This window comes from Phalacrocorax carbo, chromosome 3 (genome assembly GCF_963921805.1).
Source record: "Phalacrocorax carbo chromosome 3, bPhaCar2.1, whole genome shotgun sequence".
In the NCBI taxonomy this organism is placed as follows: Eukaryota; Metazoa; Chordata; class Aves; order Suliformes; family Phalacrocoracidae; genus Phalacrocorax; species Phalacrocorax carbo.
Window position 1 is genome coordinate 49571135 of NC_087515.1, and position 144179 is coordinate 49715313.

A 144179-nucleotide genomic window follows, 5' to 3' on the forward strand; every position below is an offset into this window, starting at 1 on the left:
ACTGCACTTAGCTAAAGTGACTTGACATTTCTTTCACATCAGAGACTAAGATACACATGGCCAAAAGAAGAAGAAAAAAACCTGTCTTCAGTTTCGCATTTTATGCAATTAAGATATGATCTCTGTACCTGGTAAAGTACAGTTACTTCACAACTAAATAAGGTAATTTCTAGTGTAATGCATATTGAGGGAAAACAGCTCAAGAGAAGAAATGTTTTGATCAAAATGGAATTAACAGATAATATGAAGGATGCAATTTACTATGAAGTATTGGATTAACTGCTCAAGGTGAGCCATGCTAGGTATTGAAATGCACATGAACAGCTTTAGGGGAGCAAACTATGGCCATACAGGTCAACCATAGTGGTATTTAAAACCTGTTTGTGCATATATTTAGCTTCTTGAATTGATAACTGAGTCTTTGATTGTCCAAAGTTGTCTAGAGCAAAAAAGGTGACTTTTTAGAGCAATGTTCTTGCGAAGAACTGAACTGCTAGAACGTGGCTCTCTCAGCTACGCTGATAATTTGCTGGAAGTGTGGAAGTCATCAGTGACAATTGCAAGGTGTAAAAAAACCATGTTAACCAGCACTGAGGATATATTTTTACAAGAAGGTTTTCCTGAAAATCTTACTATGGTGACTTTAAACGGCAAATCTTGGGACTCCTTCACCTCTCTGTTGACTCTTCTTAGTGCACTGTACATCTGGTGCTTGTGCAAATCATTGGCAGAATTTGGATACAGGACAGAGGAACTTTAGCAACACACAAAAAGAACACAGAACACAAGAGACTAACATCTAGCTCAGATAAGCAAACAAGACTTCACCTTCATTCCCTCACATAGTAGCTATATTTCTAATGGCCACTACAACAATAAAAAAATGCAAAGGTTTTCATACCTTTTGACTCCTCTGTTTCCATGCAGTCCTTACGTACAGGTCTCCCAAGCTAAGGGAACAAGATCTTGCTGCAAAGTAAAACTTTTTATGTTATCTTTGCTTCTCTTTCAACTCTCCTCTTGTCCTGTGGGTACCGAGCTGCTGTCAGCAATCAGATACAGTGGTTCTCCTCTGCCTTAAAAACTCACAGAAAACACCTGCAGCTGCTTCCCAGTTTCTTGGCCTGGAACAGCTGAGCTCCTGTTAATACTGCCTTTCTGCATTTTGCTGAGCCTTCTGTACTCATTTCCACTGTAAGAAGTACTGGTTTACAGATATAAACATCTCAACAAGTATTGGGTGAAATAACCTCCTCTATTACAAAAGAAGACCTCTTAATCTTACAAGAGATTAATAATTGGAAAAGTTGGCAAGATTTAGCCACTTTAGTAATTCATACCATATCCAACAGTGGAGGCCTTATGAGCTGGCCTATAAATAGATGACCTTCTACAAACTTCAGTAACATATTGCAGGCTAATCAGATCACGTTTGCATTTGTTCCCAAGGGAGGCAGCCTCAGGGATTTTCAAGATTCAGCCGCTAGTTCTGCAACACACCTTTTAGGTGACTTTGGTAAGTCACCTACCCCTTTGTAAAACTGTTTTTTCATTCTCAAACATGTCTATTTAGACAGAAACTGACTCTTGCTGTGTTTTGTGTGATGCAAAGTCTAAGGCCTCCTGAAACATGCATAATCACAGAATGGTAGGGGTTGGAAGGGACCTCTGGAGATCACCTTGTCCAACCCCTCCTGCTTGAGCAGGGACACCTACAGCAGGGGGCACAGGAATGCATCCAGGCGGGTTTTGAATGTCTCCAGGTAAGGAGACTCCACACCCTCCCTGGGCAGCCTGTTCCACCGCTCTGTCACCCTCACAGGAATGGAGTTTTTTCTAATACTGACGTGGACTTCCGGTGTTCCAACGTTTTGTTTGTCTCTTTCCTCAGGGTTTTCCGAACACAGTGACTGTCAGGTCCTAGTTGCAGCCCACTCTGAGCTAAGTGAGTAAAGTTTTTATCCCAGCGTCTGTGTGAGAGGGAAAAAGATGTTTTATCACTCTAAACGTGTTGCAGCAGGGAATGCTGTATGATTCCTACAAAAGCAACACATGGATTGCGCCAGAAGTAACCCCTTGCCTTAGGTGTCACTGTAATCTGCTTGGTGCAGCCGGCTGACTACCAAGAGCCTCGCTCGACGGTTCTCCTTAGTCCAGGACGCTCGTCCCCTCAGGACGTGCTAAAGCGGCAGGAAACCCCGGGGCTGAGCCCGCAGCTCAGCGCCCGGGAAGCCGTGCCCCTCACCCGCAGAGAGTCTTCATAACTCAACCCGCCTCAGGTAACGGCCGCGCCGCGCGCCGCGCGCTCCGCCCTTCCCCTCCGGCGCGTGCGCCGTTTGTCGCCGGTGGCGGGGCCTCAGCCGTCGGCGCGACCGATTCGAACGGCCTGGGCGGGCGGAAAGGAGCGAGTGAGGCGATATGCCGGGCTCCGGGGCCCTGCTTCGCCAGTGCCCGCTGCTGCTGCCTCAGAACCGGGAGGGGACGGCCTATCAGGGCTTCATCACTGCGCAGGTACCGGGGGTCGCGGGCCGCTCGGCCGGCGGCCGTTACTCCGCGTCAGCCTTCCCCCCTCCCCGCCCCCCGTCAGGCCTATGTGAGGGCGGGCTTCTGTGTGAGAGGGGAGCGCCTGTCTGAGGCAAGAGGGTTTCCCGCCTTGTCCCTTGCTGCGGCCGGCAGCTTCCCGGCCGAGCCGCCGGCTTCGTGAGGCAGGAAGTACCCGGCGTAGGGGGCGAGTACTGGGCCCCTTAGCTCTCGGCGGTTGCCTGCCGTGCGCCGTAAGGGTGATGTGGAGAGGCGTCTGCGTGGCGATCCCGCGGGTTTGCACTGTCTGTCCACGCGGAATTGCTCTTCTTTGGCACTGCTGCTGGCGTGGATTTGCTGTGCTGTCAAACGTGGGGTTTTTTGGCCGGGGATGGGGGGAGAAGGAGAAGTGCAGATTCAGTGTGTCTGCACTCATGGCCTAGGGTAAAAGTTGAAGCAAATGAGAAATTGTGGGTATTTCCCTTCCATTTGCTGTGTTTGTGAGGTTTCAGCTTAAACATTTGCATCATCTCTGTGAGGATCTGGTAAACTGTAGTGCAGGGAGAAGAACAGCACCTAGAACAGATTGAGAGTGGATGCTCTTAAGCCAATTTTGCTATCAGAGGTACTCTGCAGTGACGCTACAGTCACGGCTCATTAAAATATCACACTGGAGTGTGTGCATGGACCACAGAAACAGCTCTGAACAGGTGTATTTTCATTTAGAAATAGGGTGGGACTTTCTGCCTATAAAATAAGTAGAAGTCTAAAGGTATGGGCTGAATCACTCTTGTATTTTCAAAAGTGTAGTTTTGCAGTCAAAATTCAGGAAGGTTTTTGGTGATTCTTGTATTCAACTTTTGCAAGATGTTTACAAGCCTGTGTTGGTGTTACTCCGTGTGTTGGAATGCATCCTGGAGTTAATGGGAAGGTTAAGATGCAAGTGTGAACATCTGTTCTCAGATGTGATTTTTTCTGATTAGGGCTAAGGCCATAACAGCGAAGTCTGAGGTTATGCGCTGAATTTAAGTGTACAGTAAACACCAGCTTTGGAGGAGTCTGGAAGTAACTGATGTGCCAATGGGCTATAGTCAGCTCTGAAACAAATACCTTGTTTTTGCTTGCGAGCATCATGGAAACACTGAGGTTGAAAAGAACCTCTGGAGGTTCTCTAGCAGGGTCAGCTGGAGCAGGTTGCTCAAGACTGTGTCGAGTTGGGTTTTGAGTACTTTCAAGCATGGAGACTGCAACATCTTGGGCAGCCTGTTCTGGTGTTTGACCACCCTCACTGTTACTGAGTTTTTTTTCATTGTATTTAGGTGAAATTTCGTGTATTTCAACTTGTACCTGTTGTCTCTCATCCTGTCAGTGTGTGTCACTCAGTCTGGCTACATCTTCTTAAGTCCTCCTCCATCAGGTATTTGTATGTGCTGGCAAGATCCCCCCTGGGCTGCTTTTTATCCAGGCTAACCAATCCCATCTCCCTAAGTCTCTCCTCAGATAAGAGAGACTTTAAGGTCTTAATCACCTTCACAGCTCTTCACTAGACTAACTCCAGTATGTCCATGCCTTTCATGAACTGGGGATCCAGCACTCCAGGTGTGCCTCACCAGCATTGACCAGATGGGAAGGATCACACTCCTTGACATCTTGGAAGTGCTCTGCCTAATCCAGCACACGAGGCTGTGGGCCTTCGTTGCCAAGGGTGCGTTGCTGGCTCAGGGTCAACTTCACGTCCATGAGGACCCCCAGGTGCTGGTGTCTGGGGTGAATCCTCTCCCAGTGCAGGACTTTGCACTTTTCCTTTCTTAAGTTCATGAGGTTCCTGGCAGCCCATTTCCTCAGCCTGGTGAGGTCCCTCTGACCAGCAGCACAGTCACACATTCTATCAACCACACCTCCTGGTTTTGTATCCTCTGCCAACTTGCAGAGTGAGGGAGCATCCTGTCCGATCATCCAGGTCACTAAGGAAGGTTACATGGTGTCAGCCCCAGGACTGACCCCTGGTGCGCACCATTAGCTGGGGGCCTCTGCCTGGACTTGGTCCTGCTCATCACAACCCTCTGAGCCCCACAGTTCTGTATGTTTTCAGTCCACTTTGCTGTCAGCTTGTCTAGTTAATCCTCCTTCAGTTTGTCTATGAGTATGTTATGGGAAACAGTACTAAAAGCCTTTCTGAAATTGAGATAAGTGTTGGCTGTATCAGTCATCTAATCACAGGAGGAAATCTGGTTTCATTCTGAGATTTCTTCAGCAGGAAGTTAATTTGTGGATGTAATTCAAGGTAGGCTGAGCTGAAACAGAGTCTGGAATAAAAGTTTTGAGATGAGTTAACTACCCTCTCTGCTTCAGGGAGGAGTTAAAGCTACTCACAGACCTTCAGTTTTATTTCAATCATCCCATAAGGAGTTAGAGGGAGGGTCACAAAGCGGGACAATTATTATTACAATTACTTAATACAATTAAGTAGGTGGCGTTCAGGAACTGCCCCATATGGATTGCACTAACAGAAAAAAAAATTGCATTCGTGTACTTGGGACTGTTTTTGTTTAGTTTCTAAAACCTTGCTGAAATATGTTGTGGATCCATGCCCAAGTTCCTTTTTAGTGTAGTACTTTAATGATAAGAGCACGCTTTGACTTTACTTGAGTTGAAGACAGACTTTTACATACTTCAGCACGACTTGGATTAAATTATATTTCTTGGTTTTGTCCAGATATGGATAATGTTTATTTTTCTTCTAAAAGGTGTTATTTTTGCTTTATGAAACCTGATGCACCAAAGAGTTTTTACTGAATACTGCAAGTTAGAGATCAAGAGTATTTCAACTTCAGAATTAAAATCAGCATTATTTCTAACTGTCATTCATGCTTCTCTTTTTTTTTTTTCCTAAATAAAGAAATTCTGAAAAATCTTCCTGAAAGTCAGATAAGACAAACTTACTTTCTTAGTAGCTGATCTTATGAGGAATACTTCCCACAAATGTCTATTCTTCTTGGCTGACCTTCCTATTAACTAAATGTTTATTTTCAAGGGTAGAGACTTCCATATCAGGATACTGTTACCAATGGATTTTCAACTGCAAAATGCAAGGTAAGTTTTGTGAAAGCAGTATGTAAATACATGTAATAAAAGTTTATTTTGATAAAAGCAATGATGGATATGCATATGAATTATTATTTTTTTTCCAGTAGCAGCATTGGTAATTAATTCTTACTGGTTTCAATTTAACCTTGCAACAAAATTGTGCAGCATCAGTGTTAATAAATGCTGGCAATAAACATTACCTATAAAAAAATATTTTTGTTGTTAATTAACTTTGAAACCTGTTGTAATTAATTGGTTGTATTTATGTATAGATGAGTGTACTTGGAAAAAAAAATTCATTTAAATTGGATTATTTATATGTCACCATTTGGGAAACAGAAAATTTGGTGCAAAGTTCTAAAATAAAGCAATTATGTACTTGAATTAAAAAAAAAATGCTAAACATGATTTTCTCTTTCCTGTTAATACATATCAATTTGCATTACCCAACTTTTCTTTAAAAGCTCTGTTTTCATTATTGTGAGTGTTTATCACAGCAACACATGGGTAGATGTGTGTATTGTGTGTATGCACATGGGCATGGATTTGTCTTTATTCCCTACTTCTGCCTAGGCCAGCTTGCTCTGGTCTGTGAACACATGTATTCGATAGCTTTGTTACATTCCAGGTCAGATACACGCTATATATCCTTTGTCAGTTTCAGACTATCATTTTTAAATATTGGAATATTTTATGAAGTCATATTAGCTTGCAAGAATTATGTTGGTGTTTTCAGCAAAGAAACAGAGGCTTTTGTAGGTAAATGCTTAATTTTTAATGGGCCTTGTGATGGTGACATTTGAAAGTTTTGAGTAACTTTGAATATGAAGGCTCAAAGAGATTTTGAAATATTGTTTGTTTCCTTTGTTTTTTTTAAGAAAAACTTTTATGTTGTTGTGTAGCAGACTTTCTGATCTCTTCTAAAAATCACATACTGTGAATTTAAAATTTATACAAAATACTGTTTGTCCAGGATAGAGTGTAGCTGGTACCTAAAGAAGATACTGCATGGATATCAGCATATTTTAAAGCAGGTATACAGCTTTTAAAACCATTTCTGTTAAATGTGTGCCTATAATAATTCTGAAAAGCTTATACTTATGGACCTTTTCTAAAAGTGTTGAAGATTTATGTTGAAATGCTTGAGGATCTGCAGGTCAATCTAAAGAGAGATTAGTAAAGATTTATTTTTATTCATGCTTTATTTTTTTGAAGATTGAAATAGAACAATTTTTAATAAATGGCTGCTGACGTTTTACTGGAATTTTTCCTTAATCTCTTAATTAGAAACAGATTTGTTTTTTCCTTTTTTATATATTTATTTTTCACAAACTGTTCATAATGTGAAGAGGAGAATTATTAATTATCGATAGATCTAGCTCGTTCTGTGTTGTAGACAGTCAAGGAATCTAAGTTAAATCTTCTTATCCAGAAGAAGCTTTGGAACAATGAGACAACAGCCCTGCAGTCACGGAGAATATTTTGTTTCCAAGAAGGCATCCTTGCCACATGTGCTAGTTGAGACACTATCTCATGGACTGTGCCCCCCTTTGTAGAGCAAGTGTTGAGAGCTGGGAGTAACCAAAGATACAGAGCCTAGGAAACTGAAATGCAAATGTGTATTGCACCTGAATATAGACAGGGATCCTTAATCATGTACGGCATCTAAAAGCAGACGGGTCTGGAGGATTCCTCAAGAAAATGTGACCAACTAAGAAACATGTTTGAGTGATTCTAAAGCTTCTGTTCTCATTGGTGAAGACTAAAGTCTTCATTAATGTCTTTTATAAATATATAAAGTCTTCATAAACTATATAAATGTGTAATGTGTCATGATGTGACAAAGGTGATAGTTAATTTTCAGTAAAGGTCCCTGTACACTGGGAGATTTCTTCTGTAACTGAAATATTTCAACATGTGGTGCGCGGCTGGGTGCTTCTGTTAGTTGGCTTGACCATACTAGAAAAACAGACTGAAATTGTTTGCTACTAAAAGTTATGAGCTGAAGAAAATGAACAGATACTGTGTTCTCTCCAGAGGTTGCACAGCTGTCCAGATCTTGTCAGTTTTATGGTAGAGCTGAAAACTATTTTGGTAAGTGGCAGAATATATATGTGGGAGGAGGGATGTTCTTGTAGCTTTGGTTTTCACTATCAGTTTTTTACAGTTCACTGATAGATGGATTTATGTTTGTTTGTTTTAAGAAGTTATATTGTACGTATGCTGTTCATGTAATATTTGTATAAATATCCTTTAGGATTTTAAGTGACTGTATTCTTTGGAAATAGGAGTGTTAGAGAAAAAATGGAATCACAGCAGGAGATCTCAGTATAGAGTCATCTTCCTCACAATGATTTTCTTGGAATTCCTGATATTGTCCACGTGGTAAAGAAGGCTTATAATCATAGAAAGGACTGTACAGTCAGTGGATTGCTGAAGGTGCTTTCACCTGTGTGACAACTTGACCAATAAATGCAGAAAGCTTTTTTCGTAGTTCAGAGACTTGTTTATTCTTTTTTAAAAAATAGTTTTTCTGATCTGGGATTGAAGAGTAGCAAAGCCTTTAGTTAACAACATGAAACTAACAATGTCTTGTGTGTTAGTAAAACATTATTCAGTGAGCATTCTTGGCAAAGGATACTTGGGTACAACCTACTTAACTTAGAAATAAAACGCAGCAAGTATTCTTCAAAACAACAAAAATACCCTCCCGGTATTACACTACTGCTGGGAGTGTCTTTCCTCAGCATTTGTTCAATCCCTGCCAAACTGGGTTAGACTAAACCAGGCAGGGGTGATTGGAATAGGACTGAATATCTACATGTGGCTATTTTGGGATATTTCACAATAGTTTTTCCAATCTATTTGCCTGGACACATGAGCACTCAAAATTGGAATGCAATGAAAGTATAATTCATTTTTGTGTTATTAATTTTATTATACATTTCATTTTTTATTTGTCCTGTAAGTATAATTTTAACTTAACTACACTTTTAAATAACAAGTAGCACAACACAAATGTGAAATATAGGGTTTGGTTTTGTTTTTCTCTGTAACGTGGCATTACCTTTTTGATAGAATTATTTTTTTTTTTTTAGGCATTATGACACACTTGATTAGTGTCTGTACCAAACTTACTCTCTGGAATCCTATGATGTTAAAACAAAGAAATTGATTTTTTTTTTGGTTCTTTTTTATTGCTATTTAAAGTTGTATATAGCTACTTAAAAATAATGGGGGGGGATTTCATATATGTGTCGCCTTTTGTAGCTGTGGAGCCCAGGAGACAGCTGTGGGCTTAATAGAACCGTCTTTTGAGATGTTCTTTCAGTCAAGATGCTTGACTTCAAATTTATTAGCTGAAAAAGAGGCACAATTGATATTTGCATCTGAAGACTATGTTGTCAACATCTGTGGGTTTTTTTAAATTGCAGATGTTTTCATTACCAGTATCTGAAGTAATTTACCAAACAGCTTCTTTGTCTGCTTTAGCTGGAGGCTATAACAAAACAAATGCAGTGTACAGTTAATTTTACATAGGCTTAGTATTTTTGAATGAATTGCAAAAATCACATGACTAAAGAAATGCAAAAATATTGAAATATCTCTTAATGATGTTTTTAATGTCCTTTTAAACAGGAAATTGCTTTAAAGAATACACGAGACCTGCATATACCGTGGCCTCCAGAATACTACTCCTGTCTTGTCAGAGATCTAGAAATACTGGGTTGGAATAAGTATGTTTTGTTTATTTCTTAACAGATATTATCTTCAGAATATCTGTTCTTCTTTTGTATTTGTGAGTTGAACATATCAAATGTTCTTGTTCTGTTAATTTATCCTGTTGAGAAACTGGTTTTTCTTTAAAAACTCTGCTGCTTTGTTTTTAATCTAAAAAGCCTCAACAAACCTGTATCAGCTGAAGGTATATTTTCAGTCGCAAATAACTGAGCTGAAAGGTGAGATGCTGCTACTAAAAAAATCAATTCTTCTTTGACCTATAAACTATTGACATAGAAGACGTATTTAATACGACTGTTATAGGGGTTTTTTTCCTTCTTTTCCCTACTTTGTGCAGCTTTTCTTGATTATTCCTGTATGCGGCAGTTGATCATTGTGTACCTTTATGCTTTCATAAAAACAGTCCATACTTTTTTTTTTTTAACTGGGATAATTCTTTTTAAAGAACAGCTCTATCTTGCTCTCCATAGCACAAGGATCTCCTTAGACAAAGGAATAACATAGTTAATCTGCAAAACGGTACATCTACAAAAAATGAGTGGAGGGGAGAATTTGGAAAGCTGTAAATCCAGAACTTGAAAACAGCCAGCTCTTTGCAACACCTAGAGAGAGAAACTTATAAATTTTTTGCTACCCAGGTGGGCTCAAACAGAGATGAGGGCTATTGAAAAGCATTCCTTAGTCTCCAAAACCTGTGCAAGCAGACCATGTTTGGGGGATGGGGGCGGGGGCATTTCCAAGTGGGAAAAGCATTGGTTGCTGCACAAAGAGAGTATAACCTGTGTCACCTGAGGATGGAGACAGTTGAGTACCTGTGGAACAACAAGTGACGGTTCAGGTCTTCTAGGAGAAGGAGAAACAGAAGCGACCTAATGCTTGGTTTCCTGCCATGGGAAAGAATGTCACAATTGGAGAGGGTATTTGACTTTTATGTACGTAATGTATGCATAGGTGCCTCTGGCTGCCTTCTCATTAGGGTCTTGAATGAGTGCAAACATATTATTCACGGTCCCATATACTCTCAGATGAGCTCACAGAACAAATTTAATTTCATCCTCCTACAGAGGAAAACAAGGTTCTTCTCATACCTCTATAGAAACCTGGAGGACACAATGTCCACCTGGGAAGTTTTCAGAAATCTGCAGAGCTTCCTCTTTTGCAGACTTTTACTTGAAAGGCTTTAACTGCCATCACATGTGCCACCACTGGCAAGTTCTCTGATACTGAGTCTTTTACTCCTCCAGCAGAGAACCTGGAATGGTCTGATTTCTGTTCTTCCCCTTAGATCCTCCAGGAGACCTCTACAGGATTGAAGAAGGTAGTTGTTTCTGTGTAGGGAGGCATTAAGGAAATATATTTGAAGGGTGTCTTTAATAATATGTGATTAATCTCACAGAGCCTTCTTTCAAGGGGTTAAGGCAAAAGATTTTGTAGGGTGTTGAAAAATTTTGAATGAGAAGCTACTTTTTATTTTCAGTGAAATGAAAGTTTAAAAAGTCTACACTTGCAGTTTTCAACAAGAGAAGTCTACCTTTACCTTAGTCTTGGACAGTAAGTTAAGTATTTATTTTGCAAAGTGAAATAAAGAAGCCTTGGGTTTAAGAACAGTTTTGAGTTTTCTCACCTGAATTGTATATAAATAAATAATGTGATTAACATTAAGTAGGAATTTGCTTTGAAGGCCCACTTTTATTTAAAGATTTAAAACATCCTTGTTAAATCAGCCGAAGCTTTTTTCAGTGATTTCCATTATTAAGTATGTAGTTGTGCCAAGTGATGACATACTCTATTCAGATTTCTCAGACTCAGAGTCAGGTCTGAGAATATTAGTTGAAATTTCCAAAACACATGGGAAATAAATTCTGAATCATGCCTGCTTTCCCAAAATGGAAAAAAAATCCCCCCCAAAACCCAAAAAACCCCAAAACCAAACCCCAAACCTTCAAAAAGCCCATGCCAGCAAAACAGACACAGACATAACAGATATGCATTAAAGACATAAATATATAAAATGTACTATATTTATAATTTGATATATCAATATAGTATATAGCTAAATATACTGAAAATACACTTTGAAAATACAATTTAGTAGCTCATCTCAGAACTGGTATTTCTTCTGGCATGCTGTATGTAGAAAACATCCAGTGGTTTATTATTAAAAAGCATATCAGTGTTTCATTGAAGAGCATGCTTCTAGGGCAGAATTTGACCTGGTTTCTAGGCAGAGATGGTCTTCATGTAGACCCACAACTTATGCTGTGCTTTTGTCCAGTGTAGTCAATTAATTCAGTAAACATACACCTCTTGATTGAGTTATGTTACTGGTCTCTATTTGATTGGGATTTTTTGGTTGGGGAAGTTGTTAACCAAAGGGCTAAGCTGTACATAGAGGATCATATCTGGTTTACTGTGAGCTGGAAGGAGAATAACCTAGAGAGGCCATTTGAAGTACATCAGTAAGTTACACAATGGTTTTAGTGTGCTTTTAACAATGTAGTGAACTACTAAGAAGGCCTCTTAACCTAGACTAATTTTGAGTTGCAGGTGATGTGTATTTGCATGTTGGTTAAAAACATCCTGGTGTGGTCTTTCAGCGCAAAACTAAGCCAGCATTTAGTACTGGCAGTAAGGAGCAGTCACTGCTCACACCTTGAGAAGCCTCCAGCTTTATTTATCAGGATTTTTCTTAGAAAAGAATTGGCTTGTTTTGGACCCTAGATTTACTTTTTCCTAGTGAGTTCTGGGTCATGCTGGCAGCTGAGCGCATCCAAATCCAACTGAAAAACTGAAGGCTATTTTGAAAGAGAATCAAAGCAATAGGTTATTGTTCCTTTGCCTATGAAGTAAGCTGAGAAGTTCAGAGGTATGGCACAAATTTTGTGTGTTCTAAGGGTGTTTAGCTAAAACAATATGTGAAGTTTCTCAGAAACAAATTGAAGACATTATCTGCAATCATCTTACACCTTTCTCCTCCTAAACCACTGAAAGTACAAACAGTAATGAGGATTGCGAATGGGCAGGCTGCTGTGATTAGATATAATCGCTTTCTCTGTAATACAGAAGGCTTGATTCCTTGACCTAATTTAGGTGTGGGGGAGAGTGGATATGCTTTCATATTCAGATACTTGTACACAAAAGTCACAGTTCAACAGGCTCTAGAATTGTACCAAATTTCCAACGCTAAGTGTGGTCCTAACAGCTGAGGAGTTCAAAAGAGGGAGGATCCTCCTTCATTTTAAGAACATGGGAAAATACCAGCACAAACCTAATCAGCTGAGGTGGGAGAGAGTACACGTATAGTATTATTAAGCTATAGGAAAGGCTCTTCTAATGCTATCTCATAATCTTGCTAGTTGATTCAATGACAGTGTCTTGGGAAGGTAAATTATCGACTATAAAACATTTATAGGACTCTTATCACCCTCATGTGGATTCATAAAGGTTGCTAGTATCTCTTAAGTCCATGGTGTGGGTCATATCTCTCGAGTCTCAGTGCTCTTCTTGATACTTGCCAAGTTTTTTCATAGAAACTATCTTCTCTCGCCTTCCCGTTTCCAAGGGAATCCTGCCTTGTCACCTGCTTTCAATCATTAGTGTGTTATGCTGAATTACAGTACTTTGGAGATTTAACTGAGGCTTTTTATCTTTATGGTCATGCCATTTTTTTCTATATGATGAAACAACGGAGCCTAAGAGGAATAAAGGTTTATATAACTGAAATATCACCTATGTAAACAATTCCTTACTTGGTTATACAACCATGTGAGGAAGTTTATATGACTTTTATAGCGTTGTCCAACTTCCTCCAGTCCTACAGAACTGTCCCTCTGCCGTGGTTCACCCCCAGTCGGCAACTAAACACCATGCAGCTTCTCTCTCACTCCCCCCACCCCTGTGGGATGGGGGAGAGAATCAGAAGAGCAAAAGCAAGAGAAAAAAAAAACTTATGGGTTGAGATAAGAGCAGTTTAATAATGAAAATAAAATAATAATTATTATGATAATAACAATGATATATATATATATAAAATAAAAAAGGGAAAAGAAAAAAAACCCAAAACCACAAATGATATATCTGCTCGCCCCTGGCTGACCGATGCTGCTGGTCCCCGAGCTGTGATTGCTGCCCCCCTCCCCTGGCCAGCTCCTTCCAGTTAATGTACTGGGCATGATGTGACATGATCTGGAATATGCCTTTGGCCAGTTTGAATCCACTCTCTTAACTGTACCACCTCCCCTGCCAGCTTCTTGTGCACCCGGCAGAGCATGGGAAGCTAAAAAAGTCCTTGACTAGTACAAGCACTACCCAGCAACAACCAAAACATCAGAGTGTTATCAACATTATTTTCATACTAAGTCCAAAGCACAGCACTATGCCAGCTACGGTGAAGAAAATTAACTCGATCCCAGCTAAAACCATGACACCCTCTCACCTTTTCTTATCCAAAGAATGGTAGAGTGGTGTTACAGAACAGGTAGCCACAAAGCTACCAAGTTCCTTTTTTCTATCTTCAATGGAAAATTGAGTCTTCCTTCATTCCCTGGAGGCAGTTTACTCATTTTACTTCATGTTAAGAAGAAGGAAGGCTAACAATGAATTTTCTTTTTGGCTTTTCTTCAACCCTGTTTGTGAAAAAGCTTGAAAGGGAGGAGAAAGTTTTACTAGATAAACCTCTAGGTACATGGTTTGTAATAAATAGTACTTAAAAGGTGTTGTGTTGCTTAGCTTGAATAGTTGTCTTCTACTAGTGGCTAGTCGTTGAAGTCAGAATTAAATAGAAGTCGTAAGAACTTCCAGACTGGTCTGGATTGTAGTGGTGCTTTGTAGCAGTGATGATCTGTGGTTTTTTTGTTTTGTTTTTTTTTCCCTGTTACCTCCAAGCTCAGTGAAAATCACATTTTAAGCTGCTTTTAAAAGATACTTTAAATATTAATTCTAAACCAAAAAATATGTTAACAATTCAATAACAGACAGAACTTGAAAATCACTTTATGATATATCCCTCTATACGTCGTTAAACAGGTAGCCATTATTGGTGCTTGTGGTACCTCTTCCAAAATGCTTACTTTTTTTTTTTTTAAGTTTGTCTAATTTACAATGTCAATAAAACTGAATGTGAAGGTTCTTTACAAATACGACTGAACATCATAATATTTTCACTATATTTTTATCTTAATGGTGTGCCTATATTTATATTTTAAATATATAAACAGACACACACACGTATATATGTTTATTTTGGAGGCTGTGAGGTTGTTAAAATAACTGTAAAAGTACTGAACCCTTCAGGATTTCAGAAATAAATTTTAAGACATGTATGTCCATTGCTGTCTAAGAAATTCAAATAATTTAAAAAATCTTGTTCCCTCCCACCCAATACAGCATAAGGAACTGCAAAAAGCATTTGATTTTAAACTAAAATAATCCATACCTTTCTGGCACCTCAAGAGTGAAGTGGTCCAGACAAGATGACTGTCAGAACAGATAATATTAAGTCCAAACACCTTGACAGCATCCCTTCAATTTTTCCATTCTCTTTTGCTTTCTAACCTCACAGTGCATTGATGCAGGCACCAGTTGTGCTTTGTTTTGGACGCTGCTATATTTTTTATTGCAGTAAAATATATCAAATATTAATGTAAATATAAAAATTGTTTGTACACTGGTTTAGGATTTCCCCACCGCAGGCAACAGTAGATGGAGAGGTGGGATATAAGTAGTTTCTCATCTTTATAAAACTTTGTGATATAATTTTGAGGTAGAGTTGGAACAAAGCGGGACTAATGATTTTTTTTCCAGTTACAGGAAGACTACTTCTTTCTAGATAAATAAAATTTAATTGACTGCAGTTGAATTACACTTTTATCAAGACTTATATTTCTTTCAACTGTTGTGGAGAAAAGGAGTACCAAAATACTCCCAGGAATCCACAGGACTATCTAATATTGCGTTAATCAGCATTAAATGTGAAATAATATATCTTTTTCCCTACTTACTACCACTACTGCTGTTTCCCTCTGTATTTTTCAGTGCCCTCATATTGAGGCTATGCCATTTATGTAGATTGTTTTCTTTTCACTTCCTTCCCAGGAACGTGCACAGCCTTTGGTGTGTGTCTACTTTTTGTTGTACAGGCTTCTGCGACTCTATTGCCAGTTCCATTTGAAAGAGAACCATTTTCCCAGTGTGCTGGCTTGAGTGACTGGACTAGTATGTAATGGTTTAAAAGAAGAAAACATGTTACTTAGGCCAGCAAGCAGATGCTTTCTTTGAGAGGCCTTTCCATCCATCTAGGTGATAAGTTGTACAATAATCTTGGACTGCTTTTTATCTTTACACAAGAATGACATAGTAAAAATGCCAAAATATCCATATACCTGGTTCACTGGTAAATATACAGAGCAGTTTGAACCTTTTTTGCAGTTGTTGAAGCTACTCAGCAGAACGTGTTTCTAGAGAACGCTGTGTTTTACAATTGTATTCATCTTTGCTGTTCTGGGAAGCACAAATCAGTAACACCTTAAGTAAAGAGTCAGTGCTTATGTCAGAAGTTTTAAAACTTATTTACATTTAGTATGTACTTGCTGCTTGCTTGGGTGCATGTATACTGTGTAAAACTGTCATGAAACGAAGGCGAATCATCGTAAATAACTTTGTACTTGTTTGGGTGCTATTTTCTACAGATAATCAATTTCAGAATATGAACCAATACCCACTGAATTTTCCACAATAATAGTATTGATAATAAAAGAGAACTTCATTGAAGAGAAAAGCAAATCAAGAGCGTAAAAGTCTCATACAGAAACTGCAGAAATGGATCAAAGATTTGACAGGAAGTTTAATGTGTACATAAGTAGAGGCTGACAGGAACATGCTGTGTGTGTCAAAGGTTCCAGTGATGGAAAACTGAAACACAGTGCTCACTGACCACAGCATGAGCCTTGACACACATTGTAAATAACCCAAAGATATATGACTGCATTAAGCAGTAGACTGGTGTATTAACAGCAGTAAATCTAGAACAGAAATGGTTGCCATATAGGACTTCGTCTGCTTAATATTTGTACCAGACTAATAAGAGTATTGCAGGCATTTCAAACTGTACTTCTTACCACGCGGTTAGAGTTTTCTTTTCTCTTTCAGAGTTGCGCATGTGGATACTGGTTTTACCACAATCAAGCTAAAAGCTGAAGACTCTTGCGGTCGACAGCATCTCATCACTCTGAAGTTAAATGCAAAGGTGAATTTATGTGGGAGAAAATATTTGAAGGCTTCCTTGAAAATAAATGGATTTTTTCTTATTTCATAAGGATTTTAGAGAGTTGGTTTGTTTGCGTGTCTGTTCTGCAAGACAATGATGGGGGGGTTTCTTGAGGATTTTTTTTTTTAATAGAGAGTTTTCAGACTTTAACTATATTTAAAATAAATACTGCATTATGATTATCTCTAAGCATCTTTTCATATTAAACTGTGTGTCACATGAAAAACACTTTATGGTATTGAAACTATTTTACTGGATTACAGACAAAGCCATCTGGGAGACTTTCACTCATTATCACTCCGTCCGGAGGCTATGCATGTAACAAGAATTAGAGGATGTTGGGTTGCTTCTTTAGCAAGTCTTACTGTTAAAGCTATAGATAGAAAGATCTATGAAAAACTGACTACAGAAGTGAGTTCTGTATGTTAAAAAAATTACTTCTTTTTAGTCTAATGAGCTGATTTTGACAGTGCTTGCGAAGCAAATCTGGCATGTGCAGAAGCAGAAAAATTTTGATTCTTCTGGTACTTAGAACTGAATTCCAATTGCAATGTTTCTTCATAGAATTTCTCATTTCAAGGCAGAAATCTCTCAGAAGCTATAAATGTCCAGGCTGTAAGGTGATAATTGTATGGTAATAGCTGTTGTCTTCAGAAAAATCAATCTAGGGAAAAAGGGGGGTCAAAAGTGTCTGAACATTGTTGTTTGGGACTATCTTGGTTCATCATCTGCAGTAATAATCTTGAACGGATGAGGAGTGGGCACGGTGTTGTAAGATGATATTTCACTTCGACAGACATCCTATATTCCTTTAAATACCAGGATTGTTTTAGTTTTATAGGAGACAAGCTAATTTTACCTTAGAGGGGGAAAAAGGGCTATTTGGGAATTGATGTTGCTGAAGTGGATTTTAAAAAAAGAATAAAACTATCCTACATGCACAAAGTAATGAATGCATAATTAATTTGCTAGCCAGTCCATTATTAAGTACATTGATGGAAAAATATATCGGGAGGTACAATTATGCACTATTTAACGTGTGAAGAGAGTAACCAGACGGTATTGTCATAATTTACAAGGGTGCTGCTATCCCATATGACACTAGAAATTAAGTGCAGCCTGTCACCCCTAAGTTTTTTCTTGATTTTTTGGCGACAGAAGTGAAGTATTTTAATTTGGAAGTATTTGGAATATTTGGAAGTGTAAAAGTGCAGAAAAAAAAAACAACAGTGCAATACCCATTTTTACCCAGCAGCTGCCTTGGTCAAACTGTATTACACGCATTGGCAGGTTCTGTTTAGCCTTAACATATTGCCATACTATATGGGGAATCAAGATTACCATTTTCTATCCTTGTAAAAACTTGTGTATTTTCTTTATAGTGATAAAACATCTAAAGTTAAGACTCCTAATAGCAGAAGAAAGCACCATCTAACAACTAAGGACATGGTGTAATAAAGAGACTAGATTATCCAACTTGTCTCTTGTAACAAGTAACCATCAATCTTTTTTTTTTTTTTTTCCCCAAGTGATTGTTATGATGAAGGATCAATTGCTTGTCCTTTTTAAACCATGGCTGGCATTTAAACTTGCCGCAAGAGAAAATTTATATGTGAAACGTGGTTTCGGTGACATGGGGATTTGATTTTTCTTCATCTACATATCTAATACGTTTGAAAAGACTTTGTTGAAGTAATTTTTTGAAGGCATTTCTTTTGATAACCAGCTTTAATAAAAGTATGCTTATTTTTGTTAGCTGTTTCTTTGATTAAGGTTAGTATGTGAGCTAAACCTCTCCTCCCCAGTGTATTTGCTGGCTCTCGTCTGTATTCTGGCAGATGGGCTTGTTCAGCCTTGTCTTCATGGATGCCATGCAGTGAAATGAGTTTATAAACCTGCCGTCAGTGTTTTCAGGAAGAAACTCTTCAATAACTGATTTAGGAAATTCTTTTTCGTAAGGTTATCATGTGTATTGAGATGATGCCCTAAATATAGGAATATCGCTGTCATTCTTAACATGTTTGGATGTATTTTGAAGACTCTTCCTTAATGGGTTGTCAGATGTTTCCACCTGTTAACCTTGTCTTAATGTGCTTTGTGTTAGGAACTGTTCTTTCAAAACACTTGCTCTCTCTAAACAGCACTTATAAAGTGTCTAGGAAATTCAGGGTGATCAACTTAAACCTGGAAGAACTGAGAACAGTCATATCATAGTTAGGTATGTTAGCCAAATCACATGTGACACAATCTGTAAGTGATGAGGCTTAAGCCTCAGAAGAGGATATGTTCTTTAACGCTCAAATTACGTTTTGTGAAATACTTTACCAATTTATTTGGTTGAAAATGCCTGGTCCAGAAATCATCATCCATTCACAATTTAAATGAATGCCTAGAGAAGTTTTCTGAAAATAAAGCATGCATCTTTGCAAGGACAAACCCAAATACGTTGGGTTTTATTTATCAGATTTCATTTTGTATTGCATGAGAAGTGGGTTGGATGCTTGCCACGTCAGATCCTGAGAATTCAAATAGGCCACTGCAAGAATTTGCATGCCCTGTAGTGATCAGGATGCTTTGGTAATTATATGAACGGTTCGGCAAGGGTTATGCAAATGCTTTTTCTAGATAACGTTAGCTGCATGTTCAAAAATACAATATAAATATTTTGTTTAACGTTTGCTTAAATTGTTCTAAAGAACAATAGGATGATTTCTGACATATACATTTGCATGTAACTGTAATAACATATGATGTCATTGATATGCTCTGGTATAGTATTTTTAAATACAATCTCCTGGGGAATCACTCACCTTGTTTTGTATAGGTTTTCACTCTGCAAGTTCTAAAAACATGTACACAGGTACAGCATCATTGTTGCATAGTTCTTGGCAATGATCTGGCGCACAGTACAATATTGTGCTCTTAAAGAACATTTGACTAAAAACGCAGGGAGAAAGTGCTGTAGGTTTTTTGGTTGGTGTTTTGTTTTTTTTTTTTTAAAGTAATATAAAGTTAGTAGAATCTGTTTGCAAGCACTTATTCAAAGGCACCCTACAAAAAACTGCATAAAATGAATTTACTTACCAAGAAAGTAAACACATAATTGGCTAGTGCTGCTGGGATTTAAACGAGGTAATCCTAAAACCAATCCTACAGAAAAATTGTTCTGACTTAGCTTGTTCTAGGCATGCTTTTATACCTTGAAAACAAGTTTATTTCTATGCAAGCATCAAAGTATTTCATGAAAAATAATACCTACAATACAAAACCACTAACACTGCGATGCCTACACTACAAGAATGGTAGCGCCACAATAAAAGAAACTTGTAATGGCTTTTGTGGCTATGCATTTCTAAGCGGTAACCGCCTCCTGTCCAAATTAGCTCTTTCGCTTCTCTCGCTCTGTCACTGTTACTTAACTTGTCTGATTTGATAAAATGGTAAAGCACAAGATATTCAAGTTGTAGGAGTTGTCTTCAGAAAGTGGATGCCTAACAGAAACCACAAATGAAGGCAAATTAAAAAGCAAGTTTAAACAAATTTCTGTGAAATCTGTAAATCCACTAGATTACTATTATTATTAAAATCAAAGCAATGAAGAATGGATGCTCTAGGGAAGCTATGTGTCTTTTTTGCTCTTTGCCATACAGAACAATTGGGAATTAATTACTGTAGAATTACATTTTACATTTAAAAAAGACACATTTTAAAAAAAATCTGATAAACTGATTGCCAGATGTCTGATCAATAAGGCCAGTGTCTATGTCTGGACATTTACTTTGGGTGGGGAATGGTTCTGGGAAGCAGCACAGCTACACTTCGCCTCTGTCTTAACTCTCTAATTCTGTGAGGAAGCTGGGACCTTTTTTCTATATGCCTCCCCAAGTAAGATTCTCTGTAACATTTTCTTGTGTTGGCAGTTGATGCAATACTAACACAATTTCTATAAAACTGCTGCATATGTCACTGATAGAATTTGAAAGGTTGCATAGGTCTGAAGGAGGCAACTTCTCAGGTGAATAACATTTATGATAGGTGCTCTTAGAAAGGACACAGTTTATTTGTAATTTCCTTTGCTACTTTATTTTTCAGAAAATACCAGGTTTTTTTCCACAGATTTCCTATCAGATGCTGAACAGCAATAGATTTACTAGTGTTATGAATAGTCAGTGGTGATTTTTGGAGTTATCAAACCTTTTATAGCTTCAATTTTCTTAATAGAGCTATTGTAAATTTTTCTCATTGATAGGTTTTCATTTGGGGCGGGGGGGGTGTTTTGATTTTGGTTGTATGTTCATCTCTTTCTAAATATTTATGTACTTACTCTGATTACTTTCAGTTTCAAAACAAAATATGTTGCCAATCAGAGCAAATATTCTAGTTTAAATGAAAATCAGTTCTTGACTCATGAAAGGGTTGGAGGGTTTTGGTTTTTGGTTTGGTGGTTGGTTGTTTTGGTTTTTTTTTCAACTCTCCTATCCAGTACAGGTAATTGAGGAGGTTTATTTAAAACATTTGATGGTTTTGCCTTAAGTTCTTTTTTAATGTGTCTTTGCGATCACTGAACACAGAAAACTGTGATTCTCCTGCCTTTACTAAGAACTGATATATAACTACTGTTTACATATAGATTTCTTTAAATAATAATTAACATTCATAATTCTTTCTGAAAATGCTTTACATACTGTTTCCTCTAAGAGCCAAGTTCTCAAGATGCTTATATTTCATTATCAAGTTTGGCAGCAGAGTATCAGTCTGACTTTAAATCCTTGAAACAAACCAAACCAAACCTGTATTTTCTTTCCATCCCTCAGTATCCAGCAGAACCACCAGAATGCTTTGTGGATTTTCCTGTTCAGTTTGCTGTTTCTTGGATGCCACAGGTAAACTTCTGTACTGCGCATCTTTTTTTCAACAACTGAGATACATTTGCAACACGTAGGTGGGAATGAGGGGTTGGGCTTAATTTTTTAACTCCAGCTTTTTTTCCCTGTGTGCATTTTGCTTTTATACATGCTTATGTAAATGTAGTAATACTGAACCCCTAATCCTTATGATAGTCTTTTAAATACTTTCCTTGCCATATAGATACACCTTGCATGTTGTACACTTTGCACTCATAGGGGCTGGTGCTTTCTTAAGCTGTTCTTATGGTTGAAATATCTTTAGGAATGATATTGGGAAAATACATGCACAAGAAACAGTTGCCTTAGAGAAAAGAAGCACCCTCTAAAGCTGACAAACATTAAAAAAAGGCAGTCTGCCAGTTTATTATCCTATCGAGTTTTCATAATGTAATAAAACTTTTTCAGTTACAATCAAAAGAACGACAGGAAAGTGCGTAATAGAATTTTGATTTCATATTTTAGCTGATATTGTTAATATAAAGAACCAAGAGCCATTGTCTATTTTTAGTCTCTCTTGCGTTATTTCATGTATCTTTTTTCCTTAATAGAGCATGTGTACTTGATGAAATGGATTTAAATGTGACCACTTAGATGTAAGTTAATTTGAATTATCTCTAGAAAATAGTTGATGTTTAATTTAATTTAATTCAGGAAAATAGATTTTTACATAAATGGTTGCACTTCATAACTAACTCTCGCAAGGATTTCTCCCCATCAATAAAGCCTGTCTTTATGGTGCTAAATTTACATAGGGAACACAGCTGAAAGGTTGGAGCAGAATGATTTTAAGACAGGCTGCAAGTTTTGACTGCAAAGCTCAAGGCTCTTTGTGTCACCTCAGATTCTCTCATATGAGAGCTTGAGGAAATAAAGCAAGAATGGACCATTTGTAAATTTAAAAGATACTTAGTGTCACATGTAATATTAGGTTTTGATTCCCTGGTATGGTTTGGAAGAATTGAAACAGGGATTGTTCTTCCCTTAAATGATGCCGGATTCCAATTACTACAGGCAGGATTTCAAGTATTGTTTCTAACCTCGAACTTAAAACATACTTTTAATAGTATGTTATAAATTTTACAGCCTTGCATTGTTGCCTCAAATTAACAACATTTCAAATATCCTTGATAGCCATTGCTTCTCTGTGTTTATTGTTAGTAATTTTAAAGCTACTAGCTGGACTTATGTTTTAATAAAGAGTTCTTGAAAAACATGATATGAAGCAGCCTTCTTTGACAAATTAAAGATGGGAGTGAATACATTAATAATGGCACTACAACCAAGTAAAAATCTAATGTTAAAAATATGGCATTCTAACACTTGAGATCGAAAAATCTTTTTACAGTTAGAATTACCTATGGACTTTTTGAAAACATGAATGATAGATATTTGTATGTAACTGAAGACCCTGTTTTGAAATCATGAGATACTAATTCTAGCTGCAGAGAGCCTGCTGCAATACGGAACCAAACACCGGCAACCTGGGCATTGTGCCGATGGAAATGTTTTGGTTGTACAGTCTTTTTCTGAAAATTGCCCTTATCTATGGGGGTGACATGAACCTAACACTGCTGGGGAAAAATGTGTGGAGTAATTGTGTAGATTATGTTTATTTTCAAAATGCATGGAATCATTGCAGTGAGCAGGCTTCGTGCCGTGGTAAAATAAGGGTTAAGCTTAGCCAATGCTGAAACACCAGTGGTAGCAAAATTTAGAAGGTCCTCCAGTGGTTGAAAATTTTGGTTCCTAAAAGGGAAAAAGAACACGCTATACATATTTGCTAGTAAAATAACATGAAGTTCTGATACTGATAGGTCTTAAGTTTTAATATTTGTTAGTTATCTTTAATGTAAAAACTGACTAGGCTTAACTAAAATCATGCAATTGCCCTATTAGAATATAAATTCCTATGAAAGGAAATATAAATAGATTTCAGGTAATAGATTTTTTTTTTTTTTTTTATTCCCCCCACCCCCCTGTGTGTGCTGTTGCCTGTTTCAGGTTCTTCTCACTGCTCATGGCCTTTAAACTCGAGGGGTTGTTGGGTGGCTGGGTTTTTTCCTTTTTTTTTTTTTTTCACCCCCCTCTGTATAATAATAGACATGGCTTTATGGCATCCATATTAAAAATGGGTAATTTTCCTTATGGTCCCTGTCTTCCTGCTGGGTTGATAATGTTTTGATGTATTTTTCTTTTGCTCTGATGAGAGGTCTGCTGCTGCTGCTCTGACATATTCATTTGGATGAATAATTATAACTTGCACAATGTCAAGCTGAAGATGGTAGGGTTTTGTGCGTCATGACAAGCCTAGTAGCCAGTGCAGGTGTCTCACAGCATGATCAGCAACAGCCAGTGTATTCTGGCTCAGAGGAGACATTTTAGAGTAGTAAGAAATCAGCACCAAGGGCAATGCTGCTGCTGCTGCTACTGTTATAAGTGCCAAATAAATGCAGAGTGCTTCTCAATGACAAGTGCAAGAACATCTCCTTATTTCAGTTATATTCTTTTTCTAAATAACCAAATAAATGTGCTGTCTCCATGTTTTAGCATACCCTGTAACCGCGGTTCTGCAATTTCAGTACATCTATATTCCGCTGCCCTCACCTCAGGGTATTGTTTCTATACTGTCCACTGCCCACCTGGTTGGCTACATGAAGGTCATGAGAGTGGAAATTAATGACTAATGAGGTCATGCAGCCAGCCAAGAATTGAAACAGTAATACAAGATTCACAAGGTATAGTGGTATGAATGAGATAATTTTTCAGTTATTTTGATGAAAACACAGTAAAATGCATCATAATTGTGCTTTTTCTTAGCAAGGGAGCTTCGCAGATACCAGCTTTATATGCATCTATAAATACAAAAAATGGAGATGGTTGACAAGGCACTTACAAAGATTTCAGAACGTTGGGTCTCAGTTTGATTTGTGCTAAGGAAGGAGAAAATTGTTAAACTACTGTTCGTGAGAAAGCAACGGTTTCTGAACAAATCTAAAGAAACATAAATTATTGAGGTGATACGATCCCTTTTCCAGCCAACAACCATTCGCTTTATTAAATTGTATTCTATCTATGAATTCATAAAGGGCAAACAAATGACAGCACCTATAGCTTAGGCTACTTTACCTTTTCCATTAGGAGGCTTTGCAGTTGTCATAAATTTGGATAAGCAAATTTTGTGTTAGGAAGAATTTTGGCAAAAAAATAATCTCAGAATAAAGATATTTTAATCTTTTTTAAAAAACAAATTTTAATAAGTTGTGCTGCATTTGCCTTCACAAGAATATTCTCACTACCATTTGATTAATGTTTAGTTTATCCAGGATTTGGAGCAGGTGTTTGAAATTTGGAAGAATAGACATATAGGCATAAAGCACTTCTTAAACGTTACTGAAATGCTTCCTGGATTTTATGGCAGGCACAGATTCAAGACTTCCTCTTAATTCTTCCCAGCCTCCATGGCAGAGTGACTTTTTTTCCCATTCCTTCCTGTTCCTTTAATCGAAGGAGACGGCGAGCAGACAATGGGAGTAAACTTGGGAAAGCGTTTGAATTGGAATAAGGTAAAAAGAGAAGGAAACAATTGGCACGAGGAGCTACTGGTGGTGAGATGGAGATGAGAGTGCAGAGGATAGAAATGGAAACAAAAATGTTGCAAAACTACATGAGACTCTTTCCTGGTCGAAAAGAAGGTATGTTCCCCTTGGAAACAGATTGGGCCAAAGTGCTTCATCTCCTACCAGTTGTTGGAATGAACAGAGGATATGTATAGTGTGATAGCACAGAGGTAATGTTTGGGTCAGAGTTTTCTAAAGCTGCTGGGGAATCATTAAAGTTAATGTGTCTGTTTTCCTGTAAAATGACCAACTTAACCCAGTCTCTTCAAACACCTGTTTTCAGAAGTTAAAAGCACGGAATGATGGCCCTTCAAATTAACATTAAATTGCTGTTCAGTCCAAAGGACTGTGTTGGTCTGCCTTGTATCAGTATGTATCAGATTTTTGTCTCATAGACCCTTGAATAACAAGGACTTTGAGGCTGAATATGCTTTGTTGAGAGAATCACAGAATCCCAGGTTAGAAGGGACCTCAGGGATCATCTAGTCCAACCCTTCTAGGAAGAGCACAGTCTAGAAAAGATGGCCCAGCACCCTGTCCTGACGACTCTTGAAGGTGTCCAACATGGCCGAGTCAACCACTTCCCTGAGGAGATTATTCCAATGGCTGACTGTCCTCACTGTGAAAAATTTTCCTCTCGTGTCCACCCGGAATCTCCCCAAGAGCAACTTGTGTCCATTCCCCCTTGTCCTCTCCATGTGACTCCTTGTAAAAAGGGAGTCTCCGTCTTCTTTGTAGCTACCCCTTAAGTACTGGTACATGGGGATGAGATCCCCTCTGAGCCTCCTTTTCTCAAGGCTGAACATACCCATTCTCCCAGCCTGTCCTCATATGGCAGGCTTCCCAGTCCTCTGATCATCTTGGTGGCCCTTCTCTGGACCCCTTCCAGCCTGTCCACATCCTTTTTTGTACAGCGGGGACCAGAACTGTACACAGTACTCCAGGTGTGGCCTGACAAGCGCTGAGTAGGGCGGGATAATGACTTCTTTCTCTCTGCTGGCAATGCCCTTTTTGATGCAACCCAGCATCCTGTTGGCCTTCTTGGCCGCAGCAGCGCACTGTTCACTCATGTTGAGCTTTCTGTCCACCGGGACCCCCAGGTCCCTTTCCACAGAGCTGCTCTCCAGCCAGGTGGATCCCAGCCTGTCCTGCACTCCCGGATTATGTTTTCCCAGGTGCATGACCTTACACTTGTCCTTGTTGAACTTCATAAGGTTCTTGCTGGCCCACTCTTCCAGCCTATCCAGATCTCCCTGCAGAGCAGCTCTCCCTTCTGGAGTGTCTACTTCCCCACTCAGCTTGGTGTCATGTGCAGACTTCATCAGGCTACACTTGATCCTGTTATCCAGATCACTTATAAAGATGTTGAATAACATTGGGCCCAATATCGATCCCTGGGGGACTCCACTTGTGACAGGTTGCCACTTGGAAAAGTAGCTATTTACCAGCGCCCTTTGGGTGCAGCCTGTCAGGCAGTTCCCCACCCACTGCACAGACCACTTGTCTAGGCCATAACACATTAATTTCTCCAGGAGGAGACTGTGGGGGACCGTATCAAGGGCCTTGGGGAAGTCCAGGTAGGCAATGTCCACCGCCCGCTCCATGTCAACCAGGCAAGTCACTTTGTCATAGAAGGCCACCAGGTTTGTCAAGCACAATCTGCCTTTAGTGAAGCCCTGTTGGCTTTTCCCAATCACGTGCTTTATTTGACTTGTGATGGCCCCCAGGAGGATTCGTTCCATAACTTTCCCAGGGATTGAAGTAAGGCTGATGGGCCTATAGTTACATGGATCCTCCGTCGAGCCTTTCTTGGAGACAGTTTTTGTGTTGTAGAAAAACTGTCTGTGCTGCAAGTCACTTGTAGTGCCTTTTCATGAGTTGTCACTAATTGTAGTATTTGTTTTTTACACTCATAACTTGAGAGTTGAAAAGTCTGGAGAAGCGTTGAGTGTTTAAAGCTATGGCTGTGGTCACGGGAGGTGACGCTCTAATAAAAACAGGCCTCTTAAAGCCAGATGAAGGGATCTCAGGCTGAGTATTCCAAACGAACAGTTTCTCAGTCTCTTATTTTTCCATATGAAAACTCAGAATGAGGCCATCTAATCTGGAAATGCCTTTTGATGGTAAACTCAGTAGCGTTTTTGAGCTGTTCAGCTGCTGTGGTGGGCATTACAGAGAGCTGATGGGAACGGGGCCATTAAATCATGCAGCACATCTCTGTCAAAAACTTACCCATCTTCCACTTTAAAGTAATGAGGTGTCCTGGGACTGTAAGGCTTCCTCAGGACCTCAGTGCTGTAATGGGGAGGAAGCTCCACCTGCTGATTTTGTTTTAATTCATACTTGCTGGGTTCTTCAGCCAGCCCTGGCTCTAGGTCTTCTGTACAGCTGCTGCCGTGGAGGTAAGAGTGGTTAATTATCACATCTCCTCTTACACTGCTTTGCTGGTCTAAACCAGTAAAGCTTTTTTGACCTTGTTTAATGGTGGACTCTTTGTTCCTTGTCTTGGAGAGTTCTTTGTCCCAGCGATGGTTGGTTTAGTTGAGAAGCTCTGGTCAGAATCACGCACAGTGTTGCAGCTTGGACCGTGCCTGCACTAGTGCCTTCTGTGCTGACTCTGATAACGCCCGGTCAGCCGAGGGATCAGGGAGCGTGGCTGCAGAGGGATCTCTTTCCAACCACTGCAGTGGATGTCAGCGATACTGGGGGTGCGGGAGGAAGTAGTAAAGCTAGGAAAGACTGTGATATCCACTTGTGCAGAAATCTGCATTAAGATTTTGTGACTATTACGGTGCTCATATTTCCTTTCCTCTGCTAGCTAGCTGTTACCGCACACATGGGCAGCTGATGTCAGCAGTTGGAAATAAAATGCAAGGTTTATATTCTACATTCAAAATGTCTTCATTTTGTTTTAAGTTATTGTGAAAGAGGAAACTGCCACAATGTTCTTTGTTCTCATAACGGATGTTTTGCCTGACGAGGATGGAAGCCAAACAGGTACAGAGGATGGAGTAACCAGTTCGGTTTTGGTAGTGGTTTTTAGAGTCAGGGCAGCCAGTGATGATACCCTGAATTACGAATGTTGTATTTTCTAAAGAGTATTTGACATATTTCATACAAATTCTAATGTGCTTTTACAAAGGTGACCAAGAAACAAGCAGTTTGTGCCATTTGATGTTAATAATGATTCTCGTGGTATAGTGTAGACAAAAAAAAAAGCATGGTAGCAGTCTTTCCTAAAAGCATTGGGCAATGGCCAAAAATTAGTTGGTTAATCAAATATAAAGGAATATTATAGTTTTCATGGCTTGCATGACAAGCATGTGATGTGTTTAAATAGCTATAGATGTGTTTTGTATATAGCAGGAGAGAACTGGCAACATCAATGAAGCATGCAAACAAGATCAAATGAACAGTGCATTAAAAAAAAAGATTTAACTACCTTTTTAAGGAACATCATTGAAAAATTACAATTAGTATTAAAATTAATTGGATTTTAAAACTTATCTGTGGGTTATAATCCCTTGATGTTTCATTTTTCTGGTGAAACCCTTTGAATTCCCAGAAGATAAAGATAAAAATGATTATTAGAGGATTTATCTGTATGTGATATAGAAAAATGTAAGAAATCAAAATGGAAAGCAACTGTTGCAAGTACCAGAAAATTATGCTATTAATTTAAGTGTCATCAGAGCACAAAAGATCACATTCCAGGACTGTGTGAAAATTATTAAAATACTGGAAATAATAGTACTTAAGATGAAGATATTATACTCTAAGATGTGGTTAAGTGACTGACACTATTATATCACTTCAGGTATTATAAAAGTAACAAAATGCTTTTAAAGATAATAAGCGTTACATTTTGAGATTGGCAGTATTCACACTTTTCTGCTTAAGTGCTTTCCTACTTTAATATAATTTAATAACAGCAGGACAAAATGTAGCATTTTATTTCTAAGCTACACCATTTCCTTTTAAAATACGTGTGCACAAAATATAAAAACTTATTACATATAAAAATCATATTTCTTCATCTAAGAATGTTCATATAATTGGCTTCTTTTTGTCCAGGTGAGGAAGGAAGAACATAATTACTAATGATTTTAAAGGAAACCTTTCCATATATATTTTGTGTTATTTATAGAAAAAGACCTCTTTAAGAACCAAACAGTTATTTTGCTTTTTCTTTTTGACCCCAAGAACTTGTTCCCAGGCCAAAAGATAGCCAAGATCTGGCCCTCGTTACATCTTCTTTGTTTTTCAAAATGTACTTTACCATCTCTCTACCTGAATTGAAGAAGTCTCGTCAGTTCTCTCCTGTCCTTCCTGCTTGTTACTCATGCATTTAATTGTTTGGTTGTGTTCTGAGTAGGTGATTTCAAAATATCCTTTGGTGCTCCCAAGTGATTCCTCTTTTTCTACTCTCGAGTTTCCCACTACAAACTGACCTGAGAAAACAAGTTATCTGGGAAGAGCCTGTTTCCGGGACACTCTCCGCTGCCTTTGCCTCGCTCTTTGACACCTTCGCTTCTCTCCTGGCCTCCCTTCATCTCTCCCCAGGAAGCTGCGTTCTGGTGGCTCCTTCTTCTCCTGCTCTCTTAGTGGCACTTCCCAGTCCCTCCACTGACTCCGTCTGATGCCAGGCTCAAACCCGCTATGGATGGGGTATTCCTCCAAACAGAGCTCATCTCTTTCCTCCCCCTTCATCCTTTCCCTCCTTTCCGTTCTCTGAATTAGTGTCTCATACCCTCTGGGCATCTGCGTTTGGCAAGGTGGTAACTTGGCTGCCTGCCCGCCCAGTGTTTCCTCTGCTTGAAGAAGTATTTCCCTGTAGAAACGGTTACTTCTTTTGTGCTCGCTGGCGATTTTCAAGAGACTTCTTTTGCATTGCTGTTCTGTATATTGTCCTGTATAATGAAAGATTTTTCTGATTCCATCTAATCCACTCTCAAATATTGAAATCCCTCGAGTGTAATCCCCTGGTTATTAGCCAGTTTCTCCTTCTCTTACCGTATTTACATGGCTCGAAAGCTAATGTTAAGGACCTGTTTTTATACTGCTTAGTTCTGAGATAATTATGACACTGTTATGCTATATTTCTTAGAGTCTTCAAAAAATAAATCTGCTCCTTTAGTTATGTATTTCTGTGTATTCTATTTGGTACCGCTGCCACGTTACTCAGCCGAACCAGAGACAAAATATCAGGATGTTAGAAGTTTAACAGTAGATAATGCTGATTTTTACTTTAATTTCACAGCAGTTCATTCCAGGTTACAATGCAAATTCGTAGTTGTTAGCAGTTTTCAAGAAAGTTTTCTGAAAAGGAGTGTAAACCACTCAAATCCAGGTATGAGGCACGTCTGTCACAACACGTTAGAACTACCAGGATTAGAGAACTTAATTTTACTCGGGATACAGCTGTTCTTTACTTGTGGTGTTTCAACTAACAAACTGTGAGGTTCAACGTTCTGTGCTACTGCGATACAACTGGGCACCTGCTAAATGTTAACACTTCTTAAATTACCCTACAGTTTGGGTTTTAAATATTCTATATATATGGCTGCAGGTGGAAGCTAATGAAATTTGTTTAAATTTCTTCTTTTCTTAGAACTCCTTAATAGACATTTATAATCAGTTCCTGGCAGCATTAGAATCGCTGAAAGAATTCTGGGATGCCATGGATGAAATCGATGGGAAGACCTGGGTGCTTGAGCCGGAACAACCCACGCGGAGTGCCACAGCAAGAAGAATTGCGATAGGTACGGAAAGATTTGAAGGAATACAGGGGTTTGAGAAGTAAAACTTGGGGTTGCTTGGCTTAGCTAATCTGATGGTGTTCGTTGGACTTGGGAAAATGAACAGCAGCACTCAAAACCAGCAAGGCATAACCCTCTTTCTTGATGTATTAAAAAAAATAACCTTCCACGGAATATTGAGCCTGCTTAGGAAATTAATTATAACGTTATGGTGTTACATAAAATGAAAGTTTCTGCAGGAAAATACCATCTATTTGTGAATTTTGAACGTGTAACTGTCAAAACCAGAGGACTTGCATGATAAGTCTAGAAAAATCAGTATTTGTAAAAAAACAGCTTAGGTGAAGCCCTTATCTCATTCACAAATTCCAGATTTTTTTTTAAACAGACTCTTGCTGTTGATCCTGTCCTGGAGGAGTGGAAGGAATATTAAGAGTGCGGTCAAAGGGGAGGGAAAGGATGGTGGAAAGGACAAAGAAATAAGAGAGGAGATTAGAAGCTAACAGCGTTAACCATCTGAAAAAGCACCTTAATTTTTATGCTGACGTCTGGCATTTTAAGGATATAGATAATACATCTATATTTATATATAGATATAAATATATAGGAGAAGGAGTCTTGTAATTGCAAAGGAGGAACTTGCCGCTTTCAGACGCTAGAAATATGGGGGGAAATGTTACCTTTGAATGAAGAGTTCTGATTTTCAGCTAAATGCCAGAAAACATCAATAGCATAGTGTAGAAATCTGAGAATGTACCATGGACCAGAGCAGGCCTGAAGTGTCCCCGAGAGCTGCGGAAAGGCTGCTTGCCTGCGGAGTGTGGAGGGAAAGGAGTGAGCGCTGAGGGCGCTCCTTCACTGGGGCGCCTCCTTCATGGTGGGGATCAGAAGTTCCGCAGCTGGCTCAAATGACATGGGTCGGCCAACACCGCCCTTTTGTGTGTGCGTGCGTGCGGTCAGGGTGGCTTTATCTTGGTTCTGCTGTGCTTTGGCACAGACCAATGAAAGGGGAAGAAAAGCCTCAAAAAGCACCTGGCTGGCGCTTGATCAGTGGAGGGCAGCACAAGCCTTTGAGCCCACTGGTGCCCATCACAGGCAACCCTCAGTTATGACTAAACCTTCTTTTCAGACATTCCAATTTCTTCAAGGAGGGTAAGCCTACCGTACCCATTAGTTACAAAAAAGGTTGGGTTTCACCTGCTTTTATTTGGAAGAGAATTTGCTGTGAGGTTTTTAACCTGGATCCGGAATATTTTTGAGCCGCCTACCCCTTAGGAATAGCAGACATCCTGAGGATGTTGGGCTCAAAAATAAAAGAAAAATATTTCTTAGGTCAAAAATCCACCGTTCTTTGCTCAGAGCAGGCGGATGCTGCAGAGGAGACTAACTTGTACTGCTCAATATTGTCTTTGTGCTTCTCTTTTTGACTGTAAAAGCTGATGAGGAATTAATAACAATTACTGCCTTTAAGATTTCACTAAGATTTCAAATGGATTGTGTCATCTGGCTTCAGTTTGATTATTCAGAATTAAGCCTAAGTGTTACGACTGGTCTGTAAGGAATGCAAGACTGGCAGCTTTATTTAATCAGTTGCTATTTTTAATTACAGTCCATTGAAATTTAAATATTGAATATATACTGGTATTTTGTACGATTTGTTTGGATACCTACCAACTTTTTTGTTATTTGTAGGAATGAAAACCAGCCAGAATTAATCCATTTAAAACTGCTTTTTAAAAAAAGGTTAATGTTTCCATTTTCAAATACTTGGCTGTGAAGAAAAGCTTCCCCGATGACTGAATTGCTTTCTTGTCGTAGGGAATAATGTCTCGGTGAATATAGAGGTAGACCCTCAGCATCCAAACATGCTCCCCGAGTGTTATTTTCTGGGAGCGGATCACGGTAAGGCAGCAGCCACGCACTGGTTGTTTCTCTTCTAGGATCTGATCTCTGGCAAGCAGATACGAGCTTATGCTATGTCAGGCCCCCAGGGTAAACTTTACTTAAGCAGGGCCAGGAATTAAGCCGAGTATGTGCGTAGGAGAGTTTTACACAGTAGATGCTGGGGTTTTTAACAGCCTAGATGCATAGCATGCTGGTTTGTTCTCTCAGTGACTTTTTTCCAGTGCTCTCCTAGCACACTTTAGAGGGAATCCTGCGTCCTATAAATGATTACCCAATCATGTTTGAATTTTAATAAAATCATATTTTTTAAATAAAATCATATTTTTTAAATAAAAATAAAATTTACTACGTATGTCCTCATAGTGTTTGGAAATGTTTAAGCCTTTTACTCTGTGCCCCACAGCTTTTTGCCAACTTTTTAAGGTAACTACGATCATATCTCCAACAGTATGAGATGTTTAATATTAGTGTAATTCCCAAACCTAAAAACAGCCATTGACTTACCTTAAATAATTAAAACCCCTGCCTTCCCCTTCAGCGCTGAAACATGCGAGGTTACACTGGGTGGGGGAGCCAAGGGGATCCTGCACATGATGTAATTATTTATGTACGTTGTTTGCAGTGGTTAACCCGTTGAGAATTAAGCTGAACAGCAATATGCACTTATGGTAAGCATCTTCAATAATAGAGGTTTGAAACCGAGATGGTATTTGCCCTTCCTCATGGTGACTTTCTTTCCTCCCTCTCTCCCACCTGCAGGGATCCAGAAATCAGTTTACTGCAAAACTTGAAAGACCTCTTAGAAATTGATTTTCCATCTCGTGCCATCTTAGAAAAAAGTGTAAGTTGCTTTGTGTTAATGATCAGTTGTTATTTCTCAATAAGTAAAATTTAAATGGTCACTTTATAACCGCCAGCAAAAATAAGAGACTTGGAAGAGAGGTAATTGGATTAATATATTGTCATAAGGACTTCTGAACTTCAAGCAACAATTGTCAGAGCTTGTTAACCTTTCATTAGAGGTGCGCACTTTCCTGTGGCCTTCACAGCAGTAAGGCGATTAATAACAGGCTTCGCTATTAAAAGGGAAAGAGGAAGTTCCAGAGTAGCTAATGAGATGTGGAAAATCCAAACATTCTGTTATGGATGTTGATGACTTAAGTTCTAATTAGGTAGAGCTGCTTAGAGGGGACCAGAGGCCATCCAAATACTGGTGCCTTTCAAACAAACTTGGAATTAATTTCTGACAATGCTCTAACGCTGGATTACTAGCTTTGCTTTCACTTGTGAAATTTTTAAATTAATATGTGACTGCAAGGTCTTGTGTCTAATGTCCAAATGTAATGACAAATCATTGTGTTTAAAAAAAAAAAAACCAAAACAGTGGGGCCCAAGAGGATGAAAGTGCTTGTCAAGCTAGATGTAATTCAGAGAGAAGATAAAATATAACATAGCAAAGTCATCCAGCTGGCAACTAATCTCACTCTTTATACCATAACAGCGTAAACATATATACTGAAGGCAAAAATATTCAGTAATTTTAAGTTACAAACCTGCAAAAGCAAAAACAAGTGGATGAATGTGGTTTCTGAGTTCCCAGCCTGGTTTCTTCCTCACCAGTTGTACCATAAGCTAACGCATGTTGTGGTTTAAGGACTTTGCTAAGGACTGTGGGATCTGCTATGCCTATCGCCTTGCTGGCGCTACTCCAGACCAAGTGTGCGATGATCCCCGCTGCGGACAACCTTTTCACCAGGCCTGCCTGTATGAGGTAAAGTCATTAATGGGGCAAACTTGCTCATGAACTCAGAGATTCTAGAAAATAAGCCGTGCCCGCTTAAATTTCAGAGGAGGCAAAATCCTTTAAGAAACGCTACAATGGTCACTGCGTTTCCCCTTGTCTTCTAACCCACAATCCAAAAATAAGCTCCCTGTGGGAGGGAACCTGCCTCACTTTGTGGTTACACCAACCCTGACCTGACACTCACCATGTCAGGTGTTGATCAAGTGAACCCTGTTGGCGAAAAAGCCCTGGTAACAGATCCTTCTTAAATTTGCTATGAAACAAATGTGAATTTGAATCCACTTATTTGTGTTGCAGTGGCTGCAAGGTCTTCCTTCTAGTAGACAGAGTTTTAATGTCATCTTTGGTGAATGTCCGTATTGTAACAAGGTAAGGAAATCTAATGAAAATGAGTGAGTGCACTAAAGAGCGTGGGGTAGCATAGGTAGAGTGAAAAACTCCAGTCAGCTGTAAAACAGAATTTGTGGCTGCTGCCTTCCCTTTACCCAATGGAATAAGGAGAGTAAAGCTTTAAATTGCCATGCATTTAATCCATCAGTTTCCAAATAAAAAGTTTCCAAAACGTGAAGGTTTTCTGAAACACAGTATAAGGATGGCTACACACCAGTTATCAATATACCAGTGTCAGAATAAATGATGCTGTAAGCAAAGGTCCAGTTTAAAAAAAAATACAAACCCAAATCCCAACATTTGTAACACAGCCCAGCCTTGTTCAAATAGTTTAGTGTTATGTGTAACTATCGAGTGCAGACTGGGACAGTTTAAGTGAACTTGCCCTTAAAAGATACGTATTGATGTGATTATTAAAAAAAAAAAATCTTTTCCAAGCCCCTGACACTGAAATCTTCAACGAAGAAACTTTGAGGAAAAACCTCCGTGACAGGAACAGGACTGCACTTACACTGAAGACACCGGAACAGTGACATCAAAGAAGATACAAGGAAAGTAGTATTAGTAGGAGAAGTACAAGTATAGCTATACTGTAGTGGTAGGTCTCGTCAGTGAATGCAAACATAAACGTAATAGATATAGACGGCCTAGTGCTGTCAGAACTGGGCTCTTGCACTGGTGCTGGGTGATCTGTAGGTAAGAGGTGATCAAGTTTCTTTTTGGATTCTGAGAATATCACTTGTGGGTTGAATGGTGGCAAGTGTCTGGCAGTCTCTTTCTGCAGGGGAAAAAAAAAGTTATAGTAAATGTAATATTGAATAAGTGAGATGTGAATGGGACAAACAAAGATGCCATCTAGGTATTCAAGTTATCCTACAGAAAGCAATACAATTCCTAGAAAGTCTTAACTCTGGAATGTGTGGATGTAGTTATACTGGATATTAAGTATATAACATTAGGTATGATTAAACACCTTCTAAAGGACATACTCTATATCTATTACTGAAATCAACAGCTGAAATTCTTCCATATCTTCAACGTGGTTCCAATAAATGTTAACAGATTAAGTCTTTACGTTATTCTTGCCAATAAAGTTTTAGCCTGGAAACCCTAGACGTTAGCCTGAAGTTTGATTTGCCATTTTAATTTGTGTAAGTTTTTGCATTTCCTAGTGAAGCTAAAGTTCCCCTCATTTATCATAGCTGGCGTAACTATGGCAGTAGCGTGGGTTCTGGTCTAGCTGGACAGTGGAGTGTTTGGGCCTTTTTAGGTCTCCAGAAGCAACGCTGTCCTTGGCTTATCTTCTTGATCTCCATCTCTGAAAAGAATTCCCAGAAACCACCATTCTGTCTCTCACGTTATCTGTGACTTGACTGTATTTTCCACTGTCCCTTAGAAGAATTTCCACCTTTGGTTTCCTTTCCATGATCCCCTTCACAATGTGTTATATCTTAGCAATACGTCCCACTTAATTTCAACCCTAGCAATCTAGTTTTCTTGGTGAAAATGCATAACCTAATTTGTATTTCTCTAGCAGGAATCTCCTGTCTTCCTGTTTTATTCTTCTTCTGAATTAGTGACAGACATGTCTGTTTCTTTTAGTGGAATATGGGCCCCCATTAATAGAAAGATATTATGTCCGCCATAAAGGCAGCTCGTATGCTTTTTTTCTTCTCTGCTTTTTCTTCTGTCCATATTATTTTCTAGATGTTGTGTCATCATTCTCTCTCTCCCAGCCTGTCAGCTGTCCTGTTCCTCACAAGCGCCCTACCCTTCTTGTCCTGCTCCTCTCAGTTGGCCGTTTCCCCGTCCAGCATAGAAGCATTCCCCGGGTTGATTTATACCTGAACTGGAAATGCTTTCCAGCAGACCCCCTTGTCCGTTCATTGTCCCAACTACATGATGTTCCTCTGAATGTACTTCCCCAAAAGATAAAGCAGGCAGAAAGAGAACATCCCCTCCACGGTCTGTATCCAGAACTGCATCATCTGTTAATGGCAAGAGGGCAGCCATCCCGCCAAAGTGTCTAAATTAGGGCGAGGTGCCTGCAGTTAACTACTTGCCTAACCCAAGTGTTTGGCATTGCTCTCTGGAGGACGCTTGACGGCCTCTCGCCACTTGAGTTCCTGTGTGAACCAGCATTTCTCTTCCCCACTTTGTGCCTGAAGAAATCACCTGAATTTTCATAATCTCAGTACTCTAAAATTTCCCATATTGCTTTCCTTTGCCAATCACCTAAATTATGTGAAAGGAATTAAGAGGAAGTCTGCAAAATGCAACTCAGACAATCCTGCCGTTTTTTTCTTTCCCAGTTTCTCATTTGAATATCTCAAATGTTATCTGATGTCCATTTTAACTCTCCCCTATTATGTGTAATACTCAGTGAATACCACAGAACTAGCCAGTGTTATTAATCATAACAGAACAGTGACTTTTCCTTTAGAAAGACTAAATGAAAGCACAAATATCTCTAAATACTAGACCAGCAATTAGTCCCATCGCTGGTAAAAATGTACTTTTCCTTCCTCCCACAAAAAGGAGGGAGACCCAAACCCCTTAGTAACTCGCCAGTGTTAAGACTGACATTGGAGTGAACAGGGGAAGTTACACCAGCTCTTTTCTTCCTGTGTCATGTTGGAAACTTAATGCGGCGCTCTTTCTGTATCTACTGCTTTCTTAGGACTGCAGTAGCTTTTATACAAAATATACAGGAGGGAGATTTGGGGGAGAGATTTGCCACCTTTTTTTGTTAATTCTTATTAAATTTTACATTTGAGGACTAGGAAGTAGCACTGAAATATCTTTGTAGCACAAAATTGTATTTGTTACTTTGAGTCGCTGTTGTGTCAGGACTCCAGAGGCTTTTCAGGATCTGTCTACCTTGCCATCAGCCAAAATTGCTATCATCTCCAGCAATCGTTCTGCTCACCACTTTACTGCCTGATGCTCTCAGGTACAGCTGTGCTTTTTCTGCTTGGCTCTCCCAGCTTGTACTGGAGTCTCCAGGCAGTGATCAGCAGACTGCTTGAAGCAAAGAAGTTTGGATTAATAATAAAGCTATCTTTAAAGTTTTATTTTTGTGCTTATTAGAAATTGTCCTCATTTAACAAGTTATTTTTCTATTCGAAAGAAAAACACAGGGTAGAATCTCTTTGTAGAAAAGGAGCACAGGGCGATTACTAAGATGTACTTTGTTCTGCATTATTTTTACTAAAACCTTGATGAGTTTTTTCCGTCAATTTTTTCAGGTACAGTTGAAGGGTAAAACTGAACACATTCATTCACCCCTTTTATGTGGTAATTACTGCTAATATTTGAGGTGAGTTATTTAACTACTACAATCCTCAGATTAAAAAACTCAGAATTTAAGAACTTCTAATTAAGAGTACTATGAGGTTTTCCACTACATGGAAAAGGAAACCACTGCAGTAAGTTTCTGCCAAGAAGACAACAGCGTCTGTGACGGCAGACAGTCAGTTCCCAACACTCTTACCTGCACGCTGGTGCAGTACTCAGTGCACCGCTTTACCACCAATTATAGAAAAACCGAAGTGGTGGTTTGCTAATAGTGTGACCAAGCAACTACACACAAACTTCTAGCGTTTGTGGCAAGCATCTAGTTTGTGTACATTTAGTCCAGGCTTTGTTTGTGGTTGGGGGGGGGGTTAAACTCTTATTTTTAGAAATGCTGAGCCTTCTTTTGCAGCGTGCTGTGACTGTTCTAAGGTAACACCAAAACCCTCACCTTTTGTGGGTGGTCAGGCTCCTGAATCGCAGTGTAAAATTTAACTGGCTTCTCTTCAGCCTGCAACTGTCGGCGTGTCACCCGAGGCTGGGGCCTGCTTAGGCAGTTACATTCTTCCTCTTTCACCTTGTTTTGCTTCTGTTGCACTGGTTTCAGTGAAGGCTTTGGTAAGTGAGCCTGTTGATGTACAGGCAGTAATTCTGTATGCTGAAAAGAATTCAGTAACAGTCAAAATTGTCACGGGTACTGCTCCGATACTTTTGTTCGGGTAAGGATAGTGCCCTGTTTGCGCTTCGTCCCTGGGCTGCCAAGAAACTCTTGAGTTTTACATTTGGAATAGTACAAGCCAGTAAGCATATGCCAACTTCTGCAGTTTATGACACAGTTCCTGGCTTTTTTCAAGCACTTTTTTCCCTTGCCCACCCCAAAAGGTGGCCATTGAGCTCACAGAGCAGCCAAACCCCTGGGGGATATCATGCATTACTGTAGTGCCCAGATCCTCACCTGCTGAGGCTCCACCTGGTGAAGCATCCTGTTTAATTTACTTGGTTTTTCTTCATCTGGGAGTTGTTTGCCTGTTGCCCCAGCACAGCCCTTGTTTTGATAGGTGTGTTCTTCACCTTCCATCTTTTTTTGCTTGTGCTGGACTAGTTTTGGTACAGGCTTTGGTAAGCAAACCTGTTGTACAGTGAACAATTTTGTATAGTTAAAAAAAAGTATTTCAAAGAGAAAAATGTTCTGTCCTCAGTAGCAAGAACCCAGAATGAGAGCAAGCTTTCATCTTTCTCGAAATGAATTGTTTTGCTGCATTCTAATTATCAACAAACATCATCTTCAAACAGTACAAAGTTGGAGCTATGCTGTATTTGGGAAAGATGCTATAAAATAAACTTGAGCTGTATATTTCGAAACATTCACTATAACCTTTTTTGGGACTGATGCCAGTAAGGCCCTGTTTTGTTCATTAACAAGCAGAGCCGAATGCATTTTGTATCACTGGATTGAGTCAAATGCAAAACTCTTCAAAGTGAGATAATCACTAAGTCTTCTGGCTCGGGTAAGCTTATTTAAGAGTTAAGTCTTACGTTCTTTTACAGTCTTCTAAAATATAAGTGAGGGATACACGATGAAGAGTTGCATGAGTTAGTGCAAGTTTTTTCCAGTGCTGCTCTATGTGCTAAGTATCGAATGATGTCTGTTGTTGGCTTTTGTAACTTGGAAGACAAACGTAGCCCAAGCACAGGCTGTGTGCCACGTGCTTTTGGTACTTTTGGCACACTAATAACTCAGTAACTGTCATGTTTGCATGTGGCCCTCTGTGCAGCAGCTGTATCTGAATGTAGCAGCTAAAAAAGAAATAATGGGCTGCTTTTTTATACCGCAAATTAAATAAGTACAGGAGATGGAAATTGCACAACCTAAATACTGTTGAAAGTGCCAGTAGGCGCTCAATAGATTGTTTAACCCAAACCACCTTTTTGGTAGATAATCCATTGTTCTGTTCAAGAAAATTATTAATTTCTAGAAACAGAAAAGTGTATCCACTCAGAATAACGACTCAAGCTAGTTCCAACAGCCTACCCCAGGACAAATGGTGTAAATGGCCCTGAGAAATGGAGTTACGCAGGTGAGGCTCGGTGCCACGCTTACAGTTACCTGAATGTGGGGGCCCAAGCTGTTTTCTCCACATCGTGGCACCGTACCAAGTCATGCAAGAACTGCTAATCTTGTTCACAGCTAAATCTGGTACCTTCACAACATATGCGTGTCTTAAGTGACTCCATCACTTCCAAAACAGGACCTAGAGCACTTGAAAACATCTATTTTTATGCCTAAAAATTAGCATATTCCACACTAATAAAAGTTACAGGTTGGTATTGGTGTAATTATTTTTTAATATGAGATCTACAAAAGCTAGCAAGTAGGCAGCTGGCCTTACCCCACTTCACAATGCCCTAACGCTAGCACTTTTGCTGTAGGTGAAAAAGCTGAAAATATTTACCCAGTGCCAAAAACTGTGGCAAAAAAAAATTGAGAATTAACACAATTATTATTTTATCACCTATGTTTGGTGTGCAGTTGAAACAAAGAAGTAGGATGTAGCCACTGTTCTGCTTTTTATGCCACCTCAAGATTAGATTCATGTACTACACAGGGAGCTGCATCTTAAAATTCATGTTCTGTAGCATTTCCTCTTCACATCATCTTCAAGGAGCCAGTGTTACAGGATCCCCTTATGGGCACGTACAGTGTTTACTGGTCTTCAGAAGGGAATTAGTCCAAGATTGCCTCTTCCCTGTGTACCAAGCCAGTACAGGTGGAATCAGACAGGTCATCTGGAGTCAGATTCCGCTCATAAGCAAGAAGTGAGGAGACAGTGGCTTGTTTGTAGTGGCTCCCACTATTCTGAGGTTGCCTCTTTAATGGGAGAAGTGTTTGGGGAATAAAAGGAGAGGTGGAAAGGGAATGCAGAGGGCTGAGATGAAAAGAGTCAGACCTAGGATAACTACAGACGGTGCTGTGAAGAGATGCAGTGGGAAGTGCCTGCCTGTCATCGAACACTTTGTCAGGACTGTAGCACCAAAGTGCACCAGGCCTTGAACATCCTCCACAGCCAATAACCAGAGATTGAAAAATCAGATTTTCTGAGAACAAGAATAGATTCAGAGAAAGTTCTGTTATCTGCTCTCTCTACTTGTATTTAAGTGCTCCTTAGGTCCTTTGAACAACCCTAGAAATTTCCTTTCTGCAGCTGTTTTGTAGTGAATGTTACAGGAAACGTGTGCATGTAAGCAGCAGAACTGGCTGAAGTAAAGAACAGGGGATCATGGAGCAGTGCTCGCGTTCTTGATGTTCCAAGAAGCAAGACACTCAACATGAAAAGTTTCTCTGAAAAAGTGATGATAGGTGCCAAGACATAGTAACATGCAGACACACCCTCTCTGATCTTGTTCTTGGCCATTGCAGCCATTTCTGCTTAGTCCTACAGTGCACGAGTGGTGATAACTGACACTCCTCATTCATGGATTTTGCAGTGGGGTTGTGAACTTGCAAATAGCAAGTGCTACAGCAGCTTTTAGTGCCTGGAAGTTCAGGATCATCTTGTATGCCAGCATACTGTCAAGTCTTAGGCCAGGCAATAAGAAGAAAATAGATTTACTATTCAATACCTGATCTCTAAGAAACCAAAGACTCTTGTGAACCTGAGATCCAACCAGATCAGCTGGAGATCAGCTAACAGCAACCTGATATTTCAATGAAGTTCAGAAAACAGTACAAACTTAAGAAAAAAATGCTTCTCAAATTAGTGAGGATGAAGCGGTCACCATCATAGCAAGAGAAACACTGTCATTGAAATATAGCTTTTGGTTTTGTTCAAAGAAAAAAAAAAGTTATAAAACCAGAAAAGTCAATAAAAATTGCTAAAATAAGTATCTGTAATTACCAAGATCAAAACCCAGCGCCTTTTTATTAAACATGAACTTTTGTTCTGCCTTCCATAATACGTAAATAGTGCTGACAATTGGTTTGCGAGGCACTTGCTACAATAAAATGTAATTGTATCATGAGAGAAAGGTGACAATCAGGAGATCATGAAAAAATTACATATTCTCACTGGTGGTTAATTAGCCATGCAAAACCCCCTCAAACAGATATTCTCTTCTATTAGGAATGATTACTATGCAGGCCTACAGATGTCAATACCACAGTCATTCAAATACTTCTTTCCCTACTAATTGAAGGTTGTAAAGCTCTGGTGCCAAGGTTTTGCTTCCAAAGAGCTAATTTATGACTAGAAGGATATTTTATGTCTTCAGTTGCAGCAGCTACAAAACTCAGCAAATCAGAACCATCTGTGCACTGATACTTGAATCACCATTCATCTAGCAGCCTATCAGTCACATTAGTTTGCATCCTGCATTCTTGGCTCAAGTACACTTGTGATGGTCCAAAGTTCACCAGAAATATTAAAAATGAATGGTACCCTGACCCTGCCTTATTGCACAGGCATCAGAGACAGAAACAGGGCTTTTGCATACGGGGAGTTTCAAGGCAGAGCTATGACGGGACTGACATTTTGCTGCGAGTCCAGTAAGACTGCTAATTACCTCAATCTCCACTTATTAAAAACAGGGTTTTATTAACTGTATAGTTTCAGACTTAAAAGCATGGAAGGAAAATATAACGCAATAGCTGTCAGTTTTAAAACTCTGCATTAGCGCATCACACAGCACTGCCTACCAATAACACAGTTAAATACCAGAATAATACCTCCTCCACATTAGCGGCTGCAGGAGTGCAAAGGCAAATGACAAAGAACAGTTTGAAAGCGAGAAAATGAATTAAATGCTTTCACTAATAAAGGTAACTTCGCTTTTAATCTGGAACGAAGGAAAAACCTGGCGCTCGGGCTTGTCTTCAAGATGTTAGTGAACAAAGTCCTTGACTTCCCCATTATCCTGAAAGTAAATCATTCTCCACAGACCTACCGCTTTGAAGTGAAAGGCTGTAGGTCAAAAGGACTCATGACAGTTCTTCCTCCTGAAGGGTTGACATCCCACTTTTTAGCAAAGCCAGGGGAAACAGGAATTAACAAACACTGTATTTAAGGCAAAAGAACTGCTGTGTCAGTCTCATTTTGAGATCTTAAACTATTTCCTCTTCTACAAAAGAAAAGGCAATAATCAAGCAGGAGATGTCAGAAATAATCCCAGAACTGTCTGTCTTACTTTTGACGCTTTAGCGGCGCAGTTATTTCGCATGAATGCTGCGGTGGAAAATTCCAGAGGGCCATCGTAGCAAGTTCCACTTGACTCTAGTCCATCCAGCAGGATTTTCTTCAGCACTTGATACTTCGGCTTCTCATCATAAGCTAAGCTATAAACGTGTGACAAAAACTTGGATATTTCACCTGTGGAGCATATTTTAATGTAAATGTCACTTGATGTAGACCTAGAATTTCAGAAAGAATTTAATACCAAAATGGATGCTGGTCCTACATTGCCAAATGAGATACCACAATTTCAGCTAAGTCACACTCGAGACACAGAACTGACAATATCTTGTCCTTTCGAGACGAGAAAAGGAAAAGGTAGACCTGGATAAACAAGCTAACCCTTAGGTGCTATGTCTTGGTATGTATACGCCCTAATTCGTATAACCGAAAGCTAAGTATAAAAATTAATCAAAATACTTTATCGACAATCGATAGCTCTGTTTAAAATAGAAGCATTTTGTATTTAATAGATCATAACACTCCTTTAAATATTAACTACTCTCAACAACACTTTTAATCTGCATAGATACTACACTTTGGAAGAAAGCAACTTTTGTCTTTTTTTTTTTACTTCTAATGCTTGGACAAATACTGGTTTTGAGATTACATCCTAAAGCAGTCTAAAAGCAGCATTATTTTGCTGTCATTATTGAGTGGTTCTAGAAACAGGGAAACCACTGAATGGACAGAAGTAATGCTATTAGGAAAAACATATGGGGCGATCAAACTTTTCTTTCAGTTGAAGACCCAAGTGTATCCTAAAACTGGAGTACTACAACAGATATTAGCATCTGGTAAAATCGCAGAAGTAAAGATTTACTAAAAACGTATACACACCATGAATATATTTTATGTAATATATGGTGCATTCCAAGAATTCAAATAAAGAAATGTCATGAAGATAAGTGAATAAATCAAATATAGATACTGACCTTTGCAGGAAGTTTGGTGTTTTCATCTAGGTTACTTTTGTATTTCAGGGAAGGAGGAAACATATAACAAGGCAAACTGTCCATTCATTTGCTTTTTCAAACTCTGAATACTAAGCAATAAACCTCTTGTAGACAGTTGCTTCCTATTTCCATACTAACAGCTACTTCTGTTTTCAAGATGGTCACTGCTTCCTAACACCATGGGTGACGTACGGCTAAGACCCCTTACGTCACTCTATGGCATACATCACAGAAGAGACCCATCAAGATTTTTGTACTTCCACACACCGGGGTTGAAAATTTAGCCCTCAACATCTATTTCATCTACTTAGGCCTCGCTGACAGGACCATGCAGGAAAGAAGCAGAAAGAAAAGAGTTCCTGCAATAAAAGCACTAAGTATCCTGCAGCAGTAAGCATCAAGAATCATTTATTGCAGGGTGACCAGCATTTGACAGCACCCAGAAATTTACCTTCTCCCCTTGCAGTAAACAAGCCTCTGAGCTAAAAATGTTTAAAATATAATCACTTTGTACAAAAAGGGCCCAATCCAGTTCTACTGAAGTCAGAAATACAAGTTCAATTAAATTGCACCCGGAATTAATGAGTGAGAGATATAATCTAACAATGAGTAGTACATAACTACTGTGCTATCAGCTCAGTACAGATCTTGCAGGCTGAATTCTTCCATCGACAGGTAGTATAAGAGTGGCTCATGCAGGCTTGATTTCAAGGATGACTTCTGCTTGCATGCTGCCGTTTGCTCTAAGACCAGAGCCTACTAATACTGCATGGAGTCAGGCCTGGTGAAGGCATCTGTCTTAAGGTGCTGAACTTAGCAATTACATTTAAGATTTTAAATTGAAGGCTTTGTCAAATTTGTGTTACTTTTACTCCTATAATGCTTCCCCCAAATAGACTAAGACATTTAAGTATTTTTCTAACAGACTCAAGAGCTATGTGGTACATACTACAAGCACACTTACTACAGCTGCTTCCAGAAGAATCCCATTCCGTCACTGAATCTGGGAGCTCATCCATAAGTCTGAAACGACATAAGAGTGCAAAAATTTAATGTGGTTTTGGAGCAGGTGATTCTTCATTTGGGTTTTAGGAAGACCGCAAGTCTCAATTCCAAAGGGAGTGGACCTCTGGGATAGCTAATGATTCACAGTACTGCTTTTAAAACACCTCTTACCAGATCTCCTCTTACCAGCTATATTTTTAACTCTTTGGAGACTGCTGATTTCAGCAAGACCAGGCTTACAGCTAAGACTGCACTTTAAGTTTTTCTTTGCAGATGTTTTAAGGTTTCTAGAAAGAAAAAGAAAAATCCTTTGAGCTGAAATGGCTTGTTCGGATTTCAGGTTAATAGTTAATATTTGTATTTTGGAATTTGAGAAGCAGTTCTGGTCTGCCTACTAGTCATTTAGCATCAGATTCTTTCTGCCACGTAGCTCGCAGGCAGCTGGGTGATGGCTGTCACAATTACAAGCAGGCACAGCAGGGGCAAAAGGGGAGAGGGACGTTAAACGACCTTGGGTCCCATGCACTTCGTAAACTTAAGGGCAGGGCCGCAGATGTAGTTTCTATTTATCCAGAAACAGAAATAGCGAAAGACACTGGAGTTCAAAATTGATCATAACCTAAAAATGGATGAAGTAATGCCAGCAATCATCTTTGTGCAGGCATGAAGCATGATGATCTAGCATCTGTAGGAACTTCCAGCTGCACAAGCCCCCTTGCCCCAAGTAAGTGAAATCTGGTAGTCCGGTCTAGCTGCTAATACTGTTAAAGGACCCCTTTTCTGGGGATTTGGGTTTGGTTTGTTTTGTTTAAAGGAACCATAAAGGTCCACCAATAAGCAACAGGATGTGTTCTCAAATGCCTAAAGTTGGGGTACATCAGCTAATAACCTTCAATTCAGTAATCTGTTTAGTGTCAGAAACAGGGGTTTCAATTTTGGGGGAATAAAACATTTAAACAAAAACATTTTCCTGTAACCTACCTGAAATTCTAATTCAAACCGAGTCTTTCCTCCATGGCACAAACATATCTAACCTTAAGCGTACCAGCAGCCCTTAAATATCCCCTTACCAACGCCCAAAGCTTTGCCACAGTTGCCTCATTGCCAGGATGAGAGGATGAGGCAACTGGTAAATGAGTTTGAGGTCCTGCTCAGGCACCTGCCTTTCACCTGCAGCCCACCTTCCAGGCCCAGCTCCTTCTTCCTCACCATCACACAGACTCCGTAGCAAAGGACTGGCATGCTCAGAGGGATTCACCTGTGCTGCTTAATGTACTTGTTAACTTATAAGCAACTGGATACGCACATATATCCAGGTGTCTATTTCTGGCCTTTAAAAACAGTATAGGCACTGGAAATTAAGATAAATACATGGGGATGACCTGGGCAAGCTACCTAATACCAAGAAGATAATTCAATAGACTAATAGGTTATTCCTGATAAATGGAATCTCTATCATTTTCCATGCATTTCCTCTAAGCATCTGTTTGCTTGGCATCCTGAAAATGCTAGCAATCTAAAGGTTAACCGCAAGGGAAGAATTAGCAAAGCAGCTTGATTGATTAAATCGATTTAACATTGAATTGGAGAAGTGTTACCTTGCAGGGCGTTGTGTAATGATCAGAACTTCTAAAGGAGAAATATTAAATGTAACGTACGATGTCAACATTTACAGATGCAATCTGTATTATCCACAGTCTGCAGGCTAACCTCTTTCTCTGTTGAGAGCCGATGCCACACTGAATTTGCAGATTGATTTCTGTGGATCAGCTATCCCTATTGTGTACCTCTGTTGTGACTTGCCCTACTTAAAAGTTTGCTGCCTTCTCCTATTGTGATGTTACATTTATGGGTAACTACTCTTCTGTATAGCCTTCTACAGGCTATGCTGTACCACATGCAATTAACTCTCTCAGGTCTCAACTGTGAAAGCAGAGAAGAAACACACTAATACACTCTGCTTTAGTAAGCTCTAAATGAGTCATGCTGGGAAAAAGGAAAGATTTTAATCAAGTTCTTTAGTATTTTGGTATTTAATTGTTTGTAACGGCAGTAGGTTTATATAACATTACAATCCTACATAAAAATACCTGAAAAATAGTATCATATAGGAAGTAAAACAAATCAAATGCACACGTGGAAAAACTTCCAAGAGGTGTTTGTACTATAGCCTCTACAAAGCGCCCATGAAGTTTAATGGAAACACACAACAACCTTCAGCACATGGGATAAGGCCTGCACTGATTCACAAATGTTTTCTTTAAAAGAAGACTATTAAAAAATACACAGCAGACAAAATGACTGTGTACTGCGCATTGGAATTCAGTGTATCTCTACAGCAGTACAGACACAAACATGTGGAAGAGGGAATATGTGCACACAGAGTTCACATTTTTAACTGCTTCTAACATCTCTCAATTAGGAAAACTGTTTTAGCTTTCTCATAAGGTGCTATTCTACAGGGTGTAAAGCTGTCTTTTTCAGACCTGTTTTACTGTGCGCTGAGGATGGTGCAGGGTTCCAGGGTGGTATGTGGGTGTGTGTGCATAGGTACATGCGTGTGGTGGTTTATTTTTACTTTGTTTTCGCAGTCTGGACAGCAACAGGGTCCTTCAGGTTCTGTTCCCAGGGTAGCTTCCCACATAACCATTGCAGCATGCAGTAGCCGAGGATTTCAAGGTCACCTCGTCTGGATGGGGCTAAAATGTGGGGAGAGAAGGGGAAGGGGGTGGGGGGAGACGAAGAATAAGAACTTCTTCTTAGGAAATAGAAAAGACTTTGATTGAACTAGTGTTGATGAAATACGAAGAAGCCAAATGGGCAAAGTGTTTTGTTTATTCAGCTGTATCAGACCTAAAACGCCGCGGCATTTGGCCATAGTCCACAGACAGGCAGTGACTTGTTACTGTTGAAGTAAGGGTCAGTTTCCTCACCTCCTCCAACTTCATCCTTCCTCAGTCTGGCCTGTCACATGGACTTGATCCCCATGGCCTCTGACATGATCCAGACAGCCCATAACTGAGTACCAACACTTTCTCAAAGAGCCAAGCAGTAAAACAAAGAAATAAATGTCTGCTGCTAAATTGCTAACACATGTTCCAGGAAGTCCATGGGGTCCACATTGGTCATGCGGGGACCCTGTGAGTGCAGACTAAACACTGATGGCCTTTCCTGTTCTCCTACAGAGCTATTTGAACTTGGAAGATATGACAAAACTGCCATCTAGTGTGCATTTACACACCAAAGTTGTCCGCTTACAAGTACCATGAACTGTTTGGTTAGAGAGTCATAGCACAAGCTAAAATATACTCGTTGTTTAACATGTCCTGTGTAAACTTACCACTACTGCTTCCAAAAAGGAAGTTATTTCAGGAGCAACTTACTCCCACCCTGCACACCCCAAACACATACACTAACTACAGAACACAAATACAGTAGATACAGTTTGATCAATAATTAACCCCATCCCCAAACATCATCTATGCAGAAAAACAGCTAACCGAAGTTAATCTATCGACTGACTTTTCCAAGGGAAAAAAGGGAAAAAAAAAATGCAATACTAATAGAATCGCTATTGCTTGCTGCTACTCAGAGGAAATCAAACTGGAAAAAAACTGAACAAGCAGGATTGCTGCAATATTTCTTTGTACACATCTGACTTGCAGCCTATGGTTTACAAGTCAAGACCACATGGAATCTGCCAAACCAGAAACTCTTAATTGTGATTGAAGAAAGGCACATGTAAAAGTTAAATTTATGCTTTTCCAAAATGAATTTGAACTTTCCAGGAATAAAAGGGTTTTGGATTTGTTCAGTACTTTTTGTTTAGCATAAAGACTAGTAGTTGAGCATAGCGCTGTTAATCCAGCTGTAAACAGATATCGTATTTTATGGGCCTTCATTAAATAAATTCCAGAAAGTCACTTGGCAAACTTATCTTTTAATTTAAAAAGTCACCTGCTAAAAGCTGCGGTGCCAACACATCATAGCTGTTTCTTGTTACTGTACACATATTATTGTAAAAGCAGAAGATTAGTTCTTATACATTCTCTATCTTAACTGTTATTAGACTATGGGATTATTAAAGGCCCTTCAATCTAACAGAATGCTGCACTATCCCTTGGGTGTCGTTTATTTTCTGCACTAGATTCAGCAACGTCCTAATGCAAGACTTGGCTCTCATATTAAAATAAAAACACAATCTCCACCACTTGCTGTTCTGTAGTGATTTCTTCAGCCATAAATCTCCTGTTAACTGTGGAACAATTCCATTCATACACATGTGTTCACAAGTCCTTTTTTCCATCATGGCAATTCCAGATTATACCCATATAAACCAGCATTTCTGACTGAAGATCCTCTAATTGTCACACAATGCTTTTCTGGCACCTGTTTGCATAAGACGGGTTACAGAAAGTGGCCTTTTGAGAAAAATCGTCAAAATTACAGTGGACCCATTTTTTTTTCTTTTCACTGAGGGACTTAATTGATATGAATCTGTAAACAATGCTAAGTCATTAGATTTCAGAAGCTAACCTAAGATACCTTGTTTTCTGACAAAACAGTCCCCAGAGAGTGAAGTTTACTTCACAGTTAACAGTTCTCGCTCACATGGAGCTCTTCCAGCCATTTCCTGACTAACTCTAAGGCAAAGCCACCACAAACAGGGAGTTGTGTGCAAGACTTTACTAATACCTTCCCAAAGCCACAGTAGTCAGCTAGGGGGAAAAAAGGTACATGTAACTAAGCCATACATCACTAAAAAATAAAAACGGGAAATGTTTTACAGAGAGATGGTAAACTCACATATCACTTTAGCTCCCAGGTCATTGCAAGTGCTACTACATAAAGACATTTACATGTGTTTTTCATAGAACCACATAAAAATGTCAGCCTTTGATTATTTGACTGTACTAGGTCATTCTTTCTCTCTGCTCCTTTGTCAGCTCGGTATTAGAGATGCTAACTTCCTCAACTTTTTAAATCATCTAGAGCCTTATAAAATAAAGTAGTCAACCAACTAATCTTTAATGAATTAATACTATCTATAAACAATGGAATAATTAGATTTTCACCCCAAATAAAGCATCACTACATAGATTAAAACTATATGTTTACATGAAAAAATTATATTAGCAGATTTATTGGGGATTACAAGAATTCTTGATAAACATCAGCTGAGAGAAGTCAATCTGGCTTCACTTTAAATGTGATAGCCATGCAAAAACAAAATGATTCTGCTTGATAACTTGTCACTGTGACAGGAGTATACATTCAAAATAGTACTTATTTAAATTTTCTTACTTCTCTGCAGAATAAAATATTTTTTTTCCCCTTTCTTTTTTTAATAGATACTTGATTTCTGCCCTTCTATTAACCAGGAATTCTAGTCACGTATTAAATACTATTTAAGGAGAACATGTTGGCGACGTTTTATTTCACAATATTTTTATAGTTTAATTTTTTAATTTGAAGATTTAAGGCCTGATTCTGTCCTCACTCCTGCCAAGATAATCGGGAACAACTCCACTGAAGTTAATGAATTAACAACCATGTCAATGAAATCAGAGTGAGGCCATAAGAAGTTTTATATACACCACAAACATATACTCAACATGCAGGCACAGGGTTCAAATGATAACTCAGAATAACATAACTGGAGCAATTCACCCTGAGAAGAAAATATATATCTCTGTATACTGGATTTGGCAGCTCTCTGAGCCCTAATTTATATTCAGATTACTGTTTCAAAAGAGATCATAAATGATATCACACCAGCCAAAATATGTTCTCAAAGCTACACTGCTCCCAAGAACTTATCTGAAACCTGTGTAAAAATGGGAGTTTTCCTCTATGGCCCTTATTAAGCTAGCTTTCTCAAGGAGGCTAACGAGTGACAGATGAAATGTTCTTCTATTATTTTTAATTAGCGCTGTTACATTATAATTTCACCATTAGTGTTTCTTTCAATGGGAAGCTTTTCATAAAAAGGATCATTTTAGTTGCTCATATTGCATCTACATGCAGTGGAACCTCCAATTCTCACTGGCATTACAGCATACAAATTCATGTTAATTCACAAACAAATATAACTCATACCATAGCCATTAATCCAAAAACCCAAAAAGGAAAGGAGTGTTTACATGACCATGGAGAAATATAATTATGCTAAAAATGCATCATCACTGTGTTTTAATAAATGAACTAAAAGTAATATAACTTTTTCACTTAAGGTTGAGATAATTAAGAAGACAGACAAATACCCGACTTGTCAAAAATCTCTGCCTATATTAGGGACAGGAGAAAGGAAAAGACCAAAAAAAGCTAATAATGTAGTGTCGCTTCCCCAAGGAACTGCTCAGTCTGAGGAGTTCACTGCAGCAGGATAACCACTAACTGAATAAAGTGGGTGGCTACAGGGAAAAGGTTGGGTAAATATATTTAAATTTAAAAAGGTCTCTCAGTTTTAATGCCTGGAGGCAACTCTGTACAGAGTCACCCAGTCTCAGGCAGGGCAACTGCCAGCAGGGGCCGGGAACAACCTCTCCGCCCCTCATGGACTGTTCTGAACTGTTAGCTTGGCACCCTGCTCAAGCACTCACTGACAATAACCACCACCACAGAACGCTGGAGAGAAAAATAAATCCAGTGCAAACAAGGTGTCACTGCAACAGGACTACAACTCTTCCAGAGAACTCAGTCTGGGATATGGCAATGAACAACTTCTCTGTGTGAGCTACAGTCTCTCTCCTAAAGGTGGATCCCACAGTTATACGCTCAACCAGTCACACACCTGATCAGCACAAACCCTCCGGCAGAGCTGGCAGGAGTTCCTGCAGTTGTTCGCAGGGAGGATACAACCGTGCTCCCCAGCACTGACCGTGCTTGGGTCAGTCACAAGAGGTGCTGTGCTGACAATATCAGCCTGACAGTCCTGAGGGCTCACATCCTCTCAAAGGCAGCATCAAAGCTGGCGACCAGCCCCTACATCAGCGCTGTCCTGTCAGTCACAGGATGCAGTCTCAGCACAGTAGTCAAATAACTCGCTTCAAGACCCACAAAAACAGCAGCACTACTGCTGCTGGCCTGCAGCAGCCAAGCTCACGAGCACACTGTGAAACAGCAGGTCTTGCAGGCCAGAAGTTCCCAAACTGTGATCCTTAAACCTCTTCAAAATAGCAGAGCTGTCCTGGATGATCACAACAGCCTAATGCCCAGACACATGCACAGCAACCTCCAAACAAGCGCTTACACGTGTCCACTGACCAGCAGGATCTAACTGCAGAGCCTCCTTGTTTTCACACTTGCTCTGCTGCATCCATAATAGAAGAGTACAGCCAGCAGCAGGATTCTCCTCTAAGCATGGACAGAGTGTAAATAATCATCAGGACTCATTAAATGGGATGCACCAAAAGGAAGAGGGCTGGGGTCCTGATTTGGTGGGGAGAAGTTTACATATTGGAAGGTTGGAAGATGCAAGGGAACTTCACCACGAGATCTGAGTGGGTGATAAAATGGTGGTGGCAAGAGGTGCAGGTACCTGATTGGAAATAAAAGGTTCCAAGCTTGCAGTAAGGGCAATGTGTGGCAGGAGAGTGGGGACAGGATGTTTTACTCTTCTTTCACATCTGTGTGGCAGAAAAAAAAAAAAAAAATCACAAAGGTAAGAGCTGACAAGCAGCTGTGAGATTCACTAATTTTTTGAATTCCTGGTGTAGAGAACGAGAGCCAAAATTAAACAGCCAATTCCCAGTTGTGCTAGAAAGTTGTGATGCTCATCATCTTATTTTTGTTGCTTCTGGACATTCTTGGCAGGACAGAATAAGCTTGCAGAGGTGGTTATAGGAACCTATTCAATCTTCTCCTTGCTAAAGTCCAACTCTTCTTTGCTTACAGCGACCTCCTGCTCCCTCTTCTGCCGGGCACACATTTCTAATCCAACACTCAGAAAACACCTTTTTATTTATTTCACACTGCAAAATTCCACCCATTTTTCACCAGAGCGGTTATATTTTCCTTTTATTTTTAGGATTTACAGTTTGTCCTGTACACAGACTTTGGGAAACACATACCAAACTGCAGCAAATCAATAATTAATTTGACCGACAAAAATATCCAGCGGGCTCCCTCTGACTCCTAACTATACATGGGCAGATGCCAAATAAACCTCTTGATCCAGAGCCATTTAGAGCTCTGTTCTCTGGAAGCCATGCGGGCTCAGAAACAATATGTTTGCAGGCATAGGTGTTTATATTCTTGCACATCCTTCCTCACAGAACGAACCCTGCATATATTCCAGTCAACCCCTGCATGTAAAAGAAAAGGAAAAATGGACCAGCATTGAGCTATGTTTTTAATATCAAACAGCAACCATTCTGTCAGACCAGTGGGGAAACTAAGAACAAGAACTGCAGCGCTTTCCCTACAACCAGCCCAACACCTGCACTGCCCTGTACAAACAGGGTGCACGAGCATTCTGATGGACCTCAAGGAGCGCATGTTGCAGTGACCCAAAGCAAGGGGCACAAAGAAGTGGCTAAAATATGGTGTCAAACATAACAGCAACTGCCTTCCCCAACGCAGGAGATGAAAATAGACAAACACACTTCTGCTCGATGAAACCAGCTCAGACAAAACGGATTCACTAGCTACAAAAGTCACAACCAGCGTGCCTAATTGAGGCAAACGTCATCAGACATCCTACTTATCCTTAAGGCTGTCAAAAGTCATCACTACCGTCTTAAGCAGCTTTTACTATTCCAGATGCAGATATAAGTTCTGCAAGGATTTTGGCAGGCCCGCTACCCAATGCGAGAGGGGGCAAAACTGCTAATAGTTACTGTGAAGTGTTGTTAAAAGGGTTATTCTGAAAGCTATGGCAGAGAAATACATGCTGGAGGGTATTCAACATAGACAGTTCATACTCTTACGTTCATCAGTGATAGCAAATTAAAAGTGGTCTTACACACTGAATGCACAGGACTGGAGTATTTCAAAAAAACCTCAATATGTTAAGCGCAGTATATCTCCAGAGAAATTAGGTATTGACTGCATGCCTCAGTGCGTAGAAAATCTACAAAAATCCATAGGAGGCATGGATCCAAATATTACTTTTTAACACTAACTATGTAACAATTTTTTAAAGGTACACTAGGTGCAGATATAATTCTCTTTAATTATCAGTCAAGAAACAGAAAGGTAATACTGTTTATACAATATGGTCTTTAAAAACAAATACAAGGAATATACTCAAATACTACGCTAAAACTAACAATGTGGTTGTGCTGTATGAAATTTGCATAAACATGAAAAGGTTTTAAATTTAAAAACCTCATATGCTGGTTGCAGTGAGATCCAGCCACCAAATACAGGAGTGCTGATGGTGTGGGTCAGTTCCTGTGACAAAGCCCAACTGGGGCCCTGACTCAGTTCTAAGTGAACTCTAGAGATCGATAGGGGATGTAACTGAGGTGTTTGTGGGGAATACTTGCAACACCCTATGAGGCTGGAAGCCCCCAAGCAGCACTGCAGCACAGACGAGCCCGCCTGCGGGGCCCACACAGCCTTGGTGGAGCACAGGTGAGCCATGCAAAACTAAAGACAAAACCAGCAAGAAGAGCCAAGACCTGAGGCAGGGCAGCTGCTCCCAACCTTCCCCAGCTCAGAGCTAACTCCTCTTCAGTTCCAGCACAAAGTCAAAGCCACCAGCAGCATTAGTGTACACCAGCACACAATAAAGTAACTTGTTTGAAGGCAGCGATTCACCATCAGCTGCCACGAGAATGGCATATCCAACTCAGCCCTTACCAGTCAGGCTGTCAGAAGAAAATGGACTAATTCTACCACCCAAAAGTGTTACCATGCAGTGGCCTCTGGTGGGGAAACTTTCCGGATCTCAGTGGACTGCATAACCTCCAGATCAGATGAACTCCATGGAGAGCTTGGGGAATAAACAGGCATGCAGCTGGAAACACAAGGGACTCAACTAGGGAAACACCAGCATGGACTGGAATTAGTGGAAAGTGGTTGCATTCGGTTGGCTTTATGCCAGGAGGTTATCAGCTGTAAGCACTGCCAAGAAGCACTTCTGAAAGCAACAAATTCATAATCTAAGTTTCAGCATGTACCTCAAATCACTGTGTATCTTCGGGTAGGTACTTGATGCATAAAAGCAGAGCAAGTCAAAATGTTCTCATTTGTCTAGCTCAATACAGCAACTGGTACTATTCAGGGGTTTTGAGGTTTGAGGTATATTTATGTTGCTATATATGCTCAGGAAATGCCCTCTGGAAAGTATCTCATTTATATAAAATAACATTAAAAAATTGGAACTACATTCCGAAAGTATTGAAATAAATATTCCACCCTCAAAAACTGGGTAACACCAGAATAAAGGCTGCCTGTGCAGCTTTAATTTGCCAACAGTGAAAGTCTTTAAGCACTTTTCAGAAGAGCACCCCACCTCACTTGGTACATGAGACTGTGCTAAGAGTCAGTCATGAGTCGGGGTTACAGGAGATTGCTGAGCAAAGCAGCCCTGTGCCCCAACTGTTGCAAATCTTTTAGTATCCTGAAACATCTCTGCAACTCTAAACCTCACAACAAGAGATGAGATGAGGGAAAACACATGCTGCATTCTGCCATCTGGACCTGTGCAATGTCCGACGGAAGTTGCTACAGGTGCATATTTTCCCTGGGATGTTGAGAGACCTGCTGCAGACAGGAAACTGGTGATTTGACCTTAATGGTTTCAGACTGTGACAAGGTCAGAGCTGAAGCATTTGGTGTGAGTAGTTCGGATTCTCTGCAACATACCGGATATAACATCATGTTCTGCAGGCTTTTGTGGCAGGAGCATCAGAAAACTTGTAGATTTTACGTTTGCTGCTATTAACAAGCAAAAACCTTTCAAGTATAAGATGGGGTTAAGCTCCCTCAAGCTATCTTTCTGAGTATTTTGTTTTCTGCAGTCCTCTCCTTTTCACCAATTCCATTGTGGTTTTAGCTACTTGAGGGGGTAACCCACTTGCACGTGCACACCCTTTGCCACCTAAGTCTGTAAAAATTCCCTGCTCTTGCAAATAAAAGGAATTAACTGTCCTGAAATCACATACCCGTCAGACACCTGTCCACTGGACAAACTGGCTGCTCTAACTACCCAGCTGCCAAATCCCAAACACTCCAGCTTCCACATCAAATACTAGTACACAGCCACTTTGCTCACACTATCAGGAAAACCAGCCAGAGTCAGATCTCCAGAAAATGCACTGTGTGCTTGGGAGAGCTAGAAGAGTCTGAAACAGATGCCCTCTTCACCACAAAGTATTTTTTAGCAGGTGAAATTGGGCAATTCTCTTAGCAGCAAATACTTGACAGTCTTATTTCATTTTTTCTAATGACCAGAGTTAAACGATTGCAGGTTTTAACAGCGCCGGCAAATTATCAAGACCCTCTACATTACATGGTCAATGGTCCTTTTAATAGAAAAAGCAATAATATACAGTTGTTTGTGCCAACTAAAACTCGTTAGAAAGTATTAGTTTAAGGTAACAGTTCAGCAGCTATTAACAAGCACAAATTTCTACAGTTATCGCTTGTGACACTATGATCCTAACAAAGCTGGCAGCAGAAAACTATTCATTTTGTTTTAGAAGATCTTGGGGGTGAGGGGGGTGGGGAATAGGGGAAAGAAAAGTTAACAAAAACACTGTTTCATAGCAAGAGTCAAAGTTTTTCAATAATCACCATTTTTTTCACTAGCATAACATTAGAATTGACTTTTTGTCTTGCTGACATAGCAACTAAGAAAGTTGTGTTGCATTGACCATATTGATTGTGAACAATGCAGCCATCAGTGGGACTTTGCACCATATATTTTCAATATTGACCTCCCATTCCCTTTTCCATGGCTCTATGGGTCTGCTATTGGATTTGGACTGCTGTGTAATAAACAGCTAAGGTTTAATTAATGGTAAATGAATACAAGACATAGGTTATGACTTTAACTAATTAGGGAATTGTTGAATTAAGTCTGCCTTGGAATGCAAGGCAGTACAATCAATATCCAATAAAAGGACTATGTATGTAATTTACCTGCAAATGTGTTTCCAATACCATCAAAGTGAGTTTAAATAAGTAAGATATATGAAAGGCTACTGGAAAAAGATTTTGAAAAGTTAACACTTTATGGCTTCAAAAAAAGGTTTTTCTCCTTGCAGGAGGAATGTCATCTTGAAATATCCTCTCATAACACAGATGGTGACACTCAGGCACAGCTCTCCCTAAAGGACAGTGCAGGCTCGAAACATTTTTCCTTGACAATGCAACATTAGCAAATATTGCCTCTGCCAAAGAGAGCGAACACAAACCAGTGCTCCCAACATGAGCCAATTAGGTTTAACGGCAAGCTCTTTTTCAGGGACCTTGGTCCACCTTCCAGTACCATACATGCAGCAGCCTTTCAATTTTAACTGTGCTGCTCCCCTTCCCCCACCAGCCCTGGAGAAGTGGTCCCAGGTACAAGAAGAGGTCACCGTGCAAGGGTCTGATCAACCCCGAGCATTCCCCAAGACTACTTCTATTGTATACATCAGCTCACACAGACTGATTACTCATTCTGTAATCACTCCTCTGAAATAAAAAAAAAAAAAAAAAAAAAAAAAGAGAAACCTACCTACTCCCTTGTGGGCATCTATGCTGGTAAACTCTATTGTCCCATTATGGCCCTTCCTAGGATTTTCCTGATACTGTTTGTGGTTCCCATTGGGACAATATCTGTAGGAAAGTCCATAATCTGCAAGATAAACCTGGAAGACATGAACAGACAAATGAATAATGCTTTTGTCCTTTGAAAGTATAACCTTTATAATTAAGTCTTAAGAAACTGATAGGTTAAAGACAGCCTTAGATCTAAATTTTATTAAACCAAATGGTGCCTCAGGATAAAATATGTACAACTGGGGGCTATAACAGCTGCCCTCCCCATTTAAATCCTTCCACTACTATACTCTTATTTCAGAGTCGAGCAGAATTTCAGTCTTTTTATTTTGTTCCTAAGCTCTCTCCTCTCCAGGTGGGCATCTAGACATCATAAACTGCAATATGCCTTTTATGTATCCTCACATTGCTTATGGGACCCCTTCTTCTCTTTACTTAAACAGGCACATACACACTGCCTCCAAGTTTTCCATCAGGTGAGACTGTACAATTTCATAACAGCAGTGCAACCTAGAAGCCAGAGGAAGCAAGAGGCAGCAGCTTCCCCGAGCTGGACTGGGCAGTTAGGGCTCCAACACTAACAGGGACCATGACCACAGAGCTGCTGGGCATTAGCCTAACCATAGTCTCATCTTTTTCAATGTCACTGTCAGTAACTTCATACTGGCAATAACTATTTAAACATAAAGCAGAGGATAAATCAAAGCAAAACAGACTAGCCCACCCCCCAAACCCAGAAAACACTCTTAGTAAATACTGCTGAATTTTAAAAAGGCACAGAACCAGACTTCCCTCTAAGTTACTCTGAAGCAAACCCATGGAGCTAGATCAGTGTAAGAGAAAAATATGTGGGCCCCCACTGCATATGTTGCAGCAAGCTCATGCTTTCTGCCACATTTACCTTCCCATCCTGGCACAGGGGATTCCCGCCCTCACCCCTGCCACCCCCCAGATGCTTCACTATAGCTACATAAATAACCAGAGGGAGGAAGACCCACAGTCTGAGGATCTGGGAGATGCACTTGCATATTCTTGAGACTTTACTGTGAAAGTATTAACGGACTTTAAACTTAGTCTTGCTCACTTTTATGGTGTCTGAAGCTGAAAACAGGAGTTCAGGAGAGCTGAATTCTACTTTCTGTTCTTCTGCTGCCTGTCAAGACAAACCCGAACATGCCATCTGGCTACTATGCCTCTATTTCTCTATAGGCATAGTGCACGCAGTACTGCATCCATGCCAATCCTGCCACTCACGTAATTTAGATTAAGAGCACAAGTCCACTCTATGAAGTTCAGATTAACATGTTCTACCCTCCAACAGGGGTGGACTTAATACATGCACATGGTCAATTACCACAGTGTGTCTGACAAGCACTAACTTGTTGAAAGCAGCTGGAATTTAATCACAATCTATCCACCCCACAGTATCCCATAGGTTATTTTCTCACTCTGTCATCTTCATGCTCCCACTTGGCCTTTGCCCCTTACAGTGACCAGTTCTCACATTAGGTAATTGCTTTTTTTATAAATATCTAAGTACAGTTCTTTCACTTAAAAAAAAAAAAAACCACACCACAAAACTACAGACTGCTATTATATTGCCAATGGAACTGATCTCTAGGGCAAAAGCTAAACCATCTCAAGGCATATAGAGATCATTTCTACTAAATCATACTATATTATAGAGAAAACCTTTGTCTTTTTCAAACCTTAGCTTTGTCTCCTCTTTAGCTAAAAAAATAGTTTATAAAAGTCTAAACTAAACTCTTCTGGCACTCACTTTTAATTTAATTATGTCACTCCTGGCGGAGGAAAAACAAAAAAAAAAACCCTCAAGAAAACTTAACGCACTATTTTGTAGCACATTCTGTTGAACTACTGATTCCTGTTTGTGCTCCAGGCAGCTTCCAATCCTGGGATGGCTGGTCTCTTGGTTTTACTGTTTCTGCTGCAGGATCTGTGCTTATTTGGAGCGTGTAAGTTGGAATGCAGCACTCATTTCCTGCAGGGTGATGGCTTTTAAGATTACCGATTATGTTTTTCACCTGACAGACTATACAAACTGTGATACAAGATTAAAGACCGTAGGCACATTTAGAAAATCTGGGACAAGGCATAAACTTTGTTGGGTTGACCGATTTGATTTTCTCCTGCATCCGTTCTCCAGCGTATTCCTGATGCTCTGATACCTGTCCTAATTGAGTCCACAGTCAGTGTGAGAGAACTAATTTAAACTACCCTAATATCAAGTTTTGCTAGTCTTCTGCATCCATTGTGGGCTGGGAAGGAGAGGGCAGGCTAGAAGGTGTATTCTTCCCAGGCTAAGGGGTACATTTTGGATTTTGCTTGACTATAGATTTCTGACATGTACAGTTGACCAGACACAGTAAGATGAACAACAGAGCAGATTTCAAGCTTTAAAAGTTCAGGCTATGCCTTATATTAAAATGAGATTTTAACTGTTAGAAAAAACAATACAAGAAAAGCATCTTCGCCAGCTCTTTGGTTCTGTCTGGGCTGGGAACACTAGCTTGTGTGACAGACACTGTCATATGACAGCCCAGCCTTGGTGGTCTTTCAAACTATCTTAACAACAGGGCATCTAGAAAGTAGCCATGAATATTTGCTAGTCAAACTTAAACCATGTAAAAAAGTTACCAGTTGTCTTACAGATAAAAACGGATTAAGAGCACATAGGTGTGATTTAAGCAACAGGTTTGCTTAAAATACATTCAGCAGTAGTACCAGCAGAGCAGTTTTCAATTTATACTGAAAAACCCCTCTAAAAGGGAGAAGTAGCTTTAGGTTCTCCTGCCTTGACTGATGGTGGCAAGACCTAGAAACCAAGAAGCAATCACTTCTTAGGGCCACTTGCATGCAACCATATCATCTATGATTGTACCATGTCACAATGGTCATGACCACAGCAATGTTCACATCATGACAACCAGAAGTTGGTCACAAGTGTCACTCTTCAGCTTACTTCTAGATGAGCCTTTTGTCACCTCCACTACTTTCACTCCGATTTTTTCCACAAACATGTAAACAATGGTAGCCTCTCAAGGCAAAGCCTCTTGGCCACCACAAAAAGTCACCCCCCTGGAGCTTGTACAAACCAGCGATGCACTGTTACAACCTTGCCACAACCATTATCAGCATGACTACATTATTCTAAATTACCATTAATTTCATTTCATCACTTCTCATTATAACCCTTTCATCATTAAAAAGATACATAGTTCTTTATAGCTAGTTGTCACTTTTTGATACTGTAACAGCGTGCCCTTCCAAATTTTCTCAGCACACAGTGGGTAGAGGTAGTTAACGAATTTGTAGGCTGTTGGGGATCTTTTAAGGGTATATGGAGGGGGAGAAGAAGATGAGTACTAAAGAATATTGAGAAAAATTAAGTCAGTGTTAGTAGGTGTTTCAATACCATAAATATTTTTCATGTGCATGCTTTTTTTCTAGGAACAACAAAAAAAAAGAATAAAAAGAGAAAAAAAACATATGCAGAAGAAGATAAATGACATTTGTAACAAGAAATGGTAACATGGATGATGAAGGTACAACAGTGACATAAGCCTAGAACAGGTGGGTTTAGCTGCGTTACATTGTACACTCTGTCCCCCACACTTACTTACTTTAACTCCTCTTGTTTTGTTCAAGTTTCTCTCTTTTACACATCCCAGTCTGCACTAGGCTCAGCAGTGCTTAGCACGGTCTGTTATTAATAGATTTTGTTATAGATTAGAAGCCAGATTTCTGAAGTCTTCACACTTAATTTCACGCAAACATGAATATGCCCATCTTACTGAAGCGAACATCCACACAGGCACAAATAATTATTTATGTGCACAGGCAACCAGCCATATATTCAGCAGTCCTCTTGTCCTTTCTGTGCATGACTCCCTCACGGTGCTTTATATCTTAAGTGTTAAATATCTGCTAAACATATAAAATTCTTACAACTTGTATATGTTATGATATATAACTGCACTGATCTGGGAAGCCATAAGCCTGACACTTCGGATGACCATGGTATTCTCTTTATCTTGAAGTACACATAGGAGGAGATTTATTGCTGAAAGGATAACAATACAATGATTTTCTTTGTACATTTTCTTTCCAATGGTTCCATTACCAGGCTTATGTAATGCACTGTAAATAATTAAGTAGATACCTACTAATAAGACGCAGATTGGTTGCTAATGGCCATAGAGCTGTCAACTTCTGCTGGACGCTATGCTACAAAAAGGCTAAAGATGGACTGAAGTCCATCTTGGGACAGGAAGTCTTAAGTATACTGTTCGGGACAGAAATAGTACCTTTCACAAAACAGAAGCCAAAGGAAGAAAGGAGGTTAAAGAAAGGAGAGAAGGGGATAAATTTTCTGTGACATGTCAGTGGCAAGTCCCGATGCTGGAATCGATTGAACTCCCATGTATTTGGGCCACAACTACAAAAAGAATTAAACCAGTGCGAGCAGTTCTATCCAACTGTAGCAGTATGACTAATGAAAGAAAATTTAGGCCATCTGATTGTGAAGCTACATCTCAACTCAGGGGCATAGTCAGCATCCATGAGTTAAAATTCAACTGTTTCTGTATGGTATCTCTGCATACTATACCCTTCCTAAAAACACATAAAGGGGAACAGAAAAGACTTTAATTTTTCTCAATTCATCTGCTTTTTAGCAAATCTATCGTGCTGGACTAAAGAGCAGGAATCACAATGATTCATCTCAAATGAAAAATAGCTCAAAGCTGGAATTGTTTGCATGCCTGTTTTTCCCATACAATCAATGTGTGAGTTCTGTATCTTCTCTGCTAGTCCACTGAAAACTGGTCATAAAAGTTAACATTTTGAAACATTTTTGTATTCTTCATTTTTCCTTTTCAGTTAGTGCTATCTATGATAATCAAGTCAGAGTTTTATTTTGTAACTATCCTGTCTAAGAAACGCTTAAAATCAAAATCAGAACTGAAGTGCAAAGGCAATTAAAATTTACAGCTTAAAAATATAAATAGGCAACTTCCGGTGCAGACTTGAGCCTGCAACACTGCAGCATGTCTGCCCATATATTCGGGGGGGGGGGAGGAGAAAATACTACGAAGTAATTGTTTTGAAGAGGCATTCTTCCAATCCTTATTTCATTTATTAAAAACTCTGGTTTTAAGCTCTCGTGTAGTGACTGTTTGTCCCTTTTAATAGTATCCCAATTTAAGTGAGTTTAATGGATTTGAATTTCTCTTTTATAGACTCTATATCAATAATGCTTATTCTGCTTTATCATACAAACAGTTACTGCTACACACCGAATTATCTTTAACTCACCACAATACTGGAAGAGTGCTTCACTTGTTCTGTAATTTATAGGTTTGACCATCTCAAGTTTTCTTTCAGGCCTGTCTGAGATTCATGGGCTGTGTACTACCCTCAGTACATCACTCCTGTTCTGTCAGTCATTGTGCTGGGTCCATGTTCAGAAACATATTGACTAGAGAATTGATCTTTTGACCTGTAACTCAGTGAATAGCCTTGCTCCCTTCTATTGAACAGATCTGCAGCGAGCTGCTCTTTGAGGTCAGCTGATTCTGATCTTCTAACCATTTCTAAACATCATTTGGAGGTCACAGAGTGACAGGACCTTTACTTTAGTTGTTTCTTTGCCTTGCCACAGAAGGCAGGGGAAAGCAGTATGGATTTCATGCGTTCTTTCAAAAATGGGACTATGATATTTATTGGCTGTGGTCTAAATTTACCAGGTTAATCTACAGAAGAGAGAGAGTAGCAACAGAAAGTCTAACATAAAAAAAATTGTTTTTTGGAACTACGGAAGACAGTGACAAATTCACACATAAGAGTACACATGAACAGCAACTAAACGACAAGAAAATGCAAAGCTGAGTATAAAGGTACCCATGCTTTTTTGGACAGAGATTTATGACTCTTCACCAAAGCAAAATATGGAAATAAAAATAATATATATATTCAAAATATAAGATATTAGTTATGGGTTTCTTTTTTAAAAAAATATAGAATTAAAGAACACTTCCAATTTACTTTCTCTTAAAATCCTAGACCCTAAAGAGCAAGAACCCACTAGCATAAAATTCTTAACAAAATCTCACTACAGAAATTGTTAGGTCAGACGGCTTTATTATGCCAACTCACAGTGGAGCTACAGGTCTCTCAGCTTGTATTCCTGAGGCTGAGCTGGAGTTTGACACTGGCTAGATGCTCTCACTCCCTATTTATTTATTTACCTCCCAGATCCACTGTTTAAAAACAAAATGAAACAAGAAAGGACCAAGGCGATCTAGCTATCCACCATTTCAGCCGAGAGAGACACTTGGACAAAATACTGCACTGGCACTTGGTTGCCATCCAATGCCTGAGGTTTTATCTGAAGTTTCTAAGGTTAGTCCAAATTGCCAAATTAAAATACAGCATCTCCTACAACAGTTTAGAGGATACAGGAGAGGATATTCCATATTATTGCCATATTTAGTCAGCAGTAACATGCCACAGAGCTTCCCAAAATACTGTTCTGGTAAATACGTAACATATTCAGGTCACCAGCATGTTATAAAGACAGCTTGCTTTGTAGAAAAGGAAGTTGCGACATCATGAAGCGACATAGGAACTGGACACATTGGGAATAGGAAGACGCAACTTTCATGGCAAAATTACTTGCAAATTAATGGCACATGCAAATAGCCAGGACATGGCAAATGCAAAATCATCTGTGCAAGTACACATGTACAGTTCCCAATACCTGAATCTATGCAAGAAAGTGTCTAGTACTGCTCCTAACCGAGGTAAAGAATATTTATTGAAGTACGGGGCAGACAACACAGAGTCAACAATTCCAGGGGAAGGATATTCAATTATTGGCATATGCAGATTTTACAATTTTAAAGTTTTAGCTGTGGTGCTGGTGAGAAGATTCCTTCTTTTCATGCCCCACAAGCCACAGAGCATATGTGTTTCAAGATATTGTGCAAGCTGTGGGTGGAAAATTTTTTTTATATTTGACCAGAAACAGTTCCATTAGCCATCTGCCCTACTGAGTAAGCTAAATATAGTGCATATTACCTTAAAACACATCTAGAAATAATCATCACTGTCTACATGGGTGTAGACTGGTATGGTATAGTTATTATGGCTTCAGTGAAATCAGCAGACCTGTGGCCACTTGCAGAATTTCTGGAGCCTGTGACTGGGAGGGTTTGTCTGAACAATAACTGAACAGGTCTAAGTTTTCTTAAGTGTACAGAAATGAAAGTTTATTTCATACCTTACAAATGCAAGCATTAGATATTCTCTCGTTAGCTCTTCTGAATTAGAATGTGAACTTTTAAAAATGTTTTATAGAATAATTTCAGCGGAAATGAAATTTTACTGAAACAAAATTCTACATGAAACCTCTCAGCAGTAACATACCCTTTGTACATGCTGAACTAAGAGCTACTTAAACTGGAATATCTATTGATTTCTTTTATTTAATAAATATAAGTTAAGTTATATTTCCACCTAAAGCCTCTGTCTAGTAACTCGCAAGTACCTTATTTTTTATCTGTCAATGAATTTACTACTCATGAAAACAAAATACTAGTACAGGACAATCTTCATGCAGACAATGTGAGAAACAGGTCAGAAAATCACCCCACAATCTGGCTAATTCAAAAGCAGCTGATCAAAGTCAGCTACGCGTCTTAAAATTTTATGATTACTGTAAATGGACACTTCCAGAATGATTTCAATGTGAAAAACAACAACATATCTTGCTGTCATAAAAATACACAATAGCCAAGACAAAAAAAGTCATTTGAGTTATGTTAATGGGTTTGGGTAGCAGATCGTTTTGCCTCTAAATAGCCTCCTTCTTTGGATTCAGCAGGCTGGTAAATGCCATAAACTGAGATTATGTACTGGCTGCTACCACAGCCTAAAACATGGTTGTTTTAAACAGCCATGATAGTTTGAAAAAGATGTGTTTTAGAAGGCTGAAAAGTTAAATTCGACTCAACCGTTTAATTTGAAACTTGTAAAAAAGCAGATATAGTTCAATGGTTCAACCTCCAATGGCAGTGAGCTGTTTTGCGAGATCTATTTCTTCATCACTGCAGCAGAAAAACAAAAATTGGAAGAAAAGGAGAAATATTGCTTACAGGTAATTATACTTCAGTAAATTAGGGATGTCCTTTTTCCTAAATGACACTTTTTTCCAAGAAAAAAGCATACTTAGGTTTTATTAACTGAAGAAAAAAAAAGACACTGTAAGAGCACATGGAGTATGACAGGATCAAAAGATTTGTTTCAAAATGTTTCACCAGAACACTTCAATTTCAAGGCTAGCTTTAGGCTTTAGAGTGTTAGAAAGCAGCACCCTTAATCCTACTTACCTGTGATACCCACTACAACGAGCAGGACATAAGAGTTAGCAGCACAGAAACACAATTCATGACAGTATTTGACAGCTACACCTTCCCAGGAATGAAAATACAATGGGCCACATCCTTACACTCTACTAAAGTACTTCAACTGGCATAAGCTAGCATAGCAATTAGGTCCTCTAAATTACCCTCTTGATCAGTTTATCCATCCACCCCAGTTACCCAGTCAGCAGAGCACAAAGGGAACAAAGCAGAGTTTTGTCCTGCTTGCTTCTCAAACCTCAAGCTCCACAGAGCCACTCAGATTTGTAGTGAGAGGATGTGAATGTTCATGCATAAATGTCTTTTAATAGGTGAATTATTAATGCAGAATATACATGATACTATTAAACAGTTATAAACGCATTACTGTGTAGATTAGTAAACATGCTTACCTCGTGTGGATTGGTGTAGCCCAAAAGTAGATTTGCTGCTTTAATGTCGCCATGAACATACTCATTTTCATGTATATATTCCAAAGTATCCAACTAGGAAAGGATTTAGAACAGACAAAATATCATCATCTTCTCCATTTTGCCCCTACCACCAAATATTCCTCACTTATAAAGTGAAATCAAGGGCTATACAGACTGAGCTGACAAATTTGTTTTGGGTTAGAGCACAAGGACTAGCCACTCCGTCCAGAGGATCTGTTCCCACCAGCACAAAGCTGATGGCAAACCATAAACAAGCTGTACTTTGCCACGAGGTATCCCTGTGTCACTACCTATGAGTAGCAGCTTTTAAGGTCACAAAGCAAGAATGAAACTAGAACTTTATGAACACTGGAGGAAATGTTGAGAACACCAAGCTCTTAAAAGATCATATTCAATCAGTCCTGAAGGTTTATAATATATTTGATCCTGCCAGTCATGACCTGCATTTCATGTCACCATCCCCTTGCACCATCGTCGTCCTTCAGCTCCTTACTGAGGTACAATAGTTCTGCCATTAAAAAACACGTTTGCACTTGGCAACTCATACAAAGGACGATCTAATCCTGGCTTTTGGAGAGTACAAAGACTGTTACAAGTTTGTAAATTATGTGACTACAAAAGCCCTCCACTTTTTTTTTTTTTCCAATTATTAAGTTAAAAGGAACCTTTGGAGGTGTCCAGTCTAAACCCCCTGCTTCAAGCAGGACTAATATAAGTTAGATTAGGTTGTACAAGAGATTGAATAGTTAAGTTTTAGAAGTCTCCAAGGATGGATGTTTCACAGCCTCTACTCCATTTGCTGTGCAACTCTGTTCGGTAATAGCAGTCTTTCACAACACAAATGATATTACAAAGGAGCACGTATACAATCTTCCATTAGTATGTGCCAGCCTATGCACATTTGGAAAAAAAAACACCAAACCAAAACCACCCTAATATTTGCAGACTAGCCTAAACCTGTACAATCCTGGCCTGTACAGTGTGTTCAGCAAGCACACTGAAAATTTTGCTTTCAGGCATGCAGTTGTGAACTTTGACAAATATGGATGTCTAATACAATACTGTTCAGACACGGGGGGGGATCAATACATGTTAAAGCACGTGAGAATAGGCTTACACATCTCAGTCTAGATACACATTTTGAACTGTATGGTCTTGACGTTGTAGTTAATAATTAATCTATTTTTAAAAAAAGATTAAAAATAAGAAAATACATAGCATTTACACATTTATTTCTAAACTCAAGAGATACCTAAAGGAACTATATTAGAATGATCATTTTCTACTTGAACTCAGCAAGTTCAAGACATAGCAATTTCCTTTCTCTCTCTGTACATACCATTCGTGCCCCAAGTTGCAGAACAGTCTCCTTCTTAAATCTGCTTCCACAATCTTCCAAGATTCTCTGAAGGTCTTCCCCCAGTCTCTCCATGACCATGAATCTATAGCTACATAAAATATATAAAAGGGGGGGATCCTTTAAGACAAGACTGCAAAAGTTTTTGTCAGATTGAAAGGACTTATCTCCGTTTGGTTGAAAACGGATCTTCAGTCAATTTGAGGCTTCATCTTCATCTTATTACCTTTTTCCCTTGTACTCAGCCAAGCCTGATCCCCAAAACACTGGAATTCCTAAACATCTTATTTTTTTGAGATTCATCCATTTTCTTACTGTAATAATAATAAAAAGATAAGATTGGGTTAAAGGTAGCTACAGAATTTCAGGTTTAGTGTGGTTTTTTTTTTTTTGTTTGTGTTTTAGATCTTAAGCCAAGACTTTGAGTGAAACAATGAAACAAATAGGACTTACTGGGCAGTTTGTGTAGCGAATGATTCAACCATAACTATACCAAGAAGCTCTCTATATTCTCCAAAACAAGAAGCAAGTTTTTGTTCTAGCAATGTGGTACTTTGCTCCCTTAGAAGGCAGATAAGCAATTATTAATAGCTGAAGAAATAATTTCTTCAGAAGCTCTACCTTATTCAACACAGAATGTTTCAAGCTATCAAAAAAGTCTTTAGGACAGTTCGCATAAATAAATCACATCCATGCTTAAGCGTCTGCAGAATCAATGTCTTGATTACTACTAAATCCTGTGATGATTACACACACTTAGCTCCGTACATGGAAATAGTTACTAGCAGAAATATGGTCACCAATTAGTCCATGTAGTACCTCTGTCCTAAGGCTGGCCTCTCTCTGGAGTCCATTCATTGTTGTGCACTCTGAAGTGTGTGCATAATAAAATTGGCATGCTTCTGTTCTCCCTTCTGATCAGAAGGGACAAGGATGACATCCAAGTAAAGAAACCTACAGCAATCTAAAATTATTATAGCACCAACTAGGATTAGTTCAGTGTATATGAAATCAGTTGGTTATCAGGCTCTAAAGCAATAGTTCTTATCAGAAGTAGTTAAACTCAAACTTGGCCTTAAATCTACCTGAATCAGAAGTGATATATTACTTACTATGCTCTTGTTTTGCAGCCCTCTGGTAAAATTTCAGTTCAGAAAACAAGGGACCATTTTCAAGATATTCCTATTGAGAAATAAATAAACTTAGTATCATAACGTGCATTAGAAAGACAACAGTTTCTAAAGAAAAGGGTATGAGAAATTCAAAGAGGGTGAAACCCCCATTTTTTTTTCCCACCTCCCATATACCATGCCATCTGAAATGAAATTTTAATAAGCAGCTAAAGAAAAGTTGTTGGGCAACACATTTGCATAATCAACAGATTATTTCAGGAATTATTTAAGATACTATTTTCAGAAATATTGTAGATCAGGTGTATTTAAGCTCATAGTCTGTCTTTCCTTACTAAACCGTTGAGGGCAGTAATCAAGGAAAGGAAAGAATCAAGTCAAGAAAATACTATGTGTCAGGGAAATGCCGAATATATCCCCAAGCAGGAAAAATATTTCAAGATATAAAAAAATAGGGAAAAAACCAAAGCCACAAGCATTCAAAACAGACCCAATGCTGAAATAGGATGGATAATTAAGAGAAAGTACTACATACAAATTAACAATTTAGAAATGAGATCTACACATTACCACTTTAATTACATGCACTGCATCATCTTCTACAGGACCATGGGTTTGAGGGGTAGCTGTAAAATGAGAAAGAGATGGGGATCAAGCTGTATGCAACAAAATATAATTCCAAACAAAGACCAAGCTAACATTGCATCAGGTGACCCAAAAGAGACAAGACAGAGATAGCCAACATTTTGTCTGAATTTCTGCTTTTGAAGGTCAGAGTTTTGCCAAGTTCAAAGAAAAACAAAACAAAACCAATACACACACACACACAGAAGTTTTAATCAACAAGTACAGAAGCAATTTTAACCCACATTTTCAGAACTCTCTCCCTCAGCACTAATTAAGGAGTAAGCAGGATGTCCCCTCTGCACTTTTACACCACAATGAAGTATTCCATTATAATTGACTATGTTTAAGTCATTCCAGTCAATTGGATAGCCTCTGTATTTGTTTGCTGTCAATCCACTGTCGTGACAAAGACACTGCTTAAAAAGTTATGACCTACATTACGCTTCTAGACAGGATTGTCTGCTTTCCTCTATTACAAATTAATTTGGCCCTAGAACCTTGATTTCTATTCTGACATTATTTAGACACTGGCCTAAGTTAGAGATAGCACAGCCACCACCTGCCTAAAGGGGGGATGAGGGCTTGTGCCTCTCAGTGCAAGTAGAGATTTCAAAACAATAATTGACCATATGTGCCAATTACAGCCCAGGGGACAGAACCTCTCTGCGCAGACAATGCAATCCTATTTTCTTTTGACCCTGAGAGAACTATCAGTTCTCTCTGATACTACTGAAGCTACATGGAGCTGCACTGGGATTAAAATTTAATGAGACTAAATCATCTTTTAGAATCATCACTGAAAAAAACTAAAAAGAATACAGTTCCTAGGAAATAAGTGTCCCTTTCAAACTTCTTATAATGATCAAATACCAACAACAGTCCAGGTGTGAAACACTTCGACTATCAGCACACACAAAAATAGACTACTTTTATCCGCATAATAAAAATCAAGTAAACTTGGATCAGATCAAACCATCCAAGCTTACGTTTTTTGATGGTCAGGGCATAAAAATACTTTTACAATGAACAGACTTCTTCAGCTGCTATCTTCTTTCAATTCTATTCAGTGTCTGGGGTGAATCTGGCAGCATACACCCTCCAAACACCTGTGGGGTCCCCACAGCTTTCTACTTGACACTTCCCCTCATGAATGCTTCTGTGCTAACAACACATTAAGATAAAATGAACATATCCTAGAACAGTAGCTCTGGAAGGTGTGAATGATTCAGTCTCAGACACAATCACACAATCAGGAAGGAAATTTTGGTAAAAACTTTGTTCTTACCATATTCTTGTACTGAACTGGGAATTAAGTGCTTAAGTCTTTATCTTTCTCTGCCACATGTAGACTATGTGTTAACAGCTGAAGACATTAGTTTAAAAGAACACATCCCACGTGTTTTCATTCTATTCAACAACATCCCATTCCCCCAAAAGAATTAGATGTTCTCCCTCACTGACGCAGATCAGAAACAAACCTGCGTATTAGAAAACGTATTTTAATACCAGGTTACTTAACAGAGGTTTGATAGGAATAGAGAAGTATCAAATTTAAATGTATTTGAAAGAGTCTGATCTAACTTCCCTGTAGACATCTTGACATTTTATAAAGAGAGGCCTCATTTTTGGTAATCTGGAACAGAAAGTAACAGCTGTCAGGGTAATGAAGAAGAGCAATTAACGGGAGGTAGCCCAGCAAAAGGGCCTAACTCCCGTGGTTCCTACACTGCATTGGTGTGGAGGCTTTCTGGAGCCACACTGAAGAACATCCTGAAGAAAAATAAAACCAAAATGAACTGGCAATCGTTACAATGTGAAAAGGGAGAAAAGTCAGACAAAGCTCAACAAGATACAGAAACAGATGTTCCACAAAATAAGTAACATGACACTCAAATCTACAAAAGGAGAAATGGTATTACTGTTTTTACTGCACCTACATGAAACAATATGAAATAACATTCACAATGAATAACACTAAACTTCTTACGCAGATAATGCTTACACAATAATCACATGCATACAGATAAACAGAAGTTGTCTATGTACCTTTTGTGACATCTTTTTAATTAACCATTCCTATATCAGGCAGCAATATTTTAACAACAGCTTAGAAATTAGACAGACTATTTTTTGTCCATAAATATACATAAATTTTTTTTTAAAATTGTCTAATTACTATGTATAGTTACTTAACAGACTGGAAAGGCTCCCAAGGTTTAACAAACAGTCTGATTACATACCTCATAGACCACCACCACATACTCTCCTGCGAGTTTAGCTCATAGTTAATTACTGTATACTCGTAATTAGCCATGTGCTAGCCTCGTTCTGTGTGGTAGCACATGGCTATTTATAATATTACAATCGGTTAAACGCTAGACTGCAGGACAGTAAGCAGAGACCCTGCAGGAGAGCAACACTGATAGGCAGGAGGTCTCTGATGGCATATAAGTACACACATAGAGTACCAGGAGCACTATATGGAGATACTATGTTTGCAAAGGATATCTTAAAATAGCACAACAAGCGTAAGAGTTCCCAGTTCACAGTTTATGTTGCTTTTACTAACTAGAGACACACAATCGCCTTACATTGTGTGTGTGGGGGGGGGGAATACAGGTTTGATGTGTGCACACAATCAAAACCATTGTCTGCATAATTGTTAACTGGGAACACTGGCACAAGATGAAGCCGGGGGGGGTGGGGGGGCACTGTGGCTGTTTCCATCTCATGCCAAGACAAGTCTCACAAAACATTTGCAATGGGGAGAGGGCACAGCTCTGTTTTCCCTTCCTCCCCTTCATCCCACAATCACAGCTACCATGCCAGTGAAAAGTATATGAATTTAAAATACACTCTAAAATAAAGCAGTGCAGTAAGGTTAACATTATTTTCCCCAATTTTCAACTGTTGTGCCCACACACGACAGCAAGTAACTTACCTCAAATTAACCCATGTCCAGAATTCCCTAGTTTCACCCAGGCACAGCAGTTACGGTCTTATCATCCACTTTAATCGTGCATTTCATCCGTTTTGTTGCTGAGTCCCACAACCTTAATTAATGTAGCTTTCTAAATGTTAATATGACATGGTAACAAAAGAGTGTTTCTGGATGAACTGCGATTTCCTACAACCACGCAGCACAATCACATGCAGTCTGACAACGAAACATGCCAATTCTATCTGCCAGTTCAAACGTGCTAGTTGTAGTTTTAGCAGTTAATTTGTGGCAGTCACATTTGGAATATGGTGAAATATTTTCAATGACTTTCACAGAACCAGTTTTGTTGACAAAGTTTACACAGTGGAAAATAACATCGATTTGGCAGTTTGAAAAAACATCCCTGCTCCTGTCCACAGCTGGCGCCTTTGCCACTACTGGATATTTTGAGGATATATTTGTTTGGAAAACATGAATAAAATTATTTTCAGAAGTTCTTGGGTTGCTAGTATTTTATTTTTGCTTTGTTTCATTGGTTAACTAATCCTGAAGAGTGATATTGTCAGCTTAGTTTTTTCCAGAAATAAAAACTAACCTCAAAAATACCACACTTCGAAGTTACAGGCTACCTATATAAAATAGCTGGAAAAATTCTGACCCCGTTTAAGCCAAGCCAAGCCCTGTTAAATTCAATGGCTAACAAACAGGGGGAAATGTTGCTCAGATCATCTAACAACAAAAAACAATACAAGTTGCAGGGATATAGTTACTAAAACCAAAATGTACACAAATAAATAAAAAGTAGCATCTGCTATTTAACACACAACTTCAAGTATCTCCTACATATGGAGGGCACTGAGGGAAATATGAATAGGTGAACAAAGCACATTGGTTCCCTCCCCACCTTCACAATATCCTATATTCCCAAGAACTAAAACATTTAGTGCTTGAAGGGTGTTTACAGTCCATTTTTAACTTAGCCTAAGGAAGACCTGCTTCTCTGCTCATATTATTACTTTAAACATTTCCTAGACAGACTCTTTTCTGAGCAGTGTTTATGAAGAGGTTTTTTTTCTAGGTTTTTCTTCTAGGTAGCTTTATGAATATAGATTTTATTGTACAAGTTACATATATATAGCCCTCCGTACCGTGCTTGTGAAATCATATTCCACAATACCTAACTAAACAGTTTTCAGCAGAAAACAGTGCTCAACTGCTAAACTGTTTTGTAGATAACTGCAAATGCCTCCAAGTTAAGAACATTCAGTTCTGGTAGCAGATTTCACTATGTATCTTACTCATCTATGAAACCTTAACCTTGATTCACTAGAGCCAGTTTTGTATTCTACAGCAATGGAAGCCACTGACTTTCAAAGTTAATTACTCTAAGCTGGAGTAGGTGTGACACATCCTTTAACCCGAGGCAGAAAAGCTATGCATGGTCTGCTCTTACAGCACTCTCAGATGGGAGTCCAGGCCTCTAATATTTAAAACTTGATGCACAAACTGTTTTCTGGCAAGATTCTGCTCCAGCCCATCTGCTAGTCTGACATGGTGCCCGCTCAGAAGATACTATGCCAGTTTCAGTGGGGTACAGGTGCCAAAGACAGCTGAAAGGAGTGCCCTCCTCCATAAGGCAACAAGTGCCCTATCTTTTATCCAAAGCTCTTCCTGTTACCATATAGCACTGCTCAGAAATACAGCCCCCACTGGAGAAGGAAAACAAAACAAAACAAAAAAACCCACCACACCAAACAGACAAAAACCCGAACAAACCCCAAACCTGCTCTCTTGACTTTCTAGTTTTACTTGGCATGACAGGGTCTCCGTCCCTGACCAGAACTCTTGCAAGGTGGACTAATGAAGAGCAAGCCAACAGCTCCCAGATCACAGGTCCATACATATGGGGGAAAAAAACCGAACTAAACCCAACACATTATGTGGCAGAACACTAAAGTGTAATAGCAATGATCTCTGCAGATTTTGTAACAGGCTTTTAGACTACCGTGTAAAAATGAGTCATGCTTTCAAAGTTAAGACTTCTAGCCTATAGAGGACCAAAAAAAGAAGAGCGAAGATTCAAGAGGAAGCAGTCACCAGCAAGAACTCATCTAGGCAGGGAGTACTACTTCTTTTAACAGATGGAGTAGGCTGATCCTGTACCACATGGTCAGCCCTAAGTAATCACCGAGTAGCCAAATCAGACTAACCTTTGATTTAGTTTCACTATAGAAAGGGTGAAATCCACTTACTATATTTATATGGTTTGATATTAGTGACTAGATAAAAAGACTCTTTCCTGAAGTGGTATTTCTCTGCCAAGGAATTTATTTTCACACTAAGGTTCACACCTGCAGGTACAATGAGACCTTTGCTGAAATGCATTTTAACATCTGAAGGTTAAGAAAAAATCCATCCCTAACCAGTTACTTGCTAGTGCTATTAATTACAGGGGTTTGCTATTAATAGTTTTCTTTCCATTCCATTTATAAAGATCATGTTGAATGTATACCTTTCGGCATAATTTTTACTGCATTTTTTATTCAGTGTCTGCACTATAGTAAATAGTTTCAATGAAGTTAACTTAAGCAACTGTTGAAGCACTTCATTTCTCTAGAACCAATTACTAAAGCCAGCTTCCTAACCCAAACCAGGGAAGAAAACTGTATGACAATGACAGTGTGTGCTTCCATCTACGCTCCTCTTCCCTGACACATGTACACCCCTGCTCACAGCTATACAAATTATCCATGGAAATTACTCTTTCTGAAATAGAAACAGTCTTTCTTTCACACCTCAGCCTAATTCCCAGAACACCAGGCCTAAGAATATCAGTGGCAGAGTTCTGGCGTGGCCCAAGCTTAAAAGCAGAAAAGGCCAGAACTGCACCTCTTCCCTACCTCCAACAGCAGCAGAGCTCCCTTTGCCACCAACATTAAAAGACAACATTCACCCATTTAATCACTGTTCACAGCTCAAGCAGATATTCTTTGCCTCTTCTTGGAAAAAGGGGCGGGGAGGGGAACGACACAGGGACAGAAAAGCATAGGATTGTGTATATAAATACATATATTTAAAAAATAAATATTTTGTAGAACCATCAGTTTCCACAAGAAAGAAGCCTGCAAGGAGCTAGTGCTGTGTACAGCAGATTTCACTGTGACAGCAGAATCTTACAAAACATTGTGTGACCTTTCTGCATTTAGATTTTCAGTCCAAATTGTGCATTAATAGAGTGCTTGCAGCAGGACTGGAGAATGATTTATATAAAGACTGGTGTTAATTACTGACTCTGATCAGGAAGATAAATGAGAGAATGTAAGGCTCCCAGTAGCACCCTCCTCAGCTCTTGCTTAATCTTCCAATGTACTGCCACTGTTCTCCACAGGGCTACAAAGCAGCCATACCACCAATACGTCACGCTCTTCCCAGGTTGCTCTTCATTACGATCCCCCCTTATCAGAGAGACAACAGTTCTGTCTGAGGTGCCTGACAGCAAATCAGCAGAAGTAACAAAAAATAAAATTAAATAAAACTTCTTAACATACAACAGCATAGTTAATTCCAGCATATTATCCATATCGCTCTTTCTACAACAAAACTAATGCTAGGGAGAACATCTCTAGATGGCTTCTATTGCTCCTGGCAGCAGAGGAAGCTCTCCTTTTCAGTAACGTCAGGAGGAATCAGTATTTATAAGCCTTCTACTGCTGGATTTGCTCTGGTCAAGATAAAAAAGCAAAGGGAAGGAAGAAGTCAACAAAGAAACAGACAAGATGGCACAGACAGAAAAGAGAAAGAATGATCAGAAAACCAGGGAAAAATGTTTGTGAGGCAGCATGAACATTCAGAGAGTGATAACTTCCAGGGACATAATTAGAAGTTTAGAAGCCCCTCACCTTAAGAGACTATTTGCATCCTAGGACTCAGGGTCAGTAAATGGCTTTCAGCAGTTTTGATTTAGTGAACAGAACCTTCCATGGAATGCATCCCTTGTAAATACATTTTGCAGAGATACCGTAAAATTTCTCAAGAACATTGCTATAGATTAATGGAGTATGGAGTACTCTTAATGGGAAATTAAGCTATAACAATGCACATCAAAATCTTTACGCTGCTGCTGTAAAAATACTTCTTAAAAGATATAGCCAGCAAAGTTAACCTTTCCTTTTATAAAAGGGCTGTGCTGTTCATACCTGGCAGGCAGTTGAATCTGTCTCCACTCTCCTGTCTTGCCCACCTCTCTACAGCTCTTTCTGAGTTACCTTCTCACTGAAAATTTAGTGGTCCTCTCACATCTTGCTATGTATGCACTAAAAACTAGTCTGAACAGCACAGAGAAAGAAGGTGCTTCTCAGCACCAAGCATAAATATCTTACTGCCAAAGGTGTGTCATCTACTTCATTACCCTTGACTCTCATAGACAGCTAAACTCTTTTGTAGGATCCAGTCCAAAAAACCATACTGAATGCTATATTTTACATAGTAATATAAACACGTATTAGGGATAAAGAGGTGGACTAAACAAGAAAGCTTCAGTCAGTGTCAACACTTGTGGATAAATCTTCCCGTTTCCTCTTTTAATTGTAGGATGAGCTATAAGGGGAATTAAGCCTTCAGCTCAGTGCTACATGCAACATTCAGTATCCCTTCTGAAAGAAGAGATTAAATGAACACAAATACCATTATAAAAGTGGCAGCTGTATTTCCTCAGCTATGCTGTCACTTACAAAAAACCCCACAGAATAGTAATACCAAGGGTCCCAGATTGTATTCACGTTCTCAGCTAATCCACTGACTGCTTTTCACCTCAGTTCAGTGGGAGCCAAACTGCAACAAAAAACACAATATAGGAAATCACCTTAGTAGCCTGTGTGATCAGGCAGAAAACTAATCAAATCTGCATGAAGCTGACTGAATCCCATATGCTATCCACCACCCACAAGGTCCAGTATGATTTGACTGCAATAGAAAATGACAGAGCTATATTTAGAGTGATTCAGGAATGTATTTTTTGTCTTACACGTGGAGAACTGCACCCACTACAACCTTGCTTTCTGCACTGCATCCACAGTTCCCCCAGTCCCTCCTCGCTGTGGAGCCTTCTGCAAGCTTCCATCTTCCTTCCTTTATCCTTGAATGGCAATATCCAGAGACACCTTAACTTCACTGCTTAGCTCAGGCTGAGGAATACTTTTCTTATGGTAACATCTCATATATGCTCTATGCACAGCATCTCTCAAATGTAACCAACCGATGTTTCAGAGGTCATAAAAAAAGCTATCAGATAGATCAAAAGGGAAAACTATGTAAACATGCTATGTTCACTAGCCTTTACTCCTCTGTAACTGCAGTTAGTTGAAAACTGTATCATCCCCGCTGATTCAGTCTGCGGAGCAGTTAGATATGCGTGAACTCTATAAATTCCAGAGGAAACCAAACCAGAAACTCCACTACAGGAGCCTACCAGATGCACTTGCAACTAACAGCAACAAAAGAATTCAAAACAGTTCCTTCAGACATCCTCAAACCAAATCTTGCCCAAAGTAAAACAAACTCTCAACTTAAATACAGGGCAGATGTAAGGGCCACAGCCACCAACTGCCGCCATTTACTCACTCACTGCTGTTACACCAAACTACTTGCAAACATATACACTGTCTTAGTTTTCTTCAGGTTTTTCAGTGACTGTTTACTTTGCAGAAAGCCAGAAGCAGTGGCATTTAGGCTGTTAGTGAAATCTTTTTGCTTCATTTACACGGGCATTCAGTGGAACAAAGTCCGTTTTCCTCTTATTTCAGAAAGCCAGTTTACACCTTTCTTTCCCCTTAGAAAGTTTCTCCACTCAAGCCTGAAGTCTGGATTCAACTTAAGTCCAGATGCACAAGAAAACTTGTCCACCCTCCTGTAGTTTACAGCCACATGTAATAGCTGGAAAAACAGTACAACCGGGCAACCACTTTAGAGGAGCAACATCTGACCACATATGAGACTATCACACCATGAAATAAAATACGAGTCTTCAGTTGCCATTCAGTTCTTTGTGATTAACCATAATGGACATGAGGAGGAAAAAAAAGAGGGAGAGGATGAACACTTCAGCACAATATAAAATGTTCCGGAACAGCTGAAAGCAGACAAGCACCATGAGATAGCCAGACAGATGTAACAAAGATCACAGTAAATCTGTCACCGAGACACCAGTGGCACTCAAGTGCTACATTTATGTCTGCAAGTACGAAAAGAGCAAACATGCTAACCCTTCTATAGAAAACACACACTACAGTAGGTGCCTGATGCTACAATTTGACAGAGTGGACAACTCCTCCATCTCCATGAAACCACACTGAATCTAGCACAGCTCTGCAGATTTGAAAGGACTTACTAAAGACAAAAGAATTGAGAAGGCGCATGACATATGATGCCTATTCTAATGAAAATTCGTCTCATTATAAAAATCTGGAAGTCACTCTAAGTAGAAAGCTCATGCTGCATGACAGTGTATTAACAGATTATTTTCCAACAAATCACTCAATATGAAGGAAACATCATTAAGAGATCAACTGAAAAAATCCAAGAGTGGGAAACAATCAGAACTCTATTTTCCATGGCAGAAACACGCAAAAGAAAAAGCTTAAAAAAAGAAGGTACAGCTGATTTATGCATAAGAGGAAGTCAATTTATGTATAGAAGTGGTTTGCTTATCAAGTTTTAAACATTAATACTCCAAACAGAGACTTAACATATCTCTAACATAAAAAAGAACATGTTTGGCTCCAGAGATGATGTACTGAACTGATTCTAGATAATTCTTCACTGCTGTCTTAATACAAGCTCAATTTAGTTCTTAACAGTCACAGTGAACTGGTTTGCCTGTGTGTATTTGCTGTGCCAAAAACCCCAACCAACCAAACAAAAAAAAAACCAAACCAAAGCCCAAATTCATAATACTGCCTTGAAAACAGGATTTGCTTTTTCTTAGAGACCAGCAATAGTAACATTCATTATATCCTCTCCAGTAACCCAGAATGCTTTACAAACTGCCTTTCAGAACCATTCATAAAAACACAGACTGAGTGAAATGCAGCAGCTTCTTCTGAAGAAAATACAGAAACATATCTAGGCTACAGCAAATAAAGAGCATTTCCACCTCTGGTGAAAGACTAATTCAGAGGCAACACCCAGCTAACTATTGTTACTGTTACATTTCTTGGATAAAAACTGATTTAGTTTTGGCCAGAAGATAACATTTCCAGTAACTGGAAACCCAGAGAGCTCTAGAGCACAAAGCTGGCATAAGTCCAAAGTGGCAGCTCACAAAGGCATCGCCATTACTTTGAAGAGCATCACTTGGCAATGCTCTTCGGTAGTCTGAGAGCAGCAGAACCTTGCCTACCCCACCAAAGCTCCATAGAAAAGTCGGCTAGAAGCCAGCAAACTGGGCTGGACACAGAACTGGATAGAGAACTGGACAGAGGATGGATAGAGAACATGCTGCACCATCAGCAACACTTTGAACAATAAGGTTGCCCAACAGGACACTGCAAGGGTCAGAAACCACACTTCAACACAGATGACCACCAGCATGTAAACAACAAGAACTTTTTAAACGTCAGAAAGTTACAAAGAAATATGCAAGTCACCCTTCTAATCACCACGGGTATTTTACCTAAATAGATCAAGCCAAATCCGCCCTGGCCGATCTGACTGCCCAGCTTCCAGACTTTTCCTTCAGTGTCTTTCAGGATCATGTCTCTTGGGAGAGGAACTGGCAGCTTGCCTCTGCCACGACCCTTAGGCGGCATCGCACCTTGAGGGGGGAAAAATAAAAGAAAAGTTGACTTTTGTCAGAAGAAACTATCCCTCGATGTCCTTTGCCTAAGAGGCACCGAGCGGGGGCCCAACTCCCGGCGGCCTCCCCAGGCAGTCCCCCTCAAGGCGGCCAAAGGGCCTTTTCGGTCGGGCGGCGGGCCGGGACGGCGGCTCAGCGGCAGCGGCCTACCCTGCAACGGCCGACGGGACGGGGTCAGTAAGCGGCCCGTTCCCCCCGCACCCACCTCCGCAGGGCCTCCGCGGCCTTCCCCTGGAGCCGGCAGCAAACTTCCCCACCGGGAACTTCCCGCAGGCCGGGCCCAGGCAGTGACGGCCCGCCCACAGCCGGAGGAGGTGGAGGGCAGCCGTCTTTCCGCGGGAAACCTCGGGGCGGGAAAGAGGCGGCCCAACCCCGGCCAGGACGCGGGCTCTGCCCGCCCTACGTCGCCGCCGGCGGGGCGGGACTCCCCTCAGCAGCCCGGCCCCCCTGAGCCACGCAGGACTCCCTCTCAGCCGCCCGGCTTCCCTCAGCGGGGCGGGAAGAAACGTCGCGCGCCTCCGTCAGGCGCGCGCGGTTTGCTGCTCCTCCCTGGGGCTCCCCTTTTCTAGGAAGGAAACGGAGAAGCCCGATGGCGCACCTAAGCCCGACTCTTTTTAAGCTGGCCTTCAAAAAGTGAGAAGTTTTTTCCTCTCCAAGTGCTTTAGTGCCTATAGAAGTGGTTGATCAGACTGTTCCCTGCCTGAGGTAAAAAGAGGGGTTTCCATCTGCAACAAGGACTTCAGGAGCTGTTGTGGAGCCACAGAGCTGTCAGGGTGCCACCCCTCAGCCAGGCCACTTCAGTTTTACCTCGGCATCTTTCTGTGATAGGTCCATCACTGTCTCCCTGGTGTATTCCAGGATCATTTCTACACACAGGAAGACTGATACTTCACCACAGCCAACGTGTTTGCTTCAGCTGAGGCGACATAAGAGACTTGCACTGCCTGGAGCACTGGGAAGCATCAGTGGCCCCACAGCTCAGCAGGAAGAGGTAATGGCCACCTCACAGGCCTGTCAACCATTGCTCCAGGCCAGTACAGAGGACAGATGCAGCTGACTCTGAGGTGAATCAGCCCCATCCCAACCATCAGCTTGTGAGTTGGTAATAAAGGACACAATGAGGTTTGGGGTTTGGGTTTGTTTGGTTTTGGTTTTATTTTTACTCCCCAAGCTCACAGGGCATACTTCTATTCACGAACCACCATCTTGTGCAAGCTTTGCTCTCTTAAAAGGGTCCCCCCACCCTGCCAGCACACTACACCCAAGTAAAGCTCCTTGAGGACCACTATGTCATCCAAGCAAAGACTACAAGGACTTTTTTAAAAAAAAAATGTTCAGGAATAATCAAGATCCAGAACATCTCCAGAAACGACATAATTTGCAACTGAAATTAAAAGTATAATGCAGATTATAACTGCAAAGGATATATTGCCCTCAGTAGAGGAGGCCTTAACAACTTGTGCTGGTTTTGACTGGGTTAGAGTTAATTATCCTCACTGTAGCTGGTAAAGTGCCAATGGCATATTGATTCTTTAGTTATTAAGTAGCAGCTAAGTAGCGCCTACAGTAGTCAGGGTTCTTTGCAGCTTCCCATACTCTGCCAGTGGGCAAGAGGCCAGGAGGGGCGTGGCCACAGACAAGACAGCTGACCCAAACTGGCCAATGGGATATTCCATATCATGTGACACCACGACCAGTATATTAACTGGGGGAGTTGGTGTGTGGGAGAGGTGGTTTTGGCATGTGTGGTTTGTTTTGGGTTTTGTGGTCCCCCTTCTCCCCACCCTGGGTTTTGCCTTGCTCTTGTTATTTTACTTTTCATTGCATTATTATTGTTGTTATTTTTTATTTTAATTATTAAACTCTTCTTATCTCAACCTATGAGTTTCCTCACTTTTACCCTTCTGATTCTCTCCTCCATCCTGCTGGTGGGGGAGTGAGGGAATGGCAGTGGGGGGCTGAGTTGTTGGCTAAACAATGATACAACTCTTTCTGCTTCCATCAGTCTTGCAGGCTTTGTGGCTTTACCATTACTGAAAGGACCAGCTAAAGAATTGCCAGTAGAAAGCTCAGCCATAAAGCAAACAAATGCAGGATTGCCATAAAGCATTTCATGGGGTTTCTTCCTTTAGCAACAGCTGTCAAAACAGGCTATGGGAGGGTGGTGCTGGGGTTGGTTGGTTCTGGCTTTCTTAACAAAAGAGAAACCTACACAAACCCACAGATGCTCAGTGCTGCATGAAAGACACCATTACTATTCGCTGTAGAGAGCTAGCTCCTTTATTTACTGAGACTGTTTTGGTGATGCTCTTGGGATATCTGTCACTTGGGATGAGAGCCACCATTCTACCATGGGTGAAGGATGTTTTCAGAGGAAAATTGTCTTCCAGTAGTTGCCTGGGAATCAGAGAACTAGCCTCTAAGGAGAGAGCTTTTTTGTTCAACTTCTGCAAAGATGTATTCATATGATTAAACTGAGATGAAAATGTGTTAGAAGGCCTGCTGCTTCTGAGCAATCTTTCCCTGCCCACAAAAGTAAAACATTAGGATAAGAGAGTGAAACAAATCAGATGAGGTTTCAATCTGTCTTCTAGACATTTAGCATATCCCAGTGATAGCATTTGCTTGCTAGTAGACACCTACATTTTTAATATACTTTAAGGCACTTTTATATTTTTGAAAAAGAATCAGGAGAAAACCCCATAGCAAATTAAAATGCTCCAAATTTATATAAATTATATGAAAAAAGATTATAAATTAATAGAAAAATGCATCTTCCTAAATAAGCAAAACCAATTAGATATGCCTATTTTTATTTTATTTTGAAGTACACAAGAATTGGAGTTGATTGCCCTTTTCTTCCCACAAAACCATTGAGACTGACATCAGAAAGTAAGTAGAATACATTGACTTAAGGTTGGAGTTCAATGCAAACCTTCACAATTCAGAAGTGTATGTTGTTTTGAGCTTATTTAGTGCTTTTTATTCATGAGCAAGGATAAGATCACCAAAAGAAAACAAGGTCATGCAGTTCTGAGGAATAATGAAGTTACCAGAAAAGGCTATTTTTAACAGAGTCGTCATAAGCTAGTAGCAAAACTAAAAGTGGAAATAGATACACAAGGGTATAGTGTTTTCAACAACTGAAGTCAGGCTACGTAACATCCTTTTGACTCATACAACATAGATACCTACATAGGTAGATGAGGTTTAGGGTCTTCAGTTTTTTAAATGAAAGTTACCTTGCACTACTGAAAAAAAAGAAAGTGCAAGTTTACAGCTTCAGCTCTATCCAAATATAAGAGTACCTTAAGTCTTGGCCATCTTTAACATCATGCAGCTCTTCCACAGCTCATGGAGTTTAACGTTATCATGTAATATAATAAGGTTTAAGGTATATACCCTATAAGTCACAGAAAATAATTGTGGGCTTGGGTTTGGGGTTTTTTTGCTTTTTTTTTTTTTTTTTTGAGAGGAAGACTAGCCATAAATTTAAAGATTTTAAAACTTGTATAATTGGTTACAAGAATTAAAAACCCTCAAAGGCAGATGCACAGAAATGGAGTAGAGACTAACAACATTGTTCAGACAAAAAAAAAATTACTAAAAAGAAGAGCTTCCTGCATATACTAGGCTGTTCCCAAAGAATGAGTTTATCACTTAAATACAGATGTTTATTAATAAATCACCATAACTAGTAGGCCCACAAAAAGGTATGCAAATATCACTAGAAAAATTTTCATACAGTTCTGTTTTGGAAAAGGCCAAACAAAAAATTAACACATACATCTTTTTAAAAATCAACAAAGATCAAAGACTTTACCTGAGAAAAAATCTAATCACATTAGAACTCAATAGGGCCTTTTGCACTGTAAATAGCATATCTGTACATTTTGTGGGTGGGACTAAGAAAACCTATTTTCCTGTTAGGCTGAACTGGAGACAGGGTTGTTTTTTTGTTTTGTTTTTCCTTCTTCTGCCTATCATCAGACAATTTGCAAGCCTCCCAAGAAACACGAACTTAATTTAGTCAGGTTAAAGCCTCCATTACGTCTTCACAGTTGCTTCAAATTAGCAGTTTGGGGATGTGATGTAAGGGGGATGAATGGCCAAAATAATTATAGATACAAGAGTGGGTTCTTGTTTGTTTATGTTTTTGGGGTTTGTTGTTGTTTTCAGGAAAGCCTAATTATGATAGAAGTAATTTCCCTTCAAGGCAATATAGCCACCATTATTGCCAAATTCAAGAATCCTTATAGGAGAAAGGTGTGTATGCTAATAAGAGTAAAAATATACAAATCCTGCCAGCACCAACTGAAAATGCTACCAAATTACTGTTATTTTACTTCCTAACGGCACATTGCTGCAAACAGCTGAGGACCAGAGGCCTGTCTCATGAAGAATCTATCCCTCATGCAGCTCAGGTGGGCATTTTCTTGTTACTCAGAATTATATATCAGAAATGGTGGAAGAGGTTCTGTTTGGATGTTTGTTTTAGTGCTTTTGATATTTTCAGGGTTTAATTAATTTGTTTTCCTTGGTATATGCTTACTAATATACAGTAGCCAAGGAAATTTGAGCTTTTCTATGAAGTTGGTAGAGGTATGTTTATTGTTGTGTTGCTGAAAATGAAAATGGTGTCATTTTTAGGTCATTCTCCAATCACTGTTAATACCTAGGGCTGGCTCTTCTGCAAGGTAAATGTAGTGACTAGTTTTGGAATGAAAATGTAAATATTTTACATACTGGATCAAAGTTATATACTCAAGTAACCTTTGAATGTATGGATCTCCTATCTAGTTATGGTATCTGGCTTTTTGGATTTGTAGCTGCCCAAGAAGCACTTTGAAAGTTGTAAGTAAGCCTGCAGGGTACAAACTTCAGAAGTCTTATACCGATCTGTGGCTCAAAAGCAGAGTTCTACTCTTAATATTCTTTCCAGAACAAGTTCTAGAGGGTGACAAAAAGCTACTGTGTTATTGTGGGTTGCATTTAAAAAGTGTGGTGAGATTTGTAAGGAGTGAGTGCTTTCTTTAAGTATTTAATAATAGAGCAAATTATTTTTATCTATGTCCTGAGGCTATATTTTTTTCTGTCTTTGTTTTAAAACACTGTGCACTAAATGTTAGGTCTGTTTTCCATTTATTTTAATCCTTTTTTTCCCTCTCCTTGCTCAAACCTAAGCTTGAGTATAAACAAGTCTGGTCGATTATGTGCAATCTTGCAGTATCACATGCAGAAAGCCCCTTAAATTTGTTGCAGCAGGTGAGCAACTTGTAGCTTCTCTCACTGTTGTGTTGTGATGCTTTTGCAGTATTTAACACTGATATTTTATCACTTCCCTATTTAATTGCCCCCCTCTGCTCCAGATCGCCTTGTTGCTTAAAATATCATAGCTAAATTTACACTAGAGATGTAATATCTGTGTATGAAGACCATTGACAAAAGGCATCGAGTTTCAGACTGCTTCCCGATTTCTGCTGAGAAATCTATTCCTGTTTGTGTATCTGTGCAGAGTCCCTCACGCTTGATGTACTTATTCAGATGTCACTGTGCTTGCTGCCAGTTTCTTAGAACTTTTGAAGTAATTACTTTTTGCAGTATCAAGGGATCCCCAACATCCAGGGGGCATGTTGCTCAACTCAGTCATTGTCTAGGTGCATTGACACCCATTTTAAAGACTCTTGACTCTATTTTGTGTGACTGGCCCTGTGATTGAGATCACATAATTACAATAATTAGGAAGCTCACCTCAGGATATTATCAGAGCAACCCACCCAAACCTAAGTCCATATGGTTTGAAATAGCTAATGAGTCAGTTAATGTGCTATGTCCAGGAGTAATGGACACTCAATATGGATGGTATGGAGATGCAATTTACCAACTTCCTGACTGATTAAGGTTTTCCACGTAGACAGTTCTTGTATTTTGCATCTCACAAGTTCAAAGTATTAAAGGCTTTTATGTGTTAAACGGAGCAGAAGAATACAGCTGAGACTTTTAAAAGGCAGGGAAGAAATTAGTCCTCTCTTTAAAGAAAATGCAAAAAATTGGAGGTCTTAGGACTTTCATCTTAAATATAATACTGCAGAAAAGTTATTTGAAAAGCTCTATTAAAGTACAGGAGATGACAATGGCCATAGGTGACATTTGCTTTAATGCCATGTAGCTTGAATGAATGAATGACTCCCACACTGTCCTTTTACCAGAAAATAAATCCCTTCTGTAGGGGCTGCTTTAGCCTCTGTAACTTGCCTACCCAGTCGCCCTTTAATACTTGCTTTGCTACCAATACAAGAGAAATGTATAATCAGTTCTACATCCTGAACTAACCACAATAGGGAATTAATACAACAAGGTTGAACCTTCTGGCAACAAAAATACCCAAAGCCCTAGAACAGGGAAGAAGTGATGTCTGGTTTTTGAATGAGCTACAGAATCTATCTGTCCAGTCAGGATCAGGCTTCCTCTCCCCAGGTCTGTTCCTGCTCTTGCATCATTTTAATGGTTGTTGGGATGAGATGTTATTCCCAGTTCCTATTGTTATAACTGAAAAGGCAGTTGGGCCTTGGGTGTGTTCCTTATCTCTTCTCGCATGTCAGAGGTTTTACTGCTTATACCTTTAGAAAGCAATTATTTATGAGCATTGAAGAAAAAGTGTGTTCTTAACCATATTTATTTACTTTCAGAAATGTGCAAAGACATAATGTAAATGTATTGTTGTGGGAAAGGATTGTATTTGTAGGGAGAGCAGAATGTCTAGTGGTCAGAGCAGCGAACGGGATCAAGACTGATTTTCCTCATGGGAGTAATTCCAGGAATCTTAATCCTGGCTCTGCTACTGACTGACCTTATCCAAATAATTTCATATCCATTTCATTTTATCCATCTCAAGCAGTCCAGATGGCTTGTTTAAAGGCACTGAGATTCTCAAGTGAGAGTTACTGTGTATGTATTATTGCCATGGCTATTATCTGATGGTGAACATTAGCCCTACCTTATAGTGGGACATGTGATGTATTAGAACTGGTTTCCCATATAAGCAGCTTGAATGGACATTTTGCTTTCTGTCATTGTTTCAAGCATATTTTTTATTTGAGCTTGCATTAAGTTAAAGTTGTCACTGCCTTGTAAAGAAAATAAGTACCTTTGCCTCCACTGGTATTCTTGGGCATTTTATCCTAGGCATAAAAATAAAAGACACACTGGTCCAAAAAGCAGGAGGAAGGTAGCTAATCTTCCATAGTGCTTTTTACTTAGACACCACGCCTTTTCAAAGGCTATCTAGGAATGCAAATGAAGGAATTACAGGATTTTTAACAGTAGCAGACCAGTGTTCTTGGTCTACAAGAAGCAGTGACTTTTTATTTTTCTGTACAGCAGTGAACATGGCAAATATTTAGAGAAACAAAGAGGAATTTGGCAAAGCATTCAGGGAGAAAGTGTGTATACTCATTTAAGTCTTTCCACTTCTGAGATTATTCACATAAAGTTGTTTGAAAAGGGAAACTCATCTGTCATAGCATTCATTATTCACATATCAATGCTACTTTTAATATATAAACTTAATTATGATGATGGGATATATTAAATATGACTCATTTTACTGCAAGATTGATTTTTTCCTGACCTCAGAATAAATATTGATCTTCATGATCTTTAAATGTAGTGCAAAGTTCGTTACATTAATGGCATATTAATAGAAAGTAGCCCTGACCATGCAATATTAATATATTTGCATTGTTATTTCTCAGATCCCATCCTAAAGGAAAGAGGCAGGGTGCCGATGGCTTATTTCCCAGGAGAAATCAGGAAGCCGTTTATTTTAGTGGCTGTTCAGACTGCTTTCAACTTGTTGTTTTGCTATATTTTTGGGGGGTTTTTGATTAAAAACGGTGGTGACGTGGCAAATAGATTGTATAATACATCTAATAAGATAGCGATGCGTCACTTTTCCAGCATGCGCAAGAAAGCAAGGAGCTGTCCTTACCTGGTAGCGCTCCACTACCCATTGCTGTGCAGTCAATTCCATGAGCGAAACCATAGTTGTGAAAGGATGCTGATGGGATAATTTGATGGGATTCAGTATCTGGGGGTCTGATTTCTCCAATAATCATGCTAGTATTTTTAACAGCTGATTTTCAAAAGCAGTTAGCTTATTCAAGTGAGGCCTTGCCCTGCTTCTGTGACCTTTTTTCCCTTCTTTTTTACATTCATAGTGACTCTTGAAAATCCAGGCTTAGAACTGCTGTTCTAATGAGTGGCTGAACCAAGGCAGATCTGTTGTTTTTAAACATTCCTCATAGAGTAATTGTATATGGCTTTTCCATAAAGTCTGCTCTATAAAGAGCAGGGAAAAGAGGTCATGCATTGAAATAACCTTTAAATAATACTATATCGTTTCTAGATGTCCTAAGGAAACAGTGCCCACTTAGGAGGAATACTTGTATGCCTTTATAAATGCTGTTTTGTGAGTGGCCTTTGTTTAATACATGTTTGTGTTTTGTGTCAGGTGACATAAGTCAAAAGCGAAGATGACAGCTTCCATTCCACAGTTTACAGACAGTAAGGAAGATAAATGTCTAGTATGACACATTAGCATACAGAAAATGCTTACAATTAAGACAGAAAAGTAATTTCTGCAACTGAGAAACTGATAGCCTGATTTCAAAAGTTTGTAGCTTTAGAACTAATTTTGAAAGAAAGTATAACAACAGAGCATGGTGATAAATGAAAAATGGAATAAAATGCAGTATTGCTTTGCATCCTGTCAGACTAACTTGGTATATATGTTTGCTAAGGTAACTAATTTGCTAGACAAGAGAAGTGTGATAGAACCAATTCATTTTGACTTCAGCAAGGCATTTAATACAGAATCACATGGGAAATTATTAATTAGGCTGGAAAGTGTGTAAGTGCAAAACGTGTAAAACAGTGGAGAAATGGGCAAGAAGTAATACACTGAAAGGGGAAGTTGTGAATAACGGAGGTTACTAGTTTCCTAAGGATCTACCTCAGGACCTGTTCAATTCAGTGCTACTAATTTCATAAGCAGCAAAATAGAAATGTCCTTATACAATTTGCTGATGAATATAAAGTTGTGAGGCACTGGAGTATTGGCGTAAGAAGCAGAACAGAATTTCATAATACAAAATTTGAGGCTGTACTTTTTGAGACTGCTGGTTTGGAGGAAAGAGGAGAATCACAGAATGACCATTGGCTTGTAATGTGACTTAAGATGTCTGAAGAAAAGTCAGGCCTGATTCTAGGCTGCATCAGATCAAGAAGCTTTATTATGGAATTCAGAATACGTATTTGGTAGCCTTTCACTGAGAATTAATCTTTACTGTCCTATATATTCCTTAAGTGTTAAATAATTAATTTTATCTCTAAAATGATGGAGGCAGAGGGCAATGATCATACTTAGTTCTGCTGTGGAAAGCAAAGCTAGATCATGACTATGAATTGAGTTGGAAGAGGACCTTTTCTGCTGGAAACTGGTCCTTGTAGAAGAGAGATTTGAAAGGAAGCTGTGAAGAAATTTTTTTTCCAGAGGCAGAGTAAGCAAAATTATATAGGTTTTCAGATGTTGAAGGGTAGGAACACACAAACTTCTTTGCACAAACAGTAAGTGGTAGAGAATTCATTAACTTGATAGATGAATTAGAGTCTTGGCAGGGGACAGAAAGGGGATATTTGTTTTATACCTTGAGAAATAACATCAGAAATACCGCAAAAGGTAATGGTGAGGACGAGGGTAATATAATGTGAATTATTTTGGGATATGCAGGGCTTGATTTTGGAATCAACCTATCCTTCTATTTCTTTTTCATAATGTGAAGAACTGTTACTTGGGTATACTTTCATCCCTTGCATGGGAAGAAAGGCAAGAACTGTTGAGTTTTGAGATAATTTCATTTTTTCCCCATGGGATTTTCCTAGGAAAAGGAGAGATTTCAGCCCATTTAAGCACCATTATTAGTCTGGCGCTTCCAAAGTAGCGATGCAATAACAGTTATGCACTATCTGAGTAAATTAAGACAACAGCATTTAAGTAGTATTTGCGTAACATCCTGGGCTCAGTTTGTCCCAGAATTTTTCAAGGGAAAATTGGACCTCTTTACTTGTTGACTTAGTATTTTTATGCAAATGTAACTTTCTGCATTTTTCTGTGATTTTAAAAATCAGTAACGACATTTATATGTTAGGGATATCAGCAGAAATAGTTCACATCTATTACTGCGTGCATAATATACTGCATATGGTACTGTTAATTTCCTTGCTTGTGTGTCTGCTCTTTGCATCTCTGCTTCTGTGTGTGATATTTTATTGGAGCACATGTGATTTGAAGAAGCTGATTGCCTGCTGTGGTATTTATCCTATATAAATTCTACAATAAATGACAAATTTTAGACCCATCAGAGACAGAAGACTAAGTCCATCCATTGAGTTCCTATTTGTATTATTACTTTCTAATGAATTCTCTACTACAGCAGGTGTCAAATCATATCTGTTGTTTTGCAATCGAATATGAATAGAAGATGTATTGCTATTGCAAATGAATCTAATATGAATCTAATGAGCAGTAATGAGCAACTGTTTTGTCATTATTGAGGCAACCACTGTGATGCTAATAAACTCTCATTTCTGCTCTTTAGAAAAAAGCACTGACCAGGATTTATAACGTGGCCTTAATGTCCCAAACGCCTGAGGCAAAAGAGAAAAGTGGAACCCCTAAACTGAGCATAATTTAGTCATTTTCTGTGTGGCAGTCCTCTTATTTTCTCTTATTAAACTAAACCTGGTTTAAGTCTTTCAAGCTTCCCTGCATTTGAAAGGAAAAAGATGAAGAATGAGTGTCTATTAAAGGAACATAAAGTTAAGATGATGGGCATTCTGACTTAATTTTCGTTAATGTAAGTACACTAGTTCCATACTTCTACACTTGACAGTGCTTTTGTAATAATAAAGGCAACTATCTGCAACTGTTTTAAAAGCAGTCACTTTAAAAAGTAACAAGCCATTAAATCAATATAGAACTATAATATATTTTGAGGGAAATATCACAACTCTCAATTGGTACTTAATTTTTAATTTTTTAATTTATTTTTGTCGTCTGTGGATCATAAGACTGCTGAATAAACAAAAATACCTTTGACACAACAGCATTGCTAGCTTAATACATAACTGATATGTAAACGAGTTCTGACTCCTGTGTGGCTCTGCCTTTTCCAAGTATAAATAATACATAGAATGATACATAAAGCTGTGTAAAAGGGACAGCTGGGTACATGGTACTTACAAGTGGAGCATGGGAAAACTAGTCAGCACTGCTTTTCTAAAAGCTAAGTACTATACTTCCATCAAAAAAATAATGCTTCTGTGTATATAGTCTTCATGGACTCATCTCTCTGTGCAATAAACCTACATGCACTGTAGAGATTCATTTCAGTATTTCATTTGGAGGTTTGAACTAGTCTGTGTAGGGTACAGCTGTTTGTTTTACTACAGTACACTCCATACTTGCTTCAACTGCTGAATGGAGATGATATTGCCAATATTTAGGTTATTATATAGACACAGCAGTGAAACTGTGAATTCATGAGCAAGCCAGGGGACGGGCATTAGGACAAATTACAGCAATCATCGCTCAAAGTTGCAAATAGGGTGTCAAAGGTTGTATGAAAGCCATAAACTGTTCCTTTCATGCTGGGGCATTAAAAGGACTTTTGGCCCACTAAGCAGTAGCTTGCAGTAGTCATCATTTACTGATGTTTCAATTCCATCTTGAAACCTAAGAAGGGAGGGGAGCAGGAAGCCAGGACACTGCTGGCTTTCTATCAGTTGCTTTGCCGATGCTGTGTTGTTAGCTGTTTAGGCCGTTACCTTCAGCTTCTCTTTCCATCATCAGTATTATATGGATCATATTTATTTACCCTTTAGGTATATTACAGGGTTAGTTTTAGTAACGCTTGAAGTACAGAGTTGAAAAAGGCGACTCAGCTTAACAGCATCAGTATCCTAGAACTCACCAGGAAATACCTTTCTGTATATATTCACAATCACTCCAAAATTCACATTCACATAACTTTGTTCTCTCCAAAAGGAGTTCGTTCTCATATTCCACAACTGTTCTGTAATATAAATCAAGACATGACAAGGGTAGACAATCAGGAGCTTTTCTTTGAAAGTATAACCCTGATCTGGACTAAAACATTGGTGGAAATGCATCCATAGTTTAGAAGAAAAGGTGAAGCAAGAAGAGGTCCAGGTTTCAAGCATTACTATTAAATCACCCTCTTTTGACAGGATAGTCCGCAGGTCGCACATGATGATAAAAGGACTTTGGTTATAGAAAGCTTTTGTATGAAGTATCTCTGATTTCTTTTAATGCATTATGGCATAATGTACTGTATTAATTTCTTTATCAGGTATTTGAGTCCTTAGATGATTCATAAGTTCTTGTGATGCATCACATCTAATGAAGGCTTTTAGGTTGCTCATGGAATTAATTGTACCGTACATACAGGTTACAGTTTGAAGGCATAAATTAACACTGCATAAAAGTTCAAGACTATATTTCACTTTGGTAACTATAATTTCACAAAATCATAGAAGTTAGGCCAAAAAGGACCTCTTGAGGTCATCTGGTCCAATGCCATTGTACAAAGCAGGACCAATTCTGAAGTTATATCAATCTTCACAGTTAAATCAAATTGCTCAGGGCCAGAGCTTTGCTGTCATTTGAAAGCTGTAATAATTTGTTGTTGGATGTTTGGCAGCTGTATGACGATTTACATTTTTTCTGATTACTTTCATCTGCAGCAGTAACAGATGTATAGTACAGTGGCATCCACGGGCCTTTGTTAGGACTGGATCTTTCCCCTAGCAAACTTGGCAGAAATAGAGAGGGAGAAGTAGCTACTCTCTGAAACATAGCTTATCATCACAAGGTAAAAATATTTTGTGGTAGTAGAAGCCATCTTTCTGTTTGTTTGTATGGTACCTTGTAGACAATGTCTGGGTTCATGTCTGAGGCTTATCTGTGTGCTGTGTGAACAGTAAGAATACATGGGGTAAACTTTCCTGTTCTCAAACAAACCTATTGCACTGGAACATATTAAGCATTTCATTCGACCAAAAGCAACAGGCTTTTACTGGCTACCTTTAAGAAAAATATGCACAAAGACTCATTCAAGTCTATACATGGCAACGTAGCAGCGCATATATATTATACATCTTGTATACATCAGTTTGAAGTATTTTGTGATTTCATTAATGTGAATATTATTTACATTTCAGTAGTGGTCCATAGCTCTTTATATTGAGGCATATATAGCCTCTACAGATAGTGTTTAACCTACCTCTATAACGTCTGCATTTCAGCATCATTGGGGAAGATGGGCTCATGATACTAAGTTATAAATTTGTTGGAGAAACAATGACCTGGAGGTAGGTAATGAATGAATTAGAATTTTATGCCAGAGGCAGCAAGCATGAGGGTCTCTTCATCTGACAGTCTTTTTTGTGTGTGTGCTTATAAATTTTGCTCACATAGAAAGGCAAAGTAGTTATTAACTCTGAAGCCACCTTGTCATGGAATTGATGAGTAGTACAAAGCTCAGCTGAATGTTTCCTTAGACACTGTCACATGTTTGCAGGGTCAGTTTCATTTTGCAGTAAGGAGTTGTGCAGTGGCCATTCTTGTGCTCTCTGGCCACAATTCTGGAAGCTCTGGACAATTGTTTGAGGTCTCCCAACCTTCTGCAGTGCTGAAACAGAGCAGAGTTGTTGCATGGGTCAGGCTGCAGAGGTCCAAGGGGACTTGAGCGGTCAGATACTCTGAGAGGATTCTGCTCAGTTAGAGTCCAGGTGGCAGAAACATTCCCAAAGATTAGATGAGAGTGAATAAAAAGCTGGCAGAAAGGGAGCAAAGGAGAGCTTACTGCAGTTTTTACAGCATTATATATAAATTGCAAGAGACTCATATAGCATCATCACTAATATATAAATTACAAGAATCTCCCTTTGGTGGGAGCATGAGATAGCAGATTTTCAAGGCTTTGTGTTGTCCACCTTGCAGCCAATGTTCTGGAGTGGCCTGTGGGTAGGAAGGAGGTTGCCTCTGAAATTTGGGGCAGGCAGGTGTGGGAAGCAGCTGTTGTTCAGACTGTACTTGAATTCTTCAGTTACGCAGGGAACTTTCCAGCAGCACTACCAACGGTACACAGACTTGTCTTGCTGAGGGTACTGTTTGCAAACTGTGTCAAGCCCCACTTGGAAAATTGCACCAAGAGGATAAAAGTAACTCCAAAATAAAGCACTGTAACTGAAATAACTAGAAATTCAGCTGAGATGACTACAATTTTTCTGCTTGTATAAGATAAAACTGCCTTGTATAAGTGTCTGTCCCTGACATCATCATTATATCACTACAGTGACCCACCATAGCTGAGTGGTTCATCAGATCGAGGCTTTATGGAAAGTAGATTGTCATGGGAAAGCATCTGATGAAATCCTTTAAGGATATAAATAACACTTGCAGGAATCCAGAGGCATGTCTTTAGGAAAAGAAAAAAGGTTTCCTTCTGAGAATCCTAGTCTTCATTTGCTACTACTTTTTACATAAATAATGAAAAGGCTGTTTAACATAACCATTGAAGGCACCTACTAACTTTGTTTACATACACACCAACCCTAGACAATCTCCAGAGATATCCTTACCTTTGCTTATGGCTGTCTTCTCTGTTCTGCTGTCTTCTCTGACTGTTAACAACAAATTAATCAAGGGGTCATTTAGCTCTAATAATCTATCCCAGTCCATCCCCATGTTCACACAGGATAGACTGATAGAATTGTCTAGGTTGGAAAAGACCTTTAAGATCATTGAGTCCAACCCTTAACCCAGCACTGTCAAATGCACCACTAAACTGTATCCCCAAGCACCACATCTACATGTCTCTTAAATACCACCAGGGATGGTGACTCAACCACTTCCCTGGGCAGCCTGTTCCAGTGCTTGACAACCCTTTCAGTGAATAAATTTTTCCTAATATCCAACCTAAACCTCCCCTGGCACAACTTGAGGCTGTTCCCTCTGGTTCCATCACTTTTTACCTGGGAAAAGAAACCTGCATACACATAGTTCTCTTCCTGTCTCTGGGGCTGGAGCAGGGGAAAAAACCCACACCTTCTGTTCTCCCCTATTACACCACTGCCCATGGACATATGCAGTAAGTCAATAAATCTTCTCTGTTGTATCCTTTCTGTCAGTGTGGCTTAGTTCAGCCCCTGATGGAGTTAATGGCTGGGGAAAGGGTGCTAGAAACTAGCTGATATCCTAGGAATTTTGGTGAGAGGTTTTGGTAGGTATGCGGCTAATTTTCTGGAAGAGGTAGACATGAAACACTGTAAGGAGAAAGTAGTAGCTTTAGCTATACAAAAATTGTATGCAACATAGTTTTATAAAGTTACACTGGTTTGTATTTTAATTCCTATGAAACCATTATAAATACTATAAGAGCCATGTGTAAACGAGCAGCAGTATCACCCTGTAGATAACATTCTGTTCAGATTGAGAAACACAATCTTGCACTTATTCTCTGTTAAAGAGCTGACCCTACCCTCAAGGAGTGAAGGGCACCTGAATCCAAATGAGAGAGACAATATGCATAAAGAAAAGGGAGTTACATTCCAGATTCTAATAGGTGGCAGAAAATCTATAAAGCAGCTCTTTGTAAATTTGTTCACAAAGCATGTGAAAAAGCAATAATGCAGCCAGGGTAAACGTTACCCATACAGAAGATGTGCCTACCCTCTACTAACATTTCAGAAGGGCTATCTCTACTGCACAGTACAGTAAGAACGTGCGTATAAGGAACACCACAACTAAAAGGTGATGGCTTCCAGGGAATCCTTGCTCTCAGCTCTAATCCAACACCAATATGGGCCTCAAAACCTCTGCAGTGCTGCTAAGCCTCCTTCACAGACTCTGGAACCACAGATTTTAAAGCATATGGTGTGGGGAATGGCTTCCCAATGCATCAACCATATAATGCATACCTGGCCACAGCCTCTCCTTCCTCTTCCAAGAGGGAAAGATGGCCAGTCACCAAGTATAGATGTTCTCAGATGTATAGGTACACACAATGCATATTGACAAATAGATTCTTTTTCTCAATGGAAAATAGCCAGATTATTTTAAAGAGGCATGATGACGCAAAGCCAAAAGCTCCAGGCCAACAGTTATGAGATGAAATTAATGGTCAAGTCACAGGACTGGGAGAGAGGAAGCAAATCCATACCTCACCTTTCCAAAACTGGGGCTTCTTTAAAATGTCTAGAAACCATTTTGGTTTGCCTTGAGTACTGACTCTGTGATATATGAAATACCAAAGAGTGGAAAGATTTGCAGGTGTCTTGTGAGATTAATTTCTTGCCCACAGGCTGTAAAAGTAATCTTTCTTTCAGAGGAAATATCTATCAGCTCTTCCATCTTACCAAGTTATGACAGGCCACAGATTTGGCCCCATTAACTAAGTTGGGTGTGGAAATTACAAGGCAAAGTCTTATAGCTTGTGATTATTTGAACGGATGATCACAGTGGCTGTCACAGCCTTCGCATCTCTGAAATTTCTAGACCTTTCAACTGTATGCACTGTCAGGCAAAGGTGTGCCCACTGGATATTTGTAACCCTGGTTGCCACTCCTGTTTCATTAAAAGGAAGCTCGGTTCCCCACCTTTGTATAGTTGCTCCTAACCTGAAAGTAGATGCCATTATCCAGTGCCCTGAACATTTTAGCTGCAGCATATTGCTAATGAGATATATGCATTGTTTTTGGTTTCATAGGAATTGTGCTCAGTGGTTTAACATAATTTTGTAATCCAAATAGAAATTGGTTCAGTGTGTTTTACTGCCCTGCCAAAGGTACTTGTTCCCTACAATTAGATGAACTGGAATTGCTTAATTTTTACAATACTTTCTTTCTGTTTCTAAGTTTGCAAAGTTTCCCTCAAGCTATCGGTGATCTTGTCATTCTCAAACTCTCATGTGCTTTGTTCCTTGACTTCATACTGGGGTTTCACTGTGACTTTTAACTATCTTTTTTAAATAGCTAAATGCACAAGGAGGTGAGGTTCACTTCTAGTTCTTGGGAGATATTTCTTGTCCCCTGTTCTTCTGTACTATTACAGGCTTAGTTTTTGGCAAAAGGAAGAGTAAGATGATTCCAAACACACTCTCTGAGCACTACTCTGTGTTTCCTGACTCCTCAATACTGTGATGCTATTGTATTTGTCTAATGCAAGGCTTTAATTTCATCATTGTTCTTAGGTAGGCTTCCTGATTAAATGAGAGTGTATGATAACCTTTGATCTGTTTTGAGAATGGCCTCTCTAGAGGGTCTTCATAACACTGAGTGAAAACTTGGTGTCAGTCCATGGCAGAAAAGTTATCTTGCCCTGTGGAAACCCTCCTGCTCTCTTGTTTTTGTGCATCTCCTTTAGTGAGCAGTTGCTGTCATGAGCAACCTGCTGCTTAGTGCAGAGAGCCTTAATATGGCTGTTCTTGTGATTCCTGATGAGCTTCATGAGGGACTACACTGCAGCCCTCGAAGGAATTCACTCCTTCAGTTGAGCTCTATCCTTCTCAGAGCCACGCTGCCCTAGATGACACCGTGTTCCTGATGCTGAATGTTGCTGTAATGCAACTGTGTGAGGCAGGCTGATGAAAAAGTCATTATAACTTTCAGTTAGAAAAGGCAGAACTTAAGCAAGTGTCTAAGCTAGTCTGAGATGTTTTGTACAAGGCCGTTTGGTAAAGTTCAAGTGTAACTTGACTTTGAAATTTTTTGTTATTATAGGAGGAGAGTTTTTTTCCTGATGGAAAAAGAAAAATTGCTGGCATAATATAGCTTTAAAAAAAAAAAAATTAAGGGGAGAAGGAGGTGGTTTGTGGATTAGACAGAGGACTTTTCTAAACAAAGAATTCATTAAAAAACATGTCTATTGAACTCTGTAGCTGGGATGAGACTATTGCAAACAATAATCACTCTGATAAAGACACAGGCTCAGCCTCTGCAGGATGGATCTAGTGAGAGTCATTCAGCTCCTGATCCATGCAGTGAAATCCAGAGGACAGAAGGCAAAGTGCAGTAAGCAGAGAATGGGTAATAGGTACTTTACATTGCAGTTTTAAAGAGACTGTAAAAAGAGAAGTAAAAGAGAATAAGGAAATAACCTAGCTTTTTATTCTTTTCAGCAAAAATGTTGAAGATTTCTCTAACTTCAAGGAATTTTGAAAAATCATTCCAGATGTTGAAAACACTGATTTTTCCTGAGGGTTCACAAGATTTATTTTTAAGGTACACTGTATAAACAAAATATTATTTGCAGCTTTACAGTGAAAACATTGTAATAAATGCAGCGCGCATGCAAAACATCTGTCAGAACCTGACATTATTTCCTCTTTATAGCTTAGAGTGGTTTTTCATTAATTGGTTGTAAAATGAAAATATTAAAAAGCTTGTTCAAAATGCACAGTAAAAACCATAAATGCTTAGAGGGCTGTGTTTATAAGTATGATTTTCGTGCTGACATTTGAGTGAGTCATGAAACACAAGCAGATGAAACAGAAATGTAGGCAAAGTGTTGAAAAGTCCAAGAGTTCAGTCCATTATTCTTCTGGTTTACTAGTTACTGTTAAGGCATGCAACATGCTTTCAAGTTTTTTTGAAAAAAGAAAAAAATCTCTTATCCTATAATGTGCTCTGAGCTATTATGTGACAGACTGTCCCAGGTGACATATGATGCTCAGATATGAGGTCATTTGAGGATTTTGCAGTTTTGCAAAGAAAGCAATAGCTTTGTAGTTTATGTACCAAACTACTAACTTAAAGTGCAAGTCTTTTGCCTGCACCAAGCTTAAGACTATGGACTATCGTAAAAGCGGGTGGGGGGGAACAACTGCTAAAGGACTTTTACTGCTTTGAAAGGGGAAACAGTAGAAAGTAGAGTACAAGCACATGCTTTTACAGGTGTGATCACAGCACTAAAGTAGCTCCTGCGGTTTAAGTGGAATCCAAACACATCTCAGGCCTCCACTTCAGTGAGATACAACAGACTATTAGTCTGATGACATATTTAATGGATATTTGGCAGAAACCAAATGGAACCAAATTCACTCATCTTTATCAGAATTTAGATTTTCATGAAACTTGCATCTTTGCAGGAAGCTTTTGCACGTGTACTGATGCCTGTCCAAGGTGTATAATAAGCATTCATAAGAACTTGGATTTCTTTTCAAAAAGCATCTCTATCTGTGTGGGGGTTTTGTTGTTTTGCTTGTTGTGGTGGGTGTTTTTCTTTTTTTTAATTAAACCATTGACTTTCAAGGAAAGCAGCAAACTGGGAAGCCTGTATTAAAGTGCATTTGCTTAGTGTTTTTGAAGTAGACAACAGTGCTCCGTAATCCAGGGAAGGTAGTGACATACCAGATGATTTCCAGATTACAAACAGTGTGTTTAAAACGTATTTTATATTATATTTTTATATTTTAATTCATGAAAGTGTATCTTTTGTGATAGATATGTAATATTCTAATCCACTACAAAAATAGCTTTTCACAGTTACAGTTGAATTTTTTAAAAAATCATGTGAAAATTCTTTCAAGTATTTTGCTTTCTTTTCTGGTTTTTACCCCTTGTTAAAATTGTCACTTAAGGAATGTTATTATTAACAATTTGTCATTTTTCTATAATTCTGAACTAATCCACTGAGTAAATCATAGCATATAGAACAGAATACCTAGAATAATTTGAATTTATTCAAGGTTTGTATAACATCGAAAAGTCCTGCTTGGTCTAGTGGTATGAAAACTTAGTTTATTAAATAAAGGAAAGGTAACTGCCTTCTGCACAGCTTCTGCTTGCAGAAGGTTTTCAAAGATCTGAAAAGCCTTATAATTATATCGACTAGCTAAATTACCTACCTTAGGTCCTTTTAATCTTTTTACATTTTGTAACCACAAGTTATATTACAAGCCTAAGTACTCTTCGATTTTCTTTTCCTTCTACTTCTCCCCACTTACTTGAAGTGAAGTCCCAGCTCAATGAAGTTAATGGAAAACTCCTCATTGTGTTCTGTGGAAACAAGGCTTAGAACAGAATACTTGCTTTTCCCTTCTTTCACATCTGCTTTCTCACTTCTTTCTGTTTATCATGTAATTCTCTCACGTCAAAATGGAACTTGCATTCAAAGGTGATATTTTAAACATAGGTCAGCTGGACTTTCATGTAGGATTGTTTGGAGGTCAGCAAAGGAAGAAGAGACTAAATCAGTTATGTGGTGACTCATCAATAGAGTGAATAGGGTACCTTTCACAAAAATACCACTTCTATCATGCTGATATTTGGGCCAAAATCTTTGTGAACCTATTTGAGTCAAGTTGATAAGAAGCCAGTCAGTGTGTTTCATATCTCTCTGGGGTTTGTTTTTTTTTTTAAAAAAAAATGTTTAGAGTTCTTCAGCTATAACAGTGAATGTTTGAAAAGGTCCTCTAAGCTTTTATGCAAAACCTGTAATAAATAGAACTTCAGAAGTCTTCTTGGAAGTCACATTGCTTAAAGTAGGTTTGGCAGTCTTTAGCGTTATAGCACGTTATGGGGAATACTTGTTCCTTAGTCTCTGGCGTGTTTTCCTAGTAGATTGCTTTGCCAGACCCAATGGACTGCTTTGTACTTACCAGTCTCTGCTCTATTCTCCAGTCATCTCCTATAAATATGGCCCCCCAAATTACTTTTTGCTGATTTGACATTTATCCCAGTCTTTCAGGACTTCCTATCCCAGTCTTCCAATCAATTCTGGCCTTTGTTGTTACACGTAAACATCACAAAATATGGGTTTTGGACACATGTTTTTGTCAACAGGGTTATCTTCACTGGGATAGGTGTATTTTCAATATGATTCTGTTTTTCTTTGAGGCTCTGCAAGATTACAGAATTTTCATTCTTGGAAACAGCTTTGGTGATGGTAGATCTATTGTGTCTAAAAGCAGCTAAAGATAGCATCCAAATTTCTGTATTTTTCAGCTGGCTTTAGGAGGTGATTGCAGGCCAGTTTTCCACTATCCATCCCTGCATAGTGTTGTAAACCCCAAACCTGCAGAGGGTCATGCATCTGCAGAGTGATCCATTGATTTGGATGATTTCACTGAAATTACTTAGCAGAATCTTTCACTTAGTGCTAAGGTGTAAGAGGGTTTTTTTAAGCATTTAACTTTTCGATCTAAAAAGTTAACACACATTTGTGATCTAATAAAAATGTAAATACCTTCCTATTCAGAAATCTACAGAATTTCAAAATTCCTGGAAGTATTTAGAACATCTTCTTTTGTTTTAAAGTTTATGCTCTGGGGGATTTTTGTTTAGGTTTTGGTGTTGTTGGTTTGGGTTGTTGTTTTTTTTTGCTTTAAAGAAAAATTAGATTTCTGAAAGCAATTTACCCTGTAGTACTCATTAATATTTCGCATGATAGGCAGTCACACACAACTGCAGGTTTGAAAATTAGAATTTTTAAATTCTAATCCTAATTCTGAAAGAAGTGTAGGCTGAAGGTATCTGCAGCTTCTTGCTATATTCAAGTATCTTGTTATATTTTCTAGACTAAAGAAAATCTTCTGTAAGGACCATGCCAGAAGACTTATTATCTATATTATGGACTATGGTGAAGTGGTGAAATTTCCATTTCAGCTAGGTACACTTAAAAAATATTCATGCTTTCTGACAGTCATGGACACAGCTTCTACATACATGGATTTGCTTTTGCTGGGAAGTAGCTGTCTCTCATCTGTCATGTAAATTCTATGTAACTTGAAAATTCAGGTTTTATATCTGCGGAATTGTCAGTCTCAAGCATTCAAAAACTATAAATCCACCTCTGCAAAGTTTTAGTATTGCCTTGAAGTGATTAAGTAAATGTTTGTCAGGTTTTTTATCTCCAGGGTTTATATTATTTCATGTTTTCCAACTTTTACTTTTAACAGCAAGGTTTCCAATCTTTTTGACTAAGAGATGCAATTCTAATTGACCCTCAATACCCTAAGAAAACTAGGCCTTTATGAGATACTTCAAGTATCAGAGGACAACACTGAGAGAATGAAAAAATTATCGGTGCAATAAAAAAAAAAGTGATACTACTTTAATATTACATCATTTGCTCATTTTTGAGAGAGAAGCTAGTACTGTGAACAAACAGTGGTGAGTCTAGGAATTTTCCTAACATCTAGGCTTAAGAAGGGGAAATTTTTTTTTTACTTTTGACCCAAATCTGGCACACCATGTCTCAGTCTGTCAAAAGTAAACAGAAGTGAGGACAAATAGTGCTCAGATATATTTCCAGGGCCTGATACATCTGCCACATTAACTGCTGGGATTAACTGAATGTGTGCTTCTGCTTTTCTGAGTATAGGAGAGAGAAGAAAAACAAGCCAAGTGTTTGGGTCACAGAAAAGTCCCAGGGACGAGGGTTACAGGCTTAGGCACTGACTAGGAAAGGGGTCTTGGAATTTGAGCAACAGAAGTGCTTCTTGTTGAGTCCTACTGTCTTCAAGGAAATGGTACTTTGTGTGCTCTTTACAAACAAACAATTGCTTGGAGGGGATACACAGCTCTGTTGTCAGTTCTGCCCTCTAACTAGAACAAACTCTAAGACTCTTGAGTTTTTGGCTAACTGCTCAGAGAAGAAAAGACAGGATTTGGGGTATTTTTCCTCTGCCTGGCTTGCCACAACACACTATTTAAGTTTTTGCATTGATTACTTTCACAATCTGCTTTCCACACAAAAACATTAGTAGTTTTTCTGGTGTGGATGTAGCCTATATAAGCAGCAGTGTTTCCCTCTGAGTAGCTGAAACCACTGCCACTTGTGGGGTGGAAGTGTCTCTATCTTCAATTTACATATGCACATATGAAAGTTGTGCCTCTTCTAAGGTCCCACAGGAAATCAGTATCAAAGACTGAAATAGATGAGTATGTATATACATAAATGTATAGCTGCAAGACCTTTCCTCCTTGTCTGTCTTTCTGCTAACATTTTCACCCTGTTCTTCCTATTGATCCCTTTGCTTTTTCCTTTGCTTTTCCCTTCCCATTGCACTCCCCTGTTCTTGGAAAAGCCCCACCTTACCTCTCAGTCCTTCCTTTCTAGATCACTCCACACTCCTTCCTCTTTCACTTCTTCACAGAAAAACTTTTCAGAGCCTTCTCATGCTGAGTGTTAGTTCTTTTGTACAGTCATAATGCTGCTTTACTGTGATGTGAGATCCAACTGGGGTGAGAAGGGTAAGGGACAGCTATGCTGCTTTTCCTCTGCTCAGAAATGTAAAGTGTAGTCTCCTGTTGCTTCAGGGGAGACAGAGCTCAGTGCATGCAGCTCAGGCTTAGGAGCCTCACATTGGCAGCAGAAGCGGAGTGACAGCAGTGGCAAGTGCCAGCTCTCACAAGGTATGATGCTGCAGCATGAAGATTTTAAATGTTGTAAAGACAGCAATGAGTACGCCTAAAACTGGGGATTCTCTGAAATTAAAAAGAAAAACACAAATAAAAACTCAGCTGAATGAAAGCTGAGCATATGAGAGAAGTGTGTTAGTTCCAGGTTCTGTAAATAGTAGCGGCTTCGGAATAAATCTGACCTAACAGTGACCTTCAGAATAGGCTGATCTTCCCAACGGAGCTTCCTAATTTGTACCTGTAATGAACACACCATCTATATAACCAGTTCCTGCATTTGAACTATGCCATGTTTGTTCCATTATATGATGAAATACAGATGTATTTCCAGACACACCAGGAAGCTATTTCTAAATCATCTTTTGCTCCACTGCTGACTAAATAAAGTGATACCAGGCTTTCAGCATTTAAAACAGGTTTCCATCTAAACAGTTGTTGAGGGTTGCTTTATAGTCCCTGTAACCGCAGAGAGAGTCCTGCGATTTCACAGGATACTTGCCCAGCACATGTAGAAAATTACAGAGTTAATAGCTTACACTAACCATTTTCTCCCACAGTTTTCAGAAGCTTTATTCTGTACTGTAGTGCACACAGTCCTCATGCTGACAAAGAAACTGAAGCCTGTCCCTTTCTAACCATATGGTCCTTATGTTCTTCTAGCAAGGCGAAAAACTTTATATACATGCTTGCTTCCCAGGATTGCTTTCAGATGGATGGCCCTTAAAAATCTTGGAGAATGGAGTCATAATACCTCTAAAGAGAAAACGGACTAACTTCACCTTTAGGTAGTTACCTACAGCAACAGACTTCTATGGTTAGCAAAGACTTCTGGCTTTGTGAGCTGTTGTGTCTATACAATAATGTGTTGGTACCTGTGACTTCTCTAGCCATGGTGTTAGGGGTTGACCATCGATCACCCCATTATTGTTATTCTTCCTTCCTTTGCCCTTCTGACAGACAGAGACTGCCTTGAGCCACCCACTTGCGCTGAAGTGCTGCCTGCTGAGAACTTGTTTATGTTAAAATAAGAGATACAATAGTCTTCAGTATTTGTAATATTCAAGGAATATTTATGTATCACATCAATGCTGATAGATACGCGTGGAGTATCACCTGTGTGGCTATGCAGTAGCATACCTCTTCTGCATTCTCACAGTTTACATCTTGCTTTTATGAGCAATGTTGCTAGGATAATTGGAAAGATCTGTTTTGCCATACTGACCCTGTTCATTTAAATGGTGTGAGTTTTTAAAGTCCCTGCATCCATCTATCCCTCTTCTATCTGTAAAATCACTAACCACTATGCTTTTCAGGAATGTGGATGGACATTGGTATATCTTGGCTAGATTTGAAAAGCAAATTATTCTCCTGGGGTGTTTAGGCCAGGTGTCTTAACTGCTGCAAAAGGCAGTTGTTCCTTTCAAAAGGAGCAAGATTCTCTTCTATCTTTCTGGCAGCAATAGGAGCAATAAGGTGATCTTCCTGACCTGATTCTGTCCTGATTCTGTCCTAATTCTGTACCTCATTCTGGGGTAGAGCAATGGCTGTCAGTCTCCATGGCTCTGGTGATCTTTTCTGATGACACCTAATGATCCAGTTTTTCCCCAGTTGTTGGGCCATCTTGCTCAATCTAATTCTATCATGATCTGTTTGGGCTTGGAGAAAATACATCTGCTGGTTCTCATAGTAAATTAGCTCTATATTAATTGTGTATAAATATAAGAAGCTAAGACTTTCTTCATGATGGGCAGCATGCTGCTCACCCAAGAAAGTCAGGTACACTTCTGTCTGTCACTTACTTGGGTTTGTATTGACTGTCTTTATGCCATTTGCTCGCCCTTCTCACTCCCTTTGCACCAGCCTGGAGTAGCAGTTCTGACCTCCAGCACGCTCTCAGCAATATGCTCTGGACATCTGCAGTTTCAGCTGTCTTGCTGTTACAGGGGCATGATTTGTGCTCCTGTTTGCAAGACAGGCTTCTGGAGTGCTGTTTCCCTGGCTTCTATAAGCATTCTTGTTGTGTATAATGAACTGTACATACCTGCAGAATCAAATGCCTGAATGCTGTAGCAGGTATATGTATGTCCAACTACAATGAGGACTCATTTAAAAAATAGCAACCAGCTTACTTGTAATGTGATCAGAAGGGGACAATACATGTTTCAGAGTATACTGGGCACATTCTGAAAGGAGGCAATTGCTTGGCGGGGGTTTAGGCAACTTTGATATGCTATAACTGCATTTCCTCTTTTACTTTGCAAGACTTAGATCTTGGCTGAAAAGGTTCCGTGTCCTGGCTGGGCATCCCCAGGAAACCCAAATCCAGCCCCTTTGTGAATCTGACAGTGTTAGATATGGTGCCAGGAGGTGTATGTGTTTCGGCAACAGGTGAGCAAGCAGCTCTGCTGTGGCATTCTTACAGGAGATTTAACAAAGTTTCTTGTATTGCAGCCTTACAAGAGGCTCTTCCTACCTCTTCTGGATGTAGTTTATGCTTCCTTCATGGAGCAGCTTTTATAAGATTTGCCTGGTGCCTTTTGGCTTTCTGAAATCATTTGGCCTTATGTGGATGACAATGATGAAAGTTTAGAAGAGTTAAGTCACTGAACTTAAAGATAAAACTTAAAATTAATTAATTTATGGCTTGATAAGCTTGTATTTTTTATTATTTTTATGAGGTACATCAGAGGAAATGAATGAAATATTAAAAATCTAATTAGATCAAATCTAAAAGGTTATATACTGATTTTCAAAATCTGTTTTCTAAAACAATGACAGAAAAAGTCATACTTACTTAACAATAAGTGATACTGCTGTCAAGAGTTTCTTAGACTAAATTTTGTGCAAGTCCAACCTCAAGTGACGCATTTTTGGTGCTAGCCAAATTTCCTCTTGGGAATTTCCTGTTGGGGCATTTTTCTCTTCAAGTACTCTTTTCACCTGGAACTTCTATGTTAATTAAGCCTGAGTACAATAAAGTTTGGAGATGTTTTAAACCATATTTATTGTTGAGAGAATTACTATTCAGAACATTTTACTGATTCATACATGACAGTAGCACATACATGGATGTCCTATTTCACATATATGAGATTGTACAAACCCTTTTTTTTTTTTTTTTGTGGTAATGTTGCCCCCCCCCCAAATTTATAGGCATGTTAAAGTGCAAAAGGAGAGGCCAGTGGTACTGGACTGTATATGACACTTTCAAAGTGTCAGCATCAAAACTCTCAGTAAAAACAAACAGATCAGATTGCATGGAGCATGAATGAAGCATGCATCTTTATTACATAAGGATATGTATGAGCTTAAGAGTTTTTGAGCTTAAACAGCTTTAAAGCTCAACTTTGCTTTCTCCTGATACGGCTGACACCACATGCCCTGAGGTGAGACAGCCCCCTCAACAAATTGTTGCAGGGAAATAACTAAGCGTATGGTCATCAACTCATGCCATATTTTCCTTAAAACAGCATCAGCAAGCAGATGCTTTATGTAATCAGAAACTCCTGCTTACTAACAGAGAAATCATGAATATGACACATTGCCCAACATTTGGGCTTTTTTAAAAATTATGGGATGGCTACAGGAATTTTAAATGTGTAGTATAAAACTCGTGAGTCTCTGTCTTACCTAATTTTCCTAAAAACATAGAGCCTCTCTAGGCACCGTTTCCAGTCCCTTTCTCTTGTCTCATTAAGCCAATATCCCTTTAGAAATAAGGTCATAATATTCCTTTTTTTGTATCCTGATGACTTATTAGCCTGCCTCTGCAGCCTTGTTCCCTGTGCCTTTGTCCGAGTCATCTGTGAGGGCTGGCCCATTCCATCATCCCACCCCTACAGAGAGGTGGCAGATATCTTATTTTGAATGTCCTGGTTTTCACAGATTTAAATTTTATTCCTTGCTTGTGGACATGATGTGCTTTTAAACACCCATCCTTTCTTCTCAGAGAAACAGGGTTTCCCCAGGACCTGATGCAAATGTGAGGGAGCCTCTCAGATTCCCGAAACACACATAAGGGGAGAAAAATCCATGAGAGTTGTTCACCCCCTTCCTCCTTGGTGTCCTCAAGTTCTTTGTGGTCTTGTGACCTTCCTGTCTGGCTCCCCACTGCCCTTAAAATGCTCTCCCTTCCCTGGATTCCTCATGGTTCATTAGTTCCCCTGTCCTCCAAAGTAAGAATTCATATGTGTAACTTGCTTTCTTTTTAAAAAATGTATGACTGTATTTAGCCCAAATAAAAAAATATGTGTTTGCCAAACATTTTTGCACTACTAATAATATCTACTCAGTTGGTTTTCAAAATTCCTTTTGAGGATCAAATGCAAACTGCCGCTAGGTATAAAGTAGAATAAGTTAATATCATACATCCTCTTGTACCACCCAGGTCATTTAAATGTTGGTCAGTAAGGTGGAAGCCATTCTTGATTTCAGAATCCTGATATGTTCTATTGTCTCTTAGGATCAGGAATTTAGACACTTAGCTATTCAGGGTGCCAGAAGTTGAATGTTAAGAACATTTGGAACATTGTGGAAAGCTGTGGTTTGATCCACTAAGGATATGCAAGAATAGAAAAACCAGTTTATCAGAATTTTATCACTTAGGAAAAGCTGTTTTGTCAGGCCATATCTTGAAAAGCACAGGCAAATGTGACCCTAAGCTTGTGACTCTAACCTTGCCTTGGATCCCCACGAGGCACACCAAATTTCAAGCCAATTTGAGCAAGTATGTGGATTTTAGAGCACTTAAAGTGTCGACCTTTAAACAGAAATAGGTACTCAACCTTGGAGAGCCTGCACTCCCTGATAATTAACAGAAGGATTTAGTTTTTAAACTGTATTGTGGGAATGTAAAAACTCTTTGTTGATATTATTAAAATGGAATTTTTGAGCTATGACAGATTTAGATTTTGCTCACAGATTCTAATGAGTAACACTGCTTAGAATATGTCAGAGCACAGCTCTCCTTAAAGATCTTTACCTGCTATATTCTGGAACTGTCATAAAATGCTAAAATGCACTTCACTGTGTATCCTCAGAAACCATTTGTTGTATTTCATGAAGAAAACGCTTGCAACGTGTTTTGGTTTTTTTTTTTTTTAGTCAATTGCAAACAGTGGCAGATGAAAGCAAGCAGTCTAGCCAGCATGCACACTAGCATGCCTCTCCACAGCTTTTGAGCATGACATGTTGCAATACTCAATCTGTTAAGCACAAGAGCATAGTGTGACATTAACTACAAATTTTGTGATTGTTCTCACACGCACACCAGCTCGTCAGATGTTGCTGTGTGTTATGGTAGCACCAATGGGCTCCAGTAGAGGTTACGTCCTTACAGTGGTAAATATTGCAAACCCCACCCTGCCCCTCCCAAAACAGTAAAATAAAAACTAAAGGTGCAGGTCAGGATAAAAAGATACAGTGACAGGAAAAGCAGAAGCAGCAAGGGGTTTGGTGGCAGAGGTAGAAATTCAGCTCTCTTTTTTTTATTTTCAAACCTGCATATATCATTGTCTTTCCATGGACATGCATGTATACTGTGGAGTAAAAGTTCATTTATTTAATAAATATTCTAGCAATAATCATAAATCTTTCCCTTAGTACCACCTAATATCTTGTGCATTCTTCAGTCCAGCTCCAAGCTTTCCTAAGAACTGGGATAACGTGTTTAGCAATGCTACTTTTATCCTTGCTCTCACAACTCTAAAATAACCAGCTGGATTCTGTGGTCTTTTCAAGCATGTTCTGGTTGTAGGCCAAACTGTAAGTAAAGACTTAAAAACAGTAGGATGTTTTCTCAGATTCTGGAGACAGACTTACACTTGGTGTAAGCTGCTATAAAACTTCTTTTCTGTCGCCTGCTTATGTCTTTTTATTGCCAATTCATCTGCAAAACCCTCCTCTCATGGAGAGTGCAGTGTACTTGTATTTAAGGTGGCTTTGCTCATGTGAAACTAGCCTTTACATGAGTAAGTCCAAGTTCTTCATCTGCAATGTATCTTCTGTATTTGCACACCTGTGTTGGGCACGTCCAGCCCTTTCTCGCTTCTGCATTTGTCATTCAAGCGCTGTTTATTTTTTCTTGCCTGTCATTAATACAAATGTCAAATGAGTGTGGGCCTACCTCAGAACCTTCTGGCTCCCCAGTAGGTAGCAATATACCAGGTTGAAATGTGTCAAGTAGCTATCATTACCCTTTGCTTGCAGACCTTCAAGCAGCATCTTTCACTACCTCTGGCAGACTGTTTCCTACAAGCTATCCTGAAAAATTGATATCTAGTTGCTTGGATAGGGGGACTGAGACATAGATGTATTAAATAATTCTATCAAGCGATTGTTTTGCACTGTTTTTGTGAATGTGTTAAAACAAGAGCCATGGATATAGTCTGGCCTGCTTTTGCTTTTTTTAGATTTCTGGTTGGAAATTGTTCAGCATTTTTGTATTTCATCATAAATTCCTATGCCTTTAATGGTTATTGAAGATGAAAATGTGGATTCAAAGTTGAATAGTTATTGTTACAAGTCTTCATGTATATTTGTGAGTGTATACAATGATATATGTGTGCACACGTAAAAAAACCTTTCTAATTCATTATTTATCTGCTTCATCCTACTCATTTACATAGTCTTTTACCATCAGGAACAGCATCAGTGAGAGTTTACTGTTCTGGAACAAAAGTGTCATGTTTTCATTCACTAAAGAAAGTAAATATAAACTGAACAAGATATGTTTACATGATTTGGTTGAAATTATACAAATTAAAAACATAACTAATGGAAGTGTAGGCAGTTAATTTAAAAAATATTCTTCAGCTGAATTCACAGGCAGATTTACATGTTAAAATTGCTAAGCCTTAGTAACTTGGATATTTTTTTCTTTCTTAGTTGCTCTATGTATGTTGTCTTAGAAGATTTCTTTAGCTTGAAAAGAGCTGTGGAAGGAAAAACCCTTCGGCCTGTTGGCCTGACATTGGAGACACAAATTTGAATATCACATTAGACAACCTAACTTCTTACTGGTCCATCACCCCTGGCAAGTTCTTTGTCTTCTAAAATATAAGTGTTTTGGGATGTGGAAAATTACCTTGTCTGTACTTTTCATGGCCATGTGGTATTAAAAGACAGTAAAAATAGACAACTAACAAGGGAACATCTTTACAAGAGGGCAGAGAAGCATTTAGACCTGTGGGAGATGACTCTTTTCCCCTCTCTCTTTTCCTCTCTCTCTCACACACATGCACACACTCAGATGCACACACACACACACAACACAAGATGTGAGTGATCAGTGCACCTGCTGGGCCAGGCTCCTGCTGAAATCACAAGCGAGTTCTAACAAAACAGCTGCCTTTGCCGCCTCCTGTAGCATGCTCTTCAGGGCAAGGCGAACGCATCCACCTAAAATCATGTTTTGTTTGCATCCTAACTGAAAGAGCATTAAAGGGGGAAATGGGAATTCAGAGCTGCCAGCTACAGTATCTCTGCTATCAGTTCACCAATAAGGCCTAGTACAGACCTGCGGAGCCTGTGGATAAATTGTATTTTCCAAGGGTTAATTAAGCTGTCTTGAGCTTCTGCATGAAGGGGAACAAACTGGCACTTGCAGCGTTTTCTGAAACCTGCTGTCGACATTACAGTCCCTGCTGCTTTTAGCTGTATCGATCCGATGCCTGACCTGTGAAATCCTTGATGGCTGCTAACACTGGAAGCTTACTGGAGCTTTCCAAGGGAGCTTCAGGACAGCTTGTGTAGTCAAGTACAATTACCTGTCCCTCCAGGAGAGCCAATTAGTTCACAAAGAGCTGGAGCAGAACAAATGTTTTGTGTGTGATTTAGAATCTTTTTTTTTAAAAAAAAAAAAAGCTTTGTTCTGTCTGATTCTTTTGTTTCTAATTTATGATTATCGCTCTGTTCATGACAATCCACACTGCATTTCCTTATGTGTCTCATAAAGGACTACTTAGGCATGAGAAAACAGATTTACAGTAGTTATTTTTTAAAGAAAAGTAAGTCTCATGTGCGATGCAAGAGCCAGCCTTAGTAATAAATATCATGGACCTAAAAGTGGAATGCTCACATATTGAATATTTTCAGAGCCTTAGATTAATTTGTTTAAAAGTGACAGCATATGTAGACATTTGTGCTGTAATTTTGTAGCACATATATACGTGTATGTGTGTATACATATATACACACACACAAAAATCTCACTTTAAATTCTGGGTCTTGATTTTCTGAAAGTGAAAAGACAGCAACTGTTGTACAAAAAAACCCCAACCCATAAAAAGAGTAGAAATTAGAGATCACAATGTTTATTATAACCCAGTTAATGCAGTATTTATAACTTCTTAAAGTAGAAATAAAAGACAGTGAACCAAAATTTAATCTCTGTTATTCTGAACAGTCTTTTACTTGGCTCAAGTTGTACAGGGGCAGCAGAGCAGCATTGGCATGGTAACAAACCTCTTAATCTAAACTAATAGTTCAAATAAATAAGGCCCCAATAATTTAAGTGGTCAGTTAGAGCGGACCGAGTCCAAAATATGCAATGTTCTGTGTATAAATCAGACTATAGCAAAGGTGGTTGCAATAGGAAAAGTTTGGATGGTTATCAGCTGGTGGTGAGAGATGTCCTGGGGTCAGCGATTATGGGTTTTGTAAGTATTGCACAGCTCATAGCCTGTTGCTGAAAATGGAATCCTTGCAGGTTTTGATTTTTTTTTTTTGGTGGGTGTGTGGGTGTGTGTGTGTTGTTTGGGTTTTTTAATCTTCTCTTAGAAGAGTGATAGTGAATAGATCTCACTGGCTTCCAGTTTAGGGCTCAGGGTTCAATGACATATCCATTACATTTGGATTCCTTCCAATCCTAAGAACTCTTGGCATAGCCATTCTGCTTGAGAAATGGAAGGAAAGGGAGTAGGATGCAGACCTTTTCATTTCAAGGTCACTGGTTTGATGAGGTCTGGGTTAGCAGTGACCAAAAGTTATTACTGCATGATGACTGTTTCAGCTTCCAGTGTGAAATGAGACGGTGGTCTTTTAGTCCAATTCCCAGCTGAAGAATGTTTGTAGTACAGAAACCACCATTACAACTGACGCTAATTGGCACTCTGCTTAGTGGTGATAGCAGATAGACCAAGGATGGAATGGGCATTAGCAAGGATTTATATTCTAATTCTTTGTCGTTGTCCTTCCAAAGGAGGCTTGAAACACTGCAGTACAGCAGTGGGGAAGCATGCTGTTTCATTTACTATACAGGTGTGTCTTGCAGGGGATGCAGACTTCCATGCTATCAATATGGCAATTCTCACATGTAGAAGAAAAAAAAAAAAGTTGATTCACAGGGCAGATAACTTTTTTAACTGGTGTAGACAGTAAAAAATTAATACCTTTTTTTAACCAGAGTAAATGACCATGTAATTTATGTTAGGAAATTGGGAGCACTTTGATTCACAGCTGACAAAAAAATCCTGAGCCAGTCCTTATGCATTAACAAAAAGGACTTTCATGCTCATGTACTGGAAAGGACTTTGTGAAAGTTGGATTTTCCAAGCCTCTCCCTAAAGCATGAGCATATGCAGGAAATGGCTTTTGCTTACTCACTTCAAGAGTTTGCTTTTAGTTTTACTCTATTAGTTGCTAAATCACAGGCATCCATTTAAGAGAAAATGTAAGTTTGGCTTTCATCAGGTCCTTTTCATCACCTTTGGGAACTAACTCATCTTGCTTCTTGGACTGGATGTGCTATGATACAATAGGATATTAAAGAGATGTTAGGAGAGGAATCCACTGCAGGAGCTGCTACAGTAAAGTTTGCTGTTGTCAGGGCAGACAGCTATTTCCCTGATGATGCTTGTAGTCTCTGAAGCTCTCTTTAGCATGCACAGGTCAGCATGTGCTCGTTCGTTTTCATTGCGTCTGTGTGCATGCATCCATACTTCATAGGTATGCAAGGAGAATTGTTGGTGCCTTTGACAGCCATCTTCCTGGTTAAGATGGAACATCTTGAAAAAGAGATCCAGGAGTGTCTCATGCTGAGGAACATTATTCTTACATTAAACTTAATCAGGCTAACGCTGTGTCAGGCATATTTATGGCAGCAGAGCCATTCATAGGATTATTGCAGTGTCTCCTCTAGTTGTGTCTCTGCCAAGTTCTCCGACACGTAGATGTCTTAGTGAAGATGAAAAGCATGGATTTTGTTGGAAATTTGTGGGCTGGATTGACCAAGTGACATTGCATAAAATCTGGAGGACTAAGATTTATAAAAGTGCCTGATTAACTTTCAGGATGGTGACATAAGGTGCTTACTATTTGAAGGAACACTTACTGACTGCCAGAGATTTCCAAGAAATCTACTGGGAATGATGGAGCAAGATGATTCTGCAAAGGGCGAGGCAGCATGCTCTATAGGTGGATTTTGTTTGAACCAGCAGTTCCCACAACTGCATTCAGCCTATGGTCTTATCAAACAGTAGGTAAAGGAAGGAATCACATGAACAAATTTTGTCTGGCTTCCTGTGGATTACCTATGTACTGCACTAAGTATCAGCAAATCCATGATGCTTCGTGCATTACGTGCTCTTGTAGTAACTGTGCTGAGCTATAAAATGATCAATTATGTATATGGGAAGCATAGTAAGTCTGAGTGGCATTTCTGCAACCTGGAGCTTCGCAATTAATAAATAAAACAGTTTCTTCTGCTGTCAGTGGCCTGTATCCTTGCTTGCTGAGCTGCTTGATGGGCAGCCAGAAGAGTAATTGTAGGGGCACACTGCCATACATTTGCTTTGCTGGGGTAATTACTTGGCTGCATTGTCAATATTATCTCCCTTCCTTAGAAGAGAAAGGATATTGCTGTGAAAATCTCTACAATAATATTAAATGAAGCCTTACTTAGTCATTTGCTAAGGAAGCATCATAAACTATATTGAAGCAAGCCTTTGGAACAATTGCTTTATTTGGATTCCTCCCTTTCTTCCCTGCTACTTTATACTGAGTCCAGAAAAACTCCATGGTGTGGTGGGCAGAAAACACAAGGTTAGCGGTAAGGAATAAGTGTTAACCACCAGAAAGGCTGCAGCGTAGAGACTTTTGTCCTTTGGGTCAGGGTTAAGCACAGTACAGCAGCACTTTCAAACTACCTTACAAGTATGAGAAGCTGCAAAGGAGATCGTCTTGTGAAGGGTCAGCAAAAGCAAAATGACAAGGTATATCTGTGTGTAGGAGGAAAATGTTTGATGTGTTGGTACATGTAAGAGACAAAGAGAAATCTTCTCAGGGTAACATTCAGTGTCCAATCCTGGAAGATCGTTTGTGCCTCTTTAGGCTTCTGATTCAGGTGTCTTTTAGAGGAGGGCAACTTGCTAAGGAAAAATAAGAAGCAATCACGCTGCCAAAATTTTGCAAATGTTGGCTTATTAGGTTTTGTCCCCTGATGCGTTTCCGCAGAGCAGTCTCAGGTGTCCAGTTCACAAACACTTAGCCGCTCTTACATGGCCTAGCTCTATGCAGGGAGGGAGAAGAGTGGCAGTGTGCCAGGAGAAGCATCAAAAGCGTGTGCAGAAATGCTTTCTGTGACTTCCAGGTGCAAAAGGCTACCTGTCCCCTGTTGTGCTCTGGTACAGTGAGTAAAGCAGACTGGTTTTATTCAGGAACACAGACTGCTGAGGCTGAGTCCTTTTCTCCTGTATTGGGAGAGTCACAGACAGAAGCAGACCCTGCATTCCTACGAAATTGAGCATTTACTCAGGCTACAGCATGGAATTGAAGGATTCTGGAACTGAAAGGTGCAAAAAGTCAAATTTTGGTTGCCTGATTGATCCCAGCTTTTTCATATATGCTCATTCCAATGCCAAGGCTTGGAAATCAGCATGCAGTCTAGCCTGGAGCCTTAGCACTTCTTTTGGGCTCTTTCTTTTCAGACTGGGTTTCTACCTGTGGGTCATACATCCTCTTTTTAATGTTTAAGCCATTCAGTCATCTTTTCATTCTTTTACTACAAGAAAGAAAAAAAAAAGGCAGCTCAAACTTCTATTTTTCTATAATTACAGCAGCAACTTCCTTTTTGAATATTTCAACAGAGCGCCTGACTGAGGATATTTAATATGGTGCTGAATAGCTCTCATGGAAAAAAAGGACCTGTGCCCCACAGTTCCACTGAGCCATTGGAAGTGGTACTTGGGGCACGTACTGTCCCCTTGGTACAGGCTCATGTTAAATTTGTAAAACATGCAACTCAAAGTCTGTATGCTCAGCATGTGTGGTGAGCTAAGTTAGCTGTTACACTTAAGGTGTAAGTGTAATATAAGCCAGGATGCTTATTAGCCTAGTTAAACATTTTTGTTCATCCCTTAGCATTAAAACAGTTTGAGCTTTTCAAGTGCAGAGAAGATTTCATTCCATTTATCCATAATAATCATGCGCTCCACAGCCAGAGAGATGGTCAAAATAAAATAATTTTTTTAAAATCCCATTGTGTAGCCTCCAGTGTCCCTACCCACTGTTGCAGCTCTCCAGTGGTCTTCATGAAAAATGGATTTGGGCAGATTAGAACCATTCTTCAAACATCTGTGAAATATCACTATCCACAAAACACTTGGGCTTTAATTGTTTGAGATGCCTGTCTTAAAATGATCCTTCTAAAAATGAGTTTGATTTTTCCTTTTCAATGTAAGCAACATTTTTATGTTCTTAAAAAAAAATATCCTACAGCATTGTCAGAAGTGCTGTGTTCCATTTTATGAACCCTGAAGTAATGGCTCTGCAAAAGTATATGCAGAAGTCTGTTATTGACTGCGAAGGCATTCGGTACTGATTGACTGTGAACTAAAGCATCATTTTCACTCTCCTACCAGCATCAGGATAATAATTCCATTTGAACCTCTGATTTGATTGATATATCTCAGCAGCAGGACACTTAGACTTTTATGTCATAAAATGAAAATGAAATATTTTATGTCACTGAACACAACAGCCTGGCATGCAGTAGTTAAAATCCAATGAAGTTCCAATCAATTCTGTTCCTACTAAAATACCTAGAATCTTGCATTTTTGTTCTACGGCTTCCAGGAAAATGTTGTAAAGTCAAAATGGTGACTAGTCAGTATTTGTAGTTTTAAGGCTCTAAAATTTCCCAGCTTGCAGAGGCTGCTATATATAGACAAGCAGTTGCATAAGTAGCAGCTTGGAATACAGGATATGCAACCCACCCATTCTGCAAACTGAAAACTATTTTGCAAGTGTATTTACCTGCTAGGGTTCAGGTAGATACATTTTGCACTTTGCTGAACTCAGGGATCTAGTTTTGAAAAGTCTTCCCTAAAAATTCTTTTAATAACATACTTTTGGTTAAATGCAGGTGATGTTTGAATTCTTCAGGTTTTGTAAGTGTTAATCTAGAAAATATTTAACTTGAATATATCATCTCAGCATTGGGGTAATCCATTGCTTGTTTTGGTGGTGGGTTGTTTCCCCCCCCCCAAAAAAAAAAAAAAAAGTAAAGTTTGTTTCAACTTCTTATATGAACTGTCCATCTTGACAAGTTCTTAACTTCAGTATATGGTGCCTCATTAGTACTTCAAAACCTGCTGAAGCTAAACTGCATCTTACTTGACTATTAGTTCAACCTTAGGCCCATCAGTAGAGCATTACCCAATGTCTTGGGAACAATTAAGGCATGCCTTTCCAACCAAACAGTTTCTAAGTGGACAAAACATATTTAACAGTAGAATTTGTGGCACACAGAATGGAAATGCAATGAAAACTACTGGGAATATGCATTAATCCTAATGCTGAACAAGTTCCTAATAACTCACTTGAAACTCCTGGGGATATAGTATCAAGTATGCACTCTCTAAATGCTACTAATGAAACATTTACAGTCTGCAGCGATAAAAGGAAAATAGAAGAGTCTGTGGCCAGTTAAAGGGCTACTTGAACAAAACCCAGAATGCAAACTGAAGATGTACATGATTATTGATCTCTTCAGCAAAAAGGCTTTATGAATAATATTCATACCATACCATTAGAAGCTAAAGTAGCCTGGGAATTAAGCATCAGCAGGAGAGCAATTGATGGATTTAGACAGGTCAGACAATGTCATTCTAAAAGCAGCTAATCAATATGGACAAATGTGTCAGAAAGGTGATTTGAAAAATGACTTTATAATAAGGGAGGGGAAAAAAGCCAGGTTCCTTAGGTCCCCAGTTTTTCCACCCTCAGAATTATATATTATGGAAACAAGGTTGTTAACGGTTTCCCATTTCCACAAGCAGCAAAAAGAAATTAAACCTAAAACCAGAAGGGCAAAGCTACAGCTTCCCCCTCACTGAAGATGAGTAAATAGGCTGACACCAGGGGAATTTTACCCAGTGTAGCTGCTGTGGTCGCCCTGCTGTCCAATTTTGCAGCTGGACCATACGTTATCCCTCCTCATTTTGAATCCTCTTTGAAGTTGAAAACTTAGCACCAGAATCTGTGTAGCATTTTGTTGAAAAGGGTTGTTCCAGCACTTCTGAGGAGGCAAAACCTTTCTGAGCTGGATTCTTTTTGCAACAAAAGAGCTGTGATGGCTTTAACTTGCTGGCTTAGGTAGCTTTCCAGCTGCTTTGTTCTCATTCAAGTGGTGCGAAGTGGTCAGAGAGATGCCACTTGATTTCCAGTTGGACTTCTTCAGGAGTCGACTGCCAGCCATTGGATATTGTTAAACTTTTGTCTGACAGATTAAAAAGTGCGCTACATGAAAGGGTGATGTTATTTGCTCTTGCGGTTCACCATAACCTACCAGCTGCCTGAACAGCACGCGCTTATTGGAGCTTGTTTAATTCTGGACTCGCTCAGCCAAACTTCTCACAGGCATCTATTCTCCCCAAACCACAAAGAAAATCTAGTGACTAATGCTTAGGGCTCCAGGTTAATGTTACGGAACTGTTTCTACTTCTGACAAAAACTTCCTGTGTGACCTATTGGACACATAATGAAGCCTGTCCTATTCTGCAAATTCCCCATTGGTAAAATAAGTAGAATAGTACTTCCCTGCTTGAGAAGTTCATACTTACCGACTCCCCCAAGATATTCCAATGGAAGGAATAAAAGAAAAGGTTTATACCTACTAGAGGATTGTTATTATTTCTGCTTTTGTCAAAGACATGGCTACCTTCAATTTATTTGAATCTCAAAAATTAGAAAAAATAGATCATTGAAAAACAATGAATGTGGAAGCTCAGAACAAATTTCTCATCCCGTTTAGTCTCTGCTGTCTCAGAAAACAGCTAATTTGCATTGTTTCCTCTGAAATCCTTCTCTATCATCTTTCCCTGTGTGATTCCCCTCTCTTTGATCCAGTGGTTAAATACATGTCAGCTGAGAGATGATGTTTTCTTCCCCAAGATGGCCTTTCTTTTTGAGGCCCGTGTGTGACATGTAGCCTGAGCAGGAATTTCAGTTTCAATATCCTGCAAGTATTGTACCACATCTGAGATGATTCTCACTGTGTCCCTGGAAGAAATAATACTAACTTGGGTATCATCAGTAACTTCTTGACAGAGGTGTTTTTTCTTATTACCCTTTGAAAACATTCTTGTGTCATGACTGAATGTATGTGGACAGGATGGACATGGTCCCTTCTATGCCTGCAGAAGGGAAGGCTCTTGGGGAAGGTTGTCCATTGCCACCCTCTGGGCTTTCTAGGGAGGAATGAATAGAGTCATTGTAACGCGGTACCATCTGGAAGCAATTGGAGGCAGGGTAAATAATGAGGAACAATGCAGTCAGATTCAATAGGCTTTAGTTTGTGTAGGTACTAGGTCAATAGATGGCAAATACATTTCTATGTAAAAAATAACACAAGGCCAAGAAGTACAGTTGGGGATTATTTACTAACCAGGACATTTATATACCATGCTGATGAGCAAAAGGGTTTTGCAGGTTGCAGTGGGGCAGTAAATAAAACTCAGCCAAGACCTAATGTATGTGAACGTTGATGCTATTGTACTTACAGGAATGGAGGTTTGTTCAAAGCTATCATTCTCTATCCTTTTGCTGCTAGTTATGTGTTTATTAGACACATACAGGTTTACTTGATTCTGAGTGTTGGTTCAAGGACTGAAAAAGATTTACCTGTGGTGAAGTGCAGCTTATGCATAACCTTGATGTCACCCTGGAGAGCAGGCCTTTCAGCTCTGGATCTGGGCTGGAGCTAAACCTTAGGGACAGTCACAGAGCTCATAACAGTTCGAAGTTTGGCTTCAAGGTTCCTATTTCTCCTGTTACTGTTGGTAATTATTTAAACAACACAAAATCCCAGAATGCGCAGTACATACCTTATTTATTATGAATTTGTCGGTTGTTGGTTGCATTAGTTCTCTGATAAGGTTCAAAGGAAAAGCCTTTAAGAATATTAAGAATATTAGTTTTTTCTTTCCTCCGTAGTCCTGCCTTTTTGGCATGGGTGCTCCCAGCAATTCCCACTAGTAGCAATAGCTATTGAATAGGGTTTTTTCTCCCCTTAACGCTACTTCAGAAGCACAAGGTCAATGCTTGTTTCCCTCTGGTTTTCTCACCTCAAGAGAGTAATATTTCTGAACAGCAGTCCCCAGTGTTTAGAGCTACCATGTCCCCCACTCCAGAAGCTCATCTTTGCTACTAAGAACAAAACAGTATTCTCCATAGTGCAACATGCCCATGATATTAACCTCATAACCCGCTTGAGCTCCCATCGCCATCTGCAAAAATAGGTCTGGAGTCTGTTTACAAATCATAGTGATATTCCCAGGAATGCTGCGTTGTAAAACAACAGTTTATGTTGAATGTATTTTGGTTTTTCAAAACAATTTTATCTTGAAAGCAATCCTGTAAGCCTTATCAAGCAAAGCCCTAGTTCCAATGTATTGGTTTGCTGAATTAAACAGCGCTAAACATTTAACATTCTAAATGAATTAGGCTGGGAGATGTGAAGAAAGCTGAGCTTTAAGATGAAATGTAGGACAAACTCAAAAGGATGTTTTGCCTGTTTCATTCAGCATTAGTATCTTGCCTATAGGCCTCCCTTTGAAATAATCTGTGAACATGGTTACCATATAATTAGCTGAGCAGTAAGTTAGGTGTTTAAAAATATTTTTTCAGGTGCTTTTTTGTATTCATGATAGCTTCTCAACACCAAAAATCAATCTCAATCAAAGCTGCTACTGAGTTTATCATAAATTATCATGAAAAGGTTTTCTACTGAGTAGATGGTTAATTACTATCTAATTTGAATAATTTTGCATATTAATGAGAAATGAATGAAAATCATTTTTAGATTTTTAACTTCAGCTGAGAAACCCATGGAGATAATGGCCCCCTTTTAAGATGCATGTGATCTTGTTACTAAAGGAGACTGAGAATTTTTTTCATTTACCAACTTGTTTTAAATTGATTAATGGATTAGCGTTTTTGTCATTAATAAACTATATCCAAATGAAAGACAAGTTCATTATTTGACTGTGTGGCCTTATATCTGCTGCCAGAAAAAAAAAAGTAACTGGCTGAAAACAGATTAAGGCTTTGCTTAGGGAGGATGGAGCCTTGCACAATCCTTTGTAAATGCCAGAAAGGCAGAAAACTGCAAAGTTATGCACAGCTAGTTTGAGGTAGGTAGCAATTCATGTGCTTTGCTATACAAGACATGAAAAAGTATCGCAAACACAACCCTCTTTCTTGTCCTCAGCACCTGCACTTAACTGTAAATGGGCGAAAGCCTTGCCTGTGGAAAATGGGGGATGCGGCCCTCCGAGCTGCAAAAGGCAATAGAGCTGTTTTGCCATTGCAATTTCAGCCCAGTGGGGTGGAGCAGCCTTTGTGCTTTCCGTGGGCTCCTGCGAAAGGGGGAAGGAAAAAAGAAGCCTTGTCGGTAGCTCATCCTGCATTGCTCTGCCTCCAGGCGTCCTAGTATGCCAGTTTACAGGGAAATTAGCCGGATTACCGCTGCCACGTTGCCTCAGTGAATCAAGCCAGTTCAGCATCTGCAGCAGGAGACTCAAAACATAAATTCCCACAGCAATGGGAGTGTAAGGCCATTGGAAGTTGGGAACTGAAAATGACAGTAGACCTGGGCACTCCGCAAACCTTCTGTGTTTTATGTTGTCCTTTGCTATACGTAAGGCCTTCAGGGAGGTGACAGTCTCTTTGCAGACAACCTAGAATAACATAGCCCTAATTCACTGTTGCATGGTTCCCTGCATGCTGCAGCCATACAAATAGTAAATAAGGATAAAATACACACACTGCTGTATGGAATCAAATGCTTGTTCAGGGATGTCTAGTTAATGTTGCATCTATTGGGACTTGAGTTTCTGGGATTCCTCCCTTCTGATTTTTCAACCGTGCAGTGTTTATAATATGAGCAAAAGGAACTTACAATGAAATAGAAAGGTTGTACATTAAAAATGAGTATACAGCGCACTCTTAGAATAAATAATTAATTGCCAGAAGATATTAGCGAAGCCTAAGGAGTGACATTTGTATAAATATAACAAGACTATTCAGATTTCTAATGGCAAATATTTAAAGATAGGAGAAAAAAAATTTGTAGGTAAATAAACCATCCCGCTTCAGAGCACATACCAGACATTACCTAACATGAACTAGGGAGCAACTACGCATGCTCATTATGGTAGACGTTTGACTGCTTGTCTTCCTGCAGCAATTGGTAATAACCTTTGTCTATAACAGATTACTACGCACTAAGCACGCCAGTCCCGCAGTCTGTCTGGTTGTACATAAATATTTTTTTCCAATTGTTTTTCTTCACTTTGATGAAATGGAAAGGAAAAATTATATTCATTTTTTAATAAATCCTCGCACTTTTTAGGGCTATGATCCTTACTCCTGATTGCAAGGTAAGTGGTGCTGTGTCTGAGGGGAGTCTGAACTTTCCTAGAAGCAGTTTCTTAAAATACTATGTTGTGATGGCTGAATCTGCACAGAATAAGAGGTTGACATTTTCAAAATGAAACCTGGTATTTAACACACATTTTTTATTCTTGATAAACGCATAGCTAAATCTACCTAAAGGTTTGGAACTTATAGATCAGTGTGAAATGTAAACAAAACTGTAGGGAGATGATAGACTATTTTGGAGTCAGTTCTGATCCCTGCTATGGTCCTTTCCTTATCTCTGTCTGTATTTTTACAGCACTTTAAATGTTGTTTCCAACACATACGATGTATTGGGATTAACATATTTCTGTTTTGGCAAAGGCTTTCTTACCTCCATTCTCCTCCATTGTCTGCTTCCTTATTTTTCCTTCTAGGAACAGCTACCATGTGCATGGCTAAACCAGCAGTTGGTTGCATTTGTCTTGGGAGACCTCTAAGGATAAGCTGTGGACCTCAGACTGTACCACAATTAAAAATGATATGTCAGCATGTCAAAACACTGAAAAAGTCAAGATGGGAACCGTGTATCAGAAGAAGCTGGTTAATTAACACAATTTCTTTAGTATGACAGTATTTTAATTTTTTTTTCTAGGACTTGGAATGAAATACCTGTAGAAAATAGATGTTAAAATGAACAACATGAGAATTTAGTAATGATCAGTATGCTTCTCTATCTCACTAGCAAGGCACCTATATATCCAAATCTACCCAAACAAAATTTTTCCTTTTGTTTAGAACATCATTGCAATCTGCGCTAGTGATGATAAAAAATCTTAGCAATCGTAACTCTTATCAATCATAACTCTTAACAATGTGTGAAAACTGCATTTTATCAGTATACAAGCTAATAAGCATATAACTAGCATCCTTTTCCAGCATTAAGCCATACTTTACAGACGCTTATATTAGTGCATGTCTTAAACATTATTTGGCCCAGCTCTTACAGTCTTCATTCGATAGTCTGATTTCAAAAGAAACTCTGCCTAAGTTTTGACTGCTTGTTTGAGTTAGTAATTTTGTCCCTAGGAACATTATTTCAACAAAAATACCTCTATTTGCAGAGGATCTGCAGGTGTGGTTTGTAAATCATACAAAGGAATTTGGTCAATAGGTTGGTAGGAAATAATGAAGCCATGAGATCAGAAGATGTGTTAGCACCTTTAAGTCACCATGCATGTACGCACAGAACCCGGTGCCTGCCACTGATACTGAAGTCTCTAACGAAATATTGTTTTCAGGTTTTCTGGTTTCTTACATTGTAGAGGAGGCTCTACAGCTTGTACATTTTCTGGTGAGCAAAGTATTTGCCATAATCAGAAACATCAGCAGAAGGTCAGACTGACTGCATGAGAATTGTGTGAATATTTTTGCAGCTTTCATTAGCAAAATTATTTTAATTAGTGAAGCCCAAAGTAATTGAAGGAGAAGGTCATTTTATTTGTTTAGGATCAATGCCTCCATCACCATCCTGGTAGAATAGATTTCTCCAGTTGTGAGGACTAATTCTAATCTGGTGTAAATCAAGAATAACTCCACTGAGGTAAAATAGAGCCCCTCCACTATAAAACTTGAATTTTAAATGCTGCTTTAATGGTGAAGAATGAAGCTGGGTGTCTATTCACATTTGGTCCTTTTCAGAGGCACTTTGGACTATCTGGACCTATAGAATCATCTGCAAAAACGTAGTACACTTTTAAGTACATAATGATATGAAATGTATGCCCATTATATCCAAGATACTATACGAATGTAGTAGGGCACTGACGTTGTTCAGGGTATGAGCTGCTCACCCTATAACCACAAGCTGGTGAATTTCTTGCCAGTACAATCATTCTAACAAGTTCTAGTAAGGGGGTAAGGTATTGCAGGCTCCTTCATGCTGCTCCTAAATGTAAATATTTGATCATATATTTTCCATAAACCTAGGTATTTCTTCAAGGAGACCACACATAGGTAGAATGAGAGGACTAAAGGCAGCCAAAAGTTAAGAGCTCTGTTGGCATTACATCGTTATTTTTGTGATGTTTTCACCTCTCTGCTACGTACATAGGTTCACGGTTCCAGTGCACCTTTTTCTGAACTTCTCTCGTAAATGGCACAGCTCTAACTTAAGAGTCAGTGTTAGGAAAGGTGCTATTCCTATAAGCCAGTGAGATTTTTAAGATCCAAATGCTTCAAACGCCATTTGAAATGATCAAGGGCAAGGACCACTCATGAAAATCACCATGCACCAAGAAGCTAGGCATGTAAAATAAAAACACCACAAATAATTGCTGGTCTTGTTCTATATCATATGAATTCATAGAGTAATGACCAAACTGTGGCACAGCTCCACTCTCACTTATATTGAGTGTGCATTTACAGTAGTTGCAGTGAAGTCAATAGTATTTCTTTGGACTTACAAAGGTTACTTAATGTCAAATTCTGCTTTCAGGCTGAGAACAAAATAATTCTAAAGATATACTGAGAGCATGATCCTAATTTGCTTCAGCAGCCTTTGGCCTCTTTGTCATACAGAAACCCAGGAAATTACAGAAACTTCAGGTTTGTGTTCCTTTTAAAGACTATATGATTTTTCAAAGACCAGCTGAGGAAGTGGAATATATACCAGTTAGGCAATGGCCTGGTTTTGAAGGCCTGATGGATATGCATGCCCTCAACTAGAGCCAGAAGCATTCACTTGCTCAACTGCAACGGGGTGATCTTCGCTTCCTCAACAAGAACTGCTTGCCTCAGGGCAGGCAAAATCCTCCCTCTGCTTCCAGCTGTGCCCTGAAGTGCACAGGCTTTAGAATGATAAAAACTTCCTGAACTCAAACAAGACTCAGCCCAGGGCTAGCTGTTGAGACAAGCTATGGAGATGTTCCGCCTCATTTCAACAATTAGTGGATTATCCTTATGCTGTTTGATTATCTTTGTTATAGTCCTGTGTGGGTTACTGAAGTCTAATTCCCACTGATTTCAATGTGTAAGATGTACTTTTTATTTTAATGATAACTTCAGAATCTGGAATTAACTATGCCAAATGAGGTTGCGTATGGAGGTCCAAGGTAATTTCTGTTTAACAGAAATAAATACAGATGTCTCTCTCTTAGAAAAACAGGGTTTTCAAGGTTGTTTGGCTTGCTGAGACATATAGATGATGCTTTTAAGCCAAGCCTAAATGGTGGGCAGGATTAGAGAAGTTTCAGAAGGGCATTTTGAATTTGCATATGTGCAGATCAGATAGTGTAAGCCAAAATGGCTTGAGAAATGAGAGTCATCCAAAAGAATGGAAAGTGGGGAAGGATGTCCTTGTGTCTCTTCAAGTTGAAGTGAAGTATCATAGCTGTGCCGTTACAGCCAAAAATAGGCTACTCTTTAAACCGTATACTTGTAGAAGTGTGTTTTGTGATGACCCAGCTGGGTAATCCTTGAGATGCACCCACAGCTTTAAAACCCCCCATAGCACATGCTTAAATGCACCGAGGGCGTGCTGGCACCTCCAGCTATTCTGTATGCTTTTGCAGGAGCAAGGTCAAGCAGAGAAGACCTTGTCCGTTGTCCCCTGCTGCAAGGACAGACAGGAGCTGTATGCTGCCTGAGTTCATTAGCTGGTCAGACTGCCTGCAGGAGACAAGCGGACGCCAGTGACAAGGTCCCAGTGGCAACTTTGAATTTAGACCGTTCCTGGGATGGCTGTGGCAAAAATAAGGTAACCCACCCTGTTTTCTGCATGTGCACAAAGGATGTGGATATATTATAATCCTTGCCTACAGAGCAGATCCTGTAGCTAAAGCTGCAAAGCTTTACGCTTTCAGCCCCAGTCTAATCCATGAAGACTCAGCCAAAATGTCAGCTGTTACAAAAGGTACTTCTGATAGTCACTGTGCTTCTGAAACAAGGCTGCTTTTCATGGAAATGCAGTGACCAATAACATGAGTTTGTCGGATGAATTATGTCTTGACACTCATCCAGGTAAAGCAGTGGAGATGACAGATAGTTTGGCAGAAGAGGTACGGTTAACATATGAAAGGGTATCTATAACATATGGGCATCACTATATATTTGTGGATTAATACATAGCTATTCTTCTGAAAAGTAGGTTTTAAAATTGTCCTTTCTGCTTAAAAAGTCAATGAAGATTTAATTATAAACCCAAACATGCCTAATACATATGTAAGAGAGATTCTGGAAAAAAAAATTTAGAGGACACAGAAGGAAAATAAAGCCAAAACTCGTCAGTGTAACCATTAAGTGCAACGGATCGATGCCAGTTTACGCCACCTGAGAATCTGGCCAATAATATCTATTTAGTACACACTGTCCTGCATCTCTTGTGATATTTATTTTTAGTCATTAGGATACCTTTGGCAAAATAAGGTCCTGCTTTATTCTAGGGGCAAGTCTTAATCGAACTCGAATGCCTAATGTTCTTTTTCACTTTTCTTTTATTTGTGTATGTAGAATAAGCCAGCTATACACAGTACCTTAGAAACTATGTACTTCCATGGGTTATAGATTTTCTTATATATTTATATACTAATTATATAACTAGCTCTGTAAACTTGTACTTCTTAGATAAGATGTTGCAGAAATCAAAATAGTCAACATTAAACACCACAAGTACAGCTGCAGTTTTAAATATTTTATAATCCAATCAAATTGTTTGAGTAGTAATGCATTTAAATGTTGTTATGGAATCCCCTCTAGACTTTTTAAAATGGTTACTCTGTTCTTGGCTTTGCTATTTATGAAATTCATATGGGATGACATTTTTAATAATAGAGCATTTGACTTACACAGTAGCAATTCCTGCAGTGTCTCAGTATAATCTATAATTTTCTGACTGAACTTTCAGAGGGACACAAACACACACCACACTTTTATTAATGAACATATACATCTGTTGATGTTGCCATAATTGAAATGACCTTAAGTGAGAAGACCTACATAAGTCATTTAGCATTTTTTATGATGCTTGGGTGAAGATGCTGTACAGATGCAGCTTTCGGAAACTAAAGCAGGAGCACAAAAGCTGTGCTAAAATGACAAAGGGAGGCTTAATTTGGAAAAAGGCACAAAGCAAAGCACAGCCCACATATAATTAAACAACATTCGGTACTAAAGAGTTGGACGGAAGAAAGCTATCAGGGAGTCTAAATAACCTCTCCTCCCTAGAGACGATGGCACTGTCAGGTCAGGGCTGTGCTAAATGCTGGGTAACATGAGGGTATTTCATTGCAGTTGCTTTCAGTGTACAGAGGTTGTGGATAAACTGAGGACATAATTTTTGAGAGGCAGAAGTTCCTTAACCTCCTCAAGCACAAATATGTGTCAGAAAGGCACTTATAAAACAACCTCCGGGGCTTTGGAAAGGAGGGAAAAAAAACCCAAACCCACAAAAAAACCCCACAAAACAAAAACTCCACCAAAACCAGCAAGCACTCGCTCCTATGCAGTTCATCTTAGGCTCTCTTCCACTGATAGGCATGGACAGAAGCCAAACAACTGCATGAAGCTTGGGCAAAAAGTTGCAAAAGGACTGGTGGGAGGCAGGACTCCTCTGGGCCCAGGCCAGCAGTGCCTGATGCACCCAGTGTCTGTGCCCCAGCTGATGGTGACAGGAGCAAAAGAAGAGCACAGGCAGGGAGGCTTCAGTCTCCCCTCTCCCCTGCCTGTAAACCCTGCGGCTTCAGACAGAGGTGCAGATGTCAACTCCCTCTTCCTTAAGGTTTGTGATTTCTCCTTGCTGTGCTCTCACAGGTGTGTCCTGCGTGAGAGGGTGTGCTGTAAAAGCTCCTAGCCAGGGCTGAGGCGTTTCCTGGCCACTCTATGGGAAGGGAAGGGTGGTCCAGGACATACGTACAAGCCTCCTGGACAAACAGCCTGACAACCACAGAAATGTAGCCAGGGTTCCCAAGGTAGCTTTGTTTTGTTTCAGCAACATTTCTTCTGCCCTTTCTGCATATTTCTTCATCTGCTTAAGTGTGTGGAATGATTTTTCTAATGACTAAGATAGCGCTGCTAATCGTTTTCAATTGCTCAGTACTGTTTGATTTGGAGTTTAGGTCAGAAAAAGTTTCAAGAGAGAGCCTACAGGTGGAGGGATAGGTCCTGCTCCCACATACACAGTTGTAAATCTCGCTACATGAAAGCTCTGGAGTACTCCAGATTAACTGAGCCTGGAATCAGGCCCTGTGGTGGCTGAGTTACTTCAGACTGTTATTAATTTCAAGACAGAAAATGAATTCTTGTTAAAGGGAAATAAGCAGTCTTTATTAATAATAATTAGAGAGGAAAGACATTAGTTTTGATATATTGGCTTAATTTGGTAAATAGACAGATCAGTAAAAAATAGAATTAATAATTTTACAAACTGGTAAACATTTTCTGTAGTTTAATATTAATTTTGTTTAAATGTTGCCTTAAAACTGTGGATTGCTCCTACACTAGCAGCTACACCAATGAGTTGTCTGAGCACCCCTGCTTAGTTGCAAAGTCAGGCACCTGCGTCGGTCCTTAGTGATGGGGCGGGATCCCCAAAGTCTTTGTGATCAGAGAGGCAGCAACACCGGGCTGTATGTGTGTTACAGCAGCTGGGACGCTACTTGTGTTAGTTTGCATGCCACTACACTTCTTAAGAACTGTTGCTCAGGATTTGTTTCTCTCTGCTTTTTGTTCTGGTTTCAAGGTGCGTAAAAGATGGTATGTGCTATTAATGCAGCACCACGTAAAGGCATTGTGTGCTAAGGTGTGAATCCCGTTACTCTAGGACCTGAGGACTATGTTTGTACGTCTGTTTAGATTGCAGGGTTTAGGAGGGGGGTGAAAAGAGGCCCTGGATGTCTGTGCCAACAGCCTGTGTTCCTTTGCTGTCGTTAAACCACATCTCTGAACCACCAATGTAATTGTTTTTTACTGGCTAAAAGGGAGTGGTGACACTGTCACCACCATCACGTCTGAAAGGTCTGGCTGGTGCTTTGCTTTCTCATCTAATCACCCTAATATTCTTCCTCTTGACTTTTAGTGGGATCACAGCACAGAGTAAGGAATGGCTGCAATCCAAATTATTATTTGACACAAGCTAAGTGGAAAAAACATCAGTATCAAATTTTACTGGAAGCCATACACTAATGTACCAGGATTATTGTGTTCTTCATAGTCAGAATGATTGTATGTAATTTTACATGTAATGTTCTTTGAGCATATGGTTCATAACATAAAAATCCCTTCATTTTAATTGACACGATAGGCTGGAATGGCTTCTTTTTCCCTTGCCAAAGTAGTTGTTATGGTCTGTATCACCTATAATGTGCATTCTGTAAAGCTCCTAACTAGGTATTTGGATGCTGGAATGCAAAAGATTGCTATTTATGAGACCATGAGACCACCTAGTGGGTCAATGATTTGCATTTTAAAAGTTCATTAATATGTACTAAGATCATAATAATGCCAGTCTTTCATCAGACCAACCTTCATCTCATTCTAGTAATAAATATATTTTAAAAATATCTTTTAACATGAAAGAGAGGAGCAAAAAAATGTATATTTTTGTGAGACTCAAGTTGCCTTAATTGAAAATTTAAAGGATACTGGACAAAGCATTTTTGCCCTAAGAGTAGATAAAATAATTTTTTCCCTCTTTTTTTTTTTTTTTTTAAGAATCCACTAAAGGGTTGAAAGTGAAATCTGTTTTATTATCTTATTCCATTTTCTTCGTTCATGGACACATACTGGTTCACTATTGTAAGGCTGCTTATGAGTGCTAGTCTGCCTGGCATTTATCTCCCCCTCCCTCCCCCCCCATTTAGGAATAGCAGTACTGCATATTTGTTGGAGAAAAATAATGTGTTTTTTTACACAGATTACAAAGAAATGTAAACTTTCTTGACAACCATGTACTAGCTTGTGTTCTGCGCCCCATCCAGATTTCACATCAAACTACATCTCTGTATGTGTCTTCCGTTGAAGTAGTCTTTATTAAGCATAATCAGAAACACCCTTTCCTCTCAACCCTGTGTTCATTCTGATCCCTATTCTTTTCCCTTTTACAGAGGAAATTCATAATAATAATAATTTGTCTGACAGAAGTATTATCTTTTGATTTTATTTTGTCTGTTTCAGAACCATGGCATGGAGAAATTTACTTTGGACTCCCTTTCATTAAAGTTAAATCACAAAGTCATATACAGAGTTAGGTGAACGCCTGCATGACTTGTCTGAAATATAGGTTAATTAGGCAAGCTAAATATACTTTACGGAACAGAACAATAGAGCATACCGTTCTGCAATTGAATTCAGAAGATTGTGAGACAAAAGTGATCATCCCAACGTTTGCAATGAGCTTCCCCAGGCCTGTTCCGAACTTTATACAACAGCATAGACTAGTGGCAAGAGGAAAGATTGTAACGAGGACGTCTTTACAGCGCGTTGCCTTCCGGGCTCTGACCCCTCTCAGACTTAAGCTACAGAAAGACCCTAGTAACCTGTAACTGTGGAAACAGGTCCTTTAGGGATTTCATAAAATACGAATGTAAATGATAACTACCTTAATTATCTAAAGCTACTTTCTGTTGACTAAGTAAGCAGGGAAAAAAAGTCCCTCAGCTAATGAAATAGCTAATGTTGTAGCAGTTACATAAACTCACAGAGACAGAAGCAAGTAGAGGCAGTTCCTTCCCTTTTGTTTGATCATGGAGCACTCAGTTATCTGCAGTTCAACATATTCTCTTAATTTTTTTTACAGTATGTTTTCCTGACTATATTGGCATAGCTGTCCTGTTGTGTAATCTGAGATGTAAGTGAGGTGGGGAGGTGACTGTAAACTTTTTTTTAAGTTCAGTTTGAGCTCACCTACCTCAGTTTATTTCCATTTCTCAGTCTGTTCACTTTGTCATGCCTCCAAATCCACGGGAAAAGCACACTGAACAGAAAGAGCATTTGCCTGTAGTGGACGGACTGGCTGCCTCTTCTCTCGCTAAGAAGGTTTACGCTATTTAGCTGTGCTTAATTCAGTGGGTTTTCTTCTAGATATCTGCCTAGGAAGAAGTTTGGCAGGTCTCTAAGGAAGCAAAACTCCTGCTGATTTCAAGAGGGGTTTGCTCAGTGACAGAATGCAGTGTTTGGTCCCAGGAGCTGCAGCAACACCTTCCTTATCCTTAGTGCAATGGAAATCCCTGCAGATTTCCCCTGGAAATAGAGGAAGACTCTCAGGTGGCTCATGATGATGGTTCTCCACAGTGGGTTTTCTGCTGTGGCAGGAGATACTCATTAGCTGCTGTCTGCCCAGCCTCGCTGCCAGACCAGGGAGGTAGCATCGGCCTAGATACCTCTCTTGAACTGTCTAAAAGCTGCATGTGACAAAAGAGACCATCCCTGCTCCCTCATCTCCCCGCTATTCAAAATATCACAAGAAGTTTGAGAGAGATCCTTTGTGATAATTTGCCTTTTTATCCACTTTGATGCTTTGGGATATGGTCTGCAAATGTTGCTTGCAGAACATAAGTTTATGATAAAGAATTTATTGAAAGTTAGTAAGAGTTATGAACTCACATGATCAAAAATATATACATGAACATAGATTCTTTGCTTCAAAAACCTGATCGCAATTTGAAAGATAACTCAGGAAAAAATAGCACTTTCTGAATTACAAAGAGCGAATGAGGGTGAAGGAATTGGAGGGCAGGAGAACCGCACGGCCAGGCATTTTGCACTTTGCTACTGCCAGAACGGGTCTGGGACTGTAGGTTGTAAGAGATACTTGAATGGAAGACAGAAACAAAATGTGTTAGGCTATTTAAGGATGATATTAAAGTGAGATTTGTAGTAATCCTTTTGATTAAGCTAAAGTTTTCCCTCCTAGTGTCAGGAACCTTGTCAAAATTTATTTGCCTGTGCTCAGCACTGGCTCTGCTATGGCACAGCTTTGTAACCTTGGACAAGACTGCTGTGAAAAGAACTATGTGAAAAGTGGTGTTGGGGGCTTCCTCTGCTTTGCTCAGGAACTGCCTTTAAACTCAGGCACTTGCCTGGCTCTTAGCCTGAGCTATGCTGTAGGTGAACCTGTGCTTGGCCACATACCTTGCTGATCCTGATCTGGACCCCGATCCGCTGACGTGACTTCTGGATTCACCTGCCCTTTTCACCATGAGCTTGTCTGGCAGTCAGCAAGCTCTTGGCTGATGCCGGTTACTGTCACAGGACCTTTTTTGGGTAGTGTGAGGCTGCGCCCTTTCATGGTGAGGACACACCCTGCCTGCTTTGCTGTCACCTTCACCTCCTGCCTCATCTCTCTTCAGGAGCAGCCCACTCTTTCTGCTCCCTGACACTCAAATCCTTTGCTGCTAGGAATGCTTGCCTGTGGTAACAGCACTCTTACTGTGGCCTGCTGCAGGGGCAGAGCTATGTAATTACCAATAAGTTCTTAAGAAACGCCTTACTGAGTCAGAACAGCGGCCCGCCTATACCCTGTGTCTGCAGCAGTGAGAGCAGGAGGTACCAGTACTTCAGTTGCAGACTGAAAAGCGTGAACCTGCCTCCACTCAAGTCTATGGGATGCAGACTTCTAGAAGGTATCCTCAGGTATACAGTTTGAGGATAAGGGTCTACTCTTCTAAACTGAAGAATGCTGTGATCATGCCTAGAAATAAAGAGGCAGCCAGAGGAAAAAAAAGAAAGCATGTAAAAAATGTAGAAAGCAGAAGTAAAATAAGGACTGCAGGGTTCATGAAAAGGATATGGGAGAAAAAACTACAGTATTTTCTGGTCTTACATCTTTATTTCTGCTCTCTTATCACTCCTAGTTCTGCACATTCTTTATTCTTGCTCCTTCCCTGCCATGATGTGATACACTGTAGCTTAAAATCTTGGCACTCTTTTGAACTGCCAAGTTTAAAATTCTGAAGACTTTGAGTGTAATAGCTGAAATATTTTGTATTAGTGAAAGGTTAAATCTAGGTCACCCCTTTGAAGGAAAATTAAAAATGCTCAGATTTACTTACTTCTTAGTCTGCCAACTTCAGCAAACATGCAGAGTCAGTCTTTGCTGCTTCTCTCAGAAGTGAAGTGCAGAAAGAAGGCAGCGAGTGGGGCTTTAAGTGCCCGTTTGTAACCCTCAATTTACAGGGCAGGGAGACTTGTGTGAAATTTCTGTGCTTGACCATAGATCACTTTTTTCATGTTCTCAGTGTTGGCAAACAAGATAGTTTTTGTGCGGTGCGGTGATGTGTTTGAGTTGTGAGGGTTACCTAGTGAATTCTGAACAGATGAAGCACTGCAGGGTTTTGGGGGGTTATTTTTTTCCCTTCTTTGATTGGCTATGTGTACCTTATAGGGTCTGGAAGGTGAGTAGAATCATCTATATATTGAATTCTTTCATGAGTCAGAAGAAATAATAGCGATGCTGTCATTTTTTTTCGGGACCAAGGGTTTTTCCACAGTGGCTTATAGAATATAACTCTTCCTCCTCTTCTGGGGAATCTGGGAACAATCGTCTAAATTTAAGAGAGTTCTCCATAGTCTGATAGAAGAGAATAATCATACTACCCTCGTGGTCACTAGATTGTGTCAGACCAGTTTAGCAGAAATGTAGGGGTGGGGTTTTTTCCTTCCTTTACTTATTTATCCACATATATCTTTAAGTCAATTCATTTTCTCACTATTCAAATGTCAGCCAGCGAGTCACAAATCAATATCTGACCACGTAATTTTTTGGTGTAGGAAATGAGGCATGTTTAGGGGGTTACAGGAAAAGAATGACAGAAAAGGGCACATTTTAAAGTGAAGTTAACGCTCTGGAACTGGACAGATTGACATCAATCAATAAAGCACAAGGAGCTGCTCAACGGCTGTTGCTTAAGCCTCTTCTAGAATGACCATTTACAAGGGAAGGTCATTCAATTTTTGTGCTGTTTTGTGTCTCAGTCCTGCCTCATGATACATGCAAACACTTCCCTATGCAACTTCTTTGGTTCTCAAATTAACTATTAATGAAATGGCTATTGGATTACATTGGTATTTATTACCGCTGTGCTTCCCAGTTACTAGAATCTTGGAAATGATCCTTTCCATACTATCATCCAAGTCATTACTGTGAATAATTAGAAAGCTGGGCTGTACCCTACTGGTAACCTCTTTCCACCTTGAAATAATCCCATTTACTTCCACTGTTTGTTTCTTGCCCTTCAGCCAATTTTCAGTCTATGTAGCCTGCCAGTTTTCTTCCTATTGTGTGAGTCTGCACCTTAGGCACTAGTTTCCCATATGGAAATGTTTTCAGAAAATAAGAACTGAATTTCTTGTATCCAGTCTCCCTCTAATCATTCTGTGTTACACTGTTGTGCTTATATATTCAATATTCCTTTCCCCTCCCTTGTCGGAAACCTTTGCCAAACCGTTTCGTTGCTGGGTCCCTTTTCATCAGGGGGTTTGAATTGCCTCTCCATCTTCACCTTCCCATCTTACTTCCAAATTGCATCCCTGAACAGAGATTCTAAGCCCTTTCTGTAATCATCCATGGGCAGGGAACCCTCTAGATAGCTAACTGAGAATTTCGTGGGGAGAAGATGAAGTATCTAGTCTCCATCTTTGTGTAAATCTCTGAAGGGGCACTAGTGTTGCACCATCAGTGTTTTTGTGGGATAAATGGGGGGATTTTGATTGTACAGGAAATTTAATTAGATTTAAGGCTAATTAAATTCATTTTTTCATATTAACATGTTCACAAATATTATTGCATCTCGTTAGATTTCATTCTTCTATCCTTACTGAACAATATTCAGTGGTAGTTTCAGATTACAATAAGTTCATTATGAAGATAAGGTGGAATTAGCGTAGGAAGCTCAGCTGGTTGAAGGGGTCTGTGCTTTAATTACTGCAGAGGGTGTGCATATTAATTACAACACAAGTGATATTTACTGTACCTCAGGAACATATGACAGGGTAAAGATACTGACAGCACCAGCTAATAAACTCAGTATGATAATGAGGAGAAAAGACCATAAAAATAGAAGGAAATAAAATTATTCATAAAGTATATTGATCCCAAAGTAAAGACATTAAGCTCTGATGAAGGGCAACAAAAGGGAAGCTCCTCACTTTATCAAACAAATAACCAAAGTAGAGAAATGTTAGCAGAGAGACAGATTGTCATTATACCGGTCATGTGACCATGCTCTAGAGAGTACATGTGAGCAGTAAAATGTATTTTTTTTTTAATAAATCAGCAGAAAGTCAAGTCTTTACCTGCAGGTCACGGTGGTTCTGATGAGTTTGGGGGCTGGACACTTTGCAAGGGAACATTTGAAGAAGAGCGAAGGGAATGGATCGTTCTTTGGATGAGAAGCCATCACCAGCCACACAAAGAAACAACATGGCTAATTGGTTTAGGCTGCAATAATTGCTGCTGGGTTGTTTGTTCTTTTTTTCCCTCCCCAATATTAATTTTGAAGCAATGGTTTTAAATAATTTTTGAGCCACCATACAGGCAGCCTCCCATTCAACAGGCATTTAAGCATATACCAAATGTGAAATACGGTGGAAAGATGTGTTGCGTGGCTCTCAGCTGTGGGGTAAATGCCCACTTCCCCAAGGTATGGAGGCCAGCTCCCTTGGCGGTTCAGGCCAGAGGACCTGATAGAGCTCTGTATTTCCCTGCTGGTGTTTATACCTGGTTTACTATTCGGCAGCAGTGCACGGAGATGTGCATCAGGGTGACTTGTTGCAATGACACACCATCAGGTCAGACAGTATACACTCAGTCTTTTGGTGCTTAGCTTCCCTGGGCCTGGTACTAGTTGCACACTTCACTAGGACTTCTGTCAAGACAATTCTGTTCATCTGTCTCCTCTTTAGTATAAACTAAGGCTGTGCGAGTGAGTCGAAAAAAATGTAGTATAAATAATTTCTTCCAGAGGTTATCTTCCTTGACATTTGAATTCCCAAAGTTTTATGTGTCTGTGTTACATGACTTTTGACCTAAGGCCTTAGCCACCAAAATGGAAAGTAAGAATGTAATTACTGTATACTCTGATAACTCTGTAGTAATAATTTTGTGCTGGCTATTTAAAAAGATTTTTGCCTAAAAATTAACAGAAGCAGTTCAGTCCATGGTGACCAACAGACTAGTCTGGTGTCTGTGAATAAGACAGGGACCATACAGTGCATGGAAGTTTTAGTACCTATAATTCTTTTTACTATAGACATTGTGCTACATAATGTGTTTTCCTCTAAGGAATTGTTGTAAGTTAGGTGAGTGAGGTGAAGCTGGCAAGCAAGTCAGCTTGCCAGCCATTCATCTCTAAAGACCTATGTTCAAATCACATTTACTGAAAGCTACATATGTCTTTTGCTTTGTTGTCATCATAGCCTTGGCAGACATTTGTTACCAATCACAAAGCTCCTTCGTGTTGGGCATATATGTCAATCTTTGCTTAATAAAGACACCTGAATTGAAACAGCCACTCTTGGTCAGGATCTCTGTACTCCAGTAAAGCCTGAAGTGGATACCTGTTTCATTCAAATGATCTTTTCACTTTTTGGAGCACTGGTTGTTTTTTTCTTCTTTCTATCCTGCAATTAAGAATCCACATTTCTTCCTCCTCATTCTTCTTGACAGGTCAAGGAAATAATGTAATACTTACATTTTCAGTGTACTGGTTAACATTAATTTCAAAAGAGAAATGAAAAAAAATCTATTGTCACTGGTATTACCACAGTGCCCCTAAGTTAAATGCTTATTTCCATCTTACATTAAAGTAAAGTTTACTGGCTACTGTTGAAGATCCTATATTTTCTACTCTGTTGTTCATTCTGTATTAATTCAGTTTTCTGTGTGGCTGTCCCCTTGATGCTGGTGCAGTGTAAGGGCAGAAATGACAACTTCTTTTAACAGGTTTTTTTTTTTTAAAGTCACTGTTTTTATGCATTGGGCAAACTTAACTGCACTTTAAATAGCTGAGCCTCTTGAATCTATAAAACAGATTGAAAATACTGCAAGAGCAGTTGGTATCTTGATGTTTCAGGTACTTTTATCCAAAGCCAGGAATATGCAAAATAGAAAAATTGTAAAAAAGTATATGGCCACTTTCAAAGCTTCAAAAAGGTCTGGTTTACGTCTGATAAGGTTTTGGATAAATGTTTGGTTTGGTCTGTCGTTTATTCAAATCAATTTGCCTATCTTTAGTTGTAATTCAGTGGGCAAAAGACTAATGGCTTTCCAGTGGCCTTTGCGAAATGTGTTGGTGTTCTTGGTTCAGTTCCCAATTTTTGTAGCAGTAAAACCCCTGCCCCTATGGGCACTCATGCTCTTGTGTTTGACAGAGGGATTGAGGTTTCATTTACTCACCCTTAGAGATGGTCCTTCCAAGATTAGGACTGAAGCAGATTTGAGGACACTGGGGAAACATATGTTCTTTCTGTGCATGCTTCACATATCCTTAAATTTCACAGTTTCTGGGCTCTGATTCAGTGTCTTAGTGATGCATTTATCAACAGATTTTTAAAAGAGTTAAAAAAAATACAGAAACGTTAACCTCTATCCTAGTTCCTCCTGCAGTTGCTACTTGTGAGGAACAACAAGGAACAAAAAGCAAGACAGTGATGTCTTGATATTTTTGATGATCTGAACATGAAGATTTGCTGATCTAGATGCTAATGCTTAAGGACTGATTTGAAATTTGTCATTAAAATAGAATTTTAAACCTCCCCTTTTGTATTCCACTGTAATCCATTGTCTTTGTTGGAGTTGGAGACATTCTTGACTTAGCCCTGTAAGGTGGTTAAGTGTATGAAGTCATGCTTTCCACATCTGTTTAATTAAGTAAATGTGCACACTTCAGTGTTTCCCTAAATCGTAGCATTAACCCTAGGAGAAATTCTTAAGTGAACTCGGGTGTTACATTGACTTAAAGCTAAACACTGGGCTTAAATGCTTAGGTGAGTTCAGCCTTACAGCAGTCAGAAAAGAACCGGGACACCTGGCACATATATGTATGTCACAGGTGTAAATAAGCACAGTTTCAGCGGTGTAGAGCATAATGGTATTTTCAGGATTGGAAGGAACTCTGTTGATTTATGCTAATGGTCAGTGTGACTGAGAGATTTATTTTCAAGGGCTAGCAAAGTAGGGCAGAAAAGAGTATTAGTGGATTCAGTATATTTAGCCTTTCAAGGTTTTTTTCAGGGTGCTGCATAAAGACCTCATAAGGAATCTTAATAACTTCAGGGTAGATCCTGGTTTGAGTTTAACACCTGTTAAAAAAACAGAGGAAACCAAACATAGGAATAAATTGGCCTTCCTTGCATCCTTTGCCTTCCTCTCCTCCCCTACAGCGCCCGCTACTTACTTTCTACAGATGACATGACATGCTGACCATACTAAATAATTTTGGCTAATTGGTGTTTCATAACATTTTGAGGAATTCCAGTGCTAGTCAGACTGTGTACTTGGCAAATATAATGAACTGGTATACAATGAAATACAGGTTCTCAGGCACGCTTTTATGTTTAGAATTAGCGCTAACGTAAGAGTCATCTCAATTAAGATGGCTGCTCTTGTAGGACAGTGCTAGTTGTCAGTCAGAAAGAAATGGAATACAATGTAGTGTGGTCAAAGAGGATAATTCATAAAGAAGAAAATATTTTATTGCTGCCATATAAATCGATGGCATGTTCTTACCTTGAAAATCATGTTCACTTCTGGTCACCTTATCTCAAAGACATAACAGAAATAGAAATGGTCCAGAGAAGGGCAAAGAAAATGAGTGGAGCCATCTGAGAGCCTTTCACATAAGGCTGCATTAAAAAGGGCAGGATTATTATTTAGTTTGGAAAGAAGAAGAGCAGGAGGAAATGTGGCAGAGGCATATAAAATAATGAAGGGCATAGATCAAGCCAGTCTGCTACTTCTCATTACATTCTTCTGTAACAGAAGAAAAAGAGAGAACTCAAAATAGAACAACAACGGGCCAAAGAGTGATTCATTAGAGTGAGTGAAAAAGTACAGCGTGCAGCGTATGCATTTAACTTGTGGAACTCAGAGCTGCAGGATGAAATGAAGCCCAAACAATTTACCACACAAATTTACTTTTAAAACTTGAATTGTAGCTTATAGTCCTTCCAGCCAGGGTTTGAATAAGAGCCGTTGTTACTCCTCATGGAGGCATAGGATATTTACCAGCTGGGGTGGGAGGAATACATTTTTCCCCATGGTACTGTATGGCACAATTTAGGCACAGAATGAGGCAGGAGAGGGTGAATGCCTTTCCTTGCTGCATTCCGTATTGGTTGCTATCAGAGACAGGATGCTGTATTACAGGAATTATGCGGTGACAATTTTGAAGTTATTGCCCACTGGCAATTTATCAGCTAAGAATCCTCTCTGCAAAGAAGTGCCACTTCTCTTCGGGGTCTGGGTTTTACTTCCAGTTTGTGATCTTTGTTTTGTGTCTTTGGCCTTGTCAGAGTTTGGTAACTGGGTTGGGGTAGTTAGCCTAGAGCTGCTTCTAATAGTTTCCCTTTCTTAGTTGCGTCTAGTCTCCTGGTGACTGTAGAACAAGAATCAATGTACTACATGAGCTTTTAACAGCCTGATCATTATAAGGCGAGCATGATCGTTAAGTGATCCTCACTTATTAATGCACTTTATTAAGTATCTCTTCCTGTATGTCTGACAATTGCACTTGAGGTAAGTTAGGAACAATTATGATGCTGAATAAATAAAAATATTCTAGGTAAGTAACAGTAAAACTTTATTTAGGATAGCTGGGGCACTCTGGACAATAGATACACTCTATTGCTCCCCAACTTCATGTTTAGTCATTGGGGTCCCTGTTTTCCACTTACTTTTCATTTGTAAATAATGCAAAAATTTATCAGGCTGCTTTGCTGCAAATAGAGACTTTTAGTTGAACTCAGTTCTTGCTTTTCTCTTAAATTCCTTGTTAGGTGAATTAAAAAAAAATATTGTGAACAGACTGAAAATCTTTCTTAACCTCTTAGCTGGGTGTCAACAGTTACTTGTAAGCTTTATGACTAGTTTTTTTTTTCCCTGAGGAAAGGCAGAATGTCTTTGTTGTTAGGAATATATCTCTGATTTTTAAAATACAATTTCCTTTAAGGATATTTGAGTACACAGACTTAGCTTCTGCTTAAATGGATCATAAGCACTTTCCTACTAAGTGAATTTGAGCTGAAGAGGTCTGAGCAAAGTATGGGAAAAATACTCACAAATGTTTCCCATATTAAAATAAAATGAAGAACTGCAGCTGAAATATGTAGTGACCTTGTCATGTTTGCTTTACCTGAACAATGAGAGGCCGAATCACATTAGCACAGATACTTGCAAATACTGAATTTTATGCTTGTATTTCTGAATATTCACAGCGAATGGAATTCTTTATTGTGCTGAGGGCTAGCAGTGTTTTGGTATCACCAGTTACCCTTGCTAGCCCTATCCTGCGATTATACAGCAGGTTTGTCCTGTACGTATTTCACCTTACATGACCTACGCAATCCACCCCAAAGTGAAATTCTTCCTTTTCCTGAAAGCTGTCTCCTCCTTGCCTGTGGCTTGCGAAGGATGCTCCATTGTTCGCAGTACTGGTGTTTGGCTCTTGTCTAGACCAATGTTCGCTCATCACAATACCCCTGTCAACACCGTGCTATGTGTGTGTTAGCTGCACTATATTACTGTTGTCAAATGGCTCTGCTGTCATGTAGTGTTTAAATGTAAAAGATATAGGTGACGATGTGAAGCTGGAGATTTGTGCTGAAAATCTGGATTTTAAGTTGTCTGCACTGCAGAAGTTGAAAAGCTGAGACAGTTTTACAATAAATGTAAGCAGTTTAAGCAAGCTTGTAGCTATCAAGATGTGGATGTATGTTTTCCCCTCTGAAATGTGCTGCCTTTCAAGAACACAAGTGTGGCATTTAGGTGACACTGTACTGCTCATCCGCGTGCCCTTTCTGGGGATGACTCTGCTTCTGTCTCCTCCTGTCTGCACACACTGTAACTCTAAGGGTCTTCAGTGACCCTGCCACAGGCTACAAGACCAGTGAGCTGCAGAGGAGTCTAAACTTCCAGCGATGACAATGAATAAAATACAGTGCTCTTTTTCACTTCTGTCAGTTTTCAGATCTGGTGGTTGGATATTTTTTTCTCCTGTGTTCCAGAAAAGCCTTATTTCTGATGATTTTTCCCTGGTGTTATGTGCCCGCCTATTTTTTTCCTGTTTTGGTCCAATACTAATAGATGTCCCTGGTCTTCCCCCAGACTGCACTGTGGGTGAACTTCCTAAAATCCAGTGTTTGCTGAGAATAATCTTGAGTTTCTGATTAACCAGAAACAACAAATAAACAAAAAATCACAAATAAGATGAATGACTGCTTTAAATTCTTGCCTGTTACACTGAAGCAAGGGAGACAGCACAACATACAGCAATCCTCAGAGAGGGAACTGACATCAGGAGACGACTGCTTTTTTGTTATCCTAAATTGGAACATAGACCCTAGCCATATTCAAAGAAGAAACCAAATCTCTTGGCCCATGGACTGTAGTTCTGTCAGATGTAACTAGAAATCCAATTGATTAAAAACCAGGTAAAGTTCCTTGTGTGGACTGTGCCAGTCTGTCAGTGGGTATACATCGACATGCTTCATGGCAGTCCACAGGTCTCTGTGGACAGGTATCAGCTAGCTTAAAGTTTAGGGAGGTCTAACTGGTAGGAGTGGGCAATCCTAAGTCCTAAAAAGGTCTTGAACCAAGGAAGGGCTGAGCCTATTAAGAGCGGCCCAGAGGGTATAAACTGTAACCTCAGTACCAATGCTGCTATTCATCAGAAACGCTTATACAAAAAAGGGCAAGTTTCTTTATTGTTACCTTTTTAATTTTATTGCAGTCCCCATATTCCTTCATAAAAGATTACCTTTTCTTAAAACAAACAAACAAAAAAACCCAGACAAAAACCCTTGACACTCGCAATTAGTCATTACCTACTGCTACTTACAATTTGTTGGCAGATCAAGCTACAATCTGTTGCACTATGACAGATCAATTTCTGCAACTCGCAAATTCATTACAGAACTGAGCCAAAACAAAACAACTTTCTCTCTCCTTCCTCCCTCCTCCTGGAAAGAAGACACCCCCCCATCCCCTACCCTTATTGCTGCAGCCTCTGGTTAGTTGAACTCTTTGGACTTCTGTGGAAAGGAGCGCTTGGGAGGCAAAGAAGGGATGGGGAAAAAAATGAGCCTTTCTCAATGTAATGCCCTTAATCTGAGTATGTATGGACGTTAACATGAGATCAGCCCTCGTCCCTGGAGCAAGCTACTGTGCAGTCCTAAAATAGCATTTCAGTTACTGGATACTGTACAAAATACATTAATACATTTTTGCCTGAACTTGCCCTTGCATTGTTACCATTATATCCTGCCAAAGATTTGGCTGAGGATAGGTGGCATGTTTTGTATCAGATTATTGGTTATAAGATTTGACATGAACATGTGCTTCCTTTCAGAAAACAGTGACCACTTGCTATTTTGTGGGAGCTGTCCTTCATCTTTCCTTTGCATAAGAGGATGTCAGGGACCTGACAGTTGTGTTGCAACGTGTTATTCTTTGAGAGAATTGTAGTAATCTTTGCATTATCTCCAAGAATGCTTAATTAAATAGCACTAATTGTTAGGATACGAAAAGTAGGATAGAAGAATCTTTTCTTTTTCTACTGGCTTTTGTAGCTTTTGTCACCTGACTTGGTAAGCCCACCTTCGGTGAAAAAATAGCACAGTGACATTTTCAAAAC

At 39.4% G+C, this 144179-nt stretch overlaps 2 protein-coding genes across 4 annotated transcripts; one reads left to right on the forward strand and one right to left on the reverse strand.

Moving 5' to 3' along the window:
- The first annotated feature begins 2323 nt into the window (after positions 1 to 2323).
- FANCL (FA complementation group L) lies at positions 2324 to 36107 on the forward strand. 2 transcript variants are annotated; one of them, XM_064446862.1, is made up of 14 exons: positions 2324 to 2511; positions 5555 to 5613; positions 6581 to 6641; positions 7645 to 7701; positions 9247 to 9344; positions 16495 to 16591; positions 21427 to 21495; positions 30748 to 30898; positions 32714 to 32797; positions 33423 to 33468; positions 33560 to 33641; positions 34455 to 34571; positions 34902 to 34973; positions 35433 to 36107. In XM_064446862.1, the coding sequence occupies exons 1-14, from the start codon at positions 2419 to 2421 to the stop codon at positions 35466 to 35468; spliced, it is 1122 nt and encodes a 373-aa protein (XP_064302932.1). In that variant the 5' UTR covers positions 2324 to 2418; the 3' UTR covers positions 35469 to 36107. The 2 variants fall into 2 exon arrangements, with proteins under 2 accessions (XP_064302932.1, XP_064302933.1); XM_064446863.1 differs by lacking the exon at positions 7645 to 7701.
- On the reverse strand, positions 35114 to 81368 carry VRK2 (VRK serine/threonine kinase 2). Of its 2 annotated transcripts, XM_064446861.1 has the most exons (15): positions 81182 to 81368; positions 80794 to 80934; positions 70127 to 70182; positions 69539 to 69608; positions 68653 to 68740; positions 68409 to 68517; positions 67028 to 67120; positions 58148 to 58280; positions 48053 to 48173; positions 45434 to 45492; positions 43470 to 43651; positions 39244 to 39417; positions 38740 to 38946; positions 37924 to 38015; positions 35636 to 35772 (listed from the first exon to the last, which is right to left on the reverse strand). In XM_064446861.1, exons 2-14 carry the CDS (start codon positions 80927 to 80929, stop codon positions 37944 to 37946), a joined length of 1500 nt encoding a protein of 499 aa, XP_064302931.1. In that variant the 5' UTR covers positions 80930 to 80934; positions 81182 to 81368; the 3' UTR covers positions 35636 to 35772; positions 37924 to 37943. The 2 variants fall into 2 exon arrangements, with proteins under 2 accessions (XP_064302930.1, XP_064302931.1); XM_064446860.1 differs by lacking the exon at positions 37924 to 38015 and having other exon boundaries at positions 35114 to 35772; positions 81182 to 81363.
- Between the last annotated feature and the right edge of the window lie 62811 nt (positions 81369 to 144179).

Coding starts and splice junctions, on each gene's coding strand:
- FANCL (XM_064446862.1), top strand. CDS start 2,419: ATGCCGGGCTCCGGGGCCCTGCTTCGCCAGTGCCCGCTGCTGCTGCCT. Junction 32,798..33,422: donor TTTTCTGGGAGCGGATCACG/GTAAGGCAGCAG, acceptor CGTTGTTTGCAG/TGGTTAACCCGTTGAGAATT. Junction 34,974..35,432: donor AATGTCCGTATTGTAACAAG/GTAAGGAAATCT, acceptor ATCTTTTCCAAG/CCCCTGACACTGAAATCTTC.
- VRK2 (XM_064446860.1), bottom strand. CDS start 80,929: ATGCCGCCTAAGGGTCGTGGCAGAGGCAAGCTGCCAGTTCCTCTCCCA. Junction 58,281..67,027: donor GCTACACCAATCCACACGAG/GTAAGCATGTTT, acceptor CATGTCTTCCAG/GTTTATCTTGCAGATTATGG. Junction 35,773..38,739: donor AGCCTGACCACCCACAAAAG/GTGAGGGTTTTG, acceptor TTTCCCCTGCAG/AAAGAGACTGCCAGACACTT.